This window comes from Rutilus rutilus, assembly GCF_951802725.1.
Source record: "Rutilus rutilus genome assembly, chromosome: 14".
Taxonomy (NCBI): Eukaryota; Metazoa; Chordata; class Actinopteri; order Cypriniformes; family Leuciscidae; genus Rutilus; species Rutilus rutilus.
The window spans coordinates 21311954-21456132 of NC_140219.1; the positions used below are offsets into that span (position 1 = coordinate 21311954).

Sequence of the window (144179 nt, forward strand, 5' to 3'; positions counted from 1 at the left end):
ATGGAAGAATGCTCTAGGAGATGGTCACCGATCCACTCCCTTCACCCGGTGGAGGGCCGGGTGAAGTTTTTTGTTATATGTGTGTGTGTCTGTTCCGCCGCTGGCTCCCAGAAAAGTGGAGCCTTCGGGCCTCTCGAGCCAGGTCCCTGTCCTCCACCTCGCTGCCCCACCTCGGGTACGTCTGTGGTTCCCTGGCCCCTGGCCCGGTTTCGTAGAAGTCTAAAACGCTTCCCAACTGATGCCCAGCCTGGCCCCAAACGGTACCTTTGCGGCTTGCGATTCATTTCACTCGGCTTCCGCCCAGGCTCAGTGATATTCATCATACCTAGGTGTTGAGCAGACATGCTCCTAAAAGTTAGTGAGGTTCATCACACCAAGGTGTTGAGCAGTCCTCCTGTCCTGTGTGTGTACGTCATAGTCCTACTGGCGAAGGACGTGAGGTAGCCGTTCCCTCCAGCCAATATGAAGCCTGGCTTCCAAGAAAGCACGTACTTCATTGTACCCTAAATGTGTGGTGGGATACGACCATCTTGGATCTGTGCAAACTGAAACGGGCCCTTTTTCGAAAGCCTCCCTTAACTTGCTAAACACAGAGATCCATTTTCAAAAATGCCCCGTCCCCAAGCTTGGTCTGCAGCGTTCGACCTGAAAGACATGTACTTTAGATCTCTACATGTGTTCTTGCGTTCGAAGGTATGAAGTTTCAGTACGTGGTCCTACCCTTTGAGTGCTCCATAGCCAGTTGGGTCTTCATGTACACTGGGAAAGAGTAAACTCGCCAAAGGATTGAGGATCTCTTTTCTAGTATGGACGTTGACAACATCTCCATTCCCTCCTTCAGGGAATGAGGGTTGCATATGCAACCGAGACGTTACCTTAAACGGTGAAAAACTGTAAATGGTTTAACATCACTATAAGTCATTTTACAGTAAAATACTGTAAAATGTATGGTTTTTGGAAGTAAAAACCATGAAGTACCAGTCAAAAGTCCCTGTGTTACATATCACATTTGGCTATATATATATATATATATATTTTTTTTTTTTTTTTTTTTTTACAAATAATTTATTTAGTTAATGTATATTGCATTATTTTAGTGTCATGTGTGTTACCCTGATGGTGTTTTATCTTGTGTGTACAGCATGACCCTATGCACTGTCTATAAGTGTTGGCTATGTTTTTTGACAGTAGTTTGGCATGTTAACATTACATAACTTGCAATAATGCAAATATTACATAAATGCAAAATACAGTTATATGCTGTAAAACATTCAGGCACCAATATGCCATTCCATTTCATTTTTACCATATGCCACTTTTTACCAGCGCCATATTCTTAAAAAAAAAAAAAGCAATCACCCTGGCAATCACCTCACATTTTCTGTAAAAATCTAGTTTATTTAAACTAGTTTTCTAACAGTGTGTTTCCACTGAATCCACTGTTACAATCCACTGAATTCTAACATGAATCCATATTGCGTACCTTGGCAGTTGCCAACACAAACAGAACTGTTGCTTTTAATGATGAACATTGTCATTCATTTTGATCTCCGGTAGTCGCAATATAGCGTCTCATCATTTCCCAGCACCATATGTTCTGGTATGAAGCTCAACATGTCCAACAGCTATCTGGAGAGAGCTCAAATATATCCAGTATGCCTTACAGGCACATACTGTAGAGTAGCTTAAAAACAAATCTCATCTTTCACAAATAGATTAAAACTCAGTCACTGAATACATGAAGGGAAGAATCAGACTGCCTGCAGTTATGAGTGGAGAAGATATCTACAGTATAAGTGGAAGCCATACTTCATTGCCTTATGAATAATTACTGTCAGGAACTGCACTGTTTTGACAAACCGGAGCTGTTAAATCTATCCAGTATAAAGCCTGATTCTGAGTTGTAGATGCTTGAGTGTGGCAGTGATGGACGAACAATGTGGCTCACAGAGGATGATGATGGTAGGGCAATAAATGTAGTTTTTCCTCATAGATTTCTGAAACATCTGTGAATAGGAAGCACTGGAATTGTCAAATGACTTTTATGTTTTAAAATAGGGAGCAATTATATGATGCTATCTTTCTGATGTATCTTTCTGAGGGGAATCTTGTGGCACAGAGGAAGTTGTGAGGGTCTTATAGGCGAGAGTTCAATATGAAAGCCTCTGCAAATCTATTGCAATCTAGCTATATAAAAATGACTTTCTTTTATGCCACATTTATACCACAAAAATGTGTTGCATCATAAATTTATTTGCACATGAATCAGAATCAGAGTATCACAAACTAAATTGTAGATTTAAATCTTGATTTAGATATTGATTGTCATGCACAGCCAAGATAATACAAGAAAAAACACACACTCACACACATTAAAATAAGGGAAATTAGCATGCACAAATAAATATCCAATATTGGCTGATACTGATTATTTTTTATTTTTTTACTGATATTCTACAGATATTTTGTGCATTCCTAATAATCTGTTTTATGCACATTCTAAACCAATTTGGTTCCACCCACAGAGGGTGTAATGGCCCCACTGGCACCCCTCAAACTCTCCCAATGTCTGCACTGTTAGGCTTCTCATGAGGCAAAAAACTAAAGCCTATAAATATACGGATGCAGGAAGCGGGGCCAAATATACCCAATTGTTTAGTGTTGTCACTTCTCTCAGCACACCAAAACAGAGGAATGCATTTAGACTAGTCTTCCAGGAAGAAACAGAGAAAAGCTTGCACTGAAAGTCTCATGGTGTGATATCTTGAACAGTTGCTATATAGTCGAGGGAGTGCTTTCATATGCAGGTACAAATATGGTGCCATGACCCTTTGTTCTAGTATGCTGTTGCTCTGATGTTGCTTAGCTGGCCCATGAGCATATCATATTATATCATATCATTTCATATCAGGCAAAATAAAGCCATCACCTTATGTCCTTAGAGGCCAAACTGTATATAGAGCAGCACAGAGATCTTCTATATACATATGTCTGGTATACAAAACCATCTCACCAATAAGGCGACAGAACCAAGGATGGGAAAATGTTGACTTAAATGACCCTTAGTCTAAATAAAGTAACATTGATTCTTAAAAAAAAAAAAAATCCTTAGAGAATTGCATTAAAGGGTGCATGACTTACAGACTGTGCTTCACTTCCAATAACATTACAAGCCAAATTGGAGAATCCACTTTAGACCAAAGCAGATATTTAGGGCTTCAGGCTGTACACACACTTCAAGCTTTATTATCAAAATGCAGTTAAAATTGGCATGAGATGGAAGTTGGGATAGTCTTTTTTTCCCCTGCTGTGACATATATCAGAGTGAAAGGGTGGTTAGGGTTTGGAGGATACAACATTTGAAAGACAATTAATAATTGTTAGTGTGTGTGTGGATAGCAAGAGACAAAACGCAGGTTGATATAACGCAAATAAATTAGTTTAGAAAAGAGTTTATTACACACAATTCAAAAAAGAATAGTAAAAGATGGGAAATAATATTTATAAGGAAAAATATACTATGAATAAATATATAATGAATAAATAATACAATTATGTAAATGACAAAAAGTGACAAAACTTATCAGTAAAAACAGAAAGAACGACACAGTGACATACACAATATCAATAGGTTAGGATATACAGCAAGATAAATTATAAAAGCCAAATCAGCGAGTTGAGACAACTAGCATGGGTTCTAACTGGTGTCCTAATACCTAGCGGGAGTTTTCTGTTGGCAACAAGAGTGGTGACATTTAATGAATGTAAATCAGGATGGACAACTCATCTGGCCAGGGTCGGCGCCACGAGGGGGCCCCAGGGGGCCTGGCCCGGCCACCTAGGTTACTGTGCCCCCTCACCTCTGGTCAGCACACCACCCTGCCTCGGAGCGCGATTTCATCCGTTGAGACTCAGCAACAGGCATGGTGACGGTTCCACTGTGCCCTCTTATTCCTGACATATAATTAACTACATATCGTCGCTGTCGCATGTCGGGTGGAAACCTCGTATGTCCAAATTTGGTCAATTTCATATTTTTTCACAAATCGATGCTATTGGTCAGTCCCCACGTGGTACTGTTATTTTTACAAATTATTAACCAATCTAAAGTGTTGAAAATAGCTTGAGAGCAAATCTCTTAACTCCATTGGACACTTAACTGTCTTGAGAATCCTCATAACTCCACCTCTTCCTCACTCCGCGGCGAGCGGGAGGCTCGCGGCATTTTGTCTCCTCAGGATTGAAAAGTCACAACGATTAAGTAGTCCTCGTCGAGCAACACGTAAAGCAAGCCTTAACTCTGATTTTATCTGTGTTAAACTATGATATCAGTTATTGATGTATTTTAAATGTCTACTTATTACTAGGCTTATTATACGTGTGCATTGAAGTTTTAAAATGTATCTAATATAGCCTAATACTTGAATTGAATTAAATGTTTTGGATACCAGCATTAAATTATTGTTTTTATTATTTTACTGACTCGAAGTTGGCACTGTGCATGTAAAATACCCCAAGTAGCAAGGTTTTTATTTATGGGAGAAAAAAGGTAGGTCTACTGGTCTAATTTCCGCCTATTAGACAGCCTAACGTTAGTCAGCTCATCGTTTTTTGTTCTGCTTCACTTATAGCTCTTAAACCTTTAAAATGGAGTTTAGGAAGATGTATGTAACCACAGTCACAGTCGTTAGCTTTGGTTAACTACTGAAGCCTTTTCTCTTGTCAAAAGGCTCAACGCGACCGCTGACTTTGTTTGCATGCAGATTAATTTCCGCCTATTTTAGACAGCCTAGTATTTTGGTATTGCATGCATCACTCATATCGATTAAACATGATTTTGGGGAAATGTTGTGTTAATGTTGGTACACAACAGTATAGGATAGCAATATAAGGTATAACACCAACTTTAACGATACAATGTTTAATAACTCAAAAAATATGCCGTTTTTTTAATTTCCTGAGAGATACGAGGATTCCGCCCGACAGCGACGATATATATAGGCCTATAAAAAAAAAATATATATATATATATATATATTTTTTTTTTGTAAATTAATTTAGTTTTACTAGAATAAAATCAGCTTTGCAACTTTGCATTTTCACTTGCGACAGGCGATTAAATAAATTACGTCACTAGCAGCTCGTTAAGTATTTTTTTTTTCAGTCAACTTCTACTCTTTATTCATAATCTGTATTCGTCTAAAACACCTAACGTGCTTGATCATTCAAGCAATCATGGATTTATAGAGGTTGTTGTTGTTTTAATTAAAAGTGGGTGTATTATTATTATTGAGGGTGGGAGAGGTATGCCCCCCCAGTGACACAAGGAGGCCCCCTCGTTCCGTATGTCCTGGCGCCGACCCTGCATCTGGCCAATAGTGGGCAACGGCATGGACCGATAGAAAGAGTCAGAGAACGAAAGAGAGAGAGAGAGAGAGAGAGAGAATAAGCACAGGCACACCCACAGGGATTCTAATATGCTGATCTGCTGCTCAAGAAATGTTTTAATATTATTATAAATGTTGAAATCAGTTGCGCTGCTATCTTTCTGGAAACGGTGATACTTTTTTCCAGGATTCTTTGATGAATAGAAAGCTCAAAAGAACAGCTTTTATTTGAAATAGAAATATTTTGTGCACTCATAGAAGAAAAAAAGGTTCCATATGACCCTTGGGTTCTTGATTCAATTTTAAAGAACTCTAACTTCCAAAAAGGTTAAGGAGAAATGTAAATGATTGCACAATACTTTCATGTTTAATGGGTTACTTTAATTTTATAGTGATAAAGTCTCTTTACAAGAAGTTTAATTCATAAAATTTAATTAAAATTAAAAATGTATTAAATCTAAATCCATAAAATGATCCCATGTTGGGAACCCCTAAAAGGTTCTATAGGCTATATGAAGCCTGACAGAGCCCTTTGAAATAACTTTTTTCTGAGTGTTACACTTTTTTTTTTATAGAGTGTTAGAATATAAATGTCTTTACTGTCACTTTTCATCAATTTAATGTGTCCTTGCTGAATAAAAGTGTTAATTTATAGAACAATTTTGAATAGTATATGCTATTTGAAAGAAAGTGGAGTGCAGCAGGTAATAATCACAGCTGCTAAAGAAAGGAGTTCCAATCAAAGCTACAGTTTGTTGGTGTTTTTAGTCCTGAATGATTCAGTGTTTTTGAACTGTTTAGCACTATGACTTTCTATAAAAAAAGCAGGCTGGATTTTCAGAGAGCGGGGCACAACCTAACGCTTTTTTGACTTTCTCAGTTTGTGCAAATCTACTTCAGATTCAAAGTATTTATTTTTTCCCACATTCATTTCACACGTCTACTACAATTATGTGGTTTTGTTTTATTAATACAGTATACACTTTTTTCTTGATATACCCCCAAAGAATGGAAGTGAAATGTGACAACATGCCCCATAGGTGGGGCACATTGTAACATGAACATATGACAAATTAAAATGCAATCTGATCTAATCAAAAAAATATACAAGACAAACTAAAATATTTTCTCAATAAAATACAATTATTAACTTTTTCATATAAAATAATGACATTTTTTAATAATTAAAAATAAAATAATTTTGAGTTTGACAACGAACACACCGGAAAACACAGCTATACAACATAGTTCAAACCATAATAATAATTAATAATTAATAATTTCTGAACATTGACTCTCAGTCTTTATTTACCTTTTCCTCATGTTTTCTCAATAGAATTCATAAAAGTATAGCATAGTTCTAAATATGGGCACATTGTAACGCAGTGACATGCCACACCTGCACAACTGGGATTTAAACCCTGCTAGTGTCTTCTGCTAGTTAGTTAGTAGCTAATTTAAAATAAACACCAAAAATAGAGGTGAAAAATTAACAAAAATAAGAAATGTACTTTTGCTGTGGTTAAATACAGTGCCCTCCACAATTAATGGCACCCCTGGTAAATATGATCAAAACTGGCTGTAAAAAATAAATCTGCATCGTTTATCCTTTTGATCTTTCATTCAAAAAATGTGCAAAATTCTAACCTTTCATTGAAGTAAAAGAATTGAAAGTGGGGGGAAATCACATTATGAAATAAATGTTTTTCTCCAAAACACGTTGGCCACAATTATTGGCACCCCTAGAATTTTTTACGAGTAAAATATCTCTGAAGTATATTCCCATTAATATTTACCTTTTTTAGCACACCAGGGTGACTAGGAACATGAAACTGTCCAGCTATGACTTCGTGTTTCACAGGAGTTTAAATATGAGGAAACACAAAGGCCAAATCCCCTTAATCATCCATCACAATGAGTAAATACACAGAATATAGTTCTGATGCGTAGCAAAAGATTGTTGACCATCACAAAATAGAAAGTGGCTGTAAGACAATAGCTAAAGAATTGAAAATCCCCATTTTGACCATCAGGGCAATAATTAAGAAGTTCCAATCAACTAAAGATGTTACAAATCTGCCAGGAAGAGGACGTGTGTCTATACTGTCTTAATGCACGGCGAGGATGAAAGTTTGTGTGGCCAAAGACTCTTCAAGGATCACAGATGGAGAATTGCAGAGATTAGTTGAGTCTTGGGGTCAGAAAGCCAAAAAAAAAAAAAACTATAAAAAACGCTACATCCCCACATGTTGTTTGGGAGGGTTTCAAGAAAAATCCTCCTCGCTCCTCCAGAAACAAACTCCAGCAAATTTAATTGTCAGACATGACTGGAACTTCAAACGGCACAGGGTTCTGTGGTCAGATGAGACTAAAAAAATTGCTTTTTGGCAGCAAACACACTAGATGGGTTTGGTGAACACAAGGATAAAAAGTACCCCATGTGTACAATTTAATATACTGTTGGATCTTTAATGTTGTGGGCATATTTTTCTGCTGGAGGTCCTGGACTTCTTGTTCAGATACATGGCATCGTGGATTCTATCAAATATCAACAGATAAAAAATCCAAACCTGACGCCTTCTGCTAGAAATCTTATAATGGGCCGTGGTTCTTCCATCAGGACAACGATCCAAAACAAACATCAAAATCAACACAAAAATTTGTTGCGGAGCACAAAATGAAGCTTCTGCCATGACCGTCCCAGTCCCCTGACCTGATGAGTGGGCTGAACTGAAGAGAAGAAGCACAAACATGGATCTGGGAATCTGAAGGATCTGGAGAGATTCTGTATGGAGGAATGGTCTCTGATCTCTTGTCAGGTGTTCTCCAAACTCATCAGGCATTATAGGAGAAGACTCAGAGCTGGTATCTTGTCAAAAGGAGATTGCAAAAAGTATTTAATAAAAGGGTGCCAATAATTGTGGCCAACGTGTTTTGGAGAAAAACATTTATTTCATAATGTGATTTCCCCCCCACATTCAATTCTTTTACTTCAATGAAAGGTTAGAATTTAGCAAATTTTTTGAATGAAAGATCAAAAGGATAAACGATGCAGATTTATTTTTTACAGCCAGTTTTGATCATATTTACCAGGGGTGCCATTAATTGTGGAGGGCACTGTAAATGTTCAGTGATATCTTCCAAAGATTTCGGAATTGTGGCGCAATTTTTTCTCTATATAGTGTTGATATGGCAACTAGTAAATACACTAAGTTTTGTCATGCTAGCATGTGTGGAAGTATTTAAAACAAGGGTGTTACAACTAGTCCCGTGTTAGGTTGAGCTCCGCTCTCCCCTAGACTTGCCAGATGTTTTGTCATTTTTTAAGAAGCACTAAATGCAAGAAAAATGCAGCAACCCAAATCGCATACTTCCCTACTATATACTAGGCGAATAAAACAGTATGTGAAAAAAGAAGTATGTCCAAATTCACAGTACTCTGTGACCTACTACCACCGGCAGGATTCTGAAGTGCACATACGATGGACAATTTACTATCCCATGAGGCCACAGGAGAGGTTTTGTGAATGGCAGTGAAGCGACGTAACTGACGCTGGTAGGTCACATGATAACGACAGCATGGCGAATGTAGTACGTAAAGATTACATTCATACTACACACATTCAAACTATATAGAACATACTGTTTTAGCGGTCATGAAGTAATTACTAATTCACAATACTCAAGAGAATATGCAATTTCGGATGAAGCCATAATTCACAAAACTGTCATATTTGTCATGCTTTTGACAATCCACATATGAGCTATAGCAGTGTTTAAAACATTTTAATTTCTATGCAAATAATCTTTCTCTAAACAAGCATCTGCTCAGATAGACCATGTAGAGTGACAATCATTAAAAAATGTACTAAAAATAAGACACTAAGCCAAAGCAAAAAAGAGAGTAATGCTAATAAACTTTATTTACAGCACTGGAGGAGTAACAACTATAGGTCACAGTAGCTTCACATAGGCGTAAGGTGACATTGTTATTAGGACACCTTTGCCCTGAAACATGCTGCTATGTTCCATCCAAACACACCGGAACACAAACTGTTCATGTTGGCTAAGGATGCCATTTACACATACCAGAGGATTGTAGTCATGCCTAATTCTGTCTTAGCGGCACCGTTAGCAGTTTACCGCTGACCTAATTAAAGCGTCCTCTCATAATGTGACAGTAGCAGTAGCTGTGACCCTCAGAAAGTCTGTCCCCTTTTCAAACTCTCGTCTCGTGTCTAGAATGTCGCCAATGCAAATAAAGGAGCAGACCCTCAGCAGGGAGCTAAGAGGATTGTCTTGAACTGACCTCCGGTCAGATTCGTGGCAGCTATGGACACACCACACAGACTCACAACTAAAGTTAGCTCTCAGATGAGACATGCACCCCTCTGGCCTCAGTGAGGGTCTCTCCGTTTCTCTTGCTGACATTCCTAGTGCAAAAAAGAAACTATAAGAGGCAAAACAAAGGTATGTGTAGGTGAAATAAGAATAATGACCAAAAAAAGCAATAAGGCATTTTTGCACGACTTCACTTTACTCTTTGCATGTTACATTGATTTGTCCCCCATGGAAAGTCCGCACTGCTTGCATGGGCTTTCAGATTCAGCTAGATATGTGACCCATGCTAAGCTTTTTAGTAGAAGCAAGTGAAGGAGAAGCCCTCAGGCCTCTAAGGAAATGTTAATGCACACAAGGCAAACAAACCATTACTGCTCCGTACACAGGAAACAACTTTTTCATTACGCTACAGAAGAGAAATTGAGCTTGAAAAGCAGAAATATTACTTATGGATACTGAGCAAGTAGCAAAATATTGTCTAACATAACTAATGTAATATAATATAATTAAAATAATATATAATAAAAATATTAATACTGACCTTTATAGCTGTGCTCTTTTTTTTCAGTCAATCAGCACACAAGAGAACCATGAGAATGATGAATACTCAAATTTCCAAACAAACTTCCACGCATAAAGAACAAACAAAAGAAAAGCAGTAAATAAACAGAAGGCATTGTGCTGTGAAGTGTTAGTTTTTCTATTATTAGCAGCTGACTCTAAATGCAAAATCAAGAATCAATAGCTCAGGACAGAAAGAATTAAAGGCAGCTATGGCTTTTTCCTTTACAATGGGACAAGAGAATTGCAGGATACTCCCCAACAGTCCATCTCCCCTGCAACATGACATCATGACTTTGCGTAAACATACACGCCACTTTCAAGTCAAGTGGCGTGTTATCTATACGCATTTTGAGCTATCCGCGTGCATAGATATCATATAAAGGCTAGATGTCTTAAGGCGGAGTCACTTCCGGCATCACCGGCGGCCATCTTAGGACAGGGCTCTGTGAATTAAGGTGAGTGAGCAGCACGCACACAAATCCTCTTATCTCGCTGAAATCTGGACGGATTTACAAACGGTTTGGTTTCTTACAAACGTTATTAACGTGGCTATAATTCTGAATGCTTAAACATTTTGAACATAATTATTCATATGTATGCAGTATAATAGCTACATCTCTGACGTTTATAACAAACCAAACCGTTTGAAAATCGGTAGAAAATTGAGCAAGTTATGGTTATTTAAAAGTACATGCACCATGTTATGAGTGAGCGAGCACCCTGTCTTAAGATGGCCGCCGTGTGCGGATGTCGAGCTCCATTGGCCAGCAGCGCGGACGAGACATCTAGCCTTTATATGATATCTATGTCCGCGTGTATGTCCACGCCGTCATCTTCCGCGTGTATGTCTACGCCATTAAACGTCCGAGTGATTCCGCGTGTATGTCTACGCCGTTAAATGTCCGAGCGAAACGAAGCAAAATGTAAATCTACATCTGGGGAGCGATATTTTTTTACTAGGATGGTAGGGGAAGACTCATAAATGGTATTAACCCCAGTGACGGGTAGGTTTAGGGACGGGGTTGGGGTAAGTCATATATATTTATATAGAGAGTAATGTAACGTTAAGTCAACGGCGCTGATAAACACGCTGAAAAGCGATTATGCGTGTTGATAGCACGCCAAAAATGGAAATACGAATTGGCGTGTCATACATACGCCATTTCATGAGATGCTCCCCAGCACACATGTAGCTGGAAAAGGAAACTCAAACAAAAAGTGAATTTGGTGAGAATGATAGGCTTCCTTTAAGAATGAAAGACATAAACTAAACTCACATCAAATGAAAACGAATTTCTGTAACAAAACTTCCTTTCAAGAGTCACCGATAAATATAGTGAATGTGCCACCGGACTGACCACACATTAGAGTAGTAACAGTGACATATTGACAACAAAGCTAAGAATATTGCTCCATACTAGCACATGTGTCTCTGTTTTATTTTTGTTTGCATATTACTTCAGTTGAAAATAGCACCATGTCATGTGATGTTTGTTTAGTCTGTATCTCCCAGGCTGTGTCTGAAATCGCCCCCTATATCCCCTTAAATGGGGCACTATTTGAGGGAACAGCCATTTGTAGTGGTGTCCGAAACCATAGTGGACATTAGAGTGCACTCATTCAATTCCACAATGCACCGCAATAACGAATGTGCAACTGATGTGCGCTCAACGGCAAGATAATACCCATAATGCACTGTGAGAGTCGCAAGGTCAATGAATTCCCGTGTCTCACCAGAAGAATCATCCATCCATTCACTTTCCAAAACACTGGTCCGATGTGATATGATAATATTATACAGGTATAGATTCCTTTTTAATGGATTATTAAATTGTTTAATTAAGGTTTATACATAGTTTCCATGACAGAGTTCAAGATACATCTTTTCATTACTAATGGAGCTGCTAGGTTGCTAAGTTTCAAATAATTATTAACTCTTTCCTCGCCATTGAAGGACATTTTCCGGCTTTACATGTTTTCACTGTTATACCGTAGGGGGCGCTATTACACATCTTCTTAAAGAGTACCGAATCTCCTGATCAAAACACTGACGAAGAAACAGCAGAAAAAGTGATATTATATGTAAGCATATGCATATGTAAAATAATGTGTTCACCATCATTAAACAGCATATTAAACAAAACTGCCTAACATTACTGAATTAAATATAGACACAGGATGAGCTATATGACTGTGAAGCATTAGGGATGTTGATGGACTCGATCTACTCCATCTATGTTTTGATCATTGTTCTGAATCCGATATGTTGCTTTTATTATGAAACTTACCCATATTCAAGTGTTGATAAAAAAAGGAATGCATGAAGCTAGAATAAAACAGGTTTAAAAGCAGGGGGGTTTTTTTCGGTTTGAGAGCAGAGGGTCTGTTTGTTCTTTTGATATATTGCATGTTAAAATATTCATCCAACCAAATATTCTCAGGGCCAAGAAATGTTTGTGAAAATGATCAAAAACGCTGGTGCTGGTTGACAACTTAAAAAAAAACACTGGTGGGGAAAGAGTTAGGCTAAACAGCAAGCACAAACTTTGTAAAAGCAGCAGCCCTTCCTGCACACTCAGTGTCTGAATTCACTCACTCATTTTCATTCACTCCTTCAAGTGGGCTATATTAGTGGAGTAATGTATGGAATAGTGCATGGACACAGCCTCGTTTTAACTGTGGTAGTTCTGGTTTTCTTTTTCCCTGTTCATTTGTTTCCATGGTTACTTATTTGTTAATTGATTTACCGTACCTGTTCCTTGTTTTCGCTCTTCACTAAGGGGCAGTTTACACAACACTGTTTTATGCGTGTTGGCATTTCATTTACATGACACCAACGTTTTGAAAACGGGTTTTAAAGTGCAAGTTTTTGAGAACGATACCGCTATCTCCGTGTGAACGAAGGGATTTGTGAAAACGGAGACATAATGCACATAATGCACATGCGTATTACTGTACATGTTCAGTCTATAGGTGCATAGTGTTTCTTCACAAAGTGACATTGCAAGGGACATCGCCGACTATTGGCCAGGCATGAATAATACAGTGTTTTTAGTAATTTTTGCAGATCCATGTGAACGGGGATCGTTTTGACACTGTTGTCATGTAAACGTACCCTTAGCCTGTGTTTAAATAGCCCTCATTTTCAGTTGATCTTAGTCCATTCTCGTCGCTGTTTAGTTGGTTGTGTCTGCACAGCAAGCAATAACCGTCATTTCACCATCTATAGGTTAACTAGACCCTATATAGTTCGGCTATGAGTAACCCACTTCTTGCCAAAATAATCTTGAATTTGGTTACATGTCGTTTTTTGCCAAAATAACTTGCGAGATGTATGATATTCCATCATGTAAGCAAAGTCAACAGTGATTATAAGGTATTTGGTTTCATGTTATATGTGTAGCCTGTGCGTCTATTCTTGGGCTTTGATAAGACGTCTATTACATTTTCACTGACAGCCCAAATTTTGCCTTGTTTTAGCCCAGACGTCAAGACTGTGTTTGGACGGTAATTAGACGTCTTTAAAATGCAAAATTGCTTGCCTCTTGCTTTATCCTGAACTACTTTGTATCTGTATTTTGTTTGTATTGCAATAGACGTTACTCCCTTAACACTTCCTTTGCTGCAACCAGCTGTGACACACCAGTTATTGCTGTGGAAACTGAAACCAGTGATTTAGGAAAGAGAGTAAACATACGGTGCTGGGCTGGGGAAGATAGCGGGAATGCAGTAACACAAATTGGACAACAGTTCCTCATAGATTTATAAAACCCCAAATGCCAACAGTAAAAGTCGTTGTTAAACCCAAAAGCCACAAAGAAAGCATCTGTGTAACAGCACATAAGCATATTCATTTTAAAATGTAGAACATTGTCCAGATATTAAAAGCATCAAATCCAATAATTAGGACTTGACAATGTTTCATGTGACAATTTATTATTTTATATGATTTGATCATTTGTACTTATGTACATTACTCAAACTCTAAATTAACCTTTGTATGGCTGCACTAAAGATGCTATAATATTTATATTCACCATGTATTATTATTATTATCATAGATATCAGCTCACCAAGATAAAAAGCAAACAATAATTCACATATATTAATCTTTTTTTTTTTGTTTTTTTTTGTTGTTGTTGCCTTTTCCTAGTTTGGATCAAATTAAAATCTCCCTGACCAGGGAATTTTATAATATAAAAGCGATTTGCAGTGCATATAAGTAGTTAATGATTTCCATTATGCAATAGAACGTAGGTTTTATTCTCAAACTGTGCAACCCTGCACTGCGCTTGCACGTTGAGAAAGAGTCTATAGCCAGCAGTCATCCTTTCCTGGTCAACCATGCAGGCAGAACAATAAAAGAAGTTTCATTCTATTTCATATAGGTTATGCTCAAATAATATATACTCAAGATGCCATTAAAATTAAATCATATAATAAGGTATTTCAGTGTAAATGAAGCAGCCTTGAGAGTTCAGAGTCCTCTTCGCTTGCATAACTACTTTTTGTTACTTGTACTCATTAGTTAGTAGAACATTATATAAACTATGTAATGAGAAGGTAGTTGATAAAAGCAATTAAAATTAAAGATACAGATGAATATACCGCGCATGTGTTTAGGCATGTGACACATTCATTATGCTCTCAGTATTTTCTTTTGCAAAAACATTCGATTTCAGAGCTAGTAACAGCGCTTTACAGATTTCCTACAAAGGAATGCTAAGCCTTTTCTTACAATGAAAGAGAAATACAAAAACGTTCTGTGATGCATGGAGCCTTGGAACAGATGGAGATGTAGGGGATTGGGAAAAACAAACCGCAGCTCTCATTTGACCACGTACAGTGACAAGAGCAGCGTGTTGCTCTGTTTCCCACCATCAGAGTAATGATAGCTGGATTTATAATGAGGCCTATGGGGAAATGATTGAAGATACCTTCTATTCTGAACAGAAGAAAAAAGTGAACACTTCAAAGTGTGCTGGCAGCCAGAAGAATTCCTTATGAACCTTGTATGAGCTGAACGTAAAACCTAAGAAGAGTGTGGGACTGAGGGACCTCAATATCCCGGCTTAGATCTGGTTTACGAGCAGCAGAGCAGAGAAATTGTTGAGTGCCTACGGCCATTATATATATATATATATATATATATATACAGTGCAATGCATAAGTTAATACACCCATGCTAAAGTTGACTAAAAAGAGGAATAAAAAATCATATTTTGGAAATTGAACTTAATGCCTTAATTAAAAAAATTAGGAAAAATCCAACCTTTAAGGACACCAATTTTCTTTGTGAATGAATAATGTATCGTAAATAAATAAATGTTCTTCCTTAAAATACATGGTGCATAAGTTAGTACACCCCTATGTTAAATTCCCATAGAGGCAGGCAGATTTTTATTTTTAAAGGCCAGTTACTTCATGGATCCAGGATACTATGCATTCATATGCATTCATTGCTCTCAATGCAAATCAAACTAGCTTTTAGGCTAACTGAAATAAAACCATGCCAATCTCTAGGTATGGTGAATGCTATGTGATGATGTGGGGCTATTTTAATTCCAAAGGCCAAGGGAACTTTATCAGGATGCATAGTATCATAGGAATTTAACATAGGGGTGTACTAACTTATGCACCATGTATTTTAAGGAAGAACATTTATTTATTTACGATACATTATTCATTCACAAAGAAAATTGGTGTCCTTGGATTTTTCCTAATTTTTTTAATTAAGGCATTAAGTTCAATTTCCAAAATATGATTTTTTATTCCTCTTTTTAGTCAACTTTAGCATGGGTGTATTAACTTATGCATTGCACTGTATATATATATATATATATATATATATATAAATTATATATATATAAAAATGTTGACTTCGGGATTTAATTTTTTTTTTACAGTGTACACTGTAAAAAAAAAATTACATCCCGAAGTCAAAATTTTCTAGTGACTGGTTACATCTAAATTTTTCAATTAGTCTGACATATTATTTCTCATTGAGCCAATGTTAACAGACTATTGCAACAAGAATTGCACTTGGGCCAATTAAAAAATGTAGATGTTATCAGTCACTAGAAAATTTTGACTTGGAGAGGAATTTTTTTTACAGTGTATATATATAAACCTTTAATAATATCTTCAAATTAAGCACTGGAACATCTAATATCCACGTTCTTTTAAATTAGGTTAAACTTTGTCTTTAAGTCAACTTTATATCTTTAAAAGATAGTCAGAAAGGAATAGTTCACTTATGAATGTTGTCCAGAACAACATTGGACCCCATTGGCGTTCATTGTATAGGGTGATAAAAAAAAAGAAGACATCTTTCAAAATATATTCTTTTTGTGAATTTTCATTTTAGGTGAACTATCCCTTTAACTCTTTGGGTGTTGTGTGATGACAGATTGATGTGGGTTGTGCTTTATTTTCCAGGGTGTCACTGAGCATCATCAATGACGGCTCTTAAACCTGTCAAAGAATATATAGACTCTGATGGCTCAGATCACATGGATGCTCAGATCTGACAGGAACTTTGACCTCAGTCAGATGCTTGACAGCGGCTTGACTTTGAGAAGACACAGCAGGTTTCCCCTGGAGGATATTCACTGACTGAGCTAAAAATCCCTCTTCTGCCTAGCTCTTCAAGGTCCAACTCTTCAAGGTCCAACTCAAACTCTGAGGTTCAGGTGTGAAAGTTTGAACAATCCTCAAGCTGTGCTTGCCTGAAAACAAGCAGCGGGCAGCAGTGAATTCATATACTATGCTCTAAACAGAGCATATAGTATGGTCTATGAAAGCCATTGAAAAAGATACATGATGGTATCTGACATTTCTTTGCCGATACAGATTTTGCATGAATGTTAACCCTATAAAGCCTACTGAATCATATTTGATTCACAAATCTCTAAGTTACCAGCATGTTCAAAACTTTGCTGAAATAACTTGTTGTAAACAATCTTCTAGATGCCTTATGTCATCTGATTGATAGTTTATCAATCAGATGACAAGTAAGTAAAAGGCATTTGAAAGGCATTTAAGTATAATTCTGAGTTTAGTATACATTTTAATATAACATATCCACCTTCAGGTTGTTGTACACACGTCTTTCTGCTCTGAAATAAGTGATTATTTTATAACGTAAACATAAGAATAAAATATATATTTTTAGTAACATTTCAAGGAATGTTCTTTTGAGGAATGTTCATTTGTACATTTCACGATCATCATTACATTACATTATATGTTTTACCCTCCACAATAAAACTACAGAGCTTTGATAAGCATACAACTAATCATTTAAATATCAACTTACTATAACATATTATTGGGAAATACACCTCACATATTTAACATCTCCCCAATAAACAATTCCATTTCAGAAAAATAAGATTTTTCAGACTGCTATTTAGAGGCTTTAGGGGGTTAATGCTAGCATGGTTGAGCACAGCAACCATTGATTTACTGCTAGCTGAATTCAGCACAGATGCATAATCGATTGGAATTGGTGCACTCATTACTATTTTTTTTTCCATTTGATTATTTCTGTCTGTTAAAGTTGTGATGTAAAAGTATTAAATAATGGCATCTTCAAGATGAAAATACATTGATTTGGGTAATACATTTGCTATCATGGAATGCATGGTGAAAGTCAAATAATGTGCAAGTTGGACATTTCAAACATTTTCACAATGACATGATGTCTGTTCAGTATCACAGAAATGGTTGGTATTATGTTTGCATGGATGGACTACATGAATCTGTGAACTTAACAGATGCTTTATGTCTCTGAGGACTCAATCCACATTTGCTCCTCTACTGGAGATGGCCTACCAACATTTGGTGGAGAATTAATCACTTGCTTTCAGCCTGAGGCAAATCCATCATTGCATGGGAATACTGTGGTGTGTTCCTTTGTTAGAAGGTATTTTAGATTTCCCTGAACAGGCTCATATCTATTTAGTCTTTTAAAAATTAGCATCGAAATATAGGACACTGAAAACTAATATTCTGTCAGCTTGGAAACATTTGTGGATGGCATGCCTAACGGAGATCTCACTCACTCTGGCCAGGCTCACTTCCCCTTTAATATTAGGGGAGAGGGTGACATCTAGTGTTTGATCTAAGTGCAACCAAAAAGGAGCAATTTCTTTGAACACTTACAAATATAGTAATTTGTAATTGGGGGGTTATGGTTATTCTGTGAAAACCCCCTTTTGGAACATTTATTTTTAATAGTGTACTTTTTTGAACACAACTGCTTAACGACATCAGCAAACTACTTGTTTGATTTTATCATTTGTTCATGGACAGAAATATTTCTGTCATGACAACTCTGTGAGTGTTTGGCATGTTAATAGATTTGATTCATATAGCCACTTTGGCCAGTGGTTTTACAAAGTTACTAGCGAATCAGCATGTTCACTGGCCACAATTTTGACATCGATCGACACCATGGCATGGGGAAAAACTGCCATATAGATAATTTTAATATGGCAGAAGGTAAAATAGGCTGCTGTCACTTTAAGACCTGATGGATGGAGCCATTATATTGTTACACATGTGTTTTTTTTCTCAACTGTTAGGTTCATTAGCCGCGTTTCCACTGTCGGGCCAGAGCCGGGTGTGCTAGTGCGTGCCAGGGCCAGTCGCAATTCCACTGTCACTTCAGGGGCTTGATCGGGGCTTATTCGGGGCCAACGGCCAGGGTTTTCTGGCCCGCCGAATACCTTGGTCCAAAGTGGGCCAGCTCGGGCTAGAGGAGTGGTTACGAACAGAGGCGGTGTTTACCTGTGTCTGGAGACGGCACCGCCGGAGGATTCTGTCAGCATTAAAGACTTTTTAAATAATTTACCTCAAAACTCACTTTCATGCTTGAATGCCTTCTGTTTGTGATCCGATGTGGATTCTGATCACCGTATAAGGTAGAAATATTTATACGTGATGCAAAAGACTATGCACGCTAAGCATTACCATTGTACCCATACACAAAAGAAATATATTTTCTGGATATGTTTTGGAATATATGCACATATTTGAAATTGGCCCAATAAATATATTTCATACTTATATTTCATATATTTTTGTTATATTTCAGAATATATTTCAATGTATTTTTTTCTGTACGGGTCCCCAAAAGTGTCAAAAATATATGTGGCATATATTCCAAATACATTGAAATATATTCTGAAATATAACAAAAATATATGAAATATAAGTATGAAATATATTTATTGGGCCAATTTCAAATATTTGCATATATTCCAAAACATATCCAGAAAATATATTTCAAATACAATTCTTTTGTGTATGGGTAAACATGGTAAATATGAATGAATGAATATGAATATCACAATCCTGTTTTTATTTTATCTGTCAGTAGCCTACGTCTCGTCTCTTTATACCGGACTATTATAAAATAAAGCAACTTTCTTTTCGGGAGCTTCCTCTGCTTCTCTGACTGAAAATATATCTGTAGCCTACTGGGAGAGAGTGCTAAAGCTCATCAGGTCATATTTTTGGTAGCTTATTTGTAGAAATTATCATTCTTTCAAAATGTGATGTAAATATGTCCTGTAATAAACAGAAACAGCCTCGACTGAATAAGTAAGTGTGTCCTCTTTCTTTTGTGAAATAGACCTAATGGTAAACCACTTTATTTCTGTGTGACTAATGTGCAATTTTGACACAAATGAATTCATTATGGTCAATGTATCACTTTTTATTGTAAATATCTGGTAAAACATTGATTCTTGGGTTTTGAATATTCAAGTAAACAACGAAAATGCCAGCAAACGGTCGCTTTTATCATGTTTGTTTTGCGATCACGCTGTTTGCAGTGATTTATTTCTGATTTGTTTTCTGATAAAACTTCCATTTGTTGGTGAAAAGATGGGTTAGTGTGACGTTGTTCCAGATAGGCGTGTTACGGGCGTGTTTTAGTGAAGCGCTGTGGAGCTTCTGGCCCGATAGTGGAAACGCAGCAGATTTTGGGCCCGGTGCTAACTGGCCCGAGGCTATTAGCACGGCATGGCCCGTTTAAAGGGTAACTCTCGCCAAAATTGAACCTAGGCTCTTTTTGTTAATCTACCCGAGTCAAACTTTCGCGTAATAATTAGAATGGAAACACCACTTTTAAGATTGACCGTATTTTCGTTTTAGGTCAAAATGCCTTTTGAATGGGAGTGAATGGGGCACTTATGATAGCATCAAAATCGCTATTTTTAAAACACTAAAGCCCTATTCAGACGGGACTAGTTTAACATGGAGCGGTGGGGTAAAGTAATAATTACCAGAGCTTCTCTGTGATTTTAGTCCCGTCCGAATGTGCCATCTCAGTAATCATTACAGACAATGTCAATAAAGATTACGGCGACTTTTACCTTCAGTAAAAAGGTCCGGAAAAATTACCTCAGGTAATACTACCCAGCTAACACAAATACGTGACTGTTACGTAACTGCAACGTAATCTGGTGACCAAACTTTCGTCGTGGCGACGTAATTAGTTACGTCGTGGCAACCGGAAAAGTGAAATTCCCAAAATACGTTGCTACAACGTAACTTTGTAACGTTGTCAGTAGGTAACGGCGACGTCGTGGCAACGTTGTGGATCGACAGTCGTGTATTGGTAACCAGTTGGTCATTTTAGTTTTTAATAATATGGGCGGACATGCAGTGGTCTAATTTAACTTGTCCTCATTGGCCCAAAACTATTTTAGAGACTTTTTCAACGACATATGAACGATATACAGACTCAGAATTTGGTTGATTTAGTTCATTTACTATAGAACAAAGCACAAACAGCAAAAACAGTTTGCAAACAGGTTATACATTTAAATTAACAAGATTTTCCTCAAAAGCTTGAACATCAAACTACTCCTACACGTCTTCATTTTGGTGGCCCTAATAACAAAGCAAGAATAAGAAAAGAAAAATGCAAGAAAAAAGAACAGTTGAGTGTTTTCCCATTTAACATTTAAATATACAAAGCAATTAGCACTGAAAGATAGAATCTGTATAAGCAGACAGTTTTGTTTAAAAATCGCTTGTATATTTTTCTAAACATTGTCACAAAGTTATGTTGTGGCAAGTGCATTATTTCCTTTTAAAATAATTTTATAACTTAATGACATGTATCACTATATTCTATAAAACCTTAGTTTGAAATTTTTTTTTTGTACATTTAATAATACATATTTTGTTTTTCTTCTTCTGAAGTCATAATTACAATGTCCCTTTCTTTTTTTTTAACTAGGAAACTAGGCCTATTTATGATTATTCCTGAAGGCAGCATTAAACTCCTAAAATGTCAGGTGATGGTGCAACTGTCCGAACAAATAAACAGATTAAGAAAACAATTTAAAATGGTGTCTTAATAATAACAAAATAAAAACTATGCCATCATTTTAGGTTTGAAGCCTTTCATATAATTGTTTTTTATACATATCAGTAGTTTTAAAGCTGTTGAGATAATTGAGAAACTTTTGTCCAGCCATTTGTATATTCTCAAATGTTATTATGAATTTACAAGGTAATAACAGTAAACATGATAATGCATCATCCAGAGGAGCCTAACTGATCTCTTTGGCAGAGTGAAAAAGTTTGTGGAGCTCTCTCAAATACTGATAAAAACTGCTAATTTCAAGTATGGGTAGGTTGGTGGTACACTTTCCATGTCAGGTGGTACAACTACAATACATAATATTTTTGCTGTACCACCTGACATAAAAACTTAAATTAGTTTAAACACTTTAAAATATCATTTAACATCTGAAAATTGTTTAAACACATTGTCTTCAAGAGTGTTGATGTCATTAGAAGTCTTCCCAAGTGAGGCTGGATCTGAACTGGAGCTGCTGTAATCTCTAGTAAAATATGCTGAGCATCCTGAGATAGAAACAAGGAGACAACAGGAGAAAGATTAGCATTGCTGCTGTTCATATTATTTCAGGCAAAAGATGGTCATGTGCACTTTTTACTATTTCATCACGTATAGTGCAAGATTATGAGATGTGTTAATTGAATGCTTGGCTAAAGAGATGTGTCTTTAATCTAGATTTAAATTAGGATAGTGTTTCTGGGCCCCAAACATTATCAGGAAGGTTATTCTAGAGTTATTCCCTTACATTCTATTGAATTAATAGGAAATCATCTGATTTTATAAAGAACACATGGCCTAACGAGTCAGCATTTTAATATTTGAATACTATACATTCTTACAATGCAAACGTCCTAAACATTTCTGAGTATTACCAATGTTGAAAACAGTTGTGCTGATTAATCTTTTTGTGTAAACCAATGTAAAAGTTTAATCCATTTTCTTTTTTCTCTCTCCAGGATTCATTGTTAAAGGGTTAGTTCACCCAAAAATGAAAATTCTGTCAGTAATTACTCACCCTCATGTTGTTCCAACCATGTAAGTCTTTCGTTCATCTTCGGAACCCAAATTAAGATATTTTTGATGAAATCTGACAGAATTTTGACTCCTCCATAGGCTTCCAGTGTGACCGAAACTCACCGGCCCAGAATAGTTATTAAAACATCGTTAAAATAGTCCAAGTAACTACAGTGGCACTACATTAAGTTTATCATGCGACGAGAATACTTTTTGTGCACAAAAACAAACAAAAATAACGACTTTATTCCACTTTTCATTTCCTTCTCTCTGGGCCTCGTAGTGTTTTTGCGCTGCGCGTCTGTGTTGCACGTCATCACGCAACACACACATGACCGGCGTCGGCCAATAGTGAGCCTACGTGGTGACGTGTAACACAGACGCGCTGCGCAAAAACACTACGCGAACCAACTAGACATCCAGAGAGAAGGAAATGAATAGTGGAATAAAGTCGTTATTTTTGTTTGTTTTTGCGCACAAAAAGTATTCTCGTCGCTTGATATACTTAAGATTGAGCCACTGGAGTCACTTGGACTATATTAACGATCTCTTTAATAACTTTTCTGGGCCAGCAAGTTTCGGTCACACTGGAAGCCTATGGAGGAGTGAAACATGGCTCAGATTTCATCAAAAATATCTTAATTTGTGTTCCGAAGATGAACGAAGGTCTTACGCGGTTGGAACAACATGAGGGTGAGTAATTACTGACAGAATTTTAATTTTTGGGTGAACTAACCCCTTAAATAGACCCAACATATACACTACTGTTCAAAAGTTTGGGTTCAATAGAGTAAAAAAAAAAAAATCATATTTTATTCAGCAAGGATGCATTAAATTGACCAGAAGAGAGAGTAAAGATTTCTGTTTCAAATAAATTATGCTTTTTTTTTCTTTCATTCATCAAATAACCCTGAAAAACACAACAATATGAAGCAGCACTGCTGTTTTCAACACTGATAATAATCTTAAATGTTTCATCTATGGTTTTAGTTTTACTTATTCACTTATTCATGTTGCTCATACAGTGTCACTTAAGTTTGGTTGTCAAAACTTTCTTAAAATAAATTAAACAAATAAATGTAAATGTAAATATGAGAATTTAAAATAACAGATGCATGGTGATATACAGTAGGTGACAAAATATTGTGAGAAAATGGATATGAAGTTATTTAATGAGCTTCCTCACTTCACCTGTTTCCAACTTCTCTGGCAGCAGCTTCCTTCAGAAATGTTGAAGTCGTGAAGCTTCCCCTCTGTTGTAGAAGGATTATTTTGTTGCTCCTGAAATATCAGAACTAGTTTTATCAATTTGTGTTTACCATTGAGCTAAGTTTCAGCCAATTTTCACACTCCATGTAAGTTGTAACGTTAAGTGACGTCATCGAGTACATTTAATAAATTAGCTCACTTCCAAACTAACTTATTTTTTACAAAACTATCAAAACCTCTCATCTACCCATAAAATGTGATTAAAATCCTAAACTTTCATATCAAAAGCTCAAGCTAATGAAGCTATGAAGTTAGCATATCGTTATCTCTTCTGAAAACGGTTGAGATGCTAACGGACTTTTTCCGAAGACACTAAACCATTTCTATAAAGCAAATATTCAACAGAAGCGTGTCACTTACAAGTACGAGAAGTGTCAAGAACAGTTGTGTGTATTATTTGTGTGATTTTAGAGACTAAACTCACCTGAAAGCAGTGAAAACAACAGCGAGAGACGGAGTTCTGCCGCTTTGTCAGTTGCAGTCAGTGGGGCGGTCGGTGACGCGCCGTTTCCATGGCAACTCATCTCCGCTCCAGTGTTTGAGGGCGACTCGAAGGTTCACGCGCACGCCCATTAAAACGTCAAAGCCACGCAACATTTACAAACATAAACATCTAGAATTATAACCTTACTTGAATAGAATGAACGTATTTCAACGTACAGAATACTAAACAAACAATTGAAACAAATAAAATATTTCATAGAAATGCAGTCTGATAAGATGGTAATGAAATTACGGGCCCGTGACGTTGCAGTTCCGTTGCCAGTAAGTCATGAAATTACCAAGTTATTACGAATAGAGTACGTATCTGGAACGTAGTTGGTTATCTTATAACCTTAGGAGGACGTACTGACGACGTTGTGGGTTGGTAATATAATGGTAATGAAATTACGGTCCTGTTACGTTGCAGTTCCGTTGCCAGTAAGTCATGAAATTACCAAGTTATTACGAATAGAGTACGTATCTGGAACGTAGTTGGTTATCTTATAACGTTAGGACGACGTACTGACGACGTTGTGGTTTGGTAATATGATGGTAATGAAATTCCGAGCATACGACGTTGTAGTTACGTTGTCAGTTGGTAAGTCATGAAATTACCAAAAAGTACGAATAAATTACGTAACTGCGACGTCGTGTGTTAGCTGGGTAATCCCGTGCGAACAGACCCGCTGTAAATATGTACGTAAATATTTAATCCTTTCCTGTTTAAAAGTAGTTTTCCGTGGTTTTTCAACTATGGAGACGCTTGAAAAAGCATTCAGTTGCGTTCTAGACGCTGGGACAAATCTGGCAAAACTCAAGTTTTCCACACACCATTCAGATCAGAAAGAACCCGAAAGCAATTGATAGAGGCACGAAACATCTTTTAGCGTTAGGTAAGTGCCTATTACCAACACAATCCTGTTAATAAAGTTAATTAATACATTGTTCGACTGGACATAACTGTTTTATAAATATAAATATAGGTTGTTTGCGCACGTGATATCAGGAAGCAACACACATGATGACACAACAGGAGGGTGACGGCGATGTGAAAATCGAGTTACTCCTCCCACTTCTGCTAGTTTTACTGAGATATCTTCAGGGGTGCAAACAGCGCGCTTTTCGGCGCCTCCCGCTTTTTTCACGTCAGTTTGGGTGACTTGTGTGAATCGTGCAGATCCGAAGAGTTTTTTTTTAGGGGGGGGGGGGGGGGGGGGGGGGGGGTTGAGAGGGTCTGATTATAATTTAACCAACAGTAATTCTGGATTGCGTCCACCAACAAGTAAATAGTAAATAAGCGAATCAGAACACTGCGCGCCAAACCAGCAGTATGTGCGCAAGCGTGAACCACTAGTGTTTCTGTCTCACTCTGGATCTGCCGCTGCATCACATTTCTCTCTGCGTGGCGTGGAGTGTCCGTTTTTATGTCGGCTCTCATGTTAACTGGTTAGAGCTTGTGTTAGAGCACAATGCCTGCGTGACACAGACACACACACTTTTCGAGACGCGCCGAAACCGCGTGCTAGAAATAGAACCGCAACCGACCCTATTTTTCACGCGACACGCAAGAGTGTTGGAAGTTTTCAGACAAAATAGAAGGCGCAAATACATATTAATAAATTACATTTTGATGCTTGAAAGTCTCTCGGTTTTGACAAATGCATATATAATTGTAATTAAAAAAATAGGCCTAATTATCGATTTTCAAATATTGCCCCTGTCAATAGGCCTAGCTACAGAACGAAATATTCTGTAGCCTATTTTGCCGTCAATACTGCCGACGTTGTCTTTGCTGTATCAGGCTATATATATATTATGTTTAACATCCAAATGTAGATGGTCTGTCGGCGCACACCCATACAGAAATGTAATATATTCACATATATGTGAGACACTGTTAAATATATTGAAATATATTTTGAAAATATATTTTCAACATGCATAAAAATTCAAGCATAACAGTTGATCTACATGTTGCATGTATAAATATGTGTACATGTATGTGACAATATATTTCATGCCTCATGTCATATGAAAATACATGAGGCATGAATAGTGTCACATTGTCACAGATGGTGTTGGGTTATGTTTCAGTTTCTTGTCATGTGCTTCCCTGGTTTGTCATTTCTTGTGAACCTGCCATGTACTCCCCTGTTCATGTGTCTTGTTCTCATTGGTTCATTGTTTTGTTCACAGGTATATGGTCCCTGTCTCAAAGAGCATGCACAAAGTCCAAATTAAAAAATTCCCCATCGTCTAAATGAAACAATTCCCCATCGTAAGTACACATTGATGGCCTAAGACACGAAACGAGCGGTTTGTGTGAGAAAACGAACAGTATTATAGTTTTTAACTCTTGTACACAACAATGAAAAACCCCTTACAAAAAATAACTGCAGTACAATGAAGTACAACTGCAGTAAAACTGCAGTTCAAAGCAGTATAATTGCAGTACAATGAAGTGCATCTGTAGATTTGCACTGCAGTATAACGAAGTATAGATACAATATAACTGCAGTACATTGAAGTTCAACAGCAGTAAAACTGCAGTACAAAAAGTACAACTTCATTATAGTGAAGTATAACTGCAGTACAACTGTAGATCTGCTGTATAATGAAGTATATTGAAACCAGATTGAAACAATAACACTGATGCACTGATATGCATGTGAAGAATTTAAATGCAAAAACCTCATCTGACTTTTTTTTTTTAATCAGGCTCCTATGTTTAGGTTTAGTAATTTCACTTTAATGGCAATGAGGTCATTTTAGTTGTCATTAAAGTGAAATTATTGAAACTAATAAAGGAGCTTTATAAAAAAAAAAAAAAAAAAAAAAAAAAAAAGCTTATTTAAATAAATAAAAAACCTTCAGATGGACTTTTTGGTTTTTGCATATGAAGTCTTCATAGGTCTACCGTTTGTACTGCAGTTATGCTGTTTTGTAAGACGAACTTTTTCACCCGCCCGCATAAATTGCCCGCACGTGACCAGATCTTCTTCCTTCGCGCGGTCGTTGTCCTCACAACGAGTCTCGAGATCAGCTGATGCTCATTACGGGTTACGGGTCAGTCAGCGTATTTTCCCGTAGTGTCTGCTCCATAAAATACGGTTTGGTTGATTATTCACTGACGACATCATTCATATACGTTCATATTTGTGGATTATCACAATTAAAACACAAAGACATGACAGAAATACAACCCGTGGTCATTCACAAGTGGAACGGAAGAGAGGCGTTTTCTGGAAGAAAAGAAGTTCAATAAGCGAGGTTGGCCTTGTCAACTCATTCAGTTTAGCGGTGAGTATAACGTGCTAATGCCCTCAAATCTGTTTATTTTAATTTTAGAGATATGTAAAAAGACTTTAAGTAACGTTATGTTATTCAAACCGGTGTGAGCAAGAGGAAACGCGCTTATGTGTTAGTTTTACACTGTTTTGTGTTCTGTTTGCAGCATTAGGCCTATTTCATGTTTTTATCACTGTAACTTGCACAAAATTCAGTTTATTAATGATAATGATAATTGTACTCATCTTTGTTTTATGTTAGCCTAAATTGGTATCACTTTATAACAAGAACTAACTATGAGCAATACATTTGTTACAGTATTTGTAAGTTTGTAACTTTAAGGTTAATAAAAATACAGCTGTTCATTGTTAGTTCATGTTAGTTCACAGTGCATTAACTAGGCTAATGTTTACAAGGTTTTAATAAAATATTAGTAAATGTTGAAATTAAAGATTAATAAATGCTGTATAGGTGCAGTTCTTTATTAGTTCATGTTAACTAATGTAGTTAACTAACGAACCTTATTGTAAAGTTTTACCGTTAAATTTCTTTGGAATATCAGACACTACTGGATATACATATAAAATACAAGCAATTATGTTCAATAGTTAATTGACATTAATGTGCAGAAAAAGATTTTTTTTTTTTTAAATACTTCTTATTGTGTGATTGCTATTTTCAGGAAAATGCTCTGGTAACAACTAAAAACAGAAGATTTAAAAATGTAGGCTAATCCAACAGAAAATAATGGGTGAAACAGATGCACTCACAGTATTTAAAAATTATTGTGTCTTTCTGCTTTTCTTCAGAAATGCATGTCATTGTGCAAGTTGTGTAGACTGTCAGTGGAGTGATAAAAAGATCTCAGATTTCATCAAAAAGATTAAACGAACGTCTTGGATTGGAACGACATGAGGGTGAGTAAATAATGACATAATTTTCGTTTTTGGGTGAACTAACTACTTTAACTACCGTTCAGATATTTCAGTATCGATATTTATCGAAATATCGATATTTTTGACAACACTACTATAGAGTAGCATTGCATCCTTCATATCTCCAAAAAGTCTTTAGTTTTATTATATTTATAAAAGAAAGATAGGCTGTACCGAGTCTTTCCGGAAAAAAGCGAGCGTCTGGAGGCGGGCCGTGTTAAAGCTGTGCTGCTAACGCGTCGATTGCTAACATAGACAGTATATGATTGCTAACAACACACAGAGACATTTGAAGCAGTTTTACTCACCGCCTGCGACCGCGAACCTTTATCATTGCGACTGCTCGATCCTTAAAGGGATACTCCACTTTTTTCGGAAATAAGCTCATTTTACATCTCCCCCAGAGTTAAACAGTTGAGTTTTACCGTTTTAGAATCCATTCAGCCGAACTCCGGGTCTGACGGTACCACTTTTAGCATAGCTTAGCATAGATCATTGATTCTGATTAGTCCAGTAGCATTTCTTTCAAAATGACCAAAGAGTTTCAATATTTTTCCTATTTAAAACTTGACTCTTCTGTAGTTAAACCGTGTACTAAGATCGACGGAAAATGAAAAGTTGCGATTTTCTAAGCCTATATGGCTAGGAACTACTCTCATTCCAGCGTAATAATCAAGGAACTGTGTGTCTGTACCATGGGTGCAGCAGGCGTAATGATATGACGCAGCGCCTGAAAATAGTCCCCAGCTCGGTAACTTCTTCCAACGTGACCGGGACTAAGTTTGTCTAACCTATTAGACCTATTTTCAGGCGCTGCGTCATATCATTACGCCTGCTGCACTCATGGTACAGCCGCACAGTTCCTTGATTATTACGCTGGAATGAGAGTAGTTCCTAGTCATATAGGCTTAGAAAATCGCAACTTTTCATTTTCCGTCGATCTTAGTACACGGTTTAACTACAGAAGAGTCAAGTTTTAAATAGGAAAAATATTGAAACTCTTTGGTCATTTTGAAAGAAATGCTACTGGACTCATCAGAATCAATGATCTGTGCTAAGCTATGCTAAAAGTGGTACCGTCAGACCCGGAGTTCGGCTGAATGGATTCTAAAACGGTAAAACTCAACTGTTTAACTCTGGGGGAGATGTAAAATGAGCATATTTCCGAAAAAAGTGGAGTATCCCTTTAAGCATTAGACGATCTGCAAATCCATCGATCTGGGCTTTGTTTATAAAACAATCATTGTCGAAATGCAGGGAACAAACAGTCTTGCACATCTCCATTTTTGCCCCGGAAAAACAAACTCCATCCACTGTTCCTAACGCTGGGTTCTTTGGGAAGCTAAACACGGTAAGCTTTCCTTCACATCCAAAAACACACTTTGAAGAGACATTCTTGAACAAATCCTATGCAGCGCTGCCGATGATTTCCTGTTGATGTGCGCGGTCTCGCTCTCCTCTGGTCGACGTGTGCGCGGGCGAGCTTTTCCGGGAGAAATGCTCATATAAGGAGTTCCTCTCTGGTCTACGTCATTAGATCCATGATCGAAAAAAATCAGCCGAAACTTGTACCAACCCGGAAGTAAGATTTTCGGCACAGAAAATTCTCTGTTATTCGTCTAAAATATTTTTTTTAAACTTTGGCCATGTTTAGCATGAGAATCCATCTCTTTAACACTGTAAACAACTCTGAATACATGAAACACCATTGTAACCCCCCCCCCCCCCCCCCCCCCTTTAAGTTAATAGTCTATTCGTGTCTCAGCTGCGAAGCTGAGGTCATGTTCAGCCTCGCTCGGTGCGAGCCTGCGAGGGCATGCACGGTGAAATGATAGTGTCTGACAGTTATAACTTATTATTATAACTATATGACAAAAATAATTGTCTAAAATATGTTGCATATTCCTCAACAGTTCTTGTGATGATATCACTAGTTGACAACATAGTACTATTTTCGGAAATCATAAGCTATGATATTGCGCAGGTGCACGTGATGCAGCGCTGACAGACTCGAGTGTCAGACTCATTTCAGTGCAAAATAATTGTCAAAAATGATTTAATATACTGCAAATAGCCTACTAGTTGTTTATGTTTATTTATAATTCATTTAGGCGGAAATCACACAACGCACACGACACGTCCAATTCGCGAACTAATGACTCCTTTGAACCGATTCATTTTAATAAATGGTTAAAACAACTGATCTTTCCTACAGTGAACTCAGGAGACGTCTGAATCGGTGTATAACTAATCAGTAACACTTTATAATAAGGTTCTATTTATTACATAAATTACATAAAAAGTACAGTTTGCTAACTCAAGCTTAAACTTTAAAATAAATAAAACCACTTTTTTAAAAAAAAGTAAAACATTTTTCCACACAGTGCTATCAAGAATCGAGAAAAAAGAGAGAAAAAAGAATCGGATCGATAATCAGAATCGTCAGTGGCATTATTATTGATAAAATGTTATCAAATCCCATCCCTATGTGAAGACAGTAAAATTATAATTAAACATTAAAGAACATGCATGTTTTTTAATAGTTTTTTTTAAGATTTAAAAGATTAAAACATTTTGCTAACATGCTCTTATTGTGTGTCACTGTCAGTCTTGTTACATCAGTGCAAAACTAGGGTATGCAGATTAATTATTATTATTATACATCATTCATCAGCATGCATTGATTAATCCCATGGCATGTATAAAAAAAATAAAGTTAGTCTGCACCCCTGCCCCCCCTACACTGTCACCTTTTTTAGTGTGTGGAGTTTGCAGGTATGATTTTTATCCATATCTTTCACATCTACTGCAGTCAGATTCACCCGTTTTCACTCTGAAGCAGGGCTCCAGACTAACTTTTCCACTGGTTGCACTGCTGCCACCAACTTTCTCAGTTGGTCGCACCTGCATATGATTTGGTCGCACCTTCTTTTTTGTTTGTTTTTTTGCTACATGCTATGGGATTAATCAATGCATGCTGATGAATAGTGGTCTTAATCTGCATACCCTAGTTTTGCACTGATGTAAAAAGACTTGACAGTGACACAAGACCTCATGTTAGCAAAATGTTTTAATCTTTTAACTCTCAAAAAAACTATTAAAAAACATGTATGTTCTTTAAAGTTTGATTATAAATTTACTGTCTTTACATAGGGATGGGGATTTTATCAATATCAATGCCACTGACAATTCTGATTATCGATCCGATTCTTTAACGATTCTCTTATCGATTCTTGATAGCACTGTGAGGAAAAATGTTGTCATATGCTTTTCAAAAAAACAAGTGGTTTTATTTATTTTAAAGCTTAAGCTTGAGTAAGCAAACTGTACTTTTTATGTAATTTATGTAATCAATAGAACCTTATTGTAAAGTGTTACTGATTAGTTATACATTGATTCAGACGTCTCCTGAGTTCAGTGTTGGAAAGATCAGTTGTTTTAACCATTCATTAAAATGAATCGGTTCAAATGAGTCGTTAGTTCGCGAATTGGACATGTCATGCGCGTTGTGTGATTATCCCAGCAGTTAGGACATGGACATCCAAGATTTGTGTCAACACAGAAAACATTTCATCATTGGATAGTTTTTTTCGTTTAATTAAAGTGTTGTTTTATGTCAGCTGAATGTCCGGAATGCTTTTCAGAGAAGATAAGGCAACTTATTTAGCACAATTCACCCAGCGGTAATTCAGGAAAAAAAAAATCTCCGAATGCTCCACATGAAACTTTGGTCTTCCGACCTTTTACCACCGTGGAGAGAGAGCAAGACAGCGCTTAGTTTGTAGACGGTGAAGTCTTGTTTACACTTTCGCCTGCTCCGAAGAGAGTGTGTGCGCGCGCAACCGGGTCTCTCTCTCTGCTCGTTCAGTTAAACATGAAAACATGTAACGTTAGTTCATCTACATTACTCACCGATCAAATAAGTCTTTGGCGGGACAAAAATTCATTTTGGCGGGCGCTAAAACAAGTTCAATGCAGGAAAATTCATGCGTGAATTTAACTGAGTTGTACATGACCATGCACTCGCACAAATGCGACCACATACAATTTTAACTCGCACATTCTCAAAAAATGGTTGCATATGCGACCATTTTGGTCGCAGTCTGGAACCCTGCTCTGAAGGAATCACTCACATTTTCTGTGCACTTGTAATGACACATCAAGGATGTTAAGAAGCTAAAAGCAGGTTTAAAACTTGCCCCATTGAAGTCAACAGGGTGAAAATTTTAAAAATAGAATAACTCGGTGTAGGCAACACCGATTTGTGTCGTTGTTCTCTGTATTGACAGCACTCCAAATGTACAAAAAAATGAGCTCAATGTTAAAATTGACCGGAGTTCTCCTTAAACTATTACTCTAATATTAAAAATGGTTGATATTTTTTGCAAAAACATTGATGCATTATTATTATTAACTAGAACTTTTATGACTCTCTTATTATTTTCATATTTCCTTATTGTCCGTGCAGAGGCCATTTCATTTCATTTTATTTATTTTTTCTTTGTGAGGTGCATGTTATTCAGACATTTATTTATTGTTTACACCAAGATGAAGACAATGAAAGTCTCACAGCAGAGAGCACTTATGGAGAAGATCCAGAAAAAAGACTTGCCACAACCATACAAGGACATACGGGAGGACATATCAGACCTTTGAGAATTTGTTGTAGAGAGTAAGATCTGCACAATATGTGCCTTATTATTTACGTCTCTTAAGATCTAACATTTTAGGAATATTTTATATTTCTTTTGCAAATTCCTTCGTACCCTCAATGTGAAGTATCTTGTTGATTTTGCATTTAAGAAATGGGAAACATGGAAGAGTCACTTCGTGTTATTCAACAGTCTATTGCGGAGCTTAAAAACATGATAACAGCACCTGGACAGTACCCAGTACCATCAGACAATGCAGCCAACCCGTGCTCCCGTAATGCTCCCGTAAGTTTCTCAGACACCAAATCACTTAAATTCTTTCTTTTGATATGTAGTTTTCTTTGACCAAAAAATAACTTCCTTGTTTTTGATTATTCTAACTGTTCTAATACTTTTCAAGTTTTTTAAAGGAGTCATACCCTAGTATTACCTTGGATACCTGCTGTATTATAGTCTTTCAGGCCCTTCTAAAAAAGAAAAGTGGAAAAAAAATAAACACAGAGCTCCTCAGACCCTTATTTCTGTAGGCATTATTGTCTCGCGAGATCTGATGCGATATTTTGGCTGTCGTGGACGGTCATTATAATAATGCAAATGAGGGGCGCGTTGATTGGTTGCAGGAAGGAGGGGGGTTGACACCGCATGTAACGCTTTAGCATATCATTACAAACTGACATCATGGCGCAAGTTGTGAATGAATGCGACCGGCTTCCCGGCCAGTGTATAAGTATGAGGCTCCGTTTAGGGCTTAAATCAAACTTCATTCACGCACACATATATGAAACACGCTTGCATATATAATAAGTAGTCACACATACATGTATATGAACCCTCACGCACATAAAGTTACTCATATGAGACACGAGCACAGCACACACACACAAACTAGACGGCGCCTCATATATAAGCGTTAGGCAATAAATAAACAATAACCGAATTCATGATGATCTCAGTCATTTGTTTTTTGCAAAGTACGTTAGCAGCCATTCCCCATACCTCGAAGCTAATTTGTTTGTTTGTTTGTTTGTTTATTTTGGATCCCCATTAGCTTCAGCATACTAATACTCCCGCCAGTGTTGTGCCTGAACGCGTTCATTGAACGATAGTTCATCAACTCGTTCATATTTTGGGCGAAAGTGAACTGAACGTACCGCATTACTGCCTGATGAACGTTACTGTGAACTCGTTCATTCTGGTGTCTGTGAACGCCACGCTCTCTCAGTTTAACTTCGTTCAGTAGGATGCCAGATTTCTATAAAGCCTTCCAGGCGAAAACCCACCTAGATGCTGTTTGTTACACACAGTAGAGCAATAAAAACAGTCTCACCGTTTCAATTGCAGGCAATTTTGTTGGAATGGCGCTTTTCCCGAGCTTCGATGCCAACTTCGCCTGATATTGCCCCAAATTTGTGAAGGATTTCGGCATACAATGTTTAGCACAAACACGTACCGATAAGCCAGTGGGAAGGGTTGAAGGAACCGCGTCATTAAAAATTTATTTAATCCACTGGTCCCTGATAGCTAGGTCCGTTCTTGGTAGAGAAAACACATTTACATGTTGATTCTGGCAGTCAACCACAGAGCAACTCACGTGTGCACTTCGTTTCTGCATCTTTCGCGACTGAATATGAGGGGGAGAGGGGAGAGGGTAAGGGCGAGCTTCCTGCTGCGCTGTCCATATATGGCATATCCTCCCCCGTCGTGACGTCAAGACAGAGAAGAAATCAAAGGGTGTTTCTCAAAACCAAGAATGCAAAGAACGGACTTGTGTTCTTGGTGAGAACGCTCTTGCTAGTTGTTCTTGGAAGAATGAACTCACAAGGTGACGAGCACACAGAACGCCGCTGACAGTTTGAGACGATGTGTTCTTGCTGGTATTGCACAATAACACCCCCGCACAGACGCTGTCTGCAGTGCCCAAACATAACGAGAATTATTGACGGTAACAGCCAGGCTTTATCGCCCAAGCCTACCCCTCAGCTCAAGGGATTACTCTACAACTGTACACTATGTAATGTATATTCATAACAATAAAGCTACCTACGCTGAAGATTCTCACTTCCGAAAACGTTTGAGCGCATTTTCGAAAAATGCCAATATTTGAAATCTACACAGTTGATTTCTCGCATCAAATGTTCTCAGAAGTGAATTTAGCGATGAAATTGTAGAAAAACGACTTGCTGTATTGACCTCTCGTTCCTCGAATGCCGAAATGAATGCTGGGATATTTCTGCCGTCAAGTTCACACAAGTTACCAACCAATGCATCCTCGGTAAAATGGGCGTGTCAAGAACACTTCCGGGATTAACCGTTCTTGCCAAAATGCAAACTTGTGTATTGGGACGGTACTTGGGCAGCGACTGATGACGTTTCACAAGTCCACAAGAACGCAAGTACAGACAAGAACGCATATTGAGAAACGGCCAAAATCTCGTATTTGAGTGCGCGTGCACGTGGGCTATTTTACAAACCCTGAGGTAAACAAACGCTTCACTTTTAAATATCGGCTTCCCGGCCAGTGTATAATCATTAGGCAATCATAACATACATTGATTCTCGTGGAAAAGTGAAGATTGTAGGTGATCACTCCTTTAAGAATAAGCCTAACCCCAGTGAGTGTTTTTACAATATACAGACACACACTAGTGCTGGGGATCGATACAGATGTCCAGATTCAATTTGATTCCGATTAGCAAGATTTCAATTTTTGGTTCGATTTAATAATTTTCATAAAAAAAAATTGTGATTCTCAATTTATCCAGAATTGTGCATCTTTATTGTATTATAAAAAAAATAAGGTTATGACACCAAACACCATTTGATTTTTATGAGCCTGAATATTCGAATGCAATATTTTTGAAAAATGCCCATCACTACTTCTTATTTTTAATAACAAAGATAAAATAAAACGTTATCTGGTCATTTTTGTTGTTGTATCCTTAGGTTGAAATCTATCCTGGATCAGAAGTGTTTGTGTCCAGAAGTGCATGGAGGGCAGCATCATGCCAATACGTCCACTATGGTAAGGTGTCTCCTCTGTAGTGTTTTTGACATGGAGACTCTTCTCCGAAGCAACCTTAGAGGTACATTTACAAGTACTAATAGTAATATACCATTATACTTTAAATGTTTCTTCCTACAAGTATCACTGTTTCCGGTATTTAGGTGGAAAATCCAAGACCGCATGCGGTGAAGAGGCAAGAGATGGCCTGGATCCAGGGAAGGTCAAGGCAATTATGAGTAAGTTTATTAATTGGTCTGTTTAAACGTATGACTGAACCATAGACTGCAAATATAGAAACCTCCTGTATTTGAGCCTGTCATAAACAGCCCTGAAAGAGAGATTTTGACGGGAAAAATTAGTGAAAAATTACATGGTTTTTGCTTTCTTTCGCAAATATTTTGTCCTCCCCCGAGAATTTTTTTGCATTCCGACCGGGGGTTAAAAACGGGGGGAAAAATGTAATAGGTTATATTTACAGTACCAGTCAAAAGTTTGGAAACATGACTATTTTTAATGTTTTTGAAAGAAGTCTCTTATGCTCATCAAGTACAGTAATATACATCAACAGTAATATTATTAAAATTTAAAATAATTGTTCTCTTTTTTAATAAAATGTAATTTATTTTTGTGATGCAAAGCTGAATTTTCATCAGCAAGTACTGCAGTCTTTGGTGTCTTATGATCCTTCAGAAATCATTCTAATATGCTGATTTATGATCAATGTTGGAAACAGTTGTGCTGCTTAATATTTTTTTTATAACCTGAGATACTTTTTTCAGGATTATTTGATGAGTAAAAAGTTAAAAAGAACTGTATTTATTTAGAATAGAAATCTTTTGTAACAATATACACTACCGTTCAAAAGTTTGGGAACAATAACTATTTTTTAAAGAAATTAGTACTTTAATTCAACAAGGATGCGTTAAATTGATAAAAGGTGATGGTAACGATTTATATTGTTAGAAATGTTTTTATTTTGAATAAATGCTGTTTTTTTTTAATAAATGCTGTTAACGTTTTACTCATCAATGAATCCTGAAAAAAGTATTCCAAAAAAATATATTAAACAGCACAACTGTTTCCATCATTGATAATAACTGAGTATCAAATCATCATATTAGAATGATTTCTGAAGGATCATAAGACACCAAAGACTGGAGTAATGGCTGATGACAATTCAGCTTTGCATCACAAAAATAAATTACATTTTAAAGTATATTAAAAAAGAGAACCATTATTTTAAATTGTAATAATATTTCATAATATTACTGTTTTTTTTTTTTGTTTGTTGTTTTTGTTTTTTTAACTGCAGGCTTGATGAGCATAAGAGACTTCTTTCAAAAACATTAAAAATAGTAGTGTTTCCAAACTTTTGACTGGTACTGTAAATTTAGTTATTTTATATTTTAATATACTTTCAAATATAATTTATTCCTGTGATCAAAGCTGAATTTTCAGCATCATTACTCCAGTCTTCAGTGTCACATCCTTCAGAAATCATTCTAATATCCTGATTTGATACTCTACTAAATACTTTGGTATTTTTCAATGTTGGAAATGGTTGTGCTTCTTAATATTTTCTTTTATAACCTGTGATACTTTTTTCAGGATTCATTAATGAATAAAAAGTTAAAAAGAACAGCATTTATTCAAAATAGACAACTTTTCTCACAATGTAAGTTGTTACTAGGGATGTTAACGATTAATCGATTAATTGATGATAATTCATTTAATCGATAAAACTTAAGCAGGTTCATGCTGCTCAAACCTTCATGTAAACACCTTAATCGATCCGATTGAGCTCGATCCGAATGAAATTCCGATCGGATTGAAAGGGGTGAAATGCAATGTGGCGCCGCATGATTAACATCGCGCAACATCAGCATCACACGTGCACACGGAACACACATGTAGGAAACCTTGTGAATTACAGCCGTTTCACACCGCAAGCGTGAACGGTGCATATTTTTTCAGCATCCATGTTAATCAATGAGTGCATTTACACTGCGAGCAGGAGCGTCGTGTGAGCAGCAGTGAAGCGGTTTCGGCGCTGAGTCTATTTTTGCTGTGCAGCTCACGCTCAATTAAAATGAAAGCACACTTTTGATGGACATAATAAATGTGATTTCACACAAAAACTGCCTAAACTGCACATAATTTGCATGTCTAGTGTGTTAAGTTTTAACAGAAGTGTTTGATGTCAGAAAAGAAAATGAAGACTCAAAAATATTTCTAGAAAATGTACCCATTTAAACTTGTCTTAATTATTCAGTTTGGGTAAAACTATATAGTTTTATAGGTTTGGCCAGAACCTAGTGGCCTTGGCCTTGGTATTTGGGGGGCCTTGTCATGGAAAAGTTTGGGAACCCCTGATATAAAGTAACACTAGCCAAAGGATGACAAAAATGAACGGATGCTGTGTTGATGCGTTAATTATTTTATCAATATTTAATCAATTTAACGTGTTAACATTGACAGCCCAAATGTATTTATTCCATAATCTCAGCATTTTGTGCATAATCACATAGCCTTGACATCGCGATTGCGATATGATTAATTGTGCTGCACTAATGATTACTGAAGGATCATGTGACACTCAAGACTGAAGTAATGATGCAAATTCAGCTTTGATCACAGGAAATAAGTAAATTTAAAAATGTTACACTATATTCAAATAGTCAAACAGTTAGGCTATTTTAAACTTAATTTTAATTAACTGAGCATTGGTGTTTTGGCACAGAGTTGACAACTCAGTTGCGGTCCGTGCGGGCATGAATCTCAGAGTTTGTGGAACCATGTCAACTGCCTGTTGCTTGTTTATCTTTGTTTTCTTCGGAACAGGTGCTTGGAAATGTTCATTGTCACATCTGTAAAAACAAACAAAAAACAAAACACTTGAGCATGCTCATAACACATACACATCAAAAACACATCAAATAAACTGTAGGTATTATTATCATTATCAATCACTAATGGCCATGGATTAAAAAAGACAACAGTTGTTGTAATTTCATACAAGAACATGTACTTTTGTATTATGACGATGTAAACAATTGCATTTCATCAGTAAAATATAACGTCTTTTTACTCAGTATGATTCTTGATCACACTGAGAACTGAACGACACCTGCGTTCCCCTCTGCGAGGTGCTGGAGAAGGAGAGCTTGATGCAGCCACATTCCTAAAAAAAAAAAAAAAAACACGCATTGTCCAAAATAAACTGATTAATGGTTATGGACGCATAATGTATGTATATATCTGTTGATGGGCCATAGGACAGAGAAATAACTATTGATGGGCCATAGACCGCGTCACCGCGAGTATCTGTTGATGGGACATAGGCTATAGACCGCACGCATTTAGAGCATTTCAAACATGTACACCTGTATTCACAAACTTCTGTGCATAAGGCAGTATTTTAGCATGATAAGCTGGGCCATAGGCTAACCAAAATCTAACATTTTATACATAAAAATATATTGTCTAGTATTTAAACAGTATCACATTTTAACTGAAGCTAAAATATATTTGGACCAAATCACATAGGTTATATTTACATAGATATCCGCAAAGCTAAATTAGGCATAAGGCAGTATTTTAACATGATAATCAGTGTCAGAAGCTAAACAAAACTGAGCTAAATATATTGTGTATATTAATATGTTTAGTAACTTATCACATTACAAATGTTTACACCTGAGCATAGCTTACAAGAAAGTAAGGGACACTGTTAGGCAATATTTCCCATAAGATGTCAAAAGCTAGCCAAAACTAGGCACAATATAGTCTGAAATTTATACGAGAACTATATTATCAGAAGAAGAATTATATAACACCAAACAACTTACTCCGTATCCTTGGCAGGATCAACTCTCTTCAAAATACAACTGTTCGTCATCTTGAGTTTCAATCTTGCTCTGAGGAAAAGGTGAATTCTTCCTCGCTGTCCAGAATCCTCTGAAGGGCCTCTTTACCGGAGTAGCGTGCCATACTCAAAACGCGATGAACTATCAGTGAATCTGATGAAGGAACTTCGTGTTTTTGTATCATTGATCAGGGGCATGTGTGATGCATATAGATCACCTAAACTATTTACCATGTGAATAGCACCTGGGGTATGGCGGCCTCAGCTCATTAGAGATGAAAGGAGAACGAAAAAACTGTACATCTCCATGGTTTCAAACGGATTACATAAAATGAGAATATTTGTTTTTGATATGAATTACTTAATTTAAAAGTAGACATTCCAAGCTTTATAAAGACATCTCTCATGAAAGTGTGGCTAATATTCGCTGAGTTACAGTTTATTTTCAGACACGTTTTAGAATGGACTTCACTGACAGAGATGGCAGAACTCGCATCATGTTTAAACCATTTCTGATGACCAACAAAACACATATCTCTGACTGGTGGAAAAACTTGTAACTCCATTTGAGCTTGATTTGGTCAAAAATGTAAAAAATGGCATTAAAAAGCATTAGATTTAATTTGAAGATACCTGTTGAAACCCTGTTCTGTCATTAATTACTCACCTTCAAGCCCCAAAAAGGTAGTAAAGACATCAGTGCTTTGTGAAAAAAACATAATTTGGCACTTTATTTACATATAATCTCCAACGCTGTCATGATCCTGCCATCTAGTCCTTGAGGTTCTTTAATTCTTGAGGCAGGATCATGACAGACCCATGTTTTATGTGGACACACATTTCCTTTTTCTGGGCCATGTGCTTGTGTTGTCTCATCATCTAGCCCCGCTCTCCTTGTTATCCTTGTTTAGTCATTATTGTTTCCCCATTATCACCTGTTGCCCTCATTATTTGTTCCCTATTTAATCCCCTCATGTCTGCTGTCTTGTGTCGGTTCATTGTCATTCAATGTCAAACTTTGTCAAACATTGTCAAACATTGTGTGATCACTCTGTGAGTATTCCTGTCAAGTGGATTGTCTAGTGTAGTTCTGATCTTGTATTTGCTGTTTGTTTATTGTCTAGTTAATTGTCAAAGTCATAGTCCAGTTTAGTCACACGTTGTCCTGTCTAGTCTTGTTTTGCCCCCTCGTGGGTTTTGTTTTCCCTTTTATTTGTATATAATAAACCTAGTGTGTCCTGCAAACTGTCTGCTATTGGGTTCATCCTTCAACCTCATAACAAACGCACGTTCACACAACGTCTGCCCTTGCTGCTCTAGTGGAGATGAATATTTTGTAAATAAAGTGGTAATCATTTTTTTTTTTCACAAACAAAATACTCGACTTGTCTTTACTAACTTTCTGGTGCTTGAAAGTGGTAGTTGCGTAGAATGTCAATGGAGGGAGAGATAGCTCTCAGATTTCTTTAAAAAGGTCTTGATTTGTGTAAACGGAATGTCTTACAGATTTGGAATGACATGAGGATGACTAAATAATGACAGAATTTGCATTTGTAGGTAAACTAACCCTTTAACCATAACCACTGACATCTTGTATTGTTTTGCAGATGCTGTCATAAAACGTCACGAAAAGGCAACTGTTGGACTTTTGGGCCAGGCCATTAATTCCAAGTTGGCAGAACTGAGGTTCCAAAACAAGAAGAAAGAAACAGTTTTATAATAACTTTTTTTTATTATAAATGTTTTGTTCTACAACGTACACTGCACACATTCACACCCAAACATCTAGATACTTATTAAAAACTTATGATTTCAAAAGTTAACATAACTTCAACTAAATTCGTGTTTTCAGTATAGTTGTGTGCAATTTAGGTTGTAGAACATAACTCAAAGTATCCTCAAGTTGTTTACCATAGGCTTTATTTAGCTTGATTCATGTTTGAATCAATTCATGATTGATGTTTTAAGTGCAGTTAATATTATATGTACTTACTTTACCCTGTTTGTCAGCATCAATAAAAACATAATTTTGTGTAGTAGTGTGTTCCTGAATGCAATGTAAATATTTACATATATGGAGACTATTTGCATCAAGTGGGAGTAAATGTGAATATATTATATGAAAACATGTTTAGGTTTATTTACATATATATGAAGTATACTAAAAGGAGCACTGAATATTTGAGTATGTTTCAGAATAGATTTACATACAGTATACAGAAATCTAATGTTAACAAATATTAGACGTTAATATATGCACATATATTGCAAATTAATATATTTACATAGATAAGCATCTAAATGTATTTACATACAAAGGAAATTAATATATGTAAATATTTCCAATTACAATATATTTACATATAAAGAAATCTAATATGTTAACATATATTAGAAATTAATATATGCACATATATTGCAAATTAATATATTTACATATAACGGAAATTAATATATGTAAATATTTCCAATTAAAATATATTTACATATAAAGAAATCTAATATGTTAACATATATTAGAAATTAATATATGTACATATTTTGCAAATGAATATATTTACATAGATTGATATCTAAATGTATTTACATATAAAATAAAGAAATATATGTAAATATTTCCAATCAAAATATATTTACACATATTTAATATATGTGAAAAATATTAAAAAGGGGCCAAAATCAAATATTTAAATATATTTTTAATATATATTTCAAAATATATTTACATATAAATATAACATATATTTTAATCTATTTAGATTTAATACATTTAAATATATGAAAATATATTTATTATTAATATATTTCAATATATGTGTCTTCTGTATGGGCAGAGCCACGCAGTCGCAGACAGCACGTGAAGTTCGTGAACACCGAATTCCCTTTTCTTTCTTATCTATTTGTGTTTGAACAGACATGTGCACGAAAAAATAAGCCAGTGTCCGTCTCAACGAGTTTCCCCGTAAACGCAGTCAAAATAAAACGGATGCGTGTCATTACCGGTATTAGATACGTGCATTCGTCTTAAAGGGACAGCACCCAATATACCTGCAGCTGTTTGTGTCACCAAAGTAATCAAACAACAAAAGAGAAAGAGAAAAATCACGTTTTGTCAAAAGATAAACTGTATTAATACTTATTCTTTATGTATAATACATAAATTCTTTACTTATTCTTTACTTATACTTTGTTTTTCAGGTAAATTAACTGTATTAATACTTAATACAGTTAATTTACCTGAAAAACATAAAGCACTGCTTTATTTCTCGTGTATTTGTGTTTTATTGTATTTATATTTGTATTTTGTTTATTAGTTTCTATGCAGATGCACTAGGCCTACCCTACACAATTACCCCAATCATCCTAGAATTATTCATTCTTTACAAAAAGAGCTATTGAAATCATCAGGTGAAATTGTTTTCAGGAAGTAGCAGTAAAGCAAGAAGAAGAAGTGCAAGATAGTTTTTCTAAATTTCATTTGACTCTATGTGCCTATAGGGGTGGGTTGGGGATGGTGGCAATGTAGTATCTGGATATTTGCCGTGGGACGAGGGCTTCGATTACCTCTCTCTTTTTTGACCATACATGTGTTTGCACCCCTGTATCTTATACCGTGCGAATTGGCCATTAATATTACAGACGTCCTGTGGTAAAATTACATTACTCCATCTACCCTTGTAAAGTTCATCCCATCCGAATAAGGCTTAAGAAGGCTCGACACAACATAAAACTGTGCTCGAAGTATCACCAGGGGCTCTACACATGAACTTGAGCATTTTTTGTGTACACAAAGTTTACTAAAAAGAAAGGTTTTGAACAACTCACTGTAGCTGTTGTTCCGGCATTTTGTCAGTCAAAAATAGTCGATCTGTATCACTGAATCATTTCATTATATGAGGATCCTTTTTCAAATACAACAACAAAACAACAAATTATCCGTGAATTTATATGGAACTAAGCTTTAGAAGCTTTCCATCTTTACTCTCCTCCCGGTTACGTTGCATACGGAGATCGACTATTTTTGACTGACAAAATGCCGGCGGCCGGAAACACTATAAAGTGAGTCGTACAAAACCTTTCTTTTTTAGTAAACTTTGTGTGCACAAAAAATGTAGTCAATGCTGAAGTTCATGTGTAGAGACCCTGGTGATACTTTCAGCACAGTTTTATGCTGTTTAGTGTTTTAAAAATAGTGATTTTGATGCTATCATAGAAGTGCCTCATGCACTCCCATTCAAAAGGCATTTTGACCTACAACGAAAATACAGTCAATCTTATAAGTGGCGTTTCCATTCTAATTATGCCTTTACACGAAAGTTTGACTTGGGAAGATTAACAAAAAGAGCCTAGGTTCAATTTTTATATATTTTGGCTAGGAGAGTTATCCTTTAAAGCCCTGGTTTGCACTGGCCCGACAGTGGAAACGTGGCTATTGACTATGTTTACGTGAATCCTTGCTAAGACATTAGCATTATTTTGTGGGTATTTGACTGCAATAAGCAGTGGAAAATAACTCAGTTTAGTACTGAGAGACGGCTTTATGCGTGCACACTTTGGGTGTGAAAAATCCGCCGAAATTCAAGCCCTGTAACACCAACAATATTCTTGAGTGAGTGAGGGGAGGCGGGTTTGTGTGCCAACTTGCTGTCGGAGAGGTGAGAGAGCGAGAAAGCGCAGCTGGTCTCCTGTTTCTATTTTTTCAATATTTTTGACAAAACTATATTGCACTTATTGTAGATTATTTATATATTAATATAAAATTCAACCGGCCAAAGTGGCAATTAAGAGTGACTACGTTACACACCACTGCTGAAATCCACCCGCATTTGACAGGTTGGTGGGTGTTAATGTCAAGCCCTGGATATGACCATGTTGATATGTTTGGTATTGGCGGAATAGATCTGGTACGCTGCTGCTGTTATTGCTGCTGCAGAGCAAGTACGGGACTTGCTACAGTCAATGCATACACAGACACGCTGCTGTGAGCAAGAAAAACATGCTGCTTCTGTACAATATAGCATACATGAATTACCACTATAGCAGATCTATACAGGTGGAGCTGGGGAAGGTGGAGGGTTTCTGAAAGTGTGCTCCAACTGCTACAGCAAATGCTGATCAAGTATTTGAATGCTGAGCAATGAGCTCATTGGCTACTGATTAGTGATGTAGTACTCGAGTCCGGTCTCGAGACCGATTTCTGCTTTCTCGGACTCGACTCGGACTTGTTCTTACAAAGACTCGGTCTTGACTCGGACTCGACCCTTCAAAGACTCAGTCTTGACTCGGACTCGGCATAGGCGGTCTCGTCCCATCACTAGTCCACTAGAATACATACCACTAGAAAATTTTAATAGACTGTTCGCAAAGACCCGCCCCCCTTAGTTACTGTCGCTATGTCCGACAAGCTACACCGTTCTCACGCCACACCATGTTCTCACGCAGTGAAAAATACATCACGGAGCAGAGAGGAGACTGACAACACGCTGACAGACAGGACAGACCAGGTTACTTTTCGGTTACTTTTGATATTAAACATATTAAACAAAGTCTCGCCTTTCAAACTTGGTCATTTTTTAAAAGAAATTTAAACAATAAATACCATTTTGTGGCTCTTAAATGTGTAGTGACAGATCGCTGTAGAGCATCAGTTAAAGCTGCTCGTGAACCGATCATCTCTTCCTTCTAGTTAATTTATAGCCTCAAATAAACATGAACAAACATAAGAAGCAATGTTGTTTTAACCACGGAAAGGCGTCAGTACACTCCGTGTTTCAAGTTCAAATCCTCCCATGTTAACCAACGGACTCGGTCTCGACTCGGACTCGACCCTTCAAAGACTCGGTCTTGACTCGGACTCGACTGAATTTGAAAACCAACGGACTCGGTCTCGACTCGGACTCGACCCTTCAAAGACTCGGTCTTGACTCGGACTCGGCATAGGCGGTCTCGTCCCCATCACTACTACTGATACAGCAGGAACCAATCAGGTGTGCCCTATATGACGTTATTGCAAGCAGATTGAGTTAAGGATCTATCAACCTGCGCCATCTAGAGTTTCATGACAGAACTTTGTAGTAGTGCCAAGATTTGATCAATTAGCACTCTTCGTTAAGTAAACTGGTTAAGAACTATTGGTTGTGTTAGTGTTTATAGCTAGCCTGGCTAACGTCAGACCTCTTTCTCTTTCTCTTTGAGACGTGGTCTGGGAACCACATGTTCATTTTCTCGTATTTGAGGCGTGGTTTACGAATGCCCAGAGCTGTTTATTGGGCGCTACAAATGTCTATCAAATGCGCCTGTACGTAGCTCATAGCCAATCGTTTCAATTATACCAGATGACGTATGTAGAGCGACAGATATTCAACGAAGAAGACGACGATGGGTCAGAGCTTTATGTGTACACCAGAGTCCTGCACGGGTCCGATTTTGTAAATCCGCACCCGCCCGTATCCGCAGTGCTTAAAACAGCACCCAACCCGTTTCCCAACAGCAGCACTAATTAAAATCTGCACCCGACCCGCTTAAAATAGAACCAACACCCGACCCGCACCCGAAATAAAATCAGTTTAGACTATCACATTATAGACACACTTACAAAAATGTTTATTGCCAGGTCATACATAAGTTATTACACGACAATTAACACAAGGACAACTTCAGCCGAAGCTGTCAAAAGGCCGATACATGAAGAACATGGCTAACGTTACCACAAAACTGAGTAGCCTTATAACATTTTACCAATCGAACAGACGCGGCTACAACACTATGCCACGCAATTTCGTCTAGCCTACATCTGACCATTTTGGGTTCAAACACGCCCACAGTTTCTGCGTACTTCCTCAGGGATGAAGTTCCACATTTGCGGCTATCCAACACGAAAATGTTTGCAGCAAAGCCTTTCACAAAATTTTCTTCATATAACTCCAAATTTCTCCCACTCACTGGACTTGATTTTTGATGACGTATAGTCGACAACTTTACAATCTCCACTAGCTATTATTTTCTACAACGTCTTGCTGCTCCCTCCCCGTTCTGTGATTGGTTCCCTAGCTGAGGCGAAAATCTGGTCCATGGTATCCAGGCTGCCTAGCAGCGTGAATAAAATCGCGCTGCGCTCAAGGCAGCATGGGGAAACCCAGGCTAGTTTATAGCAGTGGGGTACAGTTATGAGCAGCAAGAAGGTGAAATGAACATTTACTCTCTTTTCATTAATTAACAAATTTATTGGCTTTATTTGGCAACAAAACCCAGATGAAATGCACCCCGTGATTGCATGTCATATGAGGCTGGCTTACAGGAGGACCTACATTTTTATCTAAAACACAAAGTCATCCACTTGTGGCTAAACTCGACTGAAAAAGAGGAGATCAGCAGACCTTGAACCAGAAACAAGATACTAAAGCAGAGCTATCCACCACACACTGGCCTACCAGCATGGGGTCATTTATCTAAGTAGATTGTGTTATGCTTAGTGACACAGATTGTAACACTGATTAGAGGAGCCATTACCAGAGTTCAACTCCTGTTCTTCTTCCAAAAAACACATCTGTCATAATAATAGAACAAAGTGAATATGTATAACTTTCTTCTTAGAAATCAAAAGATTCAAAGCTACTATTAAGCATTCAGCTACAATTACCTGAGTTAAAAATATATTCTTATATTTAGTACATTTTCAACATTAGCCTGTTTATACTTGTTATAAGAGTTGTCTCACACACACACACACACACACACACACACACACACACACACACACACACACACACACACACACACACACACGCACACACACACGTTGGGTTTCCATGGGTTTTATGGGGACATTTCATACGCATAATGATTTTTTTACTGCACAAACTGTATATTCTGTCCCCTAACCCTAACCCTGCCCCTAAACCTAACCATTACAGAAACTTCCTGCATTTTACATTTCAAAAACACATCATTTAGTATGATTTATAATCTGTTTTCCTCATGGGGAGCAAAAAAATTCCCAGCAGGATATGGATTTCAGATATTGACATCTTTGGTGACATTTTGTTCCTATAACATAGGGTTTACCAGGACCTTCACTTGGCTCTGTTGTACGCACTCTGAACTATGAACAGGGAGATCTGAAATCAAATGCTGTTATAGGGACTTTGACTGCATGTGATGAATACATTTTGTACCAGGGATCCTTGCCATTTCTGTCCTGACTCTTTCAGTCCATGTCTTAAAATTATACATACAAAAATATTTTTATAAATGGGTTAATTAACCTTAAATGTAACTAAACTTTCATTCCAAAAGGTGGCAGCAAAACTCTACACCAGAGCTTCCAGTTTAAATATCACAGAAGAAAAAACAACAAAGCAGCAAAAGAGTTTTAAGCATTATTAATGCATTAATTATTAATGTCTTAACAGACTTCCTAATTTTTTACACAATAATGGATGAGTGGTAGTGCTGTATTATGAACATGAGTATTTAATACATCTTTGAAATATTTTTCTTAGCTTACTGGTAAAACACTATTGTTATAAGCATCTGAATTTGAATAGATTTTCAACAAGAAAATAAATAAATCAATTTGCCAATAGGGTTACAAAAATAAACAGTTCAAGATATACTATCTAAACACAAGTCAAGCAACTGCTTTTCGGGGAAATTGATCTTGTTTTAAGGATATTTCTGTATTTTTACATGGAAAACATGACAAAATACTGATTAAGAATTATTATTTTTTTTTTTGCCTTACTAGAACTACAAAAAAAATACTAAGGATGCCAATTTTCATGCCAAGTATATTTTATTAGTAATTATTCTAAAGGATATAGTCCCTGGCAGGTGAACGAGTGTTGTGTGTATTTTAGCACAGTTGGAACACTGTATTGACCCATTGGCATTCAGGACGGGCACTGTATGTTTTTGTACTGTCTCTGCAGTAGATAACAGGCAAAACGATATCAGTCACTTTAGAACTTATTGACGAATCATGTGGCATTTATGAGCCGAAAAACAAATAATTTGGACATTTTAGAAGAGTGGACTACCCTAAACATGATAATAAGTAGTTGACTGCTAACCTGTATTGTGTGTTTGGATTGATCAATGTAAGATTGGTACGAAGCACACTTCTTTTTTTTTTTTTACTTAAACATGTTTACATCTATGCAATCTGTGAAGAGAAAGTTGAATGACTTGTACAGAGCTCTTTGGAATCCCTCCCATTTTAATGATTTAATTATCATCAATGATAATGAAAATGAATCAATAATAACATGCAAAGGCCTGTTTTCCAAGCACAACCCAGCATGATTGCCTGGACAGCGGTGACTGTTATCTAAGTGGTTTGGATGTGTTCAATCAAAGAATCCATGTAAAGCTTTAGTGTACACATTAGCATTCATAAGAGAGCATTATATGGCCTTTTTATTCACCCCAGGCCCAGTGTAACAGTACTGCAGGGAAGGATTGGGAATACTGGGACTGGGTAAACAGCATGGGACCTTTGCCAGCCCAACTTAACCCACAGTGAAACATTTTCCATCATGTATATGCTGTATGTATAATCCTTCCCCACCATTTGTATTCTGCATATTCCAGTAAATTGCAAAAATGTGATTTTTCAGCTTCATTACTCTAGTTTTCAGTGTCTAGTGATCCTTCAGAAATCATTTTAATATGTTGATATGCTGCTGCTAAATTGTTATCAAATATTATTGCCACTCAGTTATTAATGATGGTTAATATTTAAACTTAATATTTTTGTAGAAACCGTGATCTACACACACACACACACACACACACACACACACACACACACACACACACACACACACACACAGTATCTACAGTGGGTACGGAAAGTATTCAGACCCCCTTAAATTTTTCACTCTTTGTTATATTGCAGACATTTGCTAAAATCATTTAAGTTTTTTTTTCCTCATTATTGTACACACAGCACCCCATATTGACAGAAAAACACAGAATTGTTGACATTTTTGCACATTTATTAAAAAAGAAAAACTGAAATATCACATGGTCCTATAAGTATTCAAACCCTTTGCTGTGACACTCATATATTTAACTCAGGTGCTGTCCATTTCTTCTGATCATCCTTGAGATGGTTCTACACCTTCATTTGAGTCCAGCTGTGTTTGATTATACTGATTGGACTTGATTAGGAAAGCCACACAACTGTCTGTATAAGACCTTACAGCTCACAGTGCATGTCAGAGCAAATGAGAATCATGAGGTCAAAGGAACTGCCTGAAGAGCTCAGAGACAGAATTGTGGCAAGGCACAGATCTGGCCAAGGTTACAAAAAAAAATTCTGCTGCACTTAAGGTTCCTAAGAGCACAGTGGCCTCCATAATCCTTAAATGGAAGATGTTTGGGACGACCAGAACCCTTCCTAGAGCTGGCCGTCCGGCCAAACTGAGCTATCGGGGGAGAAGAGCCTTGGTGAGAGAGGTAAAGAAGAACCCAAAGATCACTGTGGCTGAGCTCCAGAGATGCAGTCAGGAGATGGGAGAAAGTTATATATATATACACAGTGCTCGAAGTGGGGCGGTACTCACCGGTACGCAGTACCGGCACTTCTACATTTTACTCTTAAAGGGACACTCCACCCATTTGCATTAAGCTTTGCATTGTTAGAAACCCAGTCATACTATTGAATGGTCGTGCAACACTCTCTCATTTTCCCCTGAGACGGGAGAAATCCGTTATTTACCTTTTACACTTCCTCCTACAATGACGCAAAAATCGTCATTTTGCGTCATTGTAGGAGGAAGTGTAAGAGGGGGGGATTTCTGTTGAGACTACAAGCACTAGTTCCTCATCTTTCCCAGGGGGCGGGACCCGCTCACACTACAGACCTATTACAGATCAGTGGGTGGGACTTTACTCTCTGAAACTGAAAGCAATATCCTCCATCTTGTTTGAAGCTAAGCTAACAGGCGCTGTGGAGACAGATGTAAAGTTATGACAATAGCGGAGGAGAGTGCTCAATATGATATAGAAGAAGAGGATTTCGGAAGTCTGATGCTTGAATCAGGTGTTTGTGGCTACCTTTACAAGCCGCATTATAGCGAAGAGCAGCCGAGGCAGAAGACCTGCCTGCCGCGGACGAGGAGCCCGGACTGGCTCGGGTTAGGGCGGACTGGTGGCGCCGGTGATCTCACTATGCAACTCATAGACTGTAAGATGCAACTACGAACACAGAGATAGAGTCCGTCTGCGGCAAAGAATTTCAACGATGACAATTTCTCCTGGACGAAATCTCTGAATCAGACGAGGACACGGTAGTTTGTGTTGAGAACTATCCTAGTTTCGCACCGCATATGTTCTGACTGAACATCCATGGTACCATGCAATAATTCACCTTTTCGAAAGAAATACAAACGAGGAGTAATGAGTTCGCCAACTAACTAGACATTTTGTGTGAATGTGAAATGAATTTCAAGCTCTGGTGGTAGCTAGCCTTGTAGACGGAAGAGTGATTTCTCTTATAGGCAGATATGCGCTTTCTGGATTAGTGGGAGTGGCTTGCGGAGCTGTGCAATGTGGTGCATTGTGGGAGATGTTGTCTTTCATACAAATGCGTCCTGAAGTTATTTTTTGTCTTTCCTCGGTCACGAAGGCACCAAATTCAAAAATTATTTTACATTTTGACTACACATATGACCCACTTTAAATAAAAAACAATGTTCAAATGGGTGGAATGCCCCTTTAAGCGTACCTGCACTTTTTCTTGCGTACCGCTACTTCTCGCATGTAGCCGGTACTCTACCACTGACAGAAAAAGCGTCAGTGTCACGCCCGTTTCACATATACTCCGTTTGCAGTTCCGCACCCATGTTAACAGCTTTCACACTGGATGCGGTCCGGCGATCCGTTCCAGGTGCGGTTCGTATACAGTAATGCAGCGTTCGTTTCCGCACCGAGTCTATTTCTGCTGTGCTGCACGCGCTGAATTAAAGTGACAGCACATGGTTCGTGGTCAAAATTAGCACAGAATGACATGAAAATATAATAATTTCACCATAAATGCATTTAATTAAATAAAATGTAGTAATCTCACCATAATTGTATTTTTGGCCTTGCAGACTTGGAGGAGTTCCGTTTGCACGCACGCACGCACGCACGCACGACTTGTTTAAATATGTTGTTAATAAATAACAAACAATAAATTGTGATTGTACCTGCAATATCTCCAAGTTTTGTTTTTCACTGTAGAAATTTCAAATGTCATGATTTGCCAATGCAAGAGAGCAGGCCAGCTGACAGTCTTGCCTGGGCCCGGGACGAGATAATCTTAGATGCGCACAATTCACACCCCGCGTTAATTGAAGAGAAAAAAATCTCCAAATGCTCCACGTGAAACTGCGCTCTTCCGACCTTTTACTATCGTGTCAAATGATTTTGATTAATATGCGCGAGGGAGAGAGAGCAAGGCAGCGCTCGACGTGTTGTTTGAAGACTTGAGTGCGCGCGCGCGGCTGGGGCTCTCTCTCTCTGCTCGTTATGCTCGTTATCAGCACTCATTCTATTCTACATCACTCGCCGATCAAATAAGGCTTTGACGGGACAAAAATTTGCTTTGGCGGCCACCAAAAAAATTTCAATGCAGGAAAACCGCTGACAAGGCTGGTGAACATTGGCTGCGCTGTTTTGTACCTTGCTCTAAGTTGACTTTACTAGTTCCAGCTTCACCGTCACCACCTTTTTTTAAATATTTGTTTAGAAAATCTCCGGCCTCTATTTTCCTCTTCTCTTCTTTTCTTTTCTAAGCACCGGACATTTTGAGCATACTGAACTTCAAGTCAAATGACATCAAATTTTGATCAGTGGCCAAACCATTTTTGTGTTGGTTTATTTTTTTTTTTTTACCACTATTTCAAGGACAATTAGGAAGAAAACAAATAAAAAGCTTTTATGTAACTCAAATATTACAAAAAAAAATTTCCGGGCGGGCGTGCATGCAAGAGAGTACCGGCACCTTTTTCCTCCCACTTCAAGCACTGTATATACAGTATATATATATATATATATATATATATATATATATATATATATATATATAAAATAATAATAATGTTTACAGTGTATTAGTAAGTCAACCATAGTAGTAGTCAACCATCACTGCAGCCATCCACCAGTCGGGGCTTTATGGCAGAGTGGCCCGACGGAAGCCTCTCCTCAGTGCAAGACACATGAAAGCACACCTGAAGGACTCCAATATGGTGATAAATAAGATTCTCTGGTCTGATGAGACCAAGATAGAACCTTTTTGGCCTTAATTCTAAGCGGTATGTGTGGAGAAAACCAGGCACTGCTCATCACCTGTCCAATACAGTCTCAACAGTGAAGCATGGTGGTGGCAGCATCATGCTGTGGCGGTGTTTTTCAGCTGCAGGGACAGGACGACTGGTTGCAATCGAGGGAAAGATGAATGCGGCCAAGTACAGGGATATCCTGGACGAAAACCTTCTCCAGAGTGCTCTGGACCTCAGACTGGGCCGAAGGTTCACCTTCCAACAAGACAATGACCCTAAGCACACAGCTAAAATAACGAAGGAGTGGCTTCACAACAACTCCGTGACTGTTCTTGAATGGCCCAGCCAGAGCCCTGACTTAAACCCAATTGAGCATCTCTGGAGAGACCTGAAAATGTCTGTCCACCAACGTTTACCATCCAACCTGACAGAACTGGAGAGGATCTGCAAGGAGGAATGGCAGAGGATACCCAAATCCAGGTGTGAAAAACTTGTTGCATCTTTCCCAAAAAGACTCATGGCTGTATTAGATCAAAAGAGTGCTTCTACTAAATACTGAGCAAAGGGGCTGAATACTTAGGACCATGTGATATTTCAGTTTTTCTTTTTTAATAAATGTGCAAAAATGTCAACAATTCTGTGTTTTTCTGTCAATATGAGGTGCTATGTGTACAATAATGAGAAAAAAAAAAAGAACTTAAATGATTTTAGCAAATGGCTGCAATATAACAAAGAGTGAAAAATTTAAGGGGGTCTGAATACTTTCCGTACCCACTGTATATATATACACTGTATATAGTATATAATAATATAATATAATTCAATATTTTTGTGCAATTAATAATTGTGCTGTTGTACTGCCTTTTAATATATATACAGTATATAGCAAGTTTCTGGGATGACTAGGATAAAACAGAATGCTAAATGCAAGGTCAGCCTATTTATTATCTGACAGTGCATCTGTTTTTGCAGTACGGTAAACAGGTCTAGTGTTCTCTGATGACAGATTGCATTCACCATGCCTATACAAGAAACCGTTTGTTTGCTATCTGTCTTATGACGCATTTGATGTTTTTGTTCTCAGATTGTGTTACAAAACCTAAACACTTGGACTCAAAGAGCTTACTGAGCATATAACGGAACCATTTCATATCCCACGGTCAATTCTTCATCTGTTATTATCTGCATTTCACTGCTCCTGCCAGCAGAGGGCCAAATAATGAACTGATCTGACCCCATGCTGGCAAAATCCTTAAATGGCCCTTAAGTGTCTCAACCACTTTATACACTCAATAAAGCAATCATAATTCACCTATTCTCTGCTAAATTAAATTTCTCGCACTCCTATTAAGAGGCTTTTGGTAAGTCTTATAACACAATAAATGACATTTCAAGAGATGATCCAAAGAGGCATTTAACATGTTATTAAAGGAGCACAATGCATTGAATTGATGAGCTCTGCACTACACACACATAACACAAGTGCATAATTAAAACATCATATTACACACAAGAATCATCAGACTTTTAATATTTCAGTTTCTGTCATTGCACTGGCCCCAACAATAAAAAAATATTTGGTCTCGACTGAATTTCAATGGAAAGTCCAGCTAAAAATGTGGTGAAATCATATTTTGCATATTTCAAACATTCTCTCCGAAATGAGTGGATCATTGGAAGGTGTTCTGAGAATTTACTGACCACTGAATGATTTTTTGAGCACACTGTGTTGCGTTCATGTCAGCATTTCTTCTTTATCATGTTAAGCAATATGATAGGAATCCTATTTACTTCAGATAAACAGATCAGCGTCAAAATCTCTCCCTGAAATAAGAATCTAATTGACAAAATATATTGGATTACTGACCTTTAACCTTTAACTAATGATGCCAGAGCAATTGTTTGGTATGTTTGGAATAATGGTGCGTTCCATTTGTCCTCAGATGGGGGAAATTCCTAGGCCCCAGTAGGAACTTTTAACTGAAACACCCCCTCGAGTAAGATTCTGTGTCTGGGAAACACGCAACAACCCTGGCTTCAGAATCCAACATGGCTGCTCAGTGCATCAACCATAGTGACACAGTAGTAAAATCACTTTTGTTTGTCTGTCTCTCAATAAAGGCAGTGGTCTACACACTACTATTAAACCTCTATTTCTGGACATGACACTTTGGCATTATCTGTGCAAAATACAGCTTTTTTATGTGTTTGTATTCTGAAAGAGAAAGCACAACAAAGGTTTGCCTGGATGTGTCCATCTTAGTTTTCCCGTTTACTGGAACGCTGTCACCTCGGGTGTGAAGTCATTCCCGGTTCATACATTTCTCTTCCCAGGTAAATGGAATGCAGCATAATACAGTCTTCAAACAAAATTAAGGTCTGATTAAGTGACATTTTATAGATACTGGTACTTGAGCCAAATTCTCTCTTTAAAAGGAAAGGGGAAGAAAATGGTACAAGTAAAACAAGACTGATGAAAAACATTTTAGTGATGAATCATTGGACAAGGAACACTACATACACACACAAACAGTATTTGTACTGACAGCACGCAAAGTCGAGCCTAAATTCAATAGCCTTAGGAAAGTGAGACCAAACCAGTGATTGATTCAGTGATATAAACAGGGAAGTACTACATGTTTGCTCTCTCTCAGGGTTCCGCCCCTGGCAACACTGAAGTGCACATGTTAAAGAGCATGCTTTTACTCCCTTCCTAGCTTCGCTCCTCCCCGATTGTGATGTTGAGAGGAAAGTAGGCGGGATCTTTTTGTGAACTGATCTGCCTGCTTTACCAATCAGAAAGATTCCTCCTCCCTCCCTTCCAGCCCTCTCCTCCATCCCTCCTCCTCCTCTCTCGCTGTCTGCACTGTATGCACGCACAGGGGCAGAGAAAAGTGCGGGGCAGGGGACACCGAGAAGAAAAAACAAAACAAACAACAAAAAAACAGAAGCAGCTTCTGTTTTTTTTTTTTTTTTTTTTTTTACGCATTCCCTCTGCATCATTACGAGCGAACAGGCGCCCCAGCTCATAAAAACCTGCGTTGTGTGCACACACACACACACACACTCTGGCACTCGCTGTCGAGAAGGATCAACTCACAGCAGCTTCTCCCGTGGCACCTGGTATACACTTGCGTGAGAAGGAGGGAGGTCTGCTCAAAGATCACCTGGAGCAGGTGGAGGAGAACCTGTCACGGCTACCGTCTGACTCCCTCGTGGGGAACCTGACCCGCCTGATGTCAAACGAGGAGTGCCGTTCGCCCATCGGCCTGGACTGCTGCAGCTGCTGTCTGGATCTGGCCAATGGCTGCGAGCCTGAGCCGGGCCAAGCGAGCCTGAGCAGTCCTACATCAGTCAACCACTTCAAACTGCTCCGGGACCAGCTTCACTTTCAGAACCTAAACACAGATAAGCTCAACAACATCATGAGACAGGACTCACTGGAGTCGGTGGTCCGGGACCCCTGTTACCTGCTCAACGAGGGCATCTGCAACAGCAACATCGACCAAACCATGCTGTCCATTCTGTTGTTCTTCCACAGGTATGTGAATAAACTCACCTGCATCACACACCTGCTCTGGCACGCACATCTAGTTCAGGTCATAAAAACCGTAAAAGTCTCTGCCAGAGCTGTGATTGCTGGTTAATGACCAATGTCAGGATGTTTGAGTTTGATGACAACAACATTCTGTGGTTTTCATTTATTTAATTCTGGCCTCCTCCTGACTAACTGGTTATTCATGACTAAGTATAGTGTTAAGTGATTTGTTTTTGGTTACACTATCGTTTTGCTTGAACCAAATCAGTCTCAAGCTCATTTTCACTGGTTTGGGTCAACTAATTCATCACTTATTAATGTTACACAATCTCAATTCAAACACTGAACACTACTAGTTATTTACACTTCATGATAAACTCGTGATTAAAGACCATGCTCAACTGTGTTATTTAAGAACAGGGTGGCTCACGTTCTCAGCAGGGTTCCAGGAATGTGTAGATTTGTATGAAGAACATGCCTTCGCGCATGCACCTTAAGAGGATCTTGAGTCAGTCCACCTTATAGCAGTTCTCAGTTCTTAAATCTCACTCCCCATTCCTTGCAACTCATTAGGTTCATGCAATGATTTTGTGTAAATATTCTACACACGCTGCATTTTATTTGTGTAGAAAGTGCATGTGGATTCCCCCCCCAACCAGTCCGATTTGCAAAACACCCATTCATTTACAAACTATGGGCAATTTACATACCGTTCTGGCATATTCTTTCACCCCATAGCTGAAGTATGCAGCAAAACAAATTCCTCTCCAGGTAATATGCATGTTTGTCAAATTTAATGGTCAAAGGAGTTTCCAAAACAACCCTGGATGCAATGAAATCTCATAAACCTTTACCATTTGCTTTAATCTAATGTCTGACAGCATGTATACATAATATTGAATCTTGGAACAAGCCGATGTGATGTACTACAGCATATTAAAGTCAAAAACAGATTGCACGCCATCCAGAGCAGGTATTTGGCAAAATCAGGATCAAGCTCACAGCACATTTTCCCATGAAACCTTGCTATCCCAACTGAAAATAAACATTTGGACATCAGGATAGTTTGTTAAAATCTGATAGTGGTTGAAATGTTTAGTCTACGGGAAAATTAGAGATGAGGCCTATGGAAAAAAGAATCAGCTGAAGCCAGGTAATTACAAAAAGATTGAACCATATTTAATTGACATTTGCAGCCAGATGATAAGAATGCATTCCATATGCTGTTGATAACGCACATCACTTTGGAAATATTTAATGTCAATCTAGCAGAGATATATATTAAATATGTATAGCTAGCCTGTCATACTGTCTACTTTTTTTTCTCAGATAGTGCAACACTTCACACCTGCTCAAATAGTAATAGTAAATAGTAAAATTGGTTAATACCATAAATATATCAAGAAGTCAGCAAATAATTTTTACTCTGGGAAATAAAATTCATATTTGAATGTTTGTAAATGAAAAGATTATAATCTGAATAATGAAAGGAGCATGGCATGACATAATAATGAGACATATTTCATATAAAAAATATCAAAAACTGTTGTATCTCAAGCTATTTAAGATAACAAATACACATATGAAAAGTAAGGCCGTCAATTGACTAAAGTTTTTAATTCATTCAATTGATAAATAATTAATCACAAAATCCAACAAAATTGCATTGTTTTTTAAAATAAAATAAATAAATAAAAACAAACCAAACATTTATATGTCCTTGGTGAGCTCAACATTTTTGCAATAAATATTAACATAACATGCAATATAACTAGATTATTCAGTGGAATCTTACTTATGGCTTAATGCGATAAAGTTCTTGCTCAGCGTAATCTGTTTTACGACAGGACAATATACTTCTTAACCTTACTGGGACGCCTCTGAAACAAGATTCTTGTGTTCCAGTTAATGTTTAATCTTCTTTATCGGGGTGTCCTCAGTTTTATACGTGGCAGTGAAAGGTTACAGTCTACATAATTAGCTTTTCTTAATGAGCTTGGTGTCGGGATGTAAACAGGAGCAGTCTGCATGGGACGTCTGGCCCAATGACACTTCACAGTCTCAGTTACTAAATACACAGAGTTCAACAGTCCGCTGTTTTATTATGATCAAATAGCCATTGTTAGTCTGTACACCGACCCATTCTTGTATTCCATGACAGGAAAGGCAATTCTCTTTGGTGTTGGACCGCTCTCTGCTATGGGATAGACTTACTTTCCTTGTGATCCCAGCAATTTTCCAAAATTGGCACTCTAGTGTCTATGGATACGATTATTCCTTTCTCTCCTCCTTATATGGTATAATATTTCATATTTCACATTTCTTGCAGACTAAATACTGACGTATATGTGTTACGGTCAAAGGTTTTGATGTCTTGAGGAAGGAACATTGTGTTATTGATAGAACAATGATAAGAAAGGTGTGTCTGTATAATAGTATGTAGGACACAAAGTAACAGAGGTCTTGCCAACAATAAGTCCTGCATGTCCACTAAACCCACAGACATATTTCTAAAATGCTAGTCTTATTTACTTAATATGCAAAAATGTAATGCACATCTCCAGGCATGCAGAGACATGAATCCAGACATGCCAAGCTGAACAGCTCATGATCTGCACTATAGCATCTGGGAGCCAGTGTTTTTGGGAATTATCCAAGGGGATTTAAATAAAAGGTGTGTTTATAGTGCCTGGTGAATGGGTGCAATTGCACAACATATTAAGAGTGCACTCAGTATTTTTATATCATATATTATATTATATCATTGCATAAAAAAATAAACAAAACATCTGACAGCCCTACACATTAATATTTAAATATCCTTGGTGAGCTCTAAATATAGTGCAATAAATATTAAGATTTATAGAATATATATTTATTCTTCAGAATCTGATATCCCTATCTTAGATCCACTCCAGTTTAATGAGAGTTTTATGATAAGATAATATACCGCAGACGACCGAAAACTGTCATATGATGCCCACAGTCACTACAAAACAAAATATCTGTCCAGCAGGGAGAGAAGCACACAGTGCCATGCAGGAGCCGGTCCAATACAACACAAACCTCAAAGAACATATGGAAAGAGCCAGTGGAACATAGACAAAAAAACAACAACATATGTTTAAAGATAATTGAGAATAAGGCCCTTCACCTGAAAAACAGAAGTGTGACTCATAGACATGCATAACTCTTGGGAGCAGCGTTGTACTTAAATCACACCCCAAATCCATGTTCAAATGCAGAGTATGCACAAGCTTGCTAAATGCCGTCTACGCCTTCCAAAACATGTTGAAAAGACAACACTGTGCCACCCTTCATGGTCGATGCCCATGTGTGAGATTACATCTGAACCCTTAGCCTTGCCCAGACCGACCCCTAAATCTCTGACCAAACAGTTTGATTGACAAACAAAAGTCAGAACTGCTTGTTCTCAGGCCTCCATCCTAAGTGAGAATTTTTGGCTGCTTCTTTAAAACTCTACATTAAAAGTAAACAATTCTACAATAAAATTTAAACCAGTTTAGTTTAGGGTCCAATTCTCACTATTACTGTAACTAGTTGCTTATTAGCATGCATATTACTAGGATATTTCCTGATTATTATTACTTATAAAGCACATTACATTTTTCCCTTAATCTTACCCAATACCTAAACTTAATAACTACCCTATAACTATTAATAAGCAGTAATTAGGAGTTTATTGAGGCAAAAGTAATAGTTAATAGTTAGTTAATAGGGATAATTCGACTCTAATCTAAAGTGTGACCGTTCAAATACTGTAAAAAGTGAAATGGTGCAATTGTTAGGCTACCTTAAGGATCTAAAGGGTTTATGTAAGGGGTAATGTACATCCAGCCGCTTGTTATCACAGAATAAACCCTGACAGAGTGATCTTGCATCAGCCTGAAGAGGTTTATTCTGCAATAACATGAAATATTGATCTTTGAGTGGAAATATTTTATTGCAAAGCTCATGAGAGCAATTGCTAGCAAGCGGCAAGTTCAATGTAGACAGACATTTAAGGGATACGGTAGTCATACCACTTATTACACGGTATTTCACGACACAAATAATTATGTGGATAAGAGATATTGATTTGAGATGAAACTGGTTTAAAATTGTATCTGTTTTTTAAAATCTTATTATCCATTATAGTGTTCAAAACAATCATCGCAAAATGACAGCAGCTGCTTTTGTATGAAACGAGAAAGCGAGTCCACGGTACACTGAAAAAAATGATTCGTTGAATTTGATAAATTTTTTTATCGTAAGTGGTTGCATTCAATTGATTTTACCTACATTTAAACAAATGCATTACGTTGAACTTAATCAATTTTAGTTCAACTTAATGCATTTGTTTAAATGTAGGTAAAATCAATTGAATGCAATTTTACGATAATTTTTTTTAATTAAATTGAACGAATCGTTTTTTCAGTGACATAATTAAATAACTGTACACAAAATATTGGTATATAGCATGGTATATAGCACACACAACACATTTTGAATTGCTTAAAAAACTTTTTTACAATGCATGCACATATGGATCAGATGTGCACACTCACACATGCAAAGTCACGCGTATGTCTGCACAGCCAGCATGAAAAGGAGCCACTACTAATAAAAGGCATCCAGCACATCACATGAGGAAAGAGAGCTAATGTTCGCCACATGAGAGCTCAAGCTTTTTGTTCTTTCTCAAGATGCTGAGGATCTGTTGAAGCAGAGACTTGAGAAATCCCTATCAATATACGCAAGTAGTACTGATATGCCAAAAAATACTCTTTAATAACAATGAACGTCTGTACACTGCCAAGTCTACAGCAGAGGACAAAAACATATCAAAAGATGAAACTTTTTTTCCGAGAGATCCTCCTAAAGCCTGCAGGATATTATCTGGAAGGGAACACGCAGCAGACTGTTACATAAAAGTCCTGGGGTCATGAGGGTTACGGTGGTTTTGGCTGAGCGGTCTTTCTTTTAAAGTTGTTTTGAGAACGTCAGGCTGATTCTGCACTATAAGCGTGAAGAAATCAAGGCTTTGAGAAACCCCAGGCCTGGAACCTCTGAGTATTATTTCCACCCATCCCTGGCTCTCTGTGGCCTCAATGGCCTATTTATTTCACATGGTCATCGTTATATAGAAGATCAGCTTAGACATACATTACACCACATTCTGAAGACATGCTGACCACTCCCAGCTGTGTCAACAGGACCAGGAACCATTTCATAAGACTTCTGTTTCAAAAGAATAGCAATCATTTAAACGCTGATTTGATCAGATTTCCAAACCTTGAAAAGCGAACAATCAGAGACAATGTGGAACATTACCCACGGACTGCAAAGCTGTGATATAACTTTTAATTAGTACTCATATACAGGCTAACAGCACTAGGATGTGCAGTCTAGACAGGTTGGCTGAATTCGAAATTCGAAACTTACTTTTCCTGCCATTCCTGCTTTTCTGAATGATAGGGGAGAAATAGAAGGAGTTGTATGCTAGTACGCTATATGTCGAATTCAGCCTTTACGAAACACTGATTTGCATGAATAAAATTGGTAATGTGAAAGCTATCATGTGTTGACTGGGGAGCAGGCTGCAGAATCGAACCTGAGATTAAACTACGTTTAACTAGATTAATTCATGCATTTAAGGGTTAATGCGGTTTTAAATATAAACCCACATACTAAAAAGAAGAGTCAATGGAGAAAAGCAATACACACATTCCACCCGCCTTAGATCACGTGCCATCAGTTTCCCCCTTCCTAAATATAAAACCTAATGAACTGATAATGTCGAAGTTAATTATTTGAATGAGATGCAGTCTTTTGATGTAACACATGCGATGCATTCATTCGTGCAGCTGGTCTGAAAATTAAACCTCCATTGAGCTCGTGCTGTGAGAGCAAGTCATTTGCATTGATGATTCTGATTATGAGTTCACACGCAGTTCTGAATGTAGCGAGTGCTATCCCCAACACAAGCTGTTTGTAAAATGGCTTGCAGACAGTAGATGGAGTGCTGTAATAAAATGCAACAGGTGGATCAAGTTTCATAGCGGCTTAACAGGTCAATTGTCTTCATGGCAGCGGCTTGTTTAGTAATTTACTTGTCATAGTCAGACAAACACGCACAGAGGTGTATAATATCCATTTAATTGGCTGACTGAATAGCAGCATTGTTGTGACTGGGCCGGTGGAGAGTTGACAGTGAGCCAGAGGCTCGGGGCCAGCCCAGGCTTTGTTGTCTGGTATAAGGTGCTCCTGTTCCCAGAAGGAGGGTTCAGGGTACTGACAGGCACTGTCTGCAAGCCCACCCAGCACTGGCATTCACTCATCCAGAGCGGCCATGCTATAGCCAAAACACAAACATATTATTGAGGGCACTGGAGTGCCTCAGAGTCCATGACCTGGGACAATGGACTGAATGTTTACACAGGCTAATAAAGAGACATTGTGCTGTTTTATAATCTAACAGGGACCAAATAATGTCACTGATAATCATATGATATTAATATTGTCTAATAAGGCTTACTGTGAGTGATACACTGTCATGGTGGCATTTGTAAATTAATTGCAAAATGAAGGCTTACCAGTTCCATGTAAAGTGGTCAATTTGACTCATGTGCTGTATTGCAAGTCTTTTGAAGCTATATAAGAAAATGTGTTATTCAATGATAAACTTCATTTACATTGAGCTGTCAACAAGAGAACGATTCATTCTTGAATCTGCACATTTTATTTCTCTCATTAACACTAAGAGAGCTACGATATTTTCAGTGAATAATGACTTTAATTTGGGTCGGTTCCTCACACCAACATGTTTTAAGTTCAGGGTCAGTAAGATTATTATTTTTTAAATAAATTAACAGGCCTTTCTATTTATCAAATACATTTTTTTTAAAATATCATGATTTCTATAAAAATATTAAGCAGCATAACTGTTTTAAATAATTATACCGGTAATTAATAAAAGAAGAAATGTTTCATCATCATATTAGAATGATTTCTGAACACTGAAGACTGCAGTAATGATGCTGAAAATTCTACTTTGCATGACAGGAATAAATTACATTTTAAAATGCATTAAAATAGAAAACAGTTCCTTTAAATTGCAATAATATTTCACAATATTACACATTTTATGGTACTTTTGATCCCCCAAAAATTGAATGACAGAAGGGTGAGTAAATAATCATATCATTGTCATGTTGAACTGTCCCTTTAAAGTCAGTGTAGTTTTTCAGTGGCACAAGGTTTCCGCTGGGATGTAACCTAATGTTGTTGATTGTGGCTGGCCTTCAACAAAAATATATTACCACAGTATTAGTGAAGAGGTCAGATCAGTTGCTTGTGAAATAAAATTGCCCCGGTGGCTTGTGAAATAGCCTCCTGGGTTCATGGTTTGTTGACTTGTTAAAACACTCTTCTGGATGACTTCAGTTGTGTTTACCTCAGGGTAAAGCAGAGGTCTGATCATGTTGAGACATAATAACAGTTTGGGACTGTATGCTTAATTTCCCCCAAGGCCAGTTTAATTGAAATGTACTGTGCACAGCACCTTCACTGCAGTCGAAAGTGAAAGGACAGTTTTGTTTCATGTGATATTGTGCCACATTCAGAATTGAATGTGAAAAAATGACATTTATTGGCTAAAAATCAATGATCGCACAAACTCTGAAAAGATCAGTGGCCAAAGTCGTTTGTTCAAGGCGTTTGTTTTCATGTCCTCAAAAGGCTTTGCTGCATGGTAACTGTCTTGGAGTGAAATAACTTCCACTACTTCCAACATGGGAAAAAAAAACATTTATTGATGTTTTCCAGTGATTTTTTTTTTTTTGCCTCATTTATTTATGAGAATGCAAAGTTATGGAAAGCATCAGCATGAGTTGTTTATGTGATGATACAGAGGTGAGCCCTGCAAAGAGTGCTTGCCCTTTATTGTCTTGTCTGCTCACACCCTGGCAATGACGTCCATTGAGATAATGACAGAACTTGTCAACAGTAGTCTGTCCTCTGTAACGTTTGCCCTTGTTATATCAGCGTCTGAGAGCCCACGTGGGCTGAGCAGAATCTGTGCATGACTTAGGCCTTTCTCACTTCGCACGAAAAGCAGCGTGCAATTATTTAAGCACCCATATTAACAGATTTAAGTATTCACACTGCCCGCCCTAAGAGCAGTGCTGCATATCAGGAACGTAGAAAAAGGTATAGAGTTTCGGTGCTGAGTCTACTTTTTTCCACACATAGTGAGCTGAACTCAGCAGAAAACATGCTGAAATGCACTAAAAACATATTCATCAACATCATCTTTTGTAATAAAGGTTTTTATGAAGGAACATAAAATAATAGGGTGAATTACTCACCCATTGTCGGGTAAAAAGACGTATAACTGGCTTGAGTTCAAAATGAAAATTCTGTCATCATTTACTCACCCTCAAGTTGTTTCAAACCTGTATGAATTTCTGTCTTCTGCTGAACACAAAGGAAGATATTTTGAAGAATGTCGGTAACCAGACAATTGATGGACCCCATTGACTTCCATAATAGAAACAAAAAAAATACTATGGAAGTCAATGGGGTACATTGCAAATTGATTAGAAAAAGTTAGTAAAGTGCAAATTTAAATATCTCTACTTTATCTGGCACATAGTTTTGTTGGTGCAATCTAATGTATTCCGGTCGATTCAATCATTTTAAACGATATTTTTGTCTTAAATAAAACAAATTTACTAAGATGTTACCAAACACATTTTTAGGATACAGTACCTGACAAAATGTTTTTTTTTTATGTATAAGATACATCACAGCTATTTTCACTTGATGTTGTATAGTCAAGAACACTGAACGGTTCTGCTGTGGAGAGAACAGACCTCTAAGGAAAGTGTTTTTCCACCGTGCTAGTCTGAACACTTAACCACGACAAGCCATGGGTCAGGTTTGTCTTGACTGGGCTGGAACATTGTGTCCTCTAAAACACATAGAGAGAATGAATCCGCTTGCTATTAGAGCTCATCCCTGTTTGGCTGCAGTCCTGTGTGAAGCTTCTCCACAGGGTTGCTGTGCAGCATCCAAGCAGGATGTCATAGCTCTACCTATGGACTTAGCCCAGTATTTACAGATCACGTGTTACAAACCAGCGACAAATCGTCTCTTCACTGGCGTGTTGGGCATGTGCACAGCAAGTTGCAGAAAAATCTGTGTGCGTGTGGCTATGCAGTGAACAATTTTCAGTCCAAAACAGCCCTTTCACAGTAAACAACTCTCCGTTTTGTTTTTTTGACTTGGGCGGCTATTTAAAGGAGCTTGGTTTCTCAAAACACAAGTCTCATGCGACAGAACTAAAACCATATTTTAAGCAATAAAAGCTGGCGTAAAGTTGCCAAACTTGCATTTGCCTGTCCACTTTGGTTAAGAATAAGATATTGTAGTATAATGTTGGGAACTTTGAGTCATTCAACACAACTTAAAAAAGCTTGTCTAATGCGTATTATGCACAGTGTTCATATATGAATAGAACTGAGTTTATCTTGATGTACTCAATCAAAAGTGTGGATATGGTATGGATGCCACCCGCATTAATTTTGATCGATAACATACATGGAGCAGTTTTGTTGCAACAACTCAAAAGCATTTCTTCCCATAAGCATGTAATTCATTATAAATGTCATGCTTGATGAAGGAAAGGCACTGTGTCTTCTCATAGACGCAAAGCTCTTATGTGAAGAGATGCTGACTAACTTAGACACTGCTAAATCTAAACAGACATTACTTACAAGCTTTATTTACGTAGGTTTACGGTTTGTTGGTGTCAATTCTCAAAGACAAGAAGAGAAGAATAAAGAGTCAATGACACTGATTCATCAGGCTTGCTTTTTCAGTGGAATTGATTTGTTTGCATGAATAACCGAATGTAGTTCTTAAGTAAGCTTCCTCTGCTTTTATCGGAAACGTTTGGGGCGTACTGGAAATCCTTTGTAAAGCTATTTTGCCAAGTATCTTTCCATAACATGTCCATGCCAGTAGACTGCTCTGTTTTAATTGTGACTCCAAAAGTCAATGTGATAAATGATAACCAAGTTCAGTCTTGGGTTTCCTGTAAACCGGGATGAGGTTGTGCAATCCAGCAATAGCAAAAATAGGTGATTTTAATTACTCATCTTTTTTGTGCAGTCTGATCTGTAGTAAGGTTGCTTAAAGGGAACATTCATCCACATATTAAAGTTCCGTTATGTTAATATGTGGAACAGCTTGAAAGAGAAGTAACGATACGGTTAGTAAACAAATCATTCTTTTGAGTCAGATTTCTTCAGATAATTGGCTGAGTTCATTCACAAAAGCCAGGTCGCCAATTATTTGAAGAACGACTGAAGAATGACTTGAATGATCACTTTAAATGTACATTTTGACATCTGTTTACTTTTAGCGGTGTCTAACGCGAGTAAACTTGAATATTACCCAATTTTTCATTTACTTTCATTAAATGTAGAAGAGCTTCCAGGATTCTTTTAAGAAAATCATATTTTATGTTCCATAATTTTTATTTTGGGTTAACTTTCCCTTTAAGTCAGAGAAGTTAAAAAGTGGCACCGAAGAGGCAAACCCACGGGCAAGATGCGCTTTGTAAGCTGTGACTTCTTTCAGTTATTTACAGTATCTTCCATGTTCAATATTCATGACGTGTTATCATGTAGTTTATTTTCACGCTGCTGCCATCTTGTTTTGTGCTAATTACTAGTGCCACTAACCACGTTTGCATCAGCATTCTTTCCACTGATATGTCATGGAATGGATCATCATGATGGGTTGGTCATACAAGCAAATACAAATAGACAAATGAGTAAACAGAGAAGTGAACTCTGGGACAGTCGGATATAACTTATGAACGAAGTTCTGCCAAGAAATCTAAGACACTGGGATATGGAATGTGAAACATGCTGCTCTCAGCCTTGTCCAAAGGGGCAATTGGGTTCTTTTTGGACTTAAAATACAGAGCTGTGGCCCAACTTTGCAATCTCCCAGGGCCTGCAATTCATGATGTGTCATTTGTTCGAGAACTGGGCAGCTCTTATGTCCGATAAGAAAGAGTAAAGAACGTTCTAGTCTTCATAGAAGACTTCATATAGACTTTTTTTTTTTTTTTCTGAGTGAACCTATGTGCTCCTTTGACTTATCTGACATAATCCCAAACTCTCTGGTGTTCTAAGTTAAATATAACCATCAAATCAGTTCCTCACTTAGGAAATGTATGTTCCTCCATATAACTGTACCTTATATAAATATGTATAGAGGTTCCTCTTTTGATTTCCTGGATCTCAGAAAGTAGAGTGTGACATATACTTAACACCAAGGTCATACTGTAGGTTTAATGGGAACACACATGATAAAATGTATACTTTAAAGGGGTCCTATTATGCCCTTTTTACGAAGTCTTGATTTTGTTTTTGTGGTGTACTAGAATATGTTTTCATGCCCTATTGTTCAAAAAACGCATTATTTTTCACATATTTTAAATTATTACAGCTCCTCTCTCCCCAGTCTGGTTGAACGCGTCATTTTCAATGAAGCCCCTCCTTCCGAAATGTGCTGTGATTGGTTAGCTGTCCCAGTGTGTTGTGATTGGCAGCGCTTAGGGCGTGTTCGGGAAATGTCACACCTCTTCATAACCGTGAGCTCTACTCTAGTGTAATAATGAATAAGGATGGCGTCAATTTCAAACCAATTCAGACCCTGACAATGTTAACGAACAAGAAGATCGTGCTGAAAGGATTTCAAGCACGGACTTTGCAAACACGGATTTCACAGGACGTTTCAGAGTTGTATGTTTTTTTCTTTTTCTTTTTTTTTATAGATATGATGTTATCCACCGTTTAATCATGTTTGTTGGAAAACTATGGTCACAAAATCATGGATAATTGTCCTAAGGGGCGGTGAACAGTCTTACAAAAGCAAGAGCTTACAAAAGCTACAGTAAACACTACATCAATTATGTAATGTTAGTTAGCATGCTAGCGGAGGCAAAGCTTTTCCCTTTGTTTACATCATAGCAATTACATAAAACTTATAACTGGAATTGTTAATAGAAAAACAACTACAAATAATAAGACATACTTACAAGTTCTGATCCATAAACCATAAAAGAATGGTTACATCTCTGTGAAATGTGCAGAGCACAGACAAACGTTGAGGTTATAATGTTCAGGAACAGTGTTTAAAATAAATGCTCATGGAGGCAGCTTTTTTGTAAAAGTATTGTGAAATACTATTACAATTTAACAATATATTTGATCAGTAGCCATTACGCCAGTCTTCAGTGTCACACAATCCTTCCGAAATCATTCAAACATGCTGATTTGCATACAAATAAATACATACAAAGTCACAAAGGAATAATTAGTTGACATTTAAACATTTGAGAAAGATGCTTTACATTGGATTTCTATAGGTGAATGTACTTCAACATCAGTCCAAAGTTCTGGATGAATTTTGGATCAACAAGACATTTATCTTTTCCTCTAAAACAAATATTTATTCTATAATGATACGATGCCATACTAGTACAGCCTGGACACACATAAATTATTGTAAAGTTGCACAAAGAAATGATGATTTTTCAAGACATACTCATAGCTGTTAAAAAAGAATGAAAGACTGACAGAACATATGCTTCCATGGAAAGTTTGTGCTGTAGATGAAACACACCTTTATTTTAGGTGTTAACTTGATACAGTTACATTACTAGACCTGTCTCACAAACCACACCTGAGGGTAAAAGACTGAACTTGTATGAGCCAAATGTCTTGGCATGGTAAATTGATTGTTAACACAGCAGTGCTTTTCATTTATTTTCTGAAGTTGAACCTATGATCAACTTCAACTATGAATTATTTTAATTATTTTATGAAATATATATATATATATAAAAATACAATACATAAAATTATAATCATTACTATTATTTTTATTTTTACCAAATTCTGTTACTTCCTTGTTGTCCAGAGCAGTATCAATTACAATATGCAGTTGAAAGTTGATGGATTTTCAGCTTCAGCATTACACCGTTCTTTAGTGTTACTGGTAAAATGTATATAAAAGACATTCGATGCACATTGAAATTCAAGAAGACGTTATCTGTCAGGTTTTCAGTGTTGCCATGGTCACCTGGAGAATCATGGTTGAGGACCCATTGGGATCTTTGTTCTCCTCAATTAGTATTCTAGAATAAGTTCCGTCCCTCCAATGTACCGACCAAGTGCAACTCGCAAAGGGTCACTTGTGAACAGATTAAAGAATTAAAGTGTGCATGTGCCATAAGCTGATCTAGATATAAGAAGCTAATCTCAGCATTGTCAGCATTTTGTGTGATTAGCAACAGTTTTATAAGAGGATATCTCTAAAGTATTTACACAATTATATGCTTTAACATGCTTTATTCTTAAAATATTCAAGCAAAACAACCCAACTATGCATATATATTTAAGAGAAAATTAAGAAGTCTTGGTGGGAATCCATAATACGTGTTGTTTTGCATACTTCCACCTTGTCTTTTCATAAAAAGGCGTTGGAGGTAATTGTGTTGTGAGTCGTTTACCTAAAGAACTGGGAGTACAGCCAAGTCCACTATCAGAGGAAACACAGCAGAACAACAGCTGTGAAAGCCCTCCCACCCCAGCTCTTTCTCTTCCTCATTTTTTTTTTATTTCCCTGTTTCAGTATGTACTCTATGTCTTTCTTTCTCACAGTCACCCAGATCTAAAAGAGACACAGGACATCCCCCAGATAAACGACATTACATCACGTGTCCGTTTAGATCTTGACAAATGATATAATGGCACGAATCAGAAGAGAACTATATCTGCGCCAAGCTCACTTCAAACCATGGCAAGCTTCTTAGGATTAATTATGCTATCACCAAATCAAAGAATATTAACAACAACAATGGCAAAATAAAGAACATTTTGCCAATTAATAACCTGTTTTACTTCCTTAATGTGACATTTCCAAGTGAAACAGGATATTTAATAAGAAACAAATCTAGAATAAGACCTTGTATTTGATAGGAGGTTGAAAAGAGTGTTACATTTCAGAATGAAGAAATACAGATCAATGGATTTTTAACTAATTTGGAGAAAACGGCCTGTAATTGAAACATACGCAACTGGATGAAGTGTAATAAAATCTATAGTATAATCTCAAAGTCATTTACTCACCCTCAAGTCGTTCCTGTATGAATTTATCTTCTTCTGCTGAACACAAAAAAAGATATTTTAAAGAATGTCAGTAACCAAACAGTTGATGGACCCCATTGACTTCCATAATATCTATATTTTTTTCTATATTAAGGAAGTCAATGGGGCCTGTTTGGTTGCCCATATTCTTCTTATTTTGTGTTCAGCAGAAGAAAGAAATATTTGGATATTTTCTGTCCACCAGTGTGAAAGAAGACATGTTATGGAAGCAAAACAAAAAATCTCAAAATGGACCAGTGCATGAAAAACAGTGGTTTTGCCTGTAGTGTCTTTTCTTAAGTGACGTCAATAAAAAGTAAAGACGCTAAAGAGGAAGACCAAGTTATTATAATTTAACAAACATTTAATTTTTCTTGGAATGACATGCACCAATGAACCATCAATGAATGTCTATTATAAGAGTAAATAGGGTCACTTTTGATTTCACATTGGCTTTAAATGTGGGAAACTGCAAGATATGTAACCATTGTAGGCGCTTCATCAGAAGTCCATCCACTTCGTTTTCATATGAGCAAAGGGTAGTTAGGGTCTTGTACGACAAAAACCACAACTTCCATGCCAGTGTCTATCACGAAGTGTCTAATAATAGAGCCCATGTCAACCAGCTTCCTTCTTGTCCTCATGTGAGGGTCATGCAGAGTCTCTTCCCGTGGTCTGTGTACTTGGGCAGGGCTTCTGAGAACACGCTGCTTACCATGTGTATGTCACAGGGTCGTTTGAAGTGAGTCTGTCCACAGCCAGAAGAAGGGATATTAATGTTTTCTAGGGTGCAGTGAAGACGGTGAAGAGAGTTCCTTCTAGCAATAAAGAATGCAATGGCACATTGGTCAGAGCAGTTCATAACGAACAACAGGGCAAAAGGATCAACATAGAAGTGACTCACCTTGTTATGATCCTACAGGTAATGTCAATGTCATACCAAACATAACACCATTGCTCATGCCAGAAATAACGTCTGAGCCAGACAACAGACAAACACTTGCAGACATGCAAAGCTTGAAGCAGGGAGGGGCATATGCAAACATGCAGACGGGATGAGCTTAGTATGTAGACAATTGCTGAAGAGCTTGACCTTCACAATCTGGCGCAGATTGTGCAACCCCGAAACAAAAGGAACGCTTTTAGGGCAAATGAAGGTGTTGGAGCACATTTATGAAATGGCAGCTATATTGCAGTCTGCAATTTGAGCTGAGATTCTGTCATTTTACAGCTATAATTCCAGTCCTTGAGCACTCCAGATGTGTTTTCGAGAACTGGTGGAAGTGTCATTGTGTGCATTGTGAGACGAATACCAAATTACTCCATGAAAATGTTACTAGGATTGAACTTTAAAAGTCACAATAAATTATTGATCACAATTCAATTTATAACCATAATATTATATATTTCCAGTGAAACAATATTCAATGGGGATTTTTTTCCCCTTGAAAGCCTAAATCAGTGCAAATGGCGGACCGTGCTCCTGATCATCCGGACCGCAGGACATAATTACACCATTTTACCATTTCTACAAATTAAAGTGAGCAGCGCATCAAAACAACTGAGCGGTTCACACCACTCACACTCAGGGTTGTTTATGGTAATGATCTTTCAGAGCTATATCTATAATACTTTTATCTAGAGCTAAAAGTGCATGATTAATCAGCATATAATGAGTATTTCATAACAAACAATGTTAGATTTTGGAAAATTATTTGAAGATGGCAAGGGAAGACGAAAAACCTTTTAAATTATTTTTATTTTTAATTATTAGATTATGTACATTGTTTGCTTTAAGCAAAATATAAAAAATGGTCCATACTATTCTTGAGAGGTAAACCTGAAACCCCAGTATGTTTTCTCAGTCCCAAGGCCTTATGTGCCATACACAAAGGTGTCTAATGTAAAATAAAATAAAGATAAACAAATAGCCTGTTAACTTTTGGGGTACATTTTTGGTAAAAATTCTTTTGGCTCTCTGGGCCCAAGATTCTTATCTTTGATGACTATTTTGATTGTTTAGTTTTTATTTTATTTTACAAAGTACTACGGCTGCCTCAATGGAAATGTATTACTGTTCCAAAAAAGTATTATCCAGACCTCCGCTGGGAAGGAAATATAGAGACCAGACCTCTTGGAACTTTAATTGAATACCCCTTGCCTAAATTATCCAATAGCCCACATAGTCTAAATACAGAGCCCTTAAAGAGACGTGGTGACGGGGGGAAAATGAGATGGAAGGGATAATTATACGTTCGCGTACAAAACATTTGCACTCCTTTGAGTAAATTTGCATTCGTTCACAAAAGTTTTGCGTTTCCCGGAGAAACTGGTGATTGAAATCATATGAGGTTGAAGTGCTTTTGTGAGCAAACACAATGTTTCTAAGGGGAATTCAATGCTTTTGCGAGAGACGCACTAGTTTTCAATGAGAACGCAAAAATGTTGCGAGGAAATTAATTTTGAGTGTTTTTTCAGGAGGACACTAAAGTTGAACACAAAAGTGTTTAAAGTCACCCTGAACCGGAAGCTGCGACTGATTTTACTTCAGTCACCTAGTTTCTGATTGAAACTGAAAATTGAATGAGACAAATAGAGGGCGTGACTTGTTTTTCCCACTGGGAATTGATTGGATCTAGAAAAGTGGGCATTTCATTCAGGTTGTTGTCAAAGTTCTACCCTAGCTGTCAAAATGACGTCATCAGAGAAGGAAGGCCATTCCAGAGGGGAAGTACATTGTTTACTACAAGACTAGTAATGTGCACTAACAAAATAAATAGGGTCAATTCTGATTTGATGCCGACTTTGGATATAATTTTTCTACCCAACTCATATTTTCCCATCACCATGTCCTCTTAGAGGCTAGTTTAATCAGCAGTAATGGAAAGTTGTATCAGAGACGGAGCAGGATATTTTATTTTGATTAATGAATTACAAGGAATATTTTATGAAGAATCCCGTGCATGGATGAATCATTCACAATATCACCAGGAACATGCATCAAGGAAGTAAATGGGGTCAAGTCAGATTTGATGTTGAGACTACGCACTGAGAAAAAAAAAAAGTGATGGTTGAGTCAATGTTAAAACAGGTTTAATACTATATATATAGATAGATATATAAAAACTTGAAACAGAACAAATCTGTTGTTTCGAAATGGCTTTCTGTACTTCTGCATTGCTCTGGGTGTGGCAGTTGACTTAAGTTCACTGTTATGTAAAACCACGTCTGTGTGTCTGCGTATCTGAAAATAAAAGTAAGTGGTATTTTAAATATGAATAAGGGCCATACAGAGATAACTGTTTCTATAAACATGGGAAGCTTTTTTAGTATAGTGACATGAACAGGGCTTCTTTTACTGCTTCTGATCTTTAGCTGTGTTGCCATATATTTGAGCTAAGAAATCCTATCAAGTCCTTTTTATGGAAAATACTAATAATATATTTTATTTTTAAACAAAAAATGGAATAATCATGAACAGTGACTGAAAGAGAAAGAAAGTGAAGATAAACTCTTTGTGTGCAAATACACTGAACTTGCTTGCGCCCTTTGTATTTGCATTAGATTGAGACTGGCTTTCTACTAACTGGCTTGTTTTTACAGTGACTAAGAACGGCAAACAATGTCTCGAAAGACACATTCTTGATGGCATTGATCTGTTTCAGTCTCAGTATATTAAGTTTGCAGAGTAGAGGGAAGCAGTTGTCTTTCAACACACACTGTTGGCACACAAAGGTTCTCAAATTATGGAGCAAATCAACTGTTGCGCCACTTTTGCACACAGCGTTTCAGTGGAAAAATCTGTGTGTTGTTCTCTGCAATCCAGTTTAGTCAAGCACACTGTCTGCATTTTAAAGGTGTCTGCATCTCTGTGCTGTACAGTCACAATAAAGTACGGCAGATCGTTTTAGTGCGCAAGATTGGAAATTGAGGCATGCAAACTGCATTCGGCACTAATTAGAGTGTGTGCGTGTGATAATATCTGATTTGCATAATTCATTCCCAACCAATACCCCCATGATGTACGTTAGATAATCAGAGATCATCTGAGGCCAGTAGGCGAACCCGTTGTAGTTCATGCTGTTGGGCAGCATATGGTCTCCACCTTCCCTGACTCACCTGAACATTGCTCGTTTCTGCAAAATAGCTGCATGCCAGCATATCACCATTTTTTGGACAACTTTCTAAAGTCTGACTAGGCTTCTAGATTGTTTGGAGATATATGCTGACAGCTAATTGGCTCAAAAGCTGGCTACGTGTAAAAACACTGCACATCAGAAAACAGCATCTCTGCACAGTTCAGTTGAACTACGTGTTTCTGTCCGGTTGATTGACTTTGATCTCAGCTTTTATGTCACTGCCTTTGCTACCTGCACATGTATCATCTTTCAGTTCATACGTTTAATCCTTTTGTGTGAAAGGAGATTAAGAATGTACAAAGCCTCAAGATAACACATTTTCATTCTGCAGAGGTAATTGCTTGAATGCACATACATAACTGGAAATACGCACACAAACACCTGTACTCAGGCAGAGGCGGTTATATTTCAGTTATGGCTCAGGGTGAGTGAGGTTACCACGTTTCTGGGAAATTCCTTTTTTTAGCTAGGATCCATTCATGACAAAGAGAGAGGAATGAGTTTGGAGTAGAGAGTTTAAGGTGTTGTAAATCGTCCTTGCCCGGCTGCCAGCAGACTTCAGCCAACACATGGATCTCATCCGGCCTGGTATAGACTTAGAGGGACAGGATTTGTGTGGTCTGTTTGAGTATATCTTTAAATGTGCGCTGTGATGTCAACATGCATACAAGATAACATGGTATCTTTTAACCTTTGCTCGTGTTCCTTAGTTATTTAGACATCAGTGTTTGCCTTAAGGTTTATGGTTCAATTGTGTCAAAGGCATTTTGTCTGTTTTGTCTTTGGAAACTATCCGATGACAACATCATATGATTTAGAGGACAAATTCTTTCAGTGCAGATTGTACAATGCAAGAAAGTAAATCAAAAAATGTTTTCTCTCTAAGTAAATAAAGAATGATTATTCTCAGGATTCACTTAATGAATACAGTCGCTTTTTGGGTGATTTATGGTGGCCTTTTATTGCACTGATTAACACAATTCTGTTTTAAATGGATTTACTTTCGTTTTCAAGCCTCATTGGTCGCGCAGAATAAAAACAGGCAGATCCCCAGCCAGCAGACACTGAACCGTACCTGATAAAATAAATTAGTACCGCTCCACACACGTTTTGTTTTCAGTTGAGATGAGACGCACTAATGAATGGATTTAGCAGGAGGCACACCGCCAGGCTTTGCACATTGTGTTGATGCCAGCGGATCTACGTTAAAGCGGATGTAATGACCGCGCTCTGACATCAGAAGCCTTATGCTTCACCCTTCTCCTGGCATGTCCACTTATCTTCCGAGGCCAGAACACTGGGGCTTCGCTAGCATTGCTGCCACTTTGCAGGCAGGGAAGTCACTGGCTACCCACAGACTCCCTTCAGGCTAAGTGTAATGAAACTTTCAGCTGATATCCCCTCCCCAGTCACAGGAAAAAATTTTTTTTTAGTTTAGTTTATTAAATCTGATATATTATTTCATATAATAAGATAAGATTATATATCAGTAAAATGTTTTTGAAATAGTTTTTCTTATGCTCACCAAGGCTGCATTTCTTTGTTGAGAAATACAGTAAAAACAATAATATTTTGAAATATTATTACAATTTAACAGAACTTTTTGAATTCATTTTCTATTTGAATATTATTTTTTTTTAAATATTATTTATTCCTGTGATGGCAACGCTGAATTTACAGCATAATTACTCCAGTCTTCAGTGTCACATGATCCTTCAGAAATCTGTCTCATGCTGATTTGGTGCTCAAGAAACATTCTGATTATTATCAATGTATCAATGTGTATATATATATATATATATATAAAATACATAAATACATATATAAATACATATATATATACATAAATACATATATATATAAAATAAAAATCTATCTATTTTTGTGTGTGTAACTTTAGAATATCACTTGAAATCAAACACCAAGAACATCTAAATCAAACTTGTCAAGTAGACTGTACGTGTTTAGAATGACTTGGTTATATACAATATTGGTTATTATTGGAATACGTGCTAACGCTAAAAGGTTGATGGAACATATACAACAGCCTTAATGCATTTTTTATGATTTCACTGCTGTAGAGGAACTGCTGCATTGGCAATGACTTTATGACCAGGCTGCAGATGCTTACATAAGCCTGCCATGGCATGCAAGGGCCAGTTTCTGAGGGAAGGTGCTCTTCCTCATTGCCGAGCCCATGGGAGATCACGGCCCATGCAGTGAGAGGCATTGATCAGTATGACCCGTGAGCAGCCGTGCAAGAGTAACACGCTCTGATGGTTCTCTGCAGAAAACAATGCATTATTAATTAAGAGTGTACAGACACATCTGGAATGATCTCTTTTCATGTTTGCACAGCAGGGGCTGCTTGAACACGTGGATCATTGGTACATACCGTACAGAGCTGAAGACAGATCTACTCTCTGACCTTATTGTATTACATAAGAAAGTAGGATCATCCCTTTTATAGATGGAGGCTACTCATATTTACACATCATCTCACTGTGCTGATTTGTGAATGCATGAATGGATTTTATTTAATCAACATAACCTTAGGACTAATGTTTCTGATTATGTTAATGATGGTATAATGATGATAATGATGACACTTATGTCATTAGAGTGTTCCCTCCTTTTATTGCTTGAATGTATATGACAGATAAATTAGAGCGATTTGATATAATTTTACAAAGTGTGCCGAACAACCATTTTTATTGGAGAGAAGGTTCTCCCACTGGACTCTGTATGAAAACATGCCAAGCAGCCTTTCGATTTAAGGTTTCTTTGATTTGAGCTCACATCTTGTAGAAAGAACATAATATTCTTGAATATAATATTAGTCAGTGTTAAATACTCTTCTTTACTTAAACCTTTTTTTCCACTATAAATAAACTTTTATGGAAAGGAAAGGTTCCAATGATGTTATAGGTTCTTCAGGGATCGATAGATGCCAATAAAGAACCTTTATTTTTAAGAGGGAACCTTATTACTGGGACAACTATAATATGTTCATAGATTTTTCACTGAAAAGCCTAAGCTCAATCTCTGTGGCACCATCAGTACTCTTAAAAAGATGGACATAAGGGACAAAACTGCAGCTTTATCTCTATCTCACTTAATGTGTCATTCCTGCATTTTATACTTTACATGTATTAGTCGGAGTGATGTAATTTGTCACGTAATTTGGAAATGGCACCATTGAGCAGACCAATTATTTCCATAATATTTTGCATGCACAGTAATAAGACTGCAATGTGCATTCAAGAGTCAAATTATGTTTGTATCTGAATGAGATGCGTTTAAGTTTTTATAGTCAACAAATGTCGCTCGTACACTACCTTTCAAAAGTTTTCAAAGAAATTAATAATTTTAGTCAGCATTAAACTGATTTTAAAAAGTCAGTAAGTAATTTTACTGTTCATTGTCACAAAAATATTTAGCCTATTTTTATCTTTCTACACAAAAAAAATGATTTCAACTGTTTTTAACATCAATAAAAATAGAAATGTTCTTGGGCACCAATGAGCATATTAATTACAAAGCATATTAGAATGATGGCTGAAAAATCAGCTTTGTTATCCCAGAAATAAATTATAATTTAAACTATATTAAAATAGAAGAAAAAAAAATACATTTTACAATATTACTGGTTTAACTGTCGCCTGGGTGCCAGCCTGAACCCCGCCCACAACATTTTTTGGTCGGGAAGTTCGGTCTGGACTCGAGCCGTTGAGGAGTAATTATGCTCGGCTCCCAGAAGGCCGAGCCAATCAAATTGCCAGGGCGGGCTTTAATCGATGATGGACAGATGATCTGCGGTTACGTAATCACCCACGTCACCAAGAGCGCTTGGATTGAATTTTTCAACAAAGATGACTGCAGCTGGAGAATTGAGATGTTTAGATTCCGCTATCGCGTCTGTTATAAAATAAATCGACAGCGCATTCATTTTAAAAGACGAACAGAGAACTGCAATCAAGGCATTTGTCGATCGGAAAGATGTGTTTGCCGTCCTTCCTACGGGATTCGGCAAAAGTTTAATTTATCAGCCGGCTCCGATGGTCGCTAAGAAAATGGGACGCAATGAAAACCCTGTGGTCATTGTGGTTTCTCCTTTGGTCGCACTCATAGAGTGCTTTATTATTACTTTACTCATTACTTTACTACTTCTTCCAGCGTGCGTGCAGTTGAGCTCTGTTGACAACTATGCATCGCTCAACATACGTCACTTACTGCGTTGCTCTGATTGGTTGTAGGTCTATCCAATTGAGTGCAGAGTTGTTGTTTCTTCCTGGTTCGGTTAAGACACGCCTCATAATCAAAGTCCTATGGAGCAGTATCAGACTCACATTCTGCCTAGAATATGAGTATGACGAAGTCAGGCTAGTTTAACTGTATTTTTATGAAATAAATGCAGCCTTGGTGAGCATAAGAGAGAGCTTTAATATATATATTATATAGGCTACATATAAAAATTCATTCTTACCAATACCAACCCCAAAACTTTGAATGGTACTGTATCTATACCATTATTTCGGTAGGATGAGACCATTGTTGTACCTTGTAAATCTGAAAATACAAGCCCATACAACAGGAGAGGGCAGTAGATTCTCTTTAGTAGTGTAAAGACAGATGACTGCATTTGCTGAGACGACACAGCTCTCAAGCGAGTGTAAATATCCAGCAGGAATAGGGGGCTCTGAATGTCCACAACAGCCTCAAGTGGCTAAGTCAATGTATTACAGGGGACCTGTGCTTTCTGTCATGAACAGATTGGGTCTTTAGTGAAGGCTGTGCAGAATTTCCATGAGGCCCACTGGAAACTGGGTAACAGAGAAGTTAATCAAACCCATACGCGTTCTAGTCCACACTGAGTCTTGTCTAGACAGATAACAAAGAGGGTCGGATCTGAGACACACCTGGGCTGTAAAGGTAAACATCTGCTAATACTTGCTGTGTGATTCGAAGCGGTTCTATAACTGTTAAAATGAAGTCTTACGTAAGCAGCTCCTTCATGCACTAAGATAATAGTGCCATTGACAGCCTGAGCGATCATAATTGCTCAGTCAGCCACTGCAGACAAGTTGCTGCATGGGTGATATAATAACCTGTTTTCCACCTCATTTCATCACGTCAATGGGAACAAGCATTCATGAGCACTGCACAGGGATGCAAGCCCTCACTACAGTTAAACACATTTGGGGTTAGTATGTTTTATTTATTAATTTATTTTTTCAGCAAGGATGCATTAAATTGATCAAACGTAAATATATATAAGGATTTATATTTCAAATAAATGCTGTTCTTCTGAACTTACATTCATCAAATAACCCCCCCCCCCCCCCCCAAAAAGAAAAAAATCTAAGTTTTCACAAAAATAAAAACCACTGTTTCAACATTGCTAATAATTAGAAATGTTTCTTGAGTATATCAAATCATCATGAATGATTTCTGAAGGATCATGTGACTGGAGTAATGATGCTGAAAATTCAGCTTTGCATCACAGGAATAAATTACATTTGAAAATATATTCAAATAAAAAACAGTTATTTTAAATTGCAATAATACTTACCAACATTACTATTTTTTACTGTATTTTTGAATAAATAAATGCAGCCTTGGTTAACATAAGAGACTTCTTACAATTTTTTTTTTTTTTTTTTTTATCTTACCAAACTAAACTTTTGAATGGTAGCGTTTCTCACACTTACAAATGTCAAAGTTCTACGAATGTTCTGTTTTGTATCTTTCTGGCCTAAATTGCCATCTTATTGGCTGTTAAGGCAGGACCTGGCACTAACGCTATTAACGCTCAAGTAGGTCAAGTCAAGAGCTTCCGTGAAAGCACAATACATGGGGAAGCCATCCTGACATGGGAAAAAACAAGCAGAACAAATTCGCACACGTTGTTCAAAAGGAAAGTTTTACTTTTGGAACATGAAATTTAATTATATTATCGATGCCAACAAACAAACACCTTACTTGCCTTCAGGCTGACCTGAATTACATCTGTAAGAATTAGTAATGTGTTTTTGACTCAGCTCAGTTGGACAGTTTAATGTATCTAGATTAAAGCAATGACAATAAAGTTTTACATAACACATTGTATGTGCATCTCCTGTGCCGACATGATTTATGAGGGCAAACAAACAACCAATCGCTATAGCATGCTTCATAACTGCTTTTTTTTTTTTTTTTGCAGTCACGCATAAGTCCTTTCAGACAGTAAGACAAAACAAAGCTGTCTGCTGAGAAATGAGCATGGTATATACATAAAAGTTGAAGCACGTCTGTTTCATATCCTACAAAAGGGAACTTAAACTGAACAAACATCTTCCATAAACCATTATGGAAAATTGTAGATGGAAATTTAGCTGTTTTTGCAGAGTCATCTGAGATGGATATGTTCGGAAATTCCAGATAGCAACAACTGCCCCGTTTACACCTGATGTTAAAATGGTCACAATCAGACAAGGAAGACACAAACCAGTTTACACCTGGTATTTTAATCCGTGTCTTTTGTCCACCTTCAACCACTTCTGTCGTAAGTTTTCCGAGGGGAAGGTCTATGGGCGGGTAAATGTATGGACTTTTTCAGATCTTTCAATTTATTGGATGAAATTTACATATGAACAGGACCGGAGAAAACAGAAAAACATACGGAGAGCGGTAGCTTTCGTTTCTGCTCTGAAAGCCGCAAGATCACGCCGAACGCTGTGAATGCGTGTTAGAAACCAGGAATGGTGAGAGAACATCGTGCTTGGTGCGTTTTTCGTCTTCAAACCAAACTTGGGTCTTTAGCTGACAAAGTTTAAATCCCGTCTGGCTAGCGCGCGTCCCATAATGCATTAATTCGGTAGGCCTAGAGTAGGTGATCTTTTGTGGCTGTTCGAATACATTCGACCACATGAGCCTCTACACCACGAAAGCAATCCGGATGAATGCGTTTTCAACTACCTCTGGAAGTGGTTGAAAGTGGACAAGCTCAAACCGTTTTAGACCCCGTTTACACGATCCGATCGACCAAAACGCATCTTAATACCAGGTGTAAGCAGGGTACAGTGAGACGCCATTTGTATAGCGTTGTCATTTTGTTGACTTTAATCATTTATCATACTCAGAATATTCTGCTCTCAATCATGTTGTTACGAGAGTCGCTAATCAAACTTCCTATGTGGAAAAAAAGAAATTCTCCATATTCTCCATATCTCTGACAGACAGACAGTGAACAGAGAAAAACAAGACACAACATCTCTGTATGTCCACCTCCCTCCCATCTAACAGAGAATGGGACATTTTCACACCATCCACGCTGCTCGAGGCGCAAGGTTGCATCTTGGGCTGCATCCGCAGAGACTTGTTCATAGTGACCGTCCACAGAGCAACAGCCATGAGTTTGCCACCTATTTACTCACCTAGTCTATTTAAGAAGAGGGACAGGCGGTAAGTGTAAGAATGTTGCGTGAGTGTATCATTACAACTGACAGCTGATGGATTAATTGTGTAGGTGTGAAAGTGAGCGAGGAAAGTTAGTCTGGTCTAACCACTCGAACTGGCGAATACTGCAGGTCTTGCTCTACAAGGTGTGAAAAATCGTTACGTTACAGACAGTCAGCAAAGTGCATTACCGGATTCATCGCTTGTGGATCATAATACAAAGTACTTACAGACGTATTGCATAACTTGTTTTTTCAATTCGTAGGATACTAAATCAAGAGTTTACACTGATGATGTTATTTACATATTTCATTCTTCACTATGGTGAGGGTCTCTCTATTGCTGTCCTCCTAAAGAAACTAGATTTAATTTTTTGACCTAATAAGAAGCAGCTATTCACGGAATGCAAACTCGACAGACTAAAAATATGTCATTCCACACATTCTTTCGTAGGGATTATTGGTGTGTTCTTGAGTACGCAAATGCTAACTAAGTTAACCGAGTATGGTTAGGTGTGTCTTGAGAACTCTAATCCTGTTTTGTGGGTTTTTATTAAATGAAGTCTTGTTGCAAGTGTAAATAATTAGTGCCACTATAGTGTAACTGTATTGAACATAATATATATATACACTGAGACCAGTCTTAAAGTTTCCAACCTTGTTTTAAACTGTGTAGTAGCAGTGTAAAGCATTTGATTATCGGAGAGTGTCTGGGACATCTCCACCCTGGCCATGGTGACAGACGGAGACATACTGTACAATGGCACATCTGTGTTTACTGTGATGTACGAGTGGCGACTCAATGAAGCATCTGTTTGCTCATCTAGCTGCATCAAAGCAATGTGAAAGTTATCATTTATTCAATACTGAATTTTTTTTAGCAAATTGATTTGTCAGTCCCGGTTTCCTTGGAATGTAATACATGCAGCTTTCTCTTTGCCAGAGAGGCTGGTTGTCCTGGTTTTGTCACGTCACAAAAATGACGACGATTAACACACTATTAGCAGTACTTTATAACAGAGGTTTCTTTTGACACTTCATTGCCTGCAGACTCTCACGAGGCATAACTCTTCAAATTAAGAAGCCACTTCATGGTCTTTCCCTCTTCGTCTGAGGGATGATTAGACAGTACAAACTGTACAAGCACTTGCCAATTATCCTGACTGTAACAGCTCACCAGGAGTTCGGTTAACTCTTTCTGGAGCGTTCCTCGGAAATCTAATCTGTCAGCTTAACTAACTGCATGAAATGGAAAGTGACAGCACTACGGTGACTAATTTGTGCTTTTCTGTAAAGTCTCATTAGGAGGATCAACTTCGAGCCGTCCCCTTTTAAAGGGCTACACTAGGATCCAAACAAATTCTTGCTCCGCTCAGAAAAGACAGATGACAGATTGTAAAATGTAGTGAAAGAGTCGATAATGTCCGTAAAATTACATTTTGTGACATACTGTAATAGATTCATTTTCAAAACTTTGCATTGTGCAATGTTGCTAGCATGTCCCATCAAATGATTTCCCCCCAAAATTAAATTCACAAAGCAGATATTACGTGAATAATAACAGTGTCTGTTTGTAAGCTGTGCAAGTTTATAAGTTGGACAAAATGTAAGTTTGATTTTGTTATATTTACATTTTGAGTCTACAACAGGTAGGTATTTTTTAGAAGGATTAAAACATTACTTATATTTTTGTTAATTTTTTGGTGTGGTTTTTTTCACACTGTTTTATAACTGCAACGTTGTAAAATGCGTTAAAATGTACTTGCTGAGGACTTTACTGTTGTATTCTTGACTCATTGGCTTTAATGTTAAAAAGTAAACTGATGGACAGCGAAACAGTGTGTTTATGTTCTAAATGAGCAAAATGTGCAAATATTAGCTTACTGATATCAAAGTGCCAGTGAAAGTTTGGTTGAGCATGTGTTTATGACTGTTATACGCAGTTTGGCCACTAGAGGCACTAAAGGCTGAAGTTAGACATTATGGAAAAAAGTGTTGTGAGAAAATTCTGTTGATTCATCTTTCCCATCCAGCTCTCCGTATCTCTAAGCAGTCAATTGCAAAACTATAAACTTATGAAGACCTGGAGGCATCGTTTGAAAGACCAATTAGGTCAATTTACTATTAATAAAACTGCTCAATTATTTTCACCATGTAACAAATGACTGAATTTTATAGGAACGCGTGGTTCCTTAAAGTGGCAACTTTACATGGATAAGACAAGTGCATTGGTCATCATAGGACAGCTATATATTTCACGAGGCATGTCATAACGCGGGAAAACGTCTTGTTTGTGTTGATGTGTTGTGGAGGTTTGTCCCGCGGTTTGCTGCTGCTGCATGCTGTGTGTTCTTTAGGCGAGTTCAGTGAGAGGGCAAAACGAAAATCTATGCCACAAGCCTCATTTGAATAACACATGCGCGCGTCATGTGACGTCACCGAGCGGAGTATAAAAGCCCGCTGCGGCAGAAATAGCATCACTTGCCGACAGTGTTTCTCTGAAACCGCTCCTAGTTCACTCATAGTGCCCGGTTTTATCTGCGCGTATTGCAACAGAGCAACGCAACACAAACAACCAGGATCTTAAAATCGTGTTCAAACAAGTCGCAAACGTGGCGAGAAGTATTATTCAGACGGGTCTTGTACTCAACATGAGCACGGAGATGTTTAAAACGCCAATGGAGCTCGCAGTCTATCAGCTACACAATTTCTCCATCTCCTTCTTCTCATCATTCCTTGGAGGGGATGTAGTGTCGGTCAAACTAGACAACAGGTATGCCGATTTTACGAGATTATTAGATGCTTTTTTTTTGACAGTCGACAGGAATTACAGTCGGACAGACATTAGTTTGCTGTTTTGCAGCATCGACACAGAATAGGTGTCACGCACTAAGAGCTTGTTTACTACTGCACTGTCTGAACTGCGTTTTAATACTTTGTGTCTTTGTCTTTTGCAGTGCCTCTGGCGCAAGCGTTGTGGCTATTGACAACAAGATCGAACAAGCAATGGTAAGATCTATTCTTTTAACACTATGATCAGATGTTTGTAGAATTGCAGTGGAAAGTATCTAGTTTCTGTGTAGGCTGTAACCAGAGCTGTGGCACGCTCTAGAGCTGCTGCATATACATTCATTGCATATGCTTTGTTTGCCCACCTGCAGTAAAAGTCAAAGGTTGCTGTACAACACCACATGCACCATTTTATATAAAGCAAGTAATTGTTTAACCCATTTAATCCCCCCAGTAACATCTGTAACCAAAAGTCTAAATGTACTATTTACTAATATATGCATTTATTTATTAAACATTACTATTAATTATAAATGAAAAGCAGGTCATAACTACCATATTTGGCACAAATAATCAGAAAAGTATTTTATTAATGTATTAAGATTGCTCATTATAGTATATACATAATGCTCACAATATATGTAAACATTTATGTTAACCCAGAGACACATTTGAATAATTAACTAGCAAAATAAATGTGTATTAAAGAATTCTTAGATAATTATTCTTAAATTCCCAACATCACAATTACCTGATAGTAAAAGTGTGTTTTAACCCATTTAATCCCCCTAGTAATATATGTAACCCCTTTTTTTCCCCTGTAAAGGGTATTAAACTCCTATTAGTACTATTTAACTATAATAGCAAATGCATATCTTTTACTATATAACTACAAATAATATTTAAATGATATGTTATTAATGTATCTTACAGTATATAAATCATGCTCACAATAGATGTAAACATTTGAATTGCAATAACTTGATTCACATAAAAAAAAAAGAAAATTCAAATACAAATAGGAAACATGCATTTATTAAACATTACTAAACATTACATTTATATTCTAAAAACGGAAAAGTTTTTCTTTTGCGTTTTTCACGTACAGATGACAACATTGTCAAAACGATCCCCGTTCACACTGATCAGCTAAAACGACAAAAAAAGCTGTATTGTTCATACTAGGCCAGTAGTTGGCGATGTAAAGAAATACTACGCGCCCATAGACTGAACATGTAATATGCATGCGCATGGCGTCACCGTTTTCACAAATTCGCGTTTTTTAACTTTACAGACAATAGCGATTTAGTTTTCAAACACTTGCACTTTGAATCTTTAAAAAAAAAAAAATTTACGTTTGTTTTCAGGCCCCAAAAACGCTGTTGTCGTGTAAACGAATGGCCTAAACGCATACAAAGTTTTCAGTTTTTAATTAAAAACGATATTGTGTAAACCACCCCTTGGATTCTCTTTCCCTCACAATGATAGAACATAATGTACAGTTCTTGTCATTACAAAGAATGTAATTCATCCCTGAATGAATGACAGTTTATTTCATTGGGCTATTCAAGGAGTAAAATACATGTGCTCAATTCTCAGCCTCATTCTTCTGAGTTCATACATGAATTCCACATGCAAACAGATCTGTTGCAATGTACTTAATAGTCTGAGTATGTTTTGGTGTGATCATGGAAACTCAATTCTCTGTATTTCTCTTGTAGGATCTTGTAAAGAATCACTTAATGTATGCAGTCAGAGAAGAAGTGGAGATCTTGAAGGAGCAGATCAAGGAGCTGGCAGAGAAAAACAACCAGTTGGAGCGTGAGAACAGTCTGCTGAAGAACCTGGCGAGCCCAGAGCAGCTGGAGAAGTTTCAGTCCCGTCTGCCCTCAGACTCCAGCCTCCCCCTGGAGCCTCTGGAGCTGGGCTCCCCCGAGAACAACGAGCACCAGTACATCAGCACGGGGTCTGCTGTATAAGTGGCTCTGCCATGGGGCGGGCAGAGCCACAGCTCTCACCTGAAATGGACCTCCAGATATGCAACTTCAAGATGAAGCTGGCTGTACAGATGAAACCTGACCTGAAATGAAAGCATTACGACGTACCAGTGGCCAAGTTCTGTATTATCCGACAATCTCTTCGGACTAACATGGAAAAGAGAGAGATGTAGACGTCTGAGGTTACTGTACAACGGGACTGACGTGCCCCTTGCTTGGAAGGGGGCCCAGCCTTGCTTTCCTTTGGTCCCTCTCACGAAGAGACGGAGAGGGGTTTGCCTGATGGAGCTGGCCAAGAGCGCATCTTCGGTCAAGCCAAGGAAATGTACGTCCCTACGAGATGCCCCCACAGTCTCACGAGAGCCCCACCTGACGCAAGCTGTACGGGACTCTTGTTCCTGCCCTCTGTGTCACTGACCCCTAGTGCTGTGGACATTCTTAGCTCCCGTAGTTCAGGACGCTTGAGACGGACCTGTACGGAGCACCGGTCCTCTCGTCCACAGCGGTGACTCCTGCCATATGATTTGTATAGCATCGCTTGTATCTCTGCAGATGGGGCCTGCTGCTTATGGGGATTATTGCTTGTTTGTGTTTTGAAACGGAACAAAATCAACTTGTTTATGTGGGCTGTGTGTAAAAATGATTTTTTTGTTTTTGTGGGAATGAAAATCTGTATACATTTGCTATAGTTCTGTAAATTAGCACCTGATGTAAAGCGAAATGTTCTGAAACGGACGAAGGTGAAGGGCGGATAATGTTGCTGCGAACGTTCTGCTGACATGTCGAACGTGTGTTCTGTTGACCCTCTACGCCAACCAACTAACAGGCACGATGGTGTCTGAAGGAGGCCACATGTTTTTCAATGAACTTTGTGTTTTCTAACCACCAAAGACTTGCCTAATACTCACAAGCCAACAGGACCATGTGTAACTTTTCACAGGAAGAAGTTTTTTGACAGCAGTCTTTTTGTAACATGGGTATTGTTGCTTTATTGTGTCCATGGTGTTTTGTTTTTTTTAAACGATTTATGGATGCAAAATGCACATTGCAATAAACCTGATGTTTACACTAAATACTACCCTCAGATCTTTTGCTTTTTCTTCATGAAGGACAAGAACATTTTCTGTAGTTTCATATTTAGTGCATACGACCTCTTAGAAGTTACAATCAGATTCTTAGTATCTATAAAAATTCCAACTTTAAATGAGATGTAAAATCAGAGCAATCTTCCTTGGCGTCAATATAAGACTGAGAGTCTTTTAAAGATGAGGTGTTTGACACTACATGAGTAAAGGTCATGCATGGAAGATAAGGCCTTCACAAAGCAATTATTTAGACCAATAATATCCTCATAGCATGCATGGTAGTTTATGATAGACATTTGCTATTCAAGCATGCACTGGCATCACTTGCTGCTCACATTTTACTACATGCAATGAAACTTCTTTATATGAATAATCAAATTCTTTCCAGTAATTACATATATAAAGATAAATGTCATTGACCTCAGTGAGCGTGGCACCATGTGCATGATAATAAAATATGCTAAGTTTGGACTTTCCACTGGACTATCAAAATAACTATTGAAAAAGAGGGTTTAATTGCAGATGTTTATGTACATACACAGATCTAGAGCTAAGTGCACAGTGGCTACTGTGCTGTAGTCATCCACAAGGCTTTGGGGCAAAGCATAGTGAGAAAACAGATCATGGCGTGTGAAACCCTCATCTTGCTCTCCTTAGGAAAGGCACGCTCAATGTAACTCAATCCTCTCCCTTATGTAAGACTTCTATGTAAGACCCCCATCTCAGTATTCAACAGAAGTTCCTATAAGGTAGACGGTAATAAAGTATATTCAAAAGACTATGCGGTTCCGCCGGGTCACGTCCACTGGGTCCTATTGCAGATGGGTGGAGGTTTAAAAGGAAATCACTTCTGGAAATATCAGAATCCAAATGCACTCTGATCTGACGTATCATTCATGTTTTATTGCCGTTATTAACATCAAGCTATCTATCAAACTAGAATATCAAACAGAATAGACAAACCACACATTAAAAATAAACACATGAATAAATATTTGTTAAGTTTATTTGAATATGAAGATTGGGTTACACTTTATTTGAAGGTGTCCTTGTCCTTGTTACAGTGTAATTACACATTTGCATATTGAGTAATATCAATTAACAACATACTTACTATAGGATAGGATTAGAAGTAGGGTTTGGTTTAGGGTTAGTTACTTTTAATGCATAATTTACTGTTATACAATAAGTACATGTAACAAGGAATCTGTAAAATAAAGTGTTACCGAAGGTTCATATTATGTTACTTCATTGTGTAATAGGCAAGATAACTTCTTTTGGCAAATAACTAAGTAACCAACAAACTAAATAATAATAATGTTATAGTATTATAATATTAACCATAATATAAATAAATAACAATAATAAAGTTTTGGTAACAATTGAATTAAAGCCTATATGATTAATGCATTATAAAGGTATTGACAATGTTATATTATAATGCATTATATCTTTTCATAAATAATTGTAACCAAAGTTAAAATGCATTATAACATTATCCGATTCCTTGTTACCTCTGAAATTGGTTGTTTGTCGTGTTTCAATGCATTATGCTTTCTAAAGGTGTGTTCAATTAATAGATTAGTATTATAATGTTTTATAACTGTGGTTACAATTATTCGCGAGACCATGCAATGCATTATAAGGTGCATTACCAGGCATAATTAATGCATTAAAATACGTTTATAATGTATTTAATATAAAGGCATTAAGTAAGTGTAACCAAGTTTTTATTCATGGTATTTTTGGACTGGAGTAAACAACCATGGACAATGTTCAATGGTTCAATGTTCAGACTCAGAGTGGATTCACTGGTGATATGGCATTTGTTCTGCTTCCCAAAACAGCTGCGAGACCTCTGCTGTTATGCAACTCCCAAACATCTGTTTCAGTTTGGTGTAGTGGGCGGATTTCTATGTCAAGGCCTGGTGAAGTGTGGCCGGGTTTGCATGCGAGCGAGTTACAGTGCACTGATACATTTACTTGTTTGTTCTGTATGTAAATATAGGCTCAGAGTTGGCTGTTTGTGCCATATTTCAGTGGAGTGACATTATTTCCTAAGCCTCAGATCTAATACCCTGTTGTGGAAAATTATTGAGTGTGATCTGCAGTGTAAACGGTGTTACCTCATTCTCACTTTATACAAACAGCTTCTCGCTCCCAGGTGCATCCTGTAGAGACAGAGGCAAATGAGAGATGTTTACTTCGGGAATTTTTATTTTATTTTAGATCCTTAAGAAGTAAGTTGACAGTATAAATAGACAAAGTCATTAGGAGCCCAAAGTGTTTACTACTTTTATGCAATGCACTGACTGGTGCCCAGCTACCAAAATGAGTAATTAAAAATTACATCAGAGACACTGATGCCTGAATCCAAATATTCAAGAGTTGTATAACTTACTTATATTTAAAATACATGATCATTTTTCATTATATAATTTAGAATTAGATTATATAATTTATATAGTTCATATTAGACTTATAAGACGATAAAACCGCATTTGAGGAAATTCCAGTGGAATACAAGAATCATTGTAAAAGGTTTCTAGAGTAGTGCTAGGCGTATGGTCAATCTACTTCAGACATAAAAGGCAAACAAATACCAGTACATGACCCATTGTTCAACTTGGGTTGCATATAAGTCATAACCACAGATATGTATAAAATTTCCATTGTACAAACCACAATTTCAGATTTTCTGTGATGCGACAGCATGTTTTGCAAGACTTATGTCTGTGTATGCACAAACTCATGACCTTTTGTTGCAGTCAGACTTAATGTATACAGTCAGACTAAAAGTATTGAATCTTTTCAAGTTCTCTAATATTGCTTTGGGTGTATAATTTTCATCCATAAAGTCTCTCATGATTTAATATTAACTGGTCATTCTTAAAATATAATCTTCTAAATGGTCTCTCTGTTTTGCAGAAGCAGTAAACTGTGAATAGTTGGCGACTAATGAATTGAATTTGCCTCCAAGTATAATCTACGACAACGTCTTGTTTATTCCCATTAACATACACACACCTATCTCTTATGATAGAGCATTTTGTGTTCTGTTTATTTGAGGTAAGCCACTATTGCTCTTGTTTTTACAGATTTCTAAGGGTGTGGGAATGTGATAAGCTTACCACACTCCACCTATAGAAAGAGGATTTGGAAACCAACATTAGTTACTTTCACACGGCCATAAAAGGATGTTGCCTCACAAACACATATGGGTAGTTAGTTCCACCCTAAACTCTTTACTAATCTCTGGGCTGGTGCAAGAGGTCAAATATACCAACAGAAGTTGGCCAATGACTCTGAGTTGCAGGAACATACAGAACTTATGTTTGTTAGTCCCTCAACTTGATGAGTTTTAAATGATCAATAATCAATAAAGATCCTCCAACTTTATCTGAAAAAAAAAAAAGAGACTCTTTGTAGGAGGGAGAAGGGAAGGTGCTCTTATTTAACAGTGCTGGAATTCTTCCTAGACGCATTAGATCTGAGAGGAACCGTGTCCATCTTTCCCCAGGGGTTTGGAAAACACTGAAACACTGTGTGTCTGTGTGAGAGGTGTTCTCCTCTGTGGTACCAGTCTCGCAAAGAATGTGCTTGGAACACCTTATTTTGACCAAGTGGGGCAGAACAAAGGCCACCAGCATGAGGTTGAGGATTTAAGAGGAAAGCCTTGAATTCAGAGTCCTAACACGAGACAAGCACAGTTTGTTTTCTAGCACTGACGTGTGTCATGGGGAAAATGATGTGCTCTTATTACATAACTTTTTCATGATGAACCCGAGTACCTCAAAATTGTTGGGTTTCTGGGAGTTGCTTTGCTAGATTTGATTAAAGATATTATTTAAGATTAAAGATTCAATCAGCTCCTCAGATAAACTGCTTAGGGGTGAGTGATATTGAAATTTTGAACCCTGTTATTTATATATATCGCTTAACTATGTCTGCGATGCACATCACCAAATTGTAATTAGGCTTGTCACTACATCAAATTGTCAAAAATTGAACAAAACCTCACAGGTTTCATCAAGTATAAACAGCATATATACTATATTGCAAATCTCATCTTGATTGTTATATCGTTGAAAGAATGTAACATTTTCGCCAGTGATATTTTAAAAAGTTATATATAAGTACGTCCTACTTTGCCTGCATATAGACAGTATACACAAGGTATATACAATCTCAGCTATTATGATTGTTTATATTGCTGCAAAATGGAAATGACATAATATAACTATCAAATACACTTAGGTAAAGCGATATTTACTATATAGCAAATCTCAACTGCTTGACTTATTTCATTGCAAAATGTAACTACATTCTATAACTATAGCTCTTTATTAACAAAGATTCATATATATATATAAACTGCTTGATTGCTTGTATTGTCACAAAATTTGAACTATTATCACCCAGCTCTAATCTGCTAAATGTGACTATGAGGCAAGATGATATTAAGATATTATAAACATTAACATGACTTTCTGTAAAGCTACTTGAAACAATGTGTATTGTGAAAAGCGCTATACAAATAAATCTGACTTAACTTGATATGTAAGTAATGTGATGCGTGTACCAGACAGGTCAACATTTTTTTCCCCTAAAAGGATATAGTATTCGGAGCAGCATGGGTTTGTGTTTAAGAATGTTATCTGAGCAGTTAAATTGCTGGTGTATTGTGTTGTTGTATAACTTTATATGTGGCGAATGCATGTGAGCGCAGGGTAGAGTACAGGCCGACTGGGGGTCAAATGTCTCACCTGGGATGCTGTTGCAAAACCAGTGGAACTTTAACCTCTGCAGGTCCCCTAGGGAAAGTTCAAACTGTTTTAATTTCACATGAGTGTGTAAAAGGCAGAAAAACAGCCAATTGTAACACGGAAGCTCTATTATTGTTGCTTGTGAAATATCTTATGAATCTTACTCCCTTTTAAGAGACTCATATGGCCAAGTGCTGTTGAGACCATCAAAGTAAAGAAGCCTTTATATTCTATTAAATATGCACATATAGAGTTGTTGGTCCCAAATACCAGTGTAGTCAGGCTAGTCACATCAGTTTTTGGAATTTAAAGCATCTGTCTTAAGGACACCTCACGCTTGACAGTCAGACATTTAACCTTCTAACCTAGTCTAGGTACAAGGCAAAAAACAGCCTGTGAATAAGAAACAAAGTAATACCTTGTATTGCTTATTGAATGTCAAGCATGGAATGTGAAACTCCTGCTTGATTTGCATGCAGAATATTGTAAGGCGCTTTCCTTCTGCTCACATGCAGCAGCATGAAGGACTACCAGAGCGTCTGTTTGTCCTGATCATGATTCTCAGCCAATCAACACTTGGATCCTCTGGGAATGATCTCTGCATGTCTCCTGCCATAAATACACTCTCCACTCCCACATACAACCCACTGACCATCTCAAAAGACCATGAAGGTGTGAAAGCAATTCATCCATCCATAGTTAGTATGTATCCATCCATCCATCCATCCACCTACAATGGCATTATTTCAGAGGGTTTAAAGTCTTTATTTTATTTTATTTGGCTTATAAGGTATTGTTTGGTTTGTGTTGACATATTTGCCCAAAAAGATTTCATATGTTATAGTGGAGGTAATATGAATCATTCTGCCACAGGAGAACATCATGCCTTAAGATTCAGCATTTCATAATCTTGCTTGTTAACAGCAGTCTGGTGTTCTTTTTCGTGAATCACCATCTGAAATCTAATTTTGTAGATCTCAGATACCCACAGAGAGAGAACCGAGAAAAATAAATAAATAAATCATCAGCAGAGCTGCTTGAGGCTCATTTTTCTTGGAAGGCATTCAGGTTTGGAAGATTAGTTTATGAAACGCACAGCTCCTTGGTCACATTCAATAACAAGAGAATAGTTGCTTAAATGATGCTGGAAAAATGCTAGAACCTGTGCTGACCTCACTTCTTTACAGTGTATTAATGCTGCATGTTGCATACTTGTGTATTTTTCTGAATTATGTTTGGAGCCTGTCATGACTGTGGAATAATCATAGTTTAGATCTGCTTGGCTTGGCAATGCTGAATCCTATACAGGAAACTAAATGCAGTAAACAACACTGGATATTACCTCAAGGGTAGGTATTGTTAAAAGTGAGTGTTTTCAAAACACAACCCGGATGTTCATCTCTTCCTTATGACGTTGGTTTAATCCAACAACAGAGGCCTTGGAGTGCAGTTAGCCCGACGTCTGCACAGGTGAATCATTCTTGCTATTGTCTCTGCAAATGCATCTAAAATATAAAATGAGGGCAGCTGGGCCCGTTGTTTTCGTTCTTTAGTCCATCGACAGTTGGATTAACAGTAGGATCATGTCATATCTTCAGCTCAATTCTCGCATGTTTTAATTGTGTTCTGAATGAGGAGAATATTAAATGTTTTGATCTGGTTGCTGGGTGTGGAGGCCAATGAGAGCGGTCATGATATTCCCACCACAAGTGAGTACATGTTGATTTTGCAGGCATCTACTAAGCTGAGAAAATACAAGCTATTTTTGATCACATAAACCATTTAGTTTTTCCTGCCTCAGGAAACTCAGGAGTCATGAGTTCCAGACCTCATACTATTTAAGGAAATTTTACCCCTGTGACGTGGGGTGAAGTTGACAAAAACGCTTCTAAACAATGGTGCTAAAGACTAAAGCCACCAACGCAATGACAAGGACATCGTGTTATCTCTCATACTGTACCTACACAAAGACATTCATTTAAACCAGAACAATTATATAACAGGAAAAATAATAATTTTTTTCCTAATAAATAACTCTCTGACTGAAACGATCACTGTTGAGTTTTTGGAGAACTTCAAGGATTACTTCACCTAAAAATGCTAATTTTGTCATCAAACCAGTATGATTTTTCCACTTTTGGTCTATGCAGCTACAATGAATGAGGGCTAAAGCGTCAAAAAAGATGTAAAAGCACCATAAATTTATCATACAAGTAATCCATATGACTCATGCAACTCTATGTATTTCAAGTCTTCCAAGTCTGTTTCCAAGTTTGTGTGAGAAATAAGCCAAAATGTAGGCTGTAAGTCACTAATAATCTTCTCCTCCAGCAACCTGTTAACCAGATCATTGAGTCAGTTGAACCTGAGAACTGAAGGAATCAAATTTACGAATAAATAAGATGTATTGTAAACTGGACCAACTGATTCATTGAAAAAGTCAGATCTACGGCAGATGTTAACATTTTCAGTGTTGTGCAGTTGTGAATATATATGGACTATCTTTCTCATTTTGGAGCTTGACAGCCCCAGTCCTCACTTACTTTTTAATTCTATATAAAAAAGAGGTCAATATATTCTTCAGAAAGTCTCCATTTGCGTTTTTTTTTTTTTACAACATGAGGGTGAGTCTTTTAATGTGTTACTCCTGAGGGCAAGGCCTGCGCACATTTCTAAAAGTAAATCTTCCAAGATCTGTTTTTCTTAGTCTGGAAAATGGGGGAAAAATCATTCACACACAAAGAGAGGATTAGAAACTAGTTCTATCGTATTCACTATAAAGAGGCACAACCTTGTCTACACATCTAAGACATTTGGAGTAGTCACAGACATGAGAACATGCTAATCAGACATTGAGACAGTTATGTAACCCAGCGTCTTTTCGTTCCACGTCTAAAGCAATAAAGAAGGCATTAGTGTAATGGACACAATTAAGCCTACCTTGGCAAGGTACACGCTTCAACTCAGCCTGAGCTTAACCTGCTGTCTGTGTGCTCATGTCTCTCACTTTCCTAGTTATGAAATTTAAAAATATTTACCATAGACCTCCCTGTACTGTACTGTATTTTAATAGAACTGTGCAGACACCTTCAAAAGATGTGTTAAAGTTTTATGATTGAAACCTCACGGACAAATTTGAGAATTTGTCAATCAAGAAGTGTCAGTTTGATCAGAATCAATTTGATTCGACATTAAATAATAACTAAATGTTTCCTAATTTCATTAATGAAAGCTTTTAAAAAATGTTAAGATGTGTTTTAGTTAAATGGTGAGATTGTTATCCGGCTCGAGTTCTGCCTATCAGTTTCTCTTCCTGTTTACACCTTCAGGGGAAGAAATGCCTCTAACAGACCAGCGGTGGGAAATTTACAGCATTCCATATGTGAACTTCTGCAATATTAATCATTTAAGCCTGAAATGGTGCAGACCCGGTTGAACTTGGCACAATGAAGATACATTAACAAGAAAAGCCCTTGCAATAAGCTGATTTAAGTGCTTCAATGCAAACACATCAACATCCAGCTTGTTTTTGCTTTTGTTTTGAAGTCTCTAGCACCGTTAAAGATTAAATATGGGAATTCACGGTGAAATAATAAATGTGAAGAGCGAGACTAATTGCATGGTATGGCTCCCTGAACATTTTTGTGTTTGTTTCGTCATATAATTTTACATGGTAATTACTACCCACCTGTCACATATACTCAACAAACAGCATTTTTCAACAGACTGAGGAGGAACACAGTGTTCTCTAGAGACTTTTACAACTCTCCTGTGGTTTGGGAAAGGCAGCACTTCACACGAGTATGCCAGAGATTATTAGTGTGCTGCAACCCTCAGCCACACAAACACAACACCACTATCCTATAAAACACATGCAAAACTCTTGGGCCAGGGCTTTGCACACAAATGACATGCACATTGGTGTATTTACTTTTTTATATAACATTCATTCCATTGTTTATTGACTGCAGATGGGGAGATGTTCTAGTTTACTAACGGTTCAACACACGCCTTTCCTGTATGCATGGCAAATATAGTCATATCTCATCAACACAGAAGATAAAAACAGTTAAAATGCAAGCTGTGAGACTCAACTACAAGGAGGACACTAACAAATAATCCAAGCATTAGATTTGTGTGTGAGAGACATTTTTATGGGAAATGCCACAGGGCAGATTTGGGGTATTGAAGAAAGGACTGTGCAATGGCCAACTCCACTCAGCCAGTGAATAATGCTTTCAGGTTTAATGAATGTTCTGGGTGAAGGATGAACCTCTCTTTAAAAAAAAAAAAAAAAAAAAAAAAAATTAAACTGCAACACATACAAACCAAAGTTAAACAAAATAAATAAATAATCTAATCGTTGAAGGAAATAACACGATGTCTAAAGCACTCATTTGATGCCTGTTTGACATGAAGAAACGTCCAGACATTTTAGTCACACATTAGCTCACTGTTTATTGTTTGATGGATTTAGTAGACTACTTTAATTTTAGTGAAACATCAACTTCAAAATGAATTCAGAAAGCCGCTGGCAGAACACCTGGACATAATAAAATTACAGCCTCACTTCTTCCCAGACTTTTTAAACTTGAGCAATAATATGAGTAATGACATATAAGAAAAAAACAAACAAACAAAGAAATTTTACCATGCATTTTCAGAGGCATTTTTGGTCTTTATTTACTTTTTATTATGGCGGTAAATTTAAAGCTAAATTATAATTAAAGTTAAATAAAATCTTAATTCTGGAAAATTGTATTATATTAAAAATCTTGCATTAAAAACAGATGCTGAAAAAGTAGTGAGAATGGTGTAAAAGGAGTTGGACAGGGATAATCAAACCATAAATTAATTTTAGATGTCCCCCACTTATAAACCATAAGTGTGCCAAGTATCTATATTCCTCCTAAAGCAGGGTGCACACTGTATGATTTTGGCCGTGATCTGGCCATCTGAGACAAATGTTGAGAATCCTCTGATCATAGGCCAAAATCTGAAGTCTTTGTTTAACATGTTCACCGACGACAGTCGATTAAAGGTTGTATCAGCGATTTCAGGCCCAAACATAAATGATCACATTCATCTAATCTTTCCTAACGATCCGCTAGCTGCCCGCCCCATAAGCATGCCGTCAAAAAACCGCGTCTCACAGTAGGCAATCACCGACAGGGGTGGGTGTTGTGAGGTTTTCGCGTGCAGCCGTCATAGGCAGCCGTGCACGAGCGCAAAACCTCACAACACCCACTCCTGTCGGTGATTGGTTGGAACACTATTTATTTTGGTTTTGAGTGGTGGTGAAACCAACAGATCTCAGAGCCTAGGCTGCCTACAGAGACGCGTTTTTTTGACGGCATGCTAATGGGGCGGGCAGCTAGCGGATCGTTAGGAACGATTAGATGAATGTGATCATTTATGTTTGGGCCTGAAATCGCTGATACAACCTTTAATGACCGTTGCGATCAAATTTGACCTCAGATGAAATTCTGGCAGTGTCAGAAGATTTGACGCACAGTCCTGCAGTGTGGCTTCTCCCACGACAAATGCAGAACATTAGTGAGACAACAACAAACCATCACTTGCGCCTCACACATCGTCTTTTATTCCATTTTTCTTTTCAAGACAAACCATGATCAAAATTACTGCTAAAGATTGTTTGTGTTTGCAAACCACCATTTCAATCCTGCATGTAATGCATGCTCGAGTCACGGATTGATGATGTAAAACTCCAGACGAGTCTCGCATGTGTCTGTTTCTAACGCGTCTTGACTGCAGTCTGACATCAACGACAACAGATTCTACAGTGTGGCATGGCTTACAGTGGGGATCATGCTCATACAGTCTGACAAGCAACATTCGTAAAGGACTATTATAAATCATACAGTATGTACCAGGCTTAATTCATTTAACCTCCAGAGAGCTGCTGTTCATGCTATTTCAGTCATACCCACAGTATGAAAAAGAGTATGGTCTGACTTCACTTTGAACATGCAGATATAAAAGTGTAATTAAAGTTTTAAGAGTATAAATACACACACTCTGGCACTTCCACCACAGCTTGGAAAGGATGTTTAAATACAACAGATTTTAATTTTTACTTTATGGTCGTAAGGTTTACAGCAAAACGTTACTAGCGCTGATTTTTCAGCTGAATACCACATGTATTTTGTGGTTTTTAACAGTTTTTATTTGATTTTTAATGTGTGTGCTGAATCAAATGGCAACAGAAAACATGTTAATCTGCAAATTTCTATAGGATGATAAAGTTTAGAGCAAAATACAGTGAGCTTGTTGAAGTGTTCTGATCCAAGTACAAAGCTCCACCCCACACGCGTTATGCCAGGCCGTCCACAGCCAAGATCATTAGATAGGAACTTCTGACCCTGTACAACTAATGTGTTTTCAAGCAGTTGACCTGTTTGGCACTCTAGACATTCTGATCTCTTGGATTTAATGGGGTAGTGTTATTTACACAATCAAAGATTTATCTCTCTGTCCTCAAATAAAAAACGAACTGATGCAGCAGTAATGGCTAATTGTTAACCACATTTGTGTCGTTTTTTTTTTTATCATCCACTTTTACACTAGTTGGAGGAGCTCCAGTGCTGGCGCACTAAATATGCTGAACACTTCCAATTTAAACTAGCATTCTGGCAGCCAACACTGAAGTAATGCATTCAGATAAAATTAGAAAATAAACAAGGCTTGCACCTACTGAGGATTCACGCTCTCCATTTGGACGAAGATAAATTTAAGCTTTCTCTATGCTAGACACGCAGAGAGAGATTTTACACTGGGGAGCACAATTGGTTCTTGTTAAAAAGTTAGTATTGAGTGCAAATGTGACCACAAAGTTCCAGCGTAAATCACCAGCTAGGTCGTAGGGGAGGGATGGAATGCTGATAAGAGAGGGCAAACTGTGGATAGAGGGCCTAAATCCAATTGTAGTTCATAAAGAGTTGTGGTTGTAATGCACAAGTGTTTCTGCTAGACTGCAGGTGGGAAACACATTACAGATCATCTATCATCTACTAAATCAGGGGTTTTCAAAGTCTTTGACTCTGCTGGGCTCCCTCCTGATCCCTACAAGATTTAATGGTGGAAAAAAATATAATTTTTTTTTACTCATCCTCATGTCATTCCAAACCTGTATGAAAAGAGGATATTTAAAATTTGTTTATCACCCATAACACATAGTAAAGTGTTACCAAAATAACTTAAGTCTTTCTGCTTCAAAATTTCACATTTAATTCAGTGTTACTTTGTAATTACTTGTGAAATTTACTAGCGATTTCTGAGTAAAAAAAGTATTTCTACATATTCTTTCCCCAGTGTATGTTTATTGCATTGGTGTTCTGCTGAAAACATTTCAAAACAGTTAACTCTCTTTTAACATGAGCTAAAATAAACCTGATTCGTGGTGCTATGTGCATTCCAGCTCAGTCAGAGTTCTTTGCACAAGGACCAGTCAGTGCACATGAGAGCACATGACATTAGGGAGGAGGTGTAAACACACGCATGCAGCTCAGGATTAGAGTATCAGCCCTCCCTCTTTCTACCCTTCCACTGAATCTCTGGGCAATTTTGTGCAAGAGAAGGTGAAAAACACGCATAGTCTGCCTATCATCAGCTACGTCAGCACAGACTCCAAAGGCAATAACAAACTCAAACGCTGCATTGATTCATCAGCGGTGTGAAACGACAGCTGCATGCAGATTTATGCATGTGAGCGGGCTCGTGCGGTACATTCTGTCCTAGTTGGACGGCCGCCCGCACTCCCTCTTTAAATCCGCTTTGTGTCCAAGGAACCCTATCACACAGATCATGTGCGGAGAACTCCCACTGTTTTGGATGACTGATAAAGTTCAGGCCGCTTCTAAACCAAGCAAATGAAATGAGCTTAATCATATCAATAAATTCCCAGAAACGCATGGACAAAAGTCCCTCAATCCATCACTCTTTAAACACTGTCCCAAGGACTGTTTCCATTGGCAATTGGTGGAATATTTGTCAAGAGGGGCAGCTTTTGTTTGCCTTGTTCCTTTCCCTTTGAGAGAGAGAGGAAGTGTGTATTGACTTTTTAAAAACATTTAGCTGACTTTGTCTCCGTTACCTCCACCTCAGAGCTTTGATTTCAGTGTTGGAAGCAGCAAATAGCTGTTATATTGTATGTTTAGTGGGTCACAATCCTTTCAAAGCTTAAGTGAGACATTGGCCTTTGTAATGTACACAAGATGTCACAAAGAATAAGCACCATCAAAGCAGAACAAAAGTGTGACAGCCTTATGCAAGTCTCGGAAATGAAACAGAAAGGACAACGAAAGGTTTCCTTTGAGGAAAATGGCTGCAGGGCAAAGAGCCCACAAAGAAAACAGGCCAGACAAAACAACCTGCCCTGTAAAATACATTTGTTACAATGGAGCGGCTGGCAGAACTGTAGCACCCAGTCATATCCCGGTCACAAGCAGCTTCCTCGCTTTCATTTACCGTCCAAGAACAAACACTGGAGACGTTTGTTTCCAAGGACTGGAGTAGTTGTGGAAATGTGTTTGGGGTTAATGCGTTTGGGCACGATCACCAAATTACACTTGGCTAAAATTACACACACACACAAAAAAAGAAGGTTAATCTGAATTAAAATCTGGACTAGACTACAATAAAATACAGATTAAGCATTTTAGCATGTTTGGCACTCGGCAAGACAAGATGGCAATGAATGAATGGAATTCTATAACAGCCACAAAAATACAGTCATTTCAAACCAACAGTCCAGTGGTTGCTGTTTTTTTAGAGTTTTTGTATGTAAAACTACAGAAAAAAATACTGTTAATAATGTATAGCATGTGGTTTATTTTAGAATTTATGTAAGAAAATGTTCATATAATTAACTATTTTAATTTCATTAAAAACACAACCGAACAAAAACACAACAAAAAACTATCTCAAGTGGAAATATAACCGTAGCAGTTCCTCATTATGCATAGAACTATTCGGCCTTGAATGGCCATTCGGTTTTGTAATGGATTACTGTGGACTCAATGATATGGAAATAAAACAAGCAATACATGGACTTCCACAATAATGTTTTTATGTGGAGGCTTTTCACAGCAAATAAGTCATTTGACTAATCAACTGCATATCATAAATAATTTTGATTACAATTTTAAAATGACAGCACAATTGACAGCTCAATCTTATTTGATGCAGCCTGAATCATAATCACACCGTGTTTGAAGACTTCCAGAGGAAGACTGGTCCCCTGACTGAGCTTGGTTTCTCCCAAGGTTTTCTTTCTCCATTTTGTCACCTGGTGGAGTTTGGGTTCCTTGCCACCGTCGCCTCTGGCTTGCTTAAGCCAGGTGCACACTGTGCGATTTTGGCCACGATTTGGCCGTCTGAGACAAATTGTGCAAATCCTAAAAGATTCCTCTGATCCTAGGCTAAAAATCGTAAGTATTTGATCCTTAGTTTGACATGTGCACCGACAGCCGGTTAATGACGTTGCGATAAAATTTGACCTCCGACGAAATTCTGGCAGTGTTAGAAGATTTGGCTCACAGTCCTGCAGTGTGACTTCTGGGACGGGTAGGTCTTCTTTTTACAAGACAAGCCATGACCAAAATACACGTTAGAGATTTCTTTGTAGCCACCATTTCAATCCCGCGTGTAACACAGCTCATTCATGTCATTCGTTTTTAATGCGTCTTGACTACCGTACAGTCTGACATTAATAAAAACTGAGATCTTACAGTGTGACATGGCTTACAGCGAGGATCATGTTTGTACAGTCTGACAAGGAACAATTGTAAAGAACTATGATAAATCGCAGTGTGCACCCGGCTTTAGTTGGGGTTGGGGAAACTTACAATATTATTGATCTGACTGTACTGACGCTGTTGTATGAGAACTGAACTGAGCTGGATGTTGACATCATTATTTGCAGAACTGCTTTATAAATAAAATTAACTAATTTAATAATTGATGATCTTCACAATGGAACCGAATCAACACTGAACTGACTTAAGCTGAACAACAGCCGGAATGCATCATTTACCTGTTATCAGAGTTACGTTTACATGGACACAATCGGAATGAAATCAATAGGATTGATGAATCCGAACAAGGTGTTTACATGAATGATAAATAAAGTAATCGGGTTGATGTGCGCGTTTATATGTCACAAGTTTCAAATCGGATCTGATGTTTTGACATGCACACACTGCACGAATATACAGAGTTTCCCGCTTTTTGCGCATAAATATTCTCCTCTATTGATTCTTTATTTGTTTTAAACAGCAGACGTAATATTAATTCGTCTCTGGTCATAATTTAGAGCATATTAACCGTTTTGCCGTGCTGCTTATTGATCACGCAGTAAAAATACCCCTCCCCGCGGCCAAAACCAGACGTCTATGCATGAGAATCCAAAACAAGGACTGGTGGGACGTTGTTCTGCTTCACTTCACAGACGCGCGAGTGAAATAATGAGAAATTTAGAATGACGGGAAACTTATTAATATGACACTTTATTCAACAGGAAGAACAGCTCGTTCCGCGCGTCCATACGTCATTACGCTATTTAACGTCATTGCACATGCGCAGTCCTTTCAGTTTCGGTTTTCAATCCGATCAAGTGTTTACATGTTCTCTCGATCGGATTACAAAAGGGATAAACCACCCCTTTCAATCCGATCGAAATTTCATTCGGATCAAGCTCAATCGGATCGATTAAGGTGTTTACATGAAGGTTTTTTAGTCCGATTGATCCGTCAATCCGATTATAAGTGTCCATGTAAACGCTAGTGTAAAGCTGCTTTGAAACAATCTGTATAAAGCGATATATACTGTAGCCTACATAAAGGTGACTTTACTGAAAAATCTAACCTAGTTCTCTCAGAGGGTTTTCATATTTCTGACTGTGACATCATCCTACTTATTGTCTGTTAACTCTGTGTGTGTGTTTGTGTAAAATTACAGCAATTTATGCTTCCGTCTGGTCTGCTAATGTGACCTGAAATGACAATTAAAACCTCTGTGAGAACGTAAAGCATGTCCTGACTCCAATACTACCGTTGTCAAAATGAAATAAGATGAAGCAGATATAGAACAGGCTACAAAATCGAAAGGGAAATCAGAGGTTCCCTTCAGTCTTTAACAGCCATGTCTGGTTATGATCTAATCTTTTCAGCATTTCCTTCTGCAAAAAAGCAGTATATACTATCAGCACCATTATAACACTAAAATAAACATCAGCACAAAGGGTTGGCAGAACGGCGCAAAAAGTGTGATGTTTACTGAGTTCTTTGAGTGTGTGATTTTACAACTACAAACCTATAATGTGGTTATGCAGAAGGGCATCTATATGTTTCTAATTTGATTTTAAAGCTCATTATCCTCGCAAGATTAAACAAAAAATGTTTACCAGCCTTCTTAGGTGGTCCATAGGATTTATTGAAACCAAGTGCATTTGCAATCAAACTAGATTCAAGAGGCTGCCGCAATTTTGGGCTTACTGTGGTCTATATATGGGTAAAATACCTTTCCCATGAATTGATTACACAAATCTGGATCCCCGAATGTTACATAACAGGACAATTTTGTTGTTGAAAGCCTTATGCATAAAGCCAGCATGAACACACAATATGATATCCGTAAACAGAAACCTGAGCAGTCTTCCATTTATTGACTCAGGCTGCTTCTCACAGGACCACTCGGCAGTATTTCTGACAAAAACAAACAGTATTCTGGACCTTTGCTATGGTTAATCCAGTTCACCCCCAGATAATGCAACCGAGCAGCTTGTAGAAATGTGGTCAAGCATTCAAAAGCTTATTGGATGTGAAAGTCAGCAGCACAAGTAAACCGGTGGAGAAATCCAGAGCTCAATCTCAACCACCCCGTTTTTGAAAGGATATGCAAATACAAGGTCTCTCTAGGCCAATGAGGAACAGGAAGAGAGCACATGGCTAGGCGGTGGATTACATAACAGTTAAAGCAGACAAGGGCGCTGTCTAGGGCCAGCAGATGCTCTACGAGCTCCAAACGGCAAACAATTCACACCAGTGTTGCTGAAACCACCTGTCCTCACGATTCCTACACCATCCTGAACTCTTGTTTGTTCACGTAGGAAAAACAATTAATGAGAGCTAAAATATAGAGTTCAGTACAAACAATTTCAATTATTTGCATCAGACACAAACATTTCCATAATCTAAAATGAATAAACAGACATTCACCTTGAAGTAATATAAAATCAAAATGTCCACTTTATGAGCATTTTAGTCTGGTTGAAATGTCAGCATGTACGGTAAATGCAAGATTCCTCACAATGGTGTGGAATTAAGGGAATTTAATGTACTATCATACTGTTCATCAACATCTCAGACTGGGGGAAGTCATCAAGCCAGAGCCTGTGAGTGGGAGGTAAACACAATAGCTGGCACGCAATGCTTGTCTGTGTGGTCTATCGTTCAACAAGGTCAAGCTTTGTGCGTGACTTTTCCAATGGCTGTAAATGTTTGGAGCTGTTCTCTTGCAAATGAAACCTCATACAGATGCCTTCCATGCGGAACAGTGGGACAATACCAGCATTTTCCCACTGGAAAATATACAGAGAACATCACATGCTGTTCCTGAACAATAAATAGCTCTGTTTTAAATTGAAATGTACCACCATTTTTTTTATTTAGTTTCATTTTTCCCTTTCCAAGTCAAGTTCTAAATGGACAGTATTTAAAAATAATTATAATAAAAAATATGAGCAGCAAATCAACATATTAGAATGATTTCTGAAGGATCATGTGACATGTAGACTGGAGTAATGATGCTGAAAATTTAACTTTGCCATCACAGGAATATATTACATTTTTCAAGATTCAAATACAAAACAGTTATTATTAATTGTTTCACAGTGTTGCTGTTTTACTGTATTTTGTCATAAGCATTCAGTAAGAGACTTTGTTTAAAAACATTAACAAATCTTATCAACTCGAAATAGCTCAATTATTTAACATGAGATAAAGCCATTTGTGTGCAGTAATTGTAGCTCGCTAACATCCATTTTAGGTCTCAGTCTGCATGTGTCCTCCAGCAGTCACTCTTCACACAACTGTCACAAGTGACTTACTTTCAACTGTGATTGGGCAGCTGTGGTGGGGCAGGTTAACACTAAGGAAAGAGCTGTAATAAAGAAGGGTGACACCTAGAAGAACACAAGCCTGCCAGGATTTCCTTTGCAAATGTTTATGTGGCTACCCACTGACCAGATGAAATGACCCAAGTCCAGACATCTCATGGTATTTGCAGAAGGCTTGAGGAGGAAACGCAAAGCCTTTGATCACTGAGCTGTTTTGCAATCATAGTCTTCTATGGACTTTATCTTGTGGATGTATGCAAAATGCTTTCAAATATAGGTTGGCTTCATAACTCTTTTTCCATCATTAGATGGATTATATCTGTGGTACGCAGAGATGATGATCTACAGCCTGCTGGTGCACAAATAGATCAACACCGAATCCCAGAGAAACATACTGAGAAATGAGAAGCGATTACACTTTTGAGAATTGAATGCCTATTAAAGCTGCAAGGATCATGTTGACTAAACTGATTACAAAAACTAATAAGTAACAGTCCCAAGCAGTTCCCACAAGCTTTGTAAAATTCCTTTCAGCACTACTGATATTTTGCAAGAAAAAATAAATAAATCCTCAATTCCTTAGCAGTTAGCCATAGATTACAAAATGCGTTCATGTGAAACATTTTTTTTTTTTTTTTGAAATTATGCAACTCTCTGGAAATTTCAGAGATAAAACCAAAAATCCATTATTGGTTCAATGGATTTATTAAATAAAGCACACTTAAGTACTCTGATACCACAGCAAAAACTACTTGCCTAACTAATAAAGTTCAAACATTATTAAAAGGCAAGTGACAATATGAACAAATACACTAATTACAAACATAGATAAATACAATATAACAGTTACAAATAAAGTAAGGTCTAACTGTATTATTCATTTCAGGTACAGAAATGTAATAATTAAACGTATAACACTATAGTGTTCACTGTATAAATGTATTCATCTATGTTAAAACTGTGTTTTGTTGCTTAACATTAATGACAGACAAAAGCAAGTATTTTTCAGGCTGCTGTCACTTTAAGATTTAATGTCCAATATAATGATACACATCCAATTTCTTTCTCAGCTGTTTACTTTCACTTAAGACATAACTGACTGTGTTTACGAAAATATTTGCAGAGACGAGTATTTTGACATAATTTTGTGTGTATGTGTCCATTCAAGTGCAAGGAGATGCTTTCATTCTGTGGTGGTTAAAATTGCCTGGTACGATACGTTTAACGCCATCCATCCATCCATCCATCCATCCATCCATCCATCCGAAAAATATCCATCTGTCTGTTTGTCTAGATCCTCATAACAGTTTTCTTTTATATTCACAGGAACTGCTTTGATATAAAAAGACTGTGGTACGTGCAGAATGTGAAACAGTTTTGTGTGCATGACACCAGAATGACAAAATCAAAAGGGCAAAATCTATTTGATTGGAGTGTACCCTCTGAACCCAGCGCAAATAACGTTTGTCATGCTTTCATATTTGTATTGGCAGTTGTAGAGTGCCTGGTAGACACTCTAGACGTACTGGTACAGTCACATGTTTTGGCTTTATAAGCCCTGCCTGTTCATATTGAGTCAAAAGACCATGAGACTTGTATTATTTATCAACAATGCCCTAACTTCGAGCCATCCATCATACCCTGAAGCATGGAAACAGGATCAAAATCCACTGTTGCACCTGGGTTACACTAAAACATACAAATATAGCATATCTCCCTTCCATTAGCAGTGTTATAGTTCAGCATAATGAAGTAGCAGCTTAATTAGTGAGCTGGAAAGTTAGATAGCTGGAGAGCTTTGCAGAGACTGTAGAGTGAGGTGTACTTGACCTTTGACCCAGACAGTGATAAGACAAATGTACGAAGTTACACCAGCCAGCTCTGCTGAAGTATTGTAGAAAACACACACAACACTCATAATGGGATATATATATATATATATATATATATATATATATATATATATATATATATATACACACACACATGTATATCGAAGGCAATCGAAGATGGCCAATCAAATCAAAGTAGGTGGGTTTTCCGTTCACATAATCAGAACGAATTCCAGCAGAAAGAATCAGTTAATGTTGAAAGAGTGAGATAAAGTTTAAATAGCGAAACATTTAATAAGTCAACTGTTTTACAATAGAAATGTTAAACAACCGACAGTAACATCCATGATGCAAACTACTCCCCTATCTCTTTCCAAATACAGCCATTTTGAATTGCAAATTTGCGAGATTCATGTAATTCCTTACTGAGTGTGACAAGACAATACACATTTAACATTTTTGACATATTATGCATACAAATAAAAGTATATGTGTGCATATTTAAACGAAAATGAATGCAAATATTATTTGTGAATAGTTCAAAGTGATTGAACAATGATTGATCAGATTCCTTCATTGTTCTACTTCTATTTGCCCCATCCCCCATCCCCCCATCCCCCATCCCCCCATCCCATATGTTATATATATATAGGCCTATGTGACCAACATCTATGTGACCAATATGTGACCAACATATTATAATATATATAATATGGGTAATTATAGTGGTTTTGCTCAAAAAAAAAAAAAAAAAACCTTCTCACACTATTGGAAAGCACAGATGTGTAACTGACAGCGGGGGATGTTTTCATTTGTTTTTCTTATCAGTTTGATAGGGCAGTGGGAACTCACCAGTGATCGTAGTTCTCATTAAAGGTTCATGGGAGAGGTGAATCAACCAGTTATACTTTATATTTCAAATGGCCTCATTACATCTGGAATATTGGTGTTAGCGCCATGTCGCCTCGAGCTGTGCACAGAAGGAGGTGTCTCATACCGCCTCGGTGCCCGTTGTGTATTATTTCAGCTGCTAAGGACTCCGCTCAAAGCATACTACAGGTTACTATTGGATTAAGGAGTTACATTTAATATTACATAACCCACATCTGTGTGGGTGCTCCATCTTTACTAGGACTTAAAGTCTTTTAAAACCATTTTACGGATTTTACACATAAGGTAAAGTTTATGCATGAAACGCTGACCATGCATTTTTTCCCAGGACTTGCTGAGGCAGCCTACAGTTTGGTGTTAAATCCCAGGGGCCTTGTACCTCCTGTGACACACATCTGTGCTTAGCAGGAATGCCCTTTGCGGCCAGGACCTGACCCACTTCGCTCTGGGAGTGAGGCTGGGAAAAGCTCACTCAGCCTGGCTGGAGGTGAAGTGCAAACAGCCTCAACTACCACAGTATGGCTTAGCCAGCACCACTCATCAACCAGGCCGCGCCTGATGAAATCTATTTTCATCATTCTCCAAGTTCAACAGATCCCCTGTCTGTTTGTTTGCATACAACCAGAGTCACCATGGCAACTATGGTGTGAAGAGTCCGTACCGGAGGGTGAGACAGAGAGAGGGAAATAAAAAGTCATCAGTGAGTCATGCTGGCCATCCCAGAAACCTCTTCACTATAAAAGGTTGTATGGGTGTACGGAGTGTTTACGTAAGACTAAAGACTGTCCCAAATTTGCTGCAAAAAAAAAAAACCTGATTCATTATTTGCATTGCTGTTTCTTAGTGAACAAAAAGCATTGCTATGGACTGAAAAAACACAATAACACACTGATTATTTTCAGTGTTTAGTTTTTGTAAATTCAATTAAAATGAATAGGAGACTGCCACCAGATTAACCAATTTATTTGCATATATATATATATATATAGACTACACCAGGCTGTGAGACCACTCATAGCCTTGAGATTTTCCCTTAGGTTTTTTTTTTAAAGTTTTTTTACCAGGCTGAGTCAGGACCTAAAGTAAGACCTTTGAATGACTGGACCAGGACTTGGCAAGACTTGTACACAACAGTAAGGAACATCCAGTGACAGATTATATAAATTCCTGTTGGGAAGCACAGCTCTGCAGCTTCTTAACATGGGCATGAACACACTATTCCCTATGGAGTCTGGAAGAACTAAAAGTACTCATATGCTACCAGGGCTAAAGAAATGATCCGAGGCCGTAAAGACAGCCATCTTTATGACACCATTGAAACAGGCACATTTGCTTTTCAAGTTTCTAGCTATTTGTTATTCTTATATCTTTTTCCCCTATGTGCGCACCTATTATTACTGAAAACAATGACTGTGCATTCTTGCTGAAAGAGAGTGGTGGGCTATTGTCAAGAATAGCCAAAAATAGAAGGAATTTCAATGGTAAAATGTTGTATTTTATTTAGTCCAGTGCACCTGTGTGTAAAACAACAAACTATGTTTTTTAAAAGGACACAAAGCACCCAACACACGCGCACAAAAACAAATGACCAAAATAAAAATAAAAGACCAGTGGGCCCACACTGTACGATTTTGGCCACGAATTGGCCATCAGAGACAAATGTTGAGAATGTTAAAAGATTTCTCTCAACCAAAATCAGAAGTCTTTGATCGCTGGTTTGGCATGTTTGCCGACAGTTGATCAATGACCGTTGCGATCAAATTTAACTTCCAATAAAATTCTGGCAGTGTTGGAAGATTTGACGCACAGTCCTGCAGTGTGGCTTCTGCAATGACAAATAAAAAACCAATAGGAGCGCAGAACCTGATGGCTCAATTAGCGAGACTCTCTCACTTGCTCTACAAACATTGTCTTTGTTTTTTCCATTGTTCTTTTCAAGACAAGCCATTAGGGGTGGGCGATATACCGGTAGACACGATTAACCGGTATATATTTGTCAACCATCTATCGTGGTTACACTCACCCGTCGTTGCTGTGCTGCGTGGTCACGAAAGCTTATCGTTTGCATGGATTTTTAAGCATTGCGGTTTAAAAACAAGCGATTTGAAACCATTGAAGCGCAAAAGGCAGTAGAACAGAACTCATTTCGTTATAAGCGTGCGCTGTCTGAGAGTCTGTTTCTGAGCGCTGTCTGAGAGACGCGCGCACATGCACAAATTGTTGCCACTTTATTGGCTTGGAACAGGTAAATACACACACCTGCATGTGTCAAAATGCCTGTTTTTCGCAAGTATCCTAGTAAATACATTAATTTATGCCTTAAGTGAAGTTAAACAGTTAAGAAAAGAAACACACGTAGGCTATAACAGTATTGGATCCAGGCAGCTCTTAAAGTGACAGCAGCCTAATATTCCTGCTGTTTGACATTCATGTTAATCAAACAACAAAAGAGAGACAATCCCTCACTGCTTTTGACAAAGAGGTAACTTTAATAAGAACAAACGTAATTTACACAGTTAAGACCACGCAGTGTTATTTTTTTTTTTTTTTTTATATATATATATACACATTTGATTGATTGCTTTATACAATATGTAGCATTTATTCAGCGCTTGAAGTTTTTCAGGCAGGTCCATTTTAACTGTCTTCGTAGTTTGTTTTTGTCCTATTGCTTGTAATTAGTTTGTGTTCTTATTTTATCACTGACTGTTTACATATCTTCAGTAAGCCTGAGTTTTTATTTGAATTTAGTTAGGCTAGTATTTGTTTTTTGGGGATATTGACATTGGTGACAAGAAATATGAAATGTCTATGGTGTACAATTTTTTAAATATAAATATTATAAAGCAAAGATGACTATTGTGAAATGTGTCGTTATTGTAATATCAATTTACTCACATCGTGATGTAAGATTTTAATCATATCGCACACAAACCATCCAAATTAACGCTAGATATGTTTTTTGTTTGCAAGCCACCATTTTGAATCCTGCATGTAATGCAGCTCACAGTCACCGAACGCGTCACGGATTGATGATGTAAATCTCCGGACGAGTCTTCTTGCATGTGTCTGTATCGCGTCTTGACTACAGTCTGACATTAATGACAAATGAGATCCTATAGTGTGACATGGATTACATCGGGGATCATGTTCGTACAGTCTGACAAGCAACATTCGCAAAGGACTATTATAAATGTGCACCCGGCTTTAGTGAATTAAATAAATCGAATTAGTTGCCAACTTTGTAAAAACTAAGTTACTTTTTTCAGTGTCTGTTGTCACATAAGGCCTTCACACACAAGCATGAATTACTGAAAAGAATGTGTTTTTGTTTCACTAATGGGTGAGTAATTCACTACAATACTTTATATCGTTTCATAAAGCCTATATTGTAAAATATCATGTTGATGAATATGTTTATAGTGCATTTTTTCTGCTGAGCGCAGCTAAATAGGCTCAGCGGTGAAGCTCCTTGACTCCAGATAAACAGCATTTGACTGCTCGTGCGTGCAGTGTGAATGCTGTAACCTGTTAAAACGGGCACCAAAATAAATACTGCTCGCACATGTGGTGTGAAACAGGCCTTAGGCACCAGTCCAGTAAGACCATAATATATGTTTAGCTTACTGTGCATTGTGACATTGCTATCTTGAAACAGCCTGTGAATTTCATCTGGTTATGAAGTGTGAACAGACATATTAGGTTTCTTTTTGCAGATTTGCCGTAGGTCTAGTCTGAGGGCTCAGGTTGCTGTTTCTTTCTGACAGGTAGGAACAACAAGTCAAGGGTAATGACATGAAAAAAAATACTGTTTTGCAAAGTAGGCTACAATACGACAAAGCGGTAGACGAGACAGGGGTGGCGTCAGTGATGCAAACAAAAGAATACATGCAAACTCATGGAACATTTACTATAAACTCACACAGACACAGTACATGGATGGATGTCACGTACAGATGTTATACAACGCGTCCAATAAACCCATTTATAAACCTCATTTTCTGTCAGCATGATGTCTTGTTAATGGAAAATTTGGTTATATTGTCTTTGGTGTCTCATATGATCACATTGATTGCTCTACTGCTGAAAAAGACCTCATGCTGGAATGAATAATAAAAAAATCCTCAAAGATGCAATTTCCCTTGATTACACTCTTACCTGGAATGCATATTTCCCTTATCTTAAATTTGTCATAGTCAAATTCCTGTCTGCTGGGTTGGTCAACGACATTGTCAGTAGGTCAGCATTTGTGGTTTTTAAGGGAGGCAGGTGGGAGTGATCAACTAATCATTCACTTCTCACACTCAAAAATGTCCTATGTGTCTACTATTTGTCCACAATAAGACAGTATTTAAAAACTAAAACTATTCTGCATTTCCTTTTAGCACAAAACTAAATTGCACTCAAAGGTTCTTTCAGCGAAGTTAGCCGTTTTGCTTATTATCAGCTAATGTAATTTAAGTTGAAATGACTTAAACATCCAAGTTGATTGTACTTAAAAGGCACTTAAAACCATATATGTTGTTGTTTATAAAGCCTAGAGTTCACAATATCTCTGAACGCCTATTTTAGTGATGATATCTGTCAGGAAATAGGGACTGTTCCTGCAAGCTATTCCTTTAAAAAATAAATTGCAGCACCTTCAACTAAACTGGGGACATGTGATTAAGTGTATCATGGCTTGAGAGACACTCAAGAAAATCCTGTAGCATATAGCCTTGTCCTTCAAGCAGGAAGTCTTATCTAATGCTAATTAAAATCTGTGTCGCAGGAGGCTTGTATTTCCTGAGCGAGAGTATAGCAAATGCTGCTACACATAGACACTCAAAGACATGTGCGGGCTGTTTAGAGCAAATGGAGTTTGACATGTTCACCCACTTGTGTAAGTGCCATGTTAAAGGTCTTGCAACACAATTTAAAGCAGTGACTGCAGATGTACCGACACAAGTCAAATGAGAGACAAGCGCTATTTTTTGCAACAAGTAATAGTTATATTACCATGACAATAGCTAATACGAGAATGAAACTGTTTGTACATTTTGACAGATTTCAACATGATTTCATCAAGTAGATTTTCATCATTCCATCGAAGCGTGGCTGTCTGTAGTCATGTATTTTGAGTCACCACACACAAAAAGAGATGCTGCTGTGTTACCAGGTAACTGATAACAACACTCATCTACACTGTATACACACAATGGTGTAGTGTTGGTGTACTGTACACCCAGGCAACCAGTTGCGTGGTGAGACAATATTGTCTTCTTGTATGAAGTACTTCCTTTTTTTTTTTTTTTTGCCAGTTGGTTTTTAGAGGAATTAAGCTCTTCATTATATCATTTCAGAATAAATTTACAACACTGAGGAGGTTAAAAAAAGTGCATGTTTATTGTTTTCGAAACTCCCCTAAAAAACAGGGCAAACAAGATGAGGTAGAGAAGAATTAATGTGTGGGTGGTTTTGATCAGTAACTGATTGTGATTGAGAGTCTAAAAGCTTACGTAATTGTTATAACAGTGTTATTGTGCATGGAAACTATTTTAGATGGTTTTGTTGAACTTACACTACGTTCAAAAGTTTGTGGTCGAGACTATTTATTAGAGAGAAATTAACAGTTTTAAGTAATTAATAGTTTTTTAAAAACTATCACAGTTTTCAAAAATCAGTAGCACAACTGTTTTCAACATTGATAAAAACAAGAAATGTTTCTTAAGCAGCAAATCAGCATATTATAATGATTTCTGAAGGATCATAAGACGCTGAAAACTGGAGTAAGCTAACGATGCTAAAAATCACATACATTTTTATTTAAAGGTATAGCGGAGGATTTTCCCGAATTTTAGAAAATAACCGCCCTCTCCACTTTTTGAAAAAATGTACATGCGCAACACTCTGCCTGCTCCCGAAAGGGAACGCCTATTAAACGTGTACACGAGAGAGCATGCACGAGCTAATCATAGCTTACATTAACTTTAGCAGTGATTTTAAATGGATTTCTCCAAATTGCATGCCAAACTTTACCTGTCAAGTAGAAACTTCGCGACTGAGGCATCAGTGGGAAGCCCAACCTGTGTTTTAAGCGCACGCCATCGTGTGAATCGTGTGCACGAGCACGTTTGACGGCCTTAAGTGTCATATCACCGGAATGATTGACACTTAGGAGGACCAATAGTCTTGATGATCCACCCGGAAAAGAAAATCCTCCGCTATACCTTTAAAATTAATTAAATTAAAATTGAAATGATTAGTTCACAATATGACTGTTTTATAACATATATATATCAAATAAATGTAGCATTGATGATCAAAAGAAACTTCTTTCAAAAACTTTTGAATGTGTTTTCATATTCATCTTTTTTTTTGTGTGTGTGTGCTTCTAAAACGCATGGAAACAAGTCCAATAATCTGTGAGTTTATATCAGTGTGTCTTATTTTAAACCTCACAATTACTTTTATTCTTTGGCAGAAACAGGCCTCCCTTACAAAGTGACTCCTGCCCAACTTAAAGTTAATTCATTATTTCAGTTGTTTATTATTTATTTACATATTTATGCATTTTGGAGTCTGTAATCTTTAAGGCCTTATGCAAACTGCTAACCTTCAACATCTTAAACACATTATAACCATTATAAATCTATGCGAAATGAAATTCAGTTTCAAGTGAAGTGTGCATTCAATTCAAAAAAAAAAAAAAAAAAAAAACTTTTTTATTTGATTTCAGCCATTAATATTGGCAAAGGCAGAGTTTAAGGTATCGGACACTGGTGGCAAGAAAGCTGGCACGTTTCATTTCATTCCATTGAAAAACGGAAATGGACCCTGTTACACATTGTCATGGCAGCTATGTAACATTAACAAGACTGCAAACTGCAAATAAAGGATGAGGATACATTATAATGTCCTTGAAAGGACAAAGTCATCCATTTGTCAACGGAGAGAGACATGACAACGAGAGTAAACACGTCAACTTCGGTTTGTGGACTTCATGTGTGAGATCAGAGATTAACCATTAATCAAAGGAGCATGGAAGAACTCACGCCAGCACCTGTTATTCCTGTCTCTTAAGCTCAAAGCGTCCAAAAGACCTCAGGTAAAAAGGACACCGTTTTCAAAGAGCATACATTAACATGATCCCACACCATGTAAGGCAATGCAACAACGTCACCTGGCAGAATTCCTGGAGTAATTAATAATCAATCTATGACTTCCTGTGTAAATAACGTAGGATCAAACAGTTCTGCATAGTAACATGACTCTGTTTTTCTAACCACATAAAATATGACTGTAATGTGACAGAACTGTGAATACCACACATCATGTGAGTTTGAGGAAATATTAACCATTTACAGGAAAACCGGGTACTTTCCTAAAAGAGAAAGCGTTAATAGACGCAATGTCTCTTTCAGGTTTTGGATGGTGCTGAAAGACAAAAAAAAATCGGTCAGAATTTACTCACCTTCATTTCATTCAAATTGACTGACTTTCTTCTATAAAACACAAAAGGAGAATTTTTTGTACTAAATATATATATATACAATACTATACCGAAGAATGTTCATGCTGATTTCTTCCATAAAATGAAAGTGAATGGTGACCAGGTGCTGCCAAACTCTAAAAAGGACCATAAACACACCATTAAAGTAGTCCAAATAAATCATTCACTATATTTCAACAAGTCTTCTAAAGTAACTTTGTGTGAGGAATAGAAAAACGTGTAAGTCATAACTCTTAAAACTATAAGCTGTAGTCACCATTCACTTTCAAAGTGTGGAAAAGAGCAGATTGGACATCATTTTAAATTGCTCTTTTTGTGTTCTAAAAAAAAAAAAAAAAAAAAATTGTTTTTTGGTGTACTATCCCTTTATGCAACATTAGTCCACATATTTTGTAATTTCTGGTAAAAAGGCTCACCAAATACAAAACAAGGTTTGATTTAAGGCTTTTAACCAAACAGATGTTTCTAATGTACTGTAAGTCTAGAGGATGCATTGGATAAACAGCACCACGATTTCTAAACTCAAGAGTTTTTTTCATGCACTCATTTCTTTCCATATACAGCGTATGATGTGGGTGGACAACACTAACAACATTGGCTATAAACATCCTAACGAATGTGGACATGTGGCGTCACTGCGTTGCGTAGCACACAACAGATTGAATGAGATAAGCTGTCCACAATTAGCCTGCCATAAGCCAACGCCGCCAACCACCCCGCCAACTCCACATTAAGTGTTCATGCCCTGAGACCTAAAAAGGATACAGACCATGGGCGGGGAAAAGTCTCACTTAGCCCAGGAAGAACATAAATAAAGATGCCTTTATTATCCTAAAACTGACAACAGAAATCTGTCAATTAAAACAGGTGCAAAGTCTGTGGAAGATTTCAAGGTCTGGTTTCTTTGAAAGCGGCAGGAATTCAGGTGCATCTTGACAGGGTAGACTAACACGAATAAGAGTTTCCTAAATGGTGCGATTATGTCGTATGATTTTTTTCTTTCTTTGTAGGCAAGGGGGCTGTTTCCATGGTAATGCAAAGTAACTGTAAACACAGACGGGGGAAGTGAAGCAGGAAGTGGCTGGCCCTGATGACGCACACGCTGTCTTTCGAGAGGACGGGCATGCAAATTTGACACACGTTTTTGCCATGTGCTTTTCATTGTATATTATGCAAGTGCACAACACAACAAAATGAGGGATGGCACTATTGTAATGCAAATGATTATTATAGTTTTTTTTTTTTTGCTACTTGTTCTAAATCTTACTCATTAACGATGAACATAAGTTTAATACGTGTACTTAAAATGGTTATTTCTCATTTATCAAAAGCACATGTCTCTCGATGCGTTTCAAATAGGCCACTCCACCCTCAACTCAGTTTCCTCTGTCAAAACCACAGCAAGACTGAGTCTTGGGGAGAGAAAAAACATTTTTGCATCAGCCGTTACCATTGGCTGTTATAGCAACACGAGTCACACAGATCGGCAAAGATTACTGGCTGCCCAAGATGTCATACCACCACTCCCCACACCCACATTACCACAGAAAACCAAAAGTAAAACATTATGTCATACTTCTGCATGAGATATTTTAGACGTTATTGCTTGATGTGTTTTCAGTGGGATGCTGGTACAGCAAATTCATTCATTTTTCACTCCGGCCACTCACAATGGCTCAGTTAAATGGCCTTCCTGGGCAGGGCTCCCAGAGAATCCGGCTAAATAAACAGGTGAGGTGTATGATTTCTAAATTTGGTCAATATTTGGCACTTTTACCCATGAGTCACTTTCCTACATTTCCTTACTTAGTCCTCTCGGTTAATGGTCCTTAAATTTAGAGAAAGGGCTACGTAAACACAAAATGTTCATCCAAAAGGAAGACTGCTTGTTTTTTTTCCAGCAGTGACTATTTACAGTATATCTTCTTAAATATATATTTACATTTTTATTTTATTTTACAATAATAATAAAAATAATAAATCACAAGAGGCCTATGCTATATTTAGTTTAGTTTTTTTCAAATCAGTCATTTGCAATAATAATAATAATAAAACATAATAAATTTATTTTGTATTATTATAAGGGCAAATGAAGCATAAAAAAAACAAAACACACACATATATTACAAGAAAATATTTTCAACAATGTAATGTTTTATTCAATGCGTTACCTGCCATTTCTTTGTATTTATGAAATTTACTAGTAATTACATAATTGTAATTGAAAGAAATGGTGTACAAACTATTTTTACTCAGATATTACTAGTCAATTTTACAATTACAAAGAAATGGCAGGTAACGCATTAAATAGAACATCACATTTTTAAGTTAAAAAAACTTAAATCGTATTTTCTTGTAAAATATACTACAGTAATTTATTTAATTTACAATTTAGAACTGTTCTTTTTCATTTTATATTTTTTTACAATGTATCTGGTCTTTTTAAATGCTTCATTTACCCTAATAATAATAATAAAATAATAAAAAATATTATTATTAAGGCTTTTTACATACATACATACACACACACACACACACACACACACACACACACACACACACACACACACACACACACACACACACACACACACACACACACACACACACACACACACACACACACACAAAAAACAACAACTAAATACCATATAATTCATAGTACATCTATGTTTATTCTGTTGGTATAGTTCATATACTGTGCTCCCTCAAAGACTCTTTTCGGTTACAAAACAGTTGAAAACCAGTTGTATCTGGTTCTTCCCTGTTCCCTCTTGTACTCACAGGGGAAACCGAAATCAGCAAATCAAGTTGGGATGAGTCAGAGCTCTGCTACCAAGGTCTTTGTTTCCAAATGAGAAAAACATACATGCTGAAGAAATCGGCGATGCCTGTTTTTGTAGACAGGGAACCCCTCATTATATGTGGAAAGGGACACGTCATGTCTTTTGCTTCTGGCTGTTGCTTGGCCCTCATCCTACAAGATGGTTCATGGACCTCAAAACAAACAGAGAAAAAAAAAGAATAATAATAACCTCTGTAAAATTTTCCACGAGATGCAGCTGAACATAAAAATAGCACAAGCTATGATTAGACAAGTAAATTTATATTTATCAAACCTCTTTTCTGTTTTTTTTTTTTTTTTTACAAAAGCTTGTAAACAAAAAGAAGGGGGTGGGAGGGTTGTGAACTCCAGCCTGCAAGCAAATGTAGCTGTTGATTTGGATAATATTTTTTGAAACATCAAACCTCCTAAAGTTTTGTCTTCTTAGCATTACATTTCTTAGCATTCATTGAAAGTGTTAGGCAATCTCTTAACCAGGAAGTACCAGACATGTTGTTTTTAAAAGGGTTTATAGTATAATACAAAAGGTTTTTAGTCTGGTTTTCAGTCACAGATAAATCAAATGTTGTCACTGACGTCACACTTGGCAGCGCTAGAAACTTAAATACTTTTGATTAGGAAAGGTGTCATAAATCAAGCTGTTAGTGAAACAATTTATGTGACAGTGAAAGCTGTGGCACAATGGACACTATAAAGTTGTTGATAGAAAAAATTCAAGCTATGACATATTCAATCTCTTAAAAGAAACACTGAAAAGCTTGTTTGGGTCAGAAGTTCCAAATTCAGTTGTAAATTCACCTTTTAAAGCGTAATCCTCTTCAGTACACACACAGAAGTATAATTTAACGGATGCATTCCCGTATTCAAATGTGGTTGTCACTCCTGAAACTTTTCAGTGTGTATGTGGCCTATAGTTCTCCACAAGCTGCTGACCCTGACGGTGACCTGTGGTTTCACACCGAGCTCTCCTCTCTAACACAGACACTAATTCAGAGGATCACAAGAGATTACTTACACAGTAAGCCAGTTAAGGACCTCAATGAAAACCATTGGATTTTAGGGTCAAGTGTGGTTTTATTTAGAAGCTCAGTAGCTAGAGGTCAGACAACTAACATCTTGCAGACATATTAACCTTTCAGAAGCATTAACGTCCTGATCTGTTGCACTGGCCTATTTTCAGACGTCTGGTTTCTGGGATTTTTCCTGTGTAAACACACTGCTAGTCATATTGCGCTCCATGACCTACATCTCATATGGAACTGGCATCCAGCTGGACGCACCCAGTCCTTGATGAATGAACACTTTTACCTCCTTCAAATTAGGCTCTTCAGAGCTGCAATAGAGCTTCAGCTAAAATTAGAGCAGTAAATGAACACACACACAGGTTGATCCTCCTGCCAGAGTTTTTTCATCTGGTTTCACATGTGCTTTTGATTATTTTGCTTGGGATGAATGGAATGGATCGGGAAAAGCGCAAACAACTAAATGTTTTCTTCAGGTTTACAGGAAGTACACAAATATCCAGGAAACAATGACTCAAAGATTGGGTCACACCAAAATTAGAACCTCAAACCAATGGCATCCTGAAGTCTGTAAACTCCAGGCACACGCTTAAAGTTTGTTGACTGTTACAGTGATACAGACTGGTACAGTTAACTTATCTGGCTCTTAAATGTAAACCCATTAGGAAAGTACAGAAAGTACAACAAATCGAACCTATAAATTAGGGAATACAAACAGTCCATGGAAAGAGTGTATGCTATGAATTACTCTAAATATGTTCCATCCCATTCAGCCTGAGCTGCCAGTTATTTTGAGTAAGAATTTCTTAGACTACCTTGAAGCTTAGTTTCCTACAGGCTTGCATGGCAAAAGCCTGTGATCGCCTGTGATATTAGGAAAAATGTGTTTATGGAGAGCATGATTAAATATAAAATTCACCATTTTGGTTATTAGGGATATAAAGGAAGGGACAGGGAAGTTTGCTTGGCAAGAAGTACAGACTGCTTTTTGGCTTGGAGAAGGCCAAACACTTGGCAAAAAGAAATGAGCCACTTCAGTTTTCTTTGGCTAGTCTTCACGCCAGATGCAAGTTCGAAGTACGGTCATTGGCATACGCCTGTGCTGAGAAAATTAACATACTGTCTTTTTCACTTTGTGTGAAGCTGTGAGTTATGCACATTAAGCAACAATCACAAGCCTGAGACTTCATTTGACCAATATTGAGCATTCCTCAAAGGTCATGTTGCTTATTAAACTATCAGTTAGGTTTAAACACTGCCGCAGTGCAAATCTGGTGACGCAAAAAGGCCCTGCTTCTATACTAGCTTGAAAATATAAACTGCGACCATACTTGTTTTGAAATTTAAGGAAGTAAAACAAAACAAAAAAGGTAAAAAGTTTCAAATTAAAGGTCAGAAATATGCTGTGATCATGCTCTTAAACCTTATTAATTATAAAAGTGCCCTTTAGCAGGGGTGTCCAAAGTCGGTCCTGGAGGGCCATCTCTAACTCCATCTTGCCTCAACACCTGCCTGGAAGTTTCCAGTAGCCTATGCCTATAGTGAGACCTTGATTTGCTGGTTCATGTATGTTTTATTGGGTTTGGAGCTAAGCTTTGCAGGACACAGTGTTCCTAGAAGAGCAGGATTGGACAACCCTGTCCTAAAGAAAATTAACTAAACAGAACGGGTATACTAACAGGGTGGAAATACAGAACAAAAGTTCGCCATTGATCAGTGACTTTACACAAAGGTGTCAAATGTTTTTAGTTTGGCATTACCATATATTTTGAAAATTAGATATATTAGAATATTAGAGTGAAAGAAACCAAACAATACCACAAAACATCAGAATTCATCAAATCCATTGTTAATAATGACTGATGTTAGTGATGTTTGCCCACCAAAAATGACGTCACTTCCTGGTGAATGATTAAGTTTAAAAAATAAATACATTTCTAATGTCTCCAGACTCACAACAATATCACTTTTCATTTAGAAACAGATGAAAGTGAAAGCCGTCTGCCTCTATCTCCTGGCCTATTTCCTGTGAGCTGATGGCTGCATCCTGAAAGTCTGTGCTGTCCCACCCTCTCCATCCGGACTGCCGCTCCTTCACCCTTCACGGCAGAGAGCAGGACCTGCCTCAGAAGATATCAATCTTTATCTGTTCCTATCATTCCAAAGAGATATGAGCCACAATGTGATTCCAGCTAAAATATTTATCCTTATAGATAGGCTGTTGTTGTAAAGGTTAATGTTGTGTGTGTTTCAAACAGAGATCACAATTCTTGCATGCTACTGAACAGAAAACTAAACAAAATAATGTAATTTACTAGAGGTTCAAAATGTTCATTGCAGCAGTCTATTTAAAATGTTTAATAATATAAATTATGTAAAAAAAAAAAAAAACTGTTTGAATGAATGATTCAATGACTCACTCATAAATACTTCACTTGTTTCATTACTGGATGAATCAGCATTTTTGAACAAATCTCTAGAATGAATGATTCAATGACAAATACAATTTTAACAGTCGCTCTTTTGCGCTGTACAGTATATAATGAAAATGAAGGTGACAAGGGACTATTTAACTTAATACATAAGCGGTGAATACGACTCATATGCTACATCTTTATGAGAAGAATGGCCTAAAATTCATGCTTTCATGCCACTTTTAGGGGTCATTGACACAGAACGCATTTTTGCATTCCACTGCACTGCTTTTTCACAGTTTTACTATATAAAAGCGCTAGATGAGTGTTTTTGACTGTTGCGATCACATTTCGCATCTTTTGCAGCATCTCGTGCATGATACAGATTTCCAAGAGCTTGTGTTTTTTTCATTCCACCGACCTTCGTCTCATGTGTGAATGGCTTGATGTTTTTAAGGAAAAGAACAGTGTGAACATCCATAGCATCTCCTTTTGTGTTCAACAGAATCAATCAAATGTGATTGGAAAACATATCATGAGGATGAGTAAGTGAGATTTAACTGTCCCTTTAAACCAATCAGGAGTATGATTTCGAATGGTGAGGGGGTTTGCTGTCCGACACTGATGTTTAGACTGGACTGGGCACAGAGTCTGGGAATGGAGAACTCAAGACAGCTGCTGGCGCGTACTACATTGTCAAGCAAATGGGCTAATGAGTGCCTGAAGCGTCTCATTATCAAGCTTACAGCAACGTCTGACATCGCCAACATAGAATCAATCTAATCTAATGGGCATGATACACAGGATGACGTCCAAAATTCACTTTCGGTAAGATGTGGGAGTGCGTGTGAGAGATTTTTCAGTTGTACGAGGACTGGTAACACATCAACAACATTTCTTGATGACTGGGACATTTTCCATTACACCATCACGAAAGTGCTTACAAACATCATTGTGTCGTAGAAAGCGTTATTTATCCGTTTTGATCAATCGGTGTAACAAATATGGCATGGTACAGCAATCAGGTTTTCGAATTTTGTTCTCTGGCATCATGCCTGGTCCTCTAATGGGATCCTGGACTGGGGAGGCTATGAGTGCCAACACTCGTGCTCTTGTTTTGCCCTGTCTGCTTTATAAAAAAATGAGGACTGTTGAGTCATTCCATTCAAGTCACGCCACTGTAGGTGAGGCTCCACTGTGCAGACTATGTGTTCAGACAGAACGTGTTTCTCCATTTCACTGTGCTACTCTTCCATTGTTTTTCAGTGTAAACACGCGCTAGACGGACATCTTTAACCGCTCGTGTCTTTTGCAGCGTTTCGTGCATTACACAGCATTCTAAAAACACGGCGCTCAAAAGTAAAAAAAAACTCATCTCTGAACCTTGCGCTTTTCGTTCCACTGACCTGCGTCTCACTTTTTTAACAGCAAAAACCCGTTCTGTGTGAACCAGCCCTTAAAACGGCAAGGCAGACAAACAAGATTGGTCGCCAAAACTAAAAACTCCAGGCAAAACACTGTTGTTCACAACTCTTCAGTAATCCTCAGTCTCCATTTATGGAGATCCTGAGGTGAGAGTTCACCAGACTCAATGCTGACAGTATTATAACTGAGAATGAATCCTGCCCAATCATATGATGAGTCATAATGAGATAACATTATCTTGCCTGACTGATGAAGTGGTGGTCTCTATCGCTCTTTATCTGAAGCCATATTCGAGTTAAGGAAGACAACATGTGTAGTTGCTGTGCAACACCTAAGAGGTAACTAAAAACAAAATAGATTTTTTTTTTTATATCTGGTGTCTACGTGTATATGTATAAGAAACAGTAGGAGTTCCTACTGTAACCTCAGATATATCAGGTGTTCCCAAATAAAACAAGGGTTTCTATTGGACTCTGGACTTTTATAAGATAACCAGGGTCATAACCTGTTGGAATTAGGCCTTATCAGATAAATAAACAAAGATGTTCATTAATGAACATTTTATATTCTCAGAATTTTGAATTTTCAGAATTCACCAAGAAATTAAAATTATATTATTATTTACTTGCCCTCATGTTGTTCCAAACTCATATTACTTTCTTCCATGGAAAACAGGAGGAACATTCTGGTCTGTCGTTTCCAGGTAATTACAATAAATATGGGCTGAGGCTTTAAAGCTGCAAAAGGAAGCAAAATCATCATAGTATCATAAACGTGTCTATGAACTATGCACTATATTTATAAGTTCTCTGAAACCATGCAAAAGCTTTGTGTTGAATGACTACAAATGTGGGTCTGATTCCTCACACAAAACTACTTTTATGATATATTAAGTTTGAAAAGATTGAATTCTTCAGTTTTCATTAATTGTAATTGCATATAAAAGAGCGACCACTGACACATCTTCAAAATGTCTCATGTTGTGGCCCATAGAAGAAATAGTCAAACAGCTGAGTAAATATTGACATTTTTTTTCCTCTGTTTGCTGCAAGTATTGATGCAAATGTAGATTCACAGATAACTGACATTCACAATATAAATCCACATTTAAAGGCTTAGTGACATTTGACAAGTAAAACCTTATGCAACATGCATGAAAGACACTTAAAATCAGACACTTGAGAACATCAATGTTAACTGACAGTTGACAAACCATGCTTTTGCACGCATTACCACCTGTCATACACAGATTTACTGCACGGTTCTGTGAATTTCTCTTTTGGCTGCATGCAGATGAATAATCTCAGGTGTTACATAAAAACTAAAACGATGCCTGAGGGTGGCTTAAGCAATTACACAGGGATCACTGTCTGCAAAACACTAATTAACTGGTAAAGTAAAATGGCAGAGAACACGACATGCGGCTTTGGATGTCATCACTTTAACCTTGAGACAAATATTCAACGGTACATTATGTAGCCTCTACACGGCAGTGTTAACCATAGATCAAACTTACTGTCTGTGAACACCACCTTTGTCAGGCTTTAGTTTGCAGACTTACTGACCTGGTGAGAGCATGAGAAATGATAGGGAAGAAATCTCTTTTACCAGTCTAACCCTTTTGTGAGATATTTAGCAAGCAGATGTTTAAAGTGCTACGTGCAATGCCTTATACAGTTCTACACATCCTGCTAGACAAGACACCTCAGCACAAGTGTGCTGTGGCCCACGGTTACATAAGAGACAAGAGCTCCTCTGCTGGTCATAGTGAGATACTGCGTTGAACTGTTCAGTTCTGGCACACATCCTATCAGTGTCAAAGGCAGATGAGCCTCTGTTTTCTCGAAAAATCTATTTAGTGCTGCTGTACAAGGCCTCACCAGGCAAACAGCCAACATCATGCCAAATCTGACTGTGGTTTTATGAATTGTGTATAAAGGAGGTAAATTACTTAATAAAAAATGCGATTGGATGGATGATTGGATGGATGGATGGATGGCTAAAGTAAAAATTGAAAATACATTAATAAATAAATACACAAATAAATAAATGTTCAGCTGACAGCAGCTAACAAGTAAAAATAAATCAATTAATACATAAATATTCAGTAGTGAAAACTAAAAAAGGGAATAAATAAATAATTCTTTAATTTTCTTTTTACTTTTTCAGTTTTAATTTAGTGACTTCACATCTTCTTGCAAGCACTTTTACTACTCTCTCTCTCTCTCTCTCTCTCTCTATTTATATATATATACAAATAGAGAGAGAGAGAGAGAGAGAGAGAGAGAGAGAACTTTTATATATTTTATACACAAATATATAAACAAAACAAACATCAACAGCAATGCATAAATACATTTTACATTGTCATATAACCGTGCTGTACTCATTACAGCATCTCACTGATTAAAGCAAAAGCAAAATAAATATTAATAATAAGAGAGTTAACTTTTCTTTACAAAGGAAACACTGTGTGACACCCATCCTTTCCACTTCCTGGAACAGGGCACAACCCTTACAGATGGTCAGAGTTCATTAGCTATACTGTGCACTTAATGCAAGTTAGCACAATAAACTACTTTGTTTCCTGTTAGAGACAGATTCAACTTCATTAGTACAGGTTTCACTCACAGAGCTAACAAAAGTGCTAAAAATATCTATACTTTGGGTTAGAGCAGGGTTTCCCAAACAGAGACATACAAGGGAACTGCAGGGGGGTTGTGAGTTGATGAAAAGCTAATAATTCATTAAAGGGGACCTATTATGCAAAATTCACTTTTGCATGGTGTTTGAACATAAATGTGTGTTGGCAGTGTGCATACACAACCACCCTATAATGATAACAAATATAAAGGGTAAAGGGTTAATATCTCAAGGGGTGAGATATTAATGTGTTCTGCAGAAAAGTTAGAGTTAAAGAAAACAACTACAAAAAACTCTCACCTATAGTAATATGATAGTATCCCTGAACAGATTTACAGTAGAAATTTACAATGATGATATAAAAAGTATATAAATAAATGGGAAAGAACTAGGACTTCATAATTTCGTGTAACCATGATTTTGATGGCCGTGTCTGGACTGCATCCAGGCAGGTTTCCATGCATGTGCAACAGTTAGGCTGGCAGGGCACAGCGGTTCCAGAGGTGGGACGACTGCTGACAAGATTAGTGGCAACACGGGGGCAGGAAGGAGCTTTTCCAGACTGCTGACCAGACCTTATCCGATGACGGCAGTCACTAGTTGAGGACGGCATGGCCCTTCCTTCCCCCTCTGATGGGAAAGAGAGCACGAACGGGAAACACCCATGGGGGTAACAGGTGCACATGAAAGCTTATGCCACTGCCTCCGTAATGCTCCCTCGCATGCACACAGAATGACAAGTAGTGAGGTTAATAATTGCACAGCGTGTCATCGCAACCAAATCTCAGCAGCACCACAGAGTCTAACCGAACCCCTCCCTCAGTGTGGAAGAACCCAGGCCTTAAACTTAACTGACCTTACTGCAGGATTAAGACCCCAAGCCAGACAGCAGGACAGGTGTGTCTGGAACAAACCGTTCATCCATTCACAATCCCCTTTGACAGCGGCCCACTCGGGTCTCCATTTACACAATTTACAAAACAAGCGCTTAGTTCAGGAAAGCAGCGGGTACCGGGGCACGTTGTTCCAGCTCTCACGTGTTGAGCATGCATGCGGGAAATCTTCATCATCTTTCCAGGAACAAACACTACAATAACAACCACTGCAAATAACTTTAATCATATAACTATAACTAAATAACTTTGTTACATTAATGTACCCATTCTAAAGACGTCGAGGGCAAATTCACTAACAGTTGAAATACTTTTGTGTGCATTTGACACATTAATTTATCTGAAACGCAAGTATTAAACGCGAAACGCAAGTAACTTTGTAGGCGGGTCTCGGGCGCTGTTGCTATTATACCGGCGGGATAAATGACTCTTGCGCCCTCTAAAATGGGTTGGTCTGAAGTAGCTACAGTATATTACTCATAGGTAACGTGAAATAAACCAATCAGAGCGTCATCTCACATTAACCTTTAAAAGCAGGCACGCTTGTTCCATGGCGGATTGCTATTATAACGGCGGATTTGCCAGGCGCACGCCAGGAGCGGTTCACAGCTGAGGAGAGCAACGTTCTCGTCAGGGCCGTAAAAGACGTAGTATGGGGATGGGAGAAACCCACCCAAATTGACTTTGGTTAAACAGGCGTATAAAAATTTGGGTAAATGTGTAAGCTAGATTTATGCCTATTTTTTCACATCTTCATGGACACAACAATGATTTCCCTCGTGTGGTAATATTTTTCCTTGTAATTATGTATGGTTTGCAAAAATGGGACCTGCTGCGTCTGTGTAGATGAGAGAAGCAAAGTGTATGCGCGTTGTGCACACGCTACATTATGGCCAAGCATGCGCCCTTAACCCTTTCACACATAAATTTTAAATATTCTGGCTGACCCCCCAGCGTGAGTTTTTCAAGGTGACCGTTATTTAGAACGTGCCACTTTATGGTTTCCATGGTGACGCGTCATTGCTTGTCACGTGACACACCGCAATGATGATCTGCTTGTATGTCATTTTTCCTTTTTTATTCAAAATATTCAAATTTGTTAGATATGGCATGACATATCTGATATTCCGATTGTAAAATATCTGCAAGTGGAAGTGTTTTGTTGTTTAAACACCTTTATAACGACCGCTAGTTGAGCTGAATGCGCGATGGGCGCCGCCATCTTAGTTTGTGCCGCAGACGCGTTCAGATAATCGGATCTGTTGGATTTACAACACGTGAATTCATCCACTTCTCACAAAATACATAAAAGTAAGTGGCTGGTGAACTGGGAGAAGAATAGAGTAAACTTTAAAGTTACTTACACAATGTGTATCTGATATGAATAAAACGTGTCTGATTATAATGGAAAGGATTATTATTGCCTCTTCCATTGACATCAGTGTGTATTTTACAAACTCTAAATGTATTGTTTTTTTAGTACTTATGTGAATTTATATGCCTGAAACATAAAATAAACATAATGTGGAAAAAAAAAACACTGAAAAGTTGTGATATATGACAGCTCTGAGCGCGCCTGTCTCTGGCTCAGCGCCAGCCAACGCGCGAAAGCACATTTGAATTTAGGAGTTGATCACGTGATGCACTGACCTTTCTAATCACACCGGTGTGATCGTACGCTCCAGGGACCAGCCTAGACTGATCACACTGGTGTGATCGTACGTGCGAAAGGGTTAAAATAGCATCTGAATAACGCGCCACTGACTTTAGACTAGGTTTTTCCTGGTCTGTGGCGGAACTGTTTTCTGAAACTGCAAAATAGCACCAAGGAACGTTTGCGCTGGAACACGCCTCCTCTTTTCGCTGAACCGCCCCCGGGAGCGCAAGCTCATTCCCTAATTTACCGACGTGTGTCTGTGGAGGGAAAAGTCTGCTGTGCGTCGGGTGCAAAATAGGAATGATACGTGCATCAGTGTACAAAGTCAATTGCGCTGGGTGCAAGATAGGGTCCACAAGGTCATAAAAAAAAAAAAAAAAACATACATGGATGAATCATTCGCAATAAGTCAACTTTAAATGTGAGCACGTCGAGGGCAAAGACGTCATTCACTATATATGTTTCACATGCATACAGTATATGCATGTATATATGCATGCACAAGGCCTTAGGATATTCAACATTCAAGAGATAGAGGTCACAGGCTGATTGACAATTTGACAGATTTGACATAGATAACCATTACATAATTGCTTAAAAAATTAAGCAATCAATCAATGTAACAATTTGCTATTGTCTCCTCCTTGCTCTCTCTCTCTTCTCATAGCAGACTGAGTCACAAAGGTAAAGCCATAGTGATGACATCTTATATTTCAACAGGTCTTCTAAGCTGCATTCCTGCTGCCAAAGGGGGGCTGTGAAGCATTTAACAGGCAGTTAAACAGTCACTCATATTATTTATGATCTGATTTTGCTCTGAGCACATTTATACTTTTAGTATGAGCATATGTGACAAGTGCAAAGTGGTGTCTTTGCAACTGATAGGTGATGAACAGCTGCAGTTGAAGCCACTCTTGGAATGTTACAATATGTATCTGCAGATAATATGTCATATTACAATCTATACAATGCATATTAATATGTTATTAATATCTACATGATCCAGTTTCCTCAGATCAGTGCAGTATTCTACGTGTATATTATTTGTGGAAGTCATGTGTATGCATTTTAAATTAGTTACAGAATTTCTGGCCACTCTCAAAGGCGTCCTGTTTTATGCCATTACATTTATTACCAAGATCAACAATAATAAATTCACCTCACCTTTTATAGGGAATCATAGTAGCACAAAACACAAAGCATGCACTCAAAACGGACTGAATCCGTTGCACGCATTTTATAAATTTCCGAGATATGCATTCTTAGCAAAGACTGACTAGGAAATTTTCCTTCCAATCAATCCATTCTTTGTGCTGTAGGGGTTGTGGGAATTCTAGCCTTTTGCATGACTCAAGGCTGCTGTCTTCAATGTCAGACATCTTCTGGAACATTCCAGACAAGCCTAGAAGTTAACTGCGCTCCGATTTCTGTCTGTGGTTTGGCATAGTTGTTCGTAAATTACTATCGGAAGTATGCACGCTTGTTTTGCTTTGAAAGTTCAAGGAACATTCTGTACCCAATTAAAATGTAATACTAAAGATGCAACCTTTTAATTTTCACCTTTTTGCTTTCTGCCAGTTGTGTTGTTTTGTTTTCAAATGATGGAGGACATTGTGGACACCTCTTATTAAACAAACTGTGTTATGTAACAGGGCCTACATATAATACATAGACATTTACACCCTAAATTGAGCATTTTAAAGTAATTGCAATGCCATAATTTCATAAAATGTAAAGGAAATACATACATATATACATTTAAAGTGTATGTATATGTATATATATATATATATATATATATATATATATAAACTATGCAATCTGTGACCCTGTGGACTGAAAATTATTCCTCATGTAGCTCTCACTAGTTTATTATTTTTTATTAATTTACTACTTTATTTGTGCACTAACAATTGTGTATATACTGTACATTTATCACTAGAAATATTTTCTGAAATGCCATTAACATTTCCATCACATTGTCATTTGTACCACTTAATAAGTATTGTGTTCTGTGAAGGAAATGGCGGTGGTGGAAACAACATTTCGTCTGCATGTTCTGAGACGTAGGAAAAAAGAGCCACAATGGCTTCCCCGATTACAGCAACTTCCATTTTTATTAAAGATATTTTGTGCCAATTTCCCAGGAAGTGACGATGCTGGTGCTTTATTCGCATATGTTTTATGAGATATTCCAATTTTGCGCATTAGTTAAATACCAACTTTGGATGGAAACATAGCTATTGAAATAAAATGACACCTTTCTCTTGATTCTAAATACACACAATTAAATAATATTTTCACAGGTTGTAGAATTATTAAAATATATTATATTCATTTATTTTTATTTTTAATATAAAATACAATATATTATAAAAGTGATACAAGTGATATTTACTCAAGCTCATTACCGACACTTATCTCCTTGATAAACAAGTACACGACGCTAACTTTGAAAAAACGTAAGGGTCATAAATGGTTGTTGTGATGGAAATTATGCCACAACTTATTATGACACAGTCAATTTATATTTTCACAATACATTTTGAAACAGTTTACAAATAGCCATTACAACTGCTTCACATTCAGCACATAACAGGATGCAAACAAAATCATAGTGTGCTTCAGTACAGCCAGTTTAATTTTATCTCTCTTGCTTTTATACCTCTGCAGAAAGCAGAAGTCTATCACATGACCATTGTAAGATTTTCCCACCCCGCCTAAGATGTGACAAGAGAACTTTAAAACACTTGAGGTAACTACTTTGCAACCGCAGCTTCCCCAATCTATGATGGACTTGCCTCAGTCTTCTTAACTGGGCTGGGTGATGCCATTTCCTGTAAAACTTTTTTGTAATCATGTTGGACAATATATTTTTAACCATGTTACAGTCAGCATTGTCAAAAACTTAGTACGGTCACAGTGAATAATGAAGGTTTTGTTTGTAGTACTGTAAGGAAGTCTGGGGGAAAACTATCCCCCAGGACAGTATGAATGATTCAGTTTTCTCTTTAACTGTGGATCTGTGAGAAATTAATATAAAAAGTGCTTTCCACAAAGTCACGGGGTGATACATCCATACCCTTATGTGTTATGAAAAAACAACAACACTGCAATTAGGTTGTGGTGTGACACAATTCTCTGCAGACAGATATTTATGGTTATTATGGCTATTAAGTGTCTAAATATTTAGTCTAAGCCACACAATCTATTTTGAAAGATGGTAAAACTTGTTAATGCCAAGTGTTGGATTCTTCAGAGGCTTTAAGTGTTTGAATATTGTATTGTTCCATTTGGTGCCGTTTATAACAGACCCTTGTATACTAACCTCAATTAACTTTGTTTTCCCGTAATGTGGCAACGAAGTGTGGGAGTCAAGTTCCCAGTCATTGAGCTGCAGGACAAAAGCCCATATAGAGGGCCAGAATATGCACTCAGAGCCCCCTAGGACTCTCTCATGGTACTGCAGTCCCAGTCATAGCCTCACATGACCCTGCTTTCTTAAAGTTTGTCAATAAAGTACTGCATCAAAACATACAAACAGATGCATTCACAGGACATCCTTTGATATCACTGTTTTCCTCCTTCCTTAGTACTGGAAAGTTTGGCAGTGGCTATTAAAACATTTTCCTGTGGACTTCAATGAAACCAGCTTCTAGAAAACAAAAGATTATAGCATGCTGTTTACAGCTCTAATAATAATAAGCACTTAACTTTCCCACCAGCAAGACGAAAAGGCCTTTGCCCGAGTTTTTAAAACCGCAAATACCTCAATGGATTTACGTGTTGTACTGGCAATGTATTTGACTCTAAGAATGGCCCAATGCCAGGTCAGGTTGCGTGCTGCTTCTGTCAGAGAGATTCATATCAGTGTTGATGGTAAATACAGATATTAATGTACTATACGTGCCATAAAGTACTTGCGTGACAATACAAAAAACAGCTTTCACCTAAGGCTGACACCATTATGTGCGGTGAAAATGCAATATGCATGAACATTAAACAAGCACTTATTTATGAGTTTGATTAAAAGCCACAAATAAAATCACAAATATGTGGAGATTGGAGAAACATTGGACCCCAATGACTTTGTATTGACCAAAAAGAAGAAAGTAAGTCATACAGGTTTGAAAAAACATGAGTAAATTATGACGATTTTAATGAATGAAATATGGCTACAGCACTTATGGTTATTGTTTCTCTTGTGGAAATGTGACCGATTTTATCTGGTAAAATGCCAGGAAATGATCTTTAATCCTTAAAAAAAAAAAAAAAAGTTTGCAATGCATGCAATGAAAAAAGTCACTTTTATAGTTTTGATAATAATGCTTCAGCCATTATTGAATTAAGGAAAAGGAGAATGCTGGGCAGAACAAATGTTGTATAATATAGCACTTAAAAAAATGCTTCATATTCAAAAGCACGCACAGTTTTTGAAAAACAAATTTGTTCTTGTGGAGAGAAAGTCTTCTCTTGTGCAACAGTGCATGGTAAATAAACAATGATGTAAACGGCTGATAATTTTAAAAGCGTCATAACAAATGTACCGTTCATTTTTGGCACAGATAATCAAATAAGATTGCTTGAGGCATCAAATCTGCCCTTTTTCCCTCAGATCTAAGCCAGGAGGAGAGGTTAACTAAAGGTTCATGACATTACACAACTTTTCATACCGTCTAGATCACATGACCTCTGGTTTAAAGATCACTCTGTACTTTGGAGCGTCACAAGCTTGTATCTGTCAAAAATCACACCACAAAAACCAGCCTGTCTGTCCACAAAAACAGCTCTCTTGCATCTTTGGCATTTGGTGCAGTAAGTCCGGAGGTCATTTCAGGATGTACACATGTCCTGAAAACAAACCCTGGAGTACACTTAAGCGTGGCTTCCAAAGCATGCAGTGTTGGTGCAGTTTAATTATAGGTCATATATCTTCCACTCATTTATCTTCATTAAGCCCTAAAAACAAACTGTACAAATTGTTCTTTATTAAGAACTAAGCTAAGGTGGGTTGTTTGTGCACAATGCACAATAGCCATGTTTCCATCTACTTATTTTTATGCACATCTTAGGATATTGCTTAAAAAAGTTGGATGGAAATGCCAAGATGCACATTAATTCTAAAAATGTACATAAACTTGTGTGCTCAACTAGGGGTGTGCATATATATCGTCTGCGATAATATCCTGAGAAATTGGAACAAATACCTCTGTGCGTCATATATTTATTTCATTTAATATAGTTAATCAATATCACAAGAAGAGTGCCTTTTTTTTTTAACCAAATATCAGCACAATTACAAATGTGATATTTATTTTATACAACAGTTCAATAAACAAGAAGCTAATATTAAAGGAACACTCCACCGTTTTTTGAAATAGGGCTTATTCACCTTCTTTCCTACATTTAGATAGGTGGGCAAATGCATTTTTGTCTCAGTGCATGCATTGTTTTAGTTTGACAGGGTCGGCGCGAGCTTAGCTTAGCTTTATGAATGGAATCCTTTGTTGCCAGCTAGCATGTCCTGAGTAAAAGTGATAAAAAAAACAAAAAAAAACCACCTAGTTAGTTCTTGTGGCCTGCGTATTCACAACGAGTACAAATAGCAATGCAGAGTAACACTAGCCGATTTCCTAGGCAGATATTGACTTGGGACTATATTAGGGGGAAGCACAGGCGAAGCACTGCTACTTGGGCGCAGAGATACCACGCAACACATGACATCCCACGACTTCCGTCAACATACCGGCGTGAATAGTAGCTGGCTATTTTTCCTACAGTACATGAATGGCGATGAACACGGCTGATTTTGTGAGAGACGAGGAGGGTGACTTCTCAGACAGTCAAGATCCAGAACCATTATGAACCAGAGTTTTCAGAAGATGAGCTGCGTGCTTTGGTAATAGAACGACAGGAGGAGGAGGTTGCGATCGCTCAACAGCCAAGTCGTGGGATTTCATGTGTTGCGTGATATCTCTGCGCCCAAGTAGCAGTGCTTCGCCTGTGCTTCCCCCTAATATAGTCCCAAGTCAATATCTGCCTAGGAAATCACCTAGTGTTAATCTGCATCGCTATTTGTACTCGTTGTGAAACGCAGGCCACAAGAAGTAATTAGGTGTTTTTTTTATTTTTATTTTTTATCACTTTTACTCAGGACATGCTAGCTGGCAACAAAGGATTCCATTCATTAAGCTAAGCTAAGCTCGCGGCGACCCTGTCAAACTAAAACAATGCATGCACTGAGACAAAGATGCATTTGCCCACCTATCTAAATGTAGGAAAGAAGGTGAATAAGCCCTATTTCAAAAAACGGTGGAGTGTTCCTTTAAGTGACTTACATTTTAGACAAAGTATTGCCTGCTTTTGCTACATTTCACAAACGAAAATAGTTCCAAACAAAGACACAGGACTGTTGAGTCTCTGAGCAACACATGATGGTGTTTCGTTACTGAATGAACGAATCGTTTGAACGAATTATTCAATGACTCACTCATTAAGACAGTCAAATGCTTCGTACCTGAATGAATCAGCCATTTGAATGAATCAGTTGGAACTCAATGATCACTAATTAACAGTGACTTGCTGTACCGGCGGTTTTAATTGAACAATTAACATATCTTTTCAGTTTTTTTAAATCCTTTCTAATATCAATATTAAACATTTTATGTTTAAAACATCAAAACATTATTTCTGCATTTGTAACGGCAGGTTAAATGCATTCGTGCCCCTCTGAGCTGCATTAAACAGTCTGTGTAAATGCATCTAAATGCCACTTCATATGCAGCTTCTGTGTTTCCTCTGCATTGCAAAGATCAATTTTGTTGATATTGATTTCATTTGATTGTTAACAGCACTATTGTGTCTTATTATTCAAATAGAATTTGATTTAATGTAAGAATTTGACCAAAAAATTATGCTTGCATTCAATTAGGTAAAAAAAAAGAAAAAAAAGAGGCTTTATAATGGGAAAAAAAATGGTAAAAATCCCATAAAAAGGTAAAAATCTATTTAATCTTATTGGAAAAGATCATTTCTGTCACTACTGCAAACTGACCACCATATAGAATGTGAAGAATTGCAAAAATGTTAGGAGTCAGCTGTCCACGGCAGTCCTAAACCTGCAAAACCAACACAATAAAAGCACTAGGCAAAATATCGTCTAATTATCGTTATCGATAAAATCCCAGAAAATAGACAATTTTTTGTCAATATCGCACACGCCTATGCTCAACTGAGGTGGATAAATTTTTTTTTATAAGACGGCATGTGCATAAACTACGATGGAATCACATTTACCAAACAAAACCCTCAATGCGCAACAAAAAAACATGCATGCCTCAACAGTGGATGTGATAACTGGACTATAACCAGCAGACCAATTTCATTGCACAACATCTCAAATGTTTGTTTGATCATTCTGAAATGCTTGAGCCAAAGTCTGTCACAGCAGGCATCTGAACGCAAGATGTTTATCGCGTTTCTTCTGCACGCTCTGAGACGTAAGTCATCTATAATGTAGGAAAAAGAGCCACAGTGGAGCCTTCCCTGATTGCAGCAACTTCCATTTTTATTAAAGATATTTTGCACCAATTTCCCAGGAAGTAACGTTTTCGTTCTCTTGAACACATGGGATGGAAACACTGCTTTATTCGCAAATGTTTTATGCGATATTCCAATTTCTAAGTTAAATTCCTAACTTTGGATGGAAATGTATGGATAATGTGCACATTAAAAAGTAGACATGCAACATTAACACAACAAATCCATCTTGGACTTGTGACAACACGAAAATGTCCCAAACAACAACAACAAAATTGTTGTTATTCTAAATAGCGACCGTGAGATTAGCCACAGGGAAGGAACTTTTCGATCTCCCTTATGTTCTCATGGAATATGTAAAGCCAGAGACGCAAATAATGTGGCTAATTTTATTGAGGAACATTTTTGCAAAGCACAGCAGGTTCATAGCAAATAGCCCTGATAAGAGAGAAGCACTCTGCATGAGAGATTAGCATGCTACTTTATAGACTACTTGCAGAGGGATGTTATGTTAGTTTTCATTAAAATAAGCTGGTTCAGGTGAGTCAGTCATTCTGGTGCCATTAATACTGTGGTCAGGTTTGTGTTCACTCAAGGCCTTGATGTAGACAGGTTTACATAAACTGTTTGAGCTGTCTCTGGCAAAATGCGGTCATGGCTGTGTTTGTTTGGGCTCAGAAAGAAGAATAATGTTCTGAATCTGTGTACAGGCAACCTTTGACCAGACTCGCCTGATAATAAAAAAAAGAAAAGAAAAAATTAAATAAACATTGTAATCTGTACATTTGATGAGCAATCTCAACCTTCCCAATAGGCTGTTTTCCTAGTTAACTTTATAAAACTATGCCACTATATTGACAGTTAACATTAGTTAACATTAGTTAATGCATTAGGTATCATAAATAATAGAAAATAATCAAGGGTAATGAATTTATTTGATTAAATACAGTAATATTGTGAAATATTATTACAATGTAAAATAACTGGTTTCTATTTTAATATATTTTATGTACTTTAATTTACTTTATTCCTGTGATGCAAATCATTCTAATATGCTGATTTACTGCTCAAGAAACATTCTGAACATAAAGCATTGTTAAAAATAGTTGTGTTGCTTAAATATTTTGTGCAAACCATGATACTTTTTTCTTTTTTTCCCCAGAGAAAAATCCTACTGACCCCAAATGTTTTAATGATATTGTATGTGAAAATAAGATATACAAGATTCTTAAATGCTGTAAAAGTTCTGTTAGCTAGTTCAGAGGTATTGTTATTGCCTAAAGTTAGTTATGGCTGAAATTTATTTGGCTTTAAGTATGAATATGCTTAGCCTTAAGATTATCTATAAGCTAGTGTGCTCCAAAACAATGACAACATTTGCATGTAGAAGATATACGTAAGTGTTCAAATCTTAGGCTCTCACTTCCGCCAATACAGATCAATGATTTTGATGACATCACTGCACTTCAGCTTCTCATCAGATTTTCTGTCCAATCAAATGCTCTCTAGAATCTGAAGAGTCCCGCCCCCTACATTATAAATTCGCTCTGTGCACAATATGGCCACCGTTGACGTTCGAAATTGATTGTGTGGGCCAGTACTTCCGGTGAAAACTTCCGGTGATCTGACAGAGAGAGCGAGAGACAACAGCGACCGAGTTCCATTACCAGAGAGATCATTTTTCACAACGAGTGTTTTTAGGATTCAAGAGAGGCGACTGGCCTTTCAGAGGGTGATAGCCTCAGCACTTCATTGTTGTGTGCCGTTATGTACCGTTTCGAGAGTCCCGCACCAGAGTCAGACTCGGACTCGGAGATGGAGACCGAAATGGCCCCAGATCATGAAAATGTAATTTAAATGCATATCATTTTCAGTGTATTTCACCTGTGCGTTTCTATTACAGCATTTATTTTGTGCAAGTGAGATGAGTAAAGTTTCATCTGTTTCATAAATCATTATCTGTCTGGTGTTTATAAGCAGCACATACAGTATTTTACTACGTGCAAAAATATACACAAACTTAGCTATATTAAATTGTTTGTGTTAACTACAGTTAAAAATGTAAATTAATTGCAATTATTACGATTTTTTTTTTACAACCGTTATTTTATCTAGAAACTTAATTGATGCACAGAAAGCATGTAAATGTAAAATATGTGATGATAATATTGATCGAGCAATTGATGTAAGTTAGTGAAAATATATGCGCAGAATTGAGAAAATAGTATTTATGGAGATAAATTGTAGCCTTTATCAAATTCCAAACTTCGTGAGGCAGAGGATGACATTATGTGATCAAATACAATCCACTTGTTAAACACGCTCCACAGCGCCACCCAGTTTATTTAATTATAACTGCGAAAAAAAAGTTGTTTAAATAGTTTTTTAACAATTATAAAATTCAAATAGTATTTTATTTTTCAAATAATAATTACAGATCGAATATTCGAAAATTCGAATATTCGTGCACATCCCTATATGGTGAATGGCACATAGTGCACTATATAGGGGATACGGAACGATTCAGACAATGTAATTATGTTTTCTGTTGGGGCGAATGAAGTCTGGTTTCACGTCAGTGTCACATGAACAGTTGCAGTGAACACACACTGTCTGCTCCGGTCCAGAGACACAATAGCACAGAGCGGATCATATCCATCAGACCATAAAACGTAGGCCTAAGAGGCCTAAGAGGAGAAATGGTTAGATAGACTCAGCAATAGAAACAGCACTGACGGATATAAGAGATCACTGTCTGTTGCTATGCACCAACATAAATTACACACTTTTTAAACTACACATCCTCAGCAATGATTATGTTCACTGCTTTGCTTTAGTAACAGGGAATATATATATATTAAATATACCTGTCAAATGCAGCTTTACCAAGCTCAACGGCTCTGGCCGAGCTGTGATATAAACGAAACGCTATTGGCTATTTTAAAAAAGGGGAGGAGCTGTTCGATATGCCCCACCCTGTATTCCTGTTTATTTACATCAACACATTGAATAATGCTGCGTGTTTCAAGGCACTTGAGGGGGCCTTTAAGTTTTTTTTTCTTCCTAGAATTTACATTAGGGTTAGTCATTAGTATTTCAAATGAACTTTAATGGTATTTTTCCCATTTAGATGTCAAATAAACATTGTGCATTTACACTTTTCTTGATACTAAGTGTTCTGGTTAGTGAACTTTCATAATATTGGTTCGTGACTGCAACAAATTTATTTTCAGAACTGGATGTGCAGACTGAACACACCTCACAAACTACCAGCTTTCAGACACTTCAGTGTTTTTCAGCCTGCATTCAGTACAGGTGTGTGCTTGAGCTCTGCATTTATGGCTGTATTGCACAACCGACTAGTCGTAAACTCCTGTAAACACGAACTATAGGTAGAACTTAACATTCACAGGAAATTGTGCACCATGGGAATTTATGCTTTAAGCATTTAGAAAACTAAATTAAACATCCAGCATGAAAACTGATTTTTTTTTCTGTCCTTTAATGCTCCCACTGTCACTTAAATGCATGTACAGTATAACAGCAAATCTCAGATCCTATCCGATAACATGTGACTGTACCTCCCAACATGCACAAGGCAGATGATGTTTTTGTCACACCACAACATAACTATGACTGGAGACAAAGATTCCCTTACTCAACCATCAATTATATCATTTTCAGTGGTTAGCCAGTATAGCCAAGAACAGCCTCTCATATACACAATCATGCACCATAGACATGACTTTTAGAGATATAATTTTCAGTATGCTATGGTACAAACCATGCATGCTATTAATATTAATCAAGCTAATCTACAAGCAACTTTATTGAAGTTATTTGAAGTACTGTATAATATGTGTGTACTACCATAAATGTAATAAAGTATATGCAGATGATACAATCAAATAATACAATATATCTTCAAATAATATAACAAAATATAATATCATATAAAACAATATAATATATATTAATTAACTATATATTTCATTTCATTTGAGTATTATTATTATTATTATTATTAGATAATAGCTCTAATTTCTCAGGACTTTGTGAGAAGACCTAATCGATATAATCATGTATATGCTGTGAATGCAAAAATAACTAATAAATAAAATAAAATAAAATATCCTTGTCACAACATGTGCTGCTTGGTCTGTGATGCATGAGCAAGAGATAGCTGATGCTTTTATTTTTACTACAAAATGATTATTTAACAATTTCACTAGCCACTTGACAATGCAGTTGTTTAGGGTACATAAACTGTCAGATACATTTGGTGTCTGTGTAAAATGTCACACGAAACCTTAAGCATATGACACGCAGTGTTATTTTGATGGTGGTGAGCAACTTCCCTGATCGACACAAAGCGGGGGACAAAATGTTCAGAACACTGGTAGTTTCGGTTTGAAAATCTGCACGCGAAGTGGCAAGCACAGATGTGGGCGAGCACAATACTACTCCCTACAACTGTAGCTTATTGAAATATACAGCATATATCACGCTTCAGAAATAAATAAGCTTGAAAGACGTATACTTTAATTAACCTTTCATTTCTGTTTTGCATTTGGTTGTATGATATAATCAGAATGTTGGGAACTCAACAGCAGTCGTTTGAGAAAGGCATGTAAAACTAGATCAAACTAGTTTTTTTTAGGGTTGATAAGTTGTCCTACATGGGTTTACCTTCCTCTGCAAATCAGGACTAGCTTTGTGTACCCACTGACCCCTTGTTTACATATGTCCAGATGTCTGAAGGCATACAGAACAGTATGGGATGCCAGCATGGCAACGTAGATCATGATCAAGATATTTGCTCCCTTATGATTTTCATCTGCAGTTGTTATCCAAGTCAGGGTACAATGCACTGGACAGACTGAAGCATATTCTTGCAGATAAGATGACATCTTCGCTGTATGAATTGTGCTTGCAGCCACATCCCTCTGTCCTACCACAATGTTCTATAGACAGATGGAGCTACGCACGTCGTCAGACAGTTCGCATCCCTTCAACAGCCCAAACACGTTCGTAAACGTCTCAGATGGCAGCTGTAAACATTGTTCAGTTGATTATATATCAAATCTGAACATTCACCACAACAACACTTGCAACCATGTGACTACGGTGTAGAACTAAATGTTTTGTGTAATTTCACCAGACCGTATCAGGCACTGGAACAAGCAACTGGTTTTTTTTCTTCTTCTCCGTCTCTCCTTGGATTAGCCAATGAGAAATTTGAAGAATGTGATTAAACACTTGTCTCGGCCGTTGACTGTGAACTCAGTTTCATTGTGTGACCTCATGTGAGGGAACACTGTGTTCCAGACAATAAAGTAGGTCACACCTAGTTAAACAAAGTCATATATCTCCCCCTGCTGGATATGTGTGGTACTGTATACTTTATGTCTGTTTCTCACAGAAAAATAAAATAAATAGAATGTATCTGCTATAAAAAAACAAAAACAAATGAAACATAGAACATTAATAAAAATAGAACATTAATAAAATCCCTTTTCTAAGAGTTTATCAATATTCTATATGTTTTTACCTAATACAATCAAGCAAATTACTAAACAGGAAATAGAAAAAAATGAATGTCATGTAGTTGTGATATGCATGCTATTTGAGGTAATGTGATAAATCATACATCATTATTAATTAGAAGTGCACATTTTTCATTCACATGTGTATAGAGGAGACACTTGTTAGGTTTTAAAAGTAAATTTCTCTATAGACACATTCATAAAAGGCTTGGTTAAAAAATTGCAATTTTACATAACCTGCATAAAACTTTTACATAACATTTGTGCAATTGGACTTTTCACTGAAACAGTTTTGAGTTGTACAATAAATGTGTGATTATGGTCATCAAGGTAGCATTTAATTGGTACAAATTGTAGCCTACTTTTATACATTTTAAAAAAATATATTTTTTTTTTACCTGTGATGGTATTTTTAGTAGCCATTATTCCATTTACATTTAGCAGACGCTTTTATCCAAAGCAACTTACCAATGAGGAGAGCAATAGAAGCAATCAAACCAACAACAGGGCAACAATATACAAGTGCTGTGACCAGTCCCAGTTAGTCTAGCACAGTACACGTAGCGGGTTTAAAATAAAATAAAATATATACTTTTATTTCACGATAACGACATACATCACGATATAGTTATTTTTGTATATAAAAATATTTGTTTATAATATATATTTGATATAGTTATTTTTATCTTTACTGTGTAAATTAAATATATATTTATTCTTATTAAAGTTACAATAGTGATTCAGTCAAAAGCAGTAAGATATTTTCTCTCTTTTTTGTTGTTTGATTAGCATTAATAATGACAGCAGTTAAATCTGGATGCTGTCACTTTAAGTGATCCGACTGCATGGATCCATTATACTTGTGAGTTTTTTTTCTCAACTGTTTACATTCACTTGAGACATACATTACTATGTTTACTTGCAAATACAGTCACTTTGACATATAGGTACAGTATTAACCATTCAAGCCCAATTAGGTGGCAAAAAGCACTTAGTTCAGTACTCATGCGCTCTATGAGCAGCGGCTTCATGTGCGTGTGCATATACTGAAATGTGTTGCCTTTTCGCTGCTTATTACGCTTTAACGGTTTAAAATAACTTTTTTACGACGCAATGCTTAAAAAGGCATGCAAACGATAAGCTTCTGTGACTGCGTAGCACAGCAACGTCACGTGAGCGTAATCGCAAAAGAAATGATAGTCCAAAATTTCTACCGGGTCTACAGGTATATCGCTCACCCCTAGATATATAGAATAGGAACTGTTAGTATTAATGGTCACTGTTATCAATGACACTGTTTTGTAATCTGTGAATTATACATAATCCTTTGGAAATCAATCAATGTGCAATCAGATACTTGATAAATCTTTTTAATAGCACAGATGAAAACAGTTATGCTACTTAATGAAG

The 144179-nt window shown here is 37.3% G+C and overlaps 2 protein-coding genes and 1 long non-coding RNA gene across 5 annotated transcripts; 2 read left to right on the forward strand and 1 right to left on the reverse strand.

Moving 5' to 3' along the window:
- Window positions 1–20751: 20751 nt before the first annotated feature.
- LOC311304179 lies at window positions 20752–25090 on the reverse strand. The gene is made up of 3 exons (XR_014629893.1): window positions 24383–25090; window positions 23881–23970; window positions 20752–22181 (listed from the first exon to the last, which is right to left on the reverse strand). It is a non-coding gene; the product is annotated as an uncharacterized lncRNA (long non-coding RNA).
- A 1702-nt stretch (window positions 25091–26792) lies between these two features.
- Window positions 26793–42473, forward strand: LOC311304314 (uncharacterized protein). Of its 2 annotated transcripts, XM_084431272.1 has the most exons (7): window positions 26793–27741; window positions 28539–28646; window positions 33213–33336; window positions 33468–33601; window positions 36260–36338; window positions 36482–36556; window positions 41793–42473. In XM_084431272.1, the coding sequence occupies exons 4-7, from the start codon at window positions 33470–33472 to the stop codon at window positions 41903–41905; spliced, it is 399 nt and encodes a 132-aa protein (XP_084287398.1). In that variant the 5' UTR covers window positions 26793–27741; window positions 28539–28646; window positions 33213–33336; window positions 33468–33469; the 3' UTR covers window positions 41906–42473. The 2 variants fall into 2 exon arrangements, with proteins under 2 accessions (XP_084287398.1, XP_084287399.1); XM_084431273.1 differs by lacking the exons at window positions 33213–33336; window positions 33468–33601.
- Window positions 42474–56303: 13830 nt separating this feature from the next.
- Window positions 56304–88662, forward strand: tsc22d3 (TSC22 domain family, member 3). Of its 2 annotated transcripts, none has more exons than XM_084429686.1 (3): window positions 56304–56994; window positions 85755–85806; window positions 87309–88662. In XM_084429686.1, exons 1-3 carry the CDS (start codon window positions 56690–56692, stop codon window positions 87564–87566), a joined length of 615 nt encoding a protein of 204 aa, XP_084285812.1. In that variant the 5' UTR covers window positions 56304–56689; the 3' UTR covers window positions 87567–88662. The 2 variants fall into 2 exon arrangements, with proteins under 2 accessions (XP_084285812.1, XP_084285813.1); XM_084429687.1 differs by lacking the exon at window positions 56304–56994 and adding an exon at window positions 85274–85570.
- The last annotated feature ends 55517 nt before the right edge of the window (window positions 88663–144179 follow it).

Coding starts and splice junctions, on each gene's coding strand:
- LOC311304314 (XM_084431272.1), top strand. CDS start 33,470: ATGGGAAACATGGAAGAGTCACTTCGTGTTATTCAACAGTCTATTGCG. Junction 36,339..36,481: donor ATGCCAATACGTCCACTATG/GTAAGGTGTCTC, acceptor TCCGGTATTTAG/GTGGAAAATCCAAGACCGCA. Junction 36,557..41,792: donor GAAGGTCAAGGCAATTATGA/GTAAGTTTATTA, acceptor ATTGTTTTGCAG/ATGCTGTCATAAAACGTCAC.
- tsc22d3 (XM_084429686.1), top strand. CDS start 56,690: ATGTCAAACGAGGAGTGCCGTTCGCCCATCGGCCTGGACTGCTGCAGC. Junction 56,995..85,754: donor ATTCTGTTGTTCTTCCACAG/GTATGTGAATAA, acceptor TGTCTTTTGCAG/TGCCTCTGGCGCAAGCGTTG. Junction 85,807..87,308: donor ACAAGATCGAACAAGCAATG/GTAAGATCTATT, acceptor TTTCTCTTGTAG/GATCTTGTAAAGAATCACTT.